This window comes from Anolis sagrei, chromosome 5, assembly GCF_037176765.1.
Source record: "Anolis sagrei isolate rAnoSag1 chromosome 5, rAnoSag1.mat, whole genome shotgun sequence".
Lineage (NCBI taxonomy): Eukaryota > Metazoa > Chordata > Lepidosauria > Squamata > Dactyloidae > Anolis > Anolis sagrei.
In genome coordinates, this window is record NC_090025.1 from 160,653,711 (window position 1) to 160,777,366 (window position 123,656).

The 123,656-nt window shown below is 40.2% G+C and overlaps 6 protein-coding genes across 6 annotated transcripts; 3 read left to right on the plus strand and 3 right to left on the minus strand.

Moving 5' to 3' along the window:
• Positions 1–19,361: 19,361 nt before the first annotated feature.
• On the minus strand, positions 19,362–41,539 carry LOC132775784 (cytochrome P450 2D14-like). Its single transcript, XM_067469164.1, has 9 exons — positions 41,309–41,539; positions 38,386–38,557; positions 36,182–36,334; positions 31,610–31,770; positions 30,069–30,242; positions 27,921–28,062; positions 25,051–25,238; positions 21,785–21,926; positions 19,362–20,572 (listed from the first exon to the last, which is right to left on the minus strand). Exons 1-9 carry the CDS (start codon positions 41,537–41,539, stop codon positions 20,394–20,396), a joined length of 1,542 nt encoding a protein of 513 aa, XP_067325265.1. The 3' UTR covers positions 19,362–20,393.
• Positions 41,540–50,949: 9,410 nt separating this feature from the next.
• NDUFA6 (NADH:ubiquinone oxidoreductase subunit A6) lies at positions 50,950–53,977 on the plus strand. The gene is made up of 3 exons (XM_060777150.2): positions 50,950–51,119; positions 52,715–52,830; positions 53,773–53,977. Exons 1-3 carry the CDS (start codon positions 50,978–50,980, stop codon positions 53,902–53,904), a joined length of 390 nt encoding a protein of 129 aa, XP_060633133.1. The 5' UTR covers positions 50,950–50,977; the 3' UTR covers positions 53,905–53,977.
• Positions 53,978–55,898: 1,921 nt separating this feature from the next.
• Positions 55,899–59,381, minus strand: SMDT1 (single-pass membrane protein with aspartate rich tail 1). The gene is made up of 3 exons (XM_060777151.2): positions 59,153–59,381; positions 57,396–57,536; positions 55,899–56,204 (listed from the first exon to the last, which is right to left on the minus strand). Exons 1-2 carry the CDS (start codon positions 59,294–59,296, stop codon positions 57,399–57,401), a joined length of 282 nt encoding a protein of 93 aa, XP_060633134.2. The 5' UTR covers positions 59,297–59,381; the 3' UTR covers positions 55,899–56,204; positions 57,396–57,398.
• A 4,720-nt stretch (positions 59,382–64,101) lies between these two features.
• Positions 64,102–72,339, minus strand: PHETA2 (PH domain containing endocytic trafficking adaptor 2). Its single transcript, XM_060777149.2, has 2 exons — positions 72,053–72,339; positions 64,102–69,036 (listed from the first exon to the last, which is right to left on the minus strand). Exon 2 carries the CDS (start codon positions 68,445–68,447, stop codon positions 67,644–67,646), a length of 804 nt encoding a protein of 267 aa, XP_060633132.2. The 5' UTR covers positions 68,448–69,036; positions 72,053–72,339; the 3' UTR covers positions 64,102–67,643.
• Positions 72,340–76,289: 3,950 nt separating this feature from the next.
• On the plus strand, positions 76,290–95,317 carry NAGA (alpha-N-acetylgalactosaminidase). The gene is made up of 9 exons (XM_060777148.2): positions 76,290–76,393; positions 79,306–79,482; positions 83,819–83,993; positions 85,021–85,198; positions 86,706–86,800; positions 88,702–88,863; positions 89,537–89,734; positions 90,751–90,894; positions 92,652–95,317. Exons 2-9 carry the CDS (start codon positions 79,328–79,330, stop codon positions 92,832–92,834), a joined length of 1,290 nt encoding a protein of 429 aa, XP_060633131.2. The 5' UTR covers positions 76,290–76,393; positions 79,306–79,327; the 3' UTR covers positions 92,835–95,317.
• An 11,536-nt stretch (positions 95,318–106,853) lies between these two features.
• LOC132775782 (cytochrome P450 2D14-like) lies at positions 106,854–120,428 on the plus strand. Its single transcript, XM_067468503.1, has 10 exons — positions 106,854–106,908; positions 107,553–107,705; positions 108,097–108,279; positions 108,620–108,661; positions 108,769–109,013; positions 112,094–112,267; positions 113,912–114,053; positions 114,250–114,437; positions 118,257–118,398; positions 120,097–120,428. The coding sequence occupies exons 1-10, from the start codon at positions 106,854–106,856 to the stop codon at positions 120,273–120,275; spliced, it is 1,503 nt and encodes a 500-aa protein (XP_067324604.1). The 3' UTR covers positions 120,276–120,428.
• The last annotated feature ends 3,228 nt before the right edge of the window (positions 120,429–123,656 follow it).

The following is a 123,656-nucleotide window of genomic DNA, read 5'->3' on the forward strand; positions in this document are numbered from 1 at the left end:
TTGCAGTATTGTTGTTAGGGATTCTCGTAGGGATTTCCATTCATATTCCTCAGTCCCTGGTTCTCAGAGGGCCCTGGTTTGTACCATGTGAGTGACTGGGATGTATCATGGCTTGGCCTTTGTGTGGCTACTCAGAGGGCTCGAGGTGTGCCCAAGGCATCTGCTCACTGGGAAAGATAAGTCTTTGGTGGCAAACTTTCAGGCTGAGTGAGGATAAATTCAGACACCTACCCTTTAGGTATTCCTACTCTTCCTATGTTCAATTGTTTGATTTGATTTAGTTTGACATTACCATGATGTCTGTTAGCCACCAGCCAGTGCACCGAGGAAGAGATTTGGCTTGAATGACTATTTGTTTCTTCGGACCAGGAGTTTTGCTTCATCTTTGGCAAATCTGGCTTTCTTTTATGCTTTGTTCATGCACACACCTCTTCTCCACACCCCTTTAGTCAGCATCCTATCTGATGTAGGTGGGCAAGTGATCTATTTCCCAAAAGCAGGATGCCCATTTAGGACCTTGGAGTAACATAATTAATCATTGGTCCAGTGTCTAGCATTGGAGAGCACTGGGTGACATCAATGGTGGTGGGGGGTTGTGGGTGGGACCAAAATGACAGTCTATAAATGCTTTCTGTGGCAGATTTTTTAAAAAAACATAAAAATATCCCAGCTTTAGTTTACTTATTTCATATTTATATGGTTACAAGACTTAACCTCAATGCTAATTTATCTGGAACCTTCTAATGTGCATGTGATCCTGTCAGAGATTTCATGATTAACTAATGGTGCTTCAAATCATGTGTTTTTGTCTACATGCACTATACGTACACACTTGTTTCCATTACTTTTGTTTTAGCCACAAAATTGTGGTAAGGTCTTGGAATGGGAAGTGATCCATGGGAATGACACAATAAGTTATCACACTGGATGACAACAACCCTAGTGCGACCACTTGGACAGACACCAACCTCACTCGGCAGATGCCAGCTTCACGCAGGAGTTCGCACTGTAGTGGGAATCTTCTCCCAGCATTACTACTAGTTCTTCTAACAAGTAGGCTGAAACAGGGATTGATTGGTAGGTAAGATAACCCATAAGTTGAATCTATGCCAGCATTTTAAGATCAGATGTAACTAACACATAGCTTATTGTAACAAAGGAGACTTTGTCCTCTGGTACAGTTAAAATGTGTATCTGGTTAAGGACAGACACTGTAGAACCAAGGAAAATGAATCTGAAAATATGAATATTTTTCTATTGTTGGCATCTAAACTTGAAGGAATTTTTCACCAGAAGAATGTGTAATGAATGCCGTGTTTATCATGTGTCACATCCAGTAGACTCCTCCCCTCTTCTATTTTACTTTCCCCACAATTAGAATTATCAAAAAAATTGACAGCAGGTACCACTTTGTATTTCTAGGTGCAGATTAATGCAGATGCATACTGCAGCCATGAAATCAGGAGACGTTTACTTTTTGGGAGGAGAGCAATGTCCAATCTCAATAAAATAGTGAAGAGTAGAAACATCACACTGGCAATGAAGATCCGCATAGTTAAAGCTATGGTATTCCCCATAGTCACCTACGGATGTGAGAGCTGGACCATAGGGAAGGCTGAGCGAAGGAAGATAGATGTTTTTGATCTGTGGTGTTGGAGGAAACTTCTGAGAGTGCCTTGGACTGCGAGAAGATCCAACCAGTCCATACTTCAGGAAATAATGCCCGGCTGCTCATTGGAGGGAAGGATATTAGAGACAAAGATGAAGTACTTTGGCCACATCATGAGAAGAAATGAAATCTTAGAGAAGACAATGATGCTGGGGACAATGGAAGGAAAAAGGAAGAGGGGCCGACCAAGGGCAAGATGGATGGATAGGATTCTTGAAATGACTGGATTGACCTTGAAGGAGCTGGGGGTGATGACGGCTGACAGGGAGCTTTAGCTCCCATGAGGTCATGAAGAGTCGGGAATGACTGAAAGAATGAACAACAACAACAACAACCACTTTTGCACATTGAACATCTGATGTATGAAATTTGTTATGATGGGGACAGCTGGTTATATGGGATCTAAAAAGTGGGTTACCTGCATTCAAGGAAGATCTAAAATCTAGAAACAGTTGCTTTCCATGTTGATGAAAAATGACTAAATGCTTGGTTCACATGCATTATCCCTCTGACATTGCAGTGCTCTGCGTAATGAATCAATTGCCTTTATTTCTAAACAATTGTTCGAGGGGGTTGCAGCCTAAATCTCTATTGATGGTGGGCAAAACAAGAAAGGACAGTCCTTCCTTCCTTCTTCTGCTGTGCCCTTGAGGAAAATGCACCACACCCATCACAGATGCTAGAGTTGGGTGAAGAATCATGCTTATTGTGTCCATAAAAGCTGTTTCTGCTTTTATAGAGATTGGGACTGTCATTAAGAGTGTCACCATCACTTGACAGACAACTTGATGGCCTAGGTGCAGGGGATAGACGGGATACTCTTTCCATGTCTTCACATTTCATTACTATTCCCAATTCTCCTCACAGGCTTGTAATTAAATTTAAAACAAACAAGGATGAATGCTATTATTACAGGGGCCACAATAGCCATTATCTTTGATTTGATCCTCAGAGGAAAAGAGAGAGCTTACACAGAAACTCTCTGACTGTAAATCCTTGAAGTCACGGGATATAAACACCTTCCAGATGTTAATTGCTGAGAAACAATCACTGCTACTTCATCCAAAAGCTTTGGAAGGTGGCAAATTATTGTCCTCTCTACATAGAATAGAATCATAGAATCAAAGAGTTGGAAGAGACCTCATGGGCCATCCAGTCCAACCCCCTGCCAAGAAGCAGGAATATTGCATTTAAATCACCCCTGACAAATGGCCATCCAGCCTCTGCTTAAAAGCTTCCAAAGAAGGAGCCTCCACCACACTCCGGGGCAGAGAGTTCCACTGCTGAACGGCTCTCACAGTCAGGAAGTCTTCCTAATGTTCAGATGGAATCTCCTCTCTTGTAGTTTGAAGCCATTGTTCCGCGTCCTAGTCTCCAAGGAAGCAGAAAACAAGCTTGCTCCCTCCTCCCTGTGGCTTCCTCTCACATATTTATACATGGCTATCATATCTCCTCTCAGCCTTCTCTTCTTCAGGCTAAACATGCCCAGTTCCCTAAGCCGCTCCTCATAGGGCTTGTTCTCCAGACCCTTGATCATTTTAGTCGCCCTATTATATGATAATATAACTCTGAGGTAACAAATTACTATTTCTATGAGGTAAATATAACTATACACTATGGGGGATGATGTAACTATCTATCTATGACAAATATTATCTATCCTTTATTACATATATTATTTATGAACTATCTATAAGGCAAATACAAACTGTCAATGGCAAGTACAACTATCTATGGAACGTATATTATAAACTTTAGGGCAAATACTATCTATTCTATGGCAAATACAAACTATCTATGAACTCTCTATCTATAGGGCAAATATTTATTATAAACTTTACGGCAAATACGTGATTAGGATGGCCTGTTCAAATTGCTAGGCCAGACCAGACACTATCTGGCAATTGTCAACAAGCTAAGACCAACAAAGAATGGGAAACGAAGTTCTATAACCAGCCCATTCTGGCTCTGAGTCAGAATGGGCTGCACCAACCGAACTCGGCCTCTAGGGGGAACCTAAGCTCTCCCCTAAACTTGGTAAAATGGAACAGTCCAACTGGGAAATAAACAGGCCGAGACATCACACTCCCCGCTCAAATTTGGAACAAATTTGCATATACAAACTATAACAAATCACTTTATACAATTACATACAATAAACTTTAAACCTTTAATAAACCACCAAGTCTGTGAAAAGTCTTTGGTGAGTATCAGTCTTTCAGTTGGAGTCGGTCTTGATTGGAGTCTTCCTGATATGGTCATCCACACTCGGACACTCTTCTTGGGTAACACCCGTATGTCAAGTGTTCCAGGAAGCACTTTGGTCCTTTATAACAATGTCTCTTACCCTGACGTCCTCGTGGGGGTGCTGTCAAACCTTTCTTCCCTTGAGTTGACTCAGGAAGCTCTGGAAAGGCCAATGGTGTGTTGTCCTTTGGAGAATCTGGGTCTGCGAGGCATCCAGAACCCAACAACCAGCTGGAACGCAGCAACCTCCAAGCAGACACCCCTCGGGAAATGATGTCTGCAGGTTTCTCCTCAGCAGTGACGTGAATCCACCGACTTGGCTCAGCACAGGAAATGCTCTTATTGTTTCTATCTGGCCTTTTGCTGGTTTCACACGCAGTGTTCGGCCCCAAACGAATGGAATTCTGGCAAGCTGACTTTTTGAGCAATGCCTTCTTGTGGGATGGCACTGCTTCTTTGTTTGCAATGTCCATAAATCTTTGCTCTTCTTTGGAGAAGCTTAAGTCATCGTCCCTACAAGCGAATTCAAAAATTGACGAGTTGTCAATGATCGAACTTGAACAGCAAACACTGATTTGGCTTAAACAGCTTTGCAATTGTGTAGGGCGTGACTTGGAAGATTTGCTGTAGCCCACTAGCTTGGATGTGGCTGGAGGGCACATTTTGTCCTTGCAGACTGGCCCTATGACTATCCACCCTAACAGAAGCTTCTGGGCGATAGGAGCTCCTGGAGGGCCTTTTATTTGTTCTAGGATTTGAAATAAATCCGGACAGTTTGAACCTAAAAGGAGAGCTATGTCAGCCTCTAAGTCTAAGTCAGGGATCTGACTTTTAAGTCTCTTCAAATGAGGATGACTCTCAACCACTGATTTGGTGACTATTTGACCTTTGTTCCTTGGTATGGTGGAACACTCAAGCAATGCAGGCAACTTGAAACTTGTCTTGCTACCACGCGGGGAGATGGTGAAGCCTGATGTAACTCTTCCCTGCAGCTTCTGTTGGCCAGTGCAGGTGGACATTACGTACTCTATAGTTTTGGCTTTGATGTTGAACATATCAAAGAAACTAGGGGTAGCTAAAGACGCATCGCTCTGGGAATTGAGGGCAACATAAAGTCTCTTCTTAAGTTGAGGCTTTCCTTGAGGGTGGCAGGTACGTTGCTGATCGGAGCCCTGACATAGCTTGGTGCAAGCTACAGCGGTCTTATTTTCTTCCTTGTGAAGACTAGGATCAGGCTTGGTTGCAGAACCCGACTCTTCCTCTTTAGAGTTGACCGCTTTACCCCTGGCTTTGAAATTGTGCATGGAAGTGCAATGTTTTGCACTATTGCACTCCGTACATTTTACTGTAGACTTGCAGTCCCTTGCAAAATGTCTTTGGGAACTGCAACACCTAAAGCAGACCTTTGCCTTTTCCACTATGGCAACTCTTTCTTCGTAAGGCCTTTTAGCAAACTCGGTGCAGTCTGCGAAACTATGGAGCCTTTTATGTAGAGGGCAAAGAATTTCTTTAGTCTCTGGTCCACACTCAATAACTTCTGTGGACTTAACAGAAAAGGCAGACCTTTTGGCATCACCTGGCAGGTTCTTCTGAGCTTCGAAAGACCTTTCCTGCCGAGGTCCTTGGTAAAGAGTGGGAAATCCTGTTTGAGGATCATTTATTTCCCTTGCAACTCTGTTTACAAACGCAACAAGGTGCGCAAAAGAAGGGTATTTTTGCATATTCTGCTCTTTATAAGTAAAGACTTCTTTTCCCCATGCTTCTTGAAATTGGAAGGGGAGCTTTTGCAGAATTTGCCTCTGAGTGATGTATTGGTTTAGGCATGCCAATCCAGGGAGCTGTGGGTTGGCCATGGCAGATTCTAATTCCACTAACAGGTCACTTAAATCCCATAGTTGCTTATAGTCCTTGAGTTTAAGAACTGGAAAACTATGAAGTCTATTTAGGAGCGAAGTCTCTATTTCAGAGGAGGCCCCATATCTCTCTTGCAGCCGTGACCAGGCAGAATCTAGCGCCCTTTCAGGGACTGATACATGAGCGGCATAGACTCTCTGAACTTGTGGCGCAGAAGTAGGACCCAGCCAAGAAATGAGCAAAGTAAGCTCCTCATCAGCAGATAACTGTAAATCTTTTATAGCCCTTTTAAAGTTTGTCTTCCAAAGGTGGAAGCCTTCTGGCTGGTCTGAAAACTTTTGAACCCCCTTATCTTTTAAGCCTCTCTTGGGGCTTTTGAAGAAGGAGGGGTTCCAGGCCACAGATGGCATGGAAAACATTTGATTTGCCGCAGAAAAGACTGCTTTTTCCCTCCCTGTGCCTTCACCCTGACCCATAGGAGAATCACCTGAGGCTATGGTTTGATTGGGGAAGGAATTCTGGACACAAGGTGCATTGTCAAAAAATTCCACTTTAACTTCTTTCTCAGGTTTGGGGTCAGGGAGGGAGCAGTTGGCAGGAACAGGGGAACAGGTGGGGAGCATAAAGGAGTGGCTCCCCGCTGTAGACTTCTGCACTTTAACAGGACTCTCATCTTCGTGAAAGACTGCTGCTGATGGCTGATGGTTAAGCTGAGGTGCAGATTTTCCCCCCTCAGCATTAGGCAGATCCTCTATTGTGTTGGTATAGATAGGGCTTAGCTTTTTGGTAGTGACATCTTTGTCAGACAGGAGAAGAAATGACATCTTTGATTCGATGTCCTCCTGAGGCAGCAGCCTAACATTTTCAGGAATCAACTCGTCCTGAAAAGCTTTGGCAAGAATTTTTGCCTTAACAGCAAGCTTGGCTGCTTCTTTAGCTTTTTCAGTTATATTTCTTTTGCTTTGTAAAGCTGATAACTGGAATTCCATTTCAGCTTGCTGTATGGCCTGCTTAGCTTGTATTTCAGCTTGGCGCTTGGCCTGATCAGCTTCTAGTTGAGAGAAGTCAAGCTCTTTGGCAGCCATAGCCGATTCAGCCTCTGCCTGCAAGATTTGTGCCTTGAGCTTCATCCTCTCAACTTCTTTGAAATTTTGAGCTGCCACAGAAGAAATCTTACTGTGACAAGATGATGCACTACTGGAATTTGATCTATGTGATCTGCGTGTGACAGAACTCTTGACACTTAAGGGATGCTGAGGGTAGAAACCCTTGCTGGACTTGGGGCTTCTAGGAGGGGATAAAGAGTAAGCCTCCCTCAGCTGAAATTCCTGAAGCCGAAACTGTGCAGCTTCAAGCATGGCATTAAATTCTCTTTCTTTACTTTGATAGTCCAATGACAATGCTTGCAGTCTTGCTTGGGCATCATCATCATTGATGTTTGTAAGGACTTGTTGTTGCCTTTCTATACTAGTTTTCCAGAGTAAAAAACTATCCTGGAGCTCTTCTTTGTGCACTGCTATTACCTCAGGGTTTCTGGAGGCTGACAAGGTGTTCATGCTATACTGCACGTGTTTCCAAGCACTTTCTGCCTTCACAATTAAATGACTTTCCCTTTCTAGCAACAGCTGTAGGGCCTTCTCTGTGGGGTGTCTAACCCTATGTGAACGGGAAATGTGTACATGTCTGTCTGCACTTCCATCAGAAAGCCCATCCATTCTTGTTGTTCAACAACTCTATGTGGGTGAAGAGGACTGAGTGTGAGGCAAAATGTTCACACAGCCTGCTGTCACCACCTATGCTATAACAGCAAAACAACAATTTACTGGAATAGGTTAAAGAGTATTGTAACTCCTTTTCCTCAGAAAAATGCAAAAACAGGCCCCAAAACACCTTTTCCTGCTCTTTTACACTATAAGCACAAACCCATAGAACTCTATGTATATTGGTGAAGACAAAATGGCTGCCGCTTCTTTTTGAGGGGACAATAAGGCTGTCACAGTTCTGATGTTACTATAGTAGGCTTAGAGGATGAACACAAAATGGCTGCCAAACTGCAAAAAAACCCTTTTGGCTCCAAATGCCCCCTTAAGACAAATAGCAGATGCTAGCCTTGCCCTTTTCACTCTCTGACAGGAAACAAGCCTCCAATATCTTTAAAAGGGCAGGCAGGCAGCTTTTTTACTTTAAAAGCTGCCCCTAACTCTCCTTAACATAAAAGGTATTCAGTTTAGCAACACTTCACCCAAGTATTCCTATAACATTGATACACTTTCCAGTGGAAAAGTGGAAACAGTGCCTTTTTCTCTCACACACACCCTGAGGGAGTGGGCTCTCTCTTTTCTTTGTTTCTATAAGCAATCCGAATCGGCTACAAAGCCGATCAGGCTCCTAATCACTATGATGGCACACCAGGAAGATCTAATGAGAAACCTAAATGTGTCTGGCTATTTTCCCAGTGACCATCGGTATGCCCTTATTACTATAATTCCCCCAAAATAAAACTCTATAAACAAGATTAAGTTTAACAATTGTTTACTAAATAATCAAGGTGAATTACAACAATGTACAAAGGTGAGAATTGATTATGATAATATAACTCTGAGGTAACAAATTACTATTTCTATGAGGTAAATATAACTATACACTATGGGGGATGATGTAACTATCTATCTATGACAAATATTATCTATCCTTTATTACATATATTATCTATGAACTATCTATAAGGCAAATACAAACTGTCAATGGCAAGTACAACTATCTATGGAACGTATATTATAAACTTTAGGGCAAATACTATCTATTCTATGGCAAATACAAACTATCTATGAACTCTCTATCTATAGGGCAAATATTTATTATAAACTTTAAGGCAAATACGTGATTAGGATGGCCTATTCAAATTAGGACTCCGATGACCAACAGAAAACATTAGAAGGGTTTGGTGGGCATTGACCTTGAGTTTTGGAGTTCTAGTTCACCTACATCCAGAGAGCACTGTGGACTCAATGATGGATCTGGACCAAACTTGATACGAATATTCCATATGCCCAAATACGAACACAGATGGAGTTTGGGGGAAATAGATATTGAAATTTGGGAGTTGTAGTTACTGGAATTTATAGTTCACCTGCAATCAAAGAGCATTCTGAACCCCACCAATGGCAGAATTGGGGCAAACTTCCCACACAGAACCCCCATTGTTGTTGTTTATTCGTTCAGTCGCTTCCAACTCTTTGTGACCTCATGGACCAGCCCACGCCAGAGTTCTCTATCAGCCATCACCTCCCCCAGCTCCTTCAGGGTCAAGTCAGTCACTTCAAGGATACCATCTATCAATCTTGCCCTCGGTCGGCCCCCCTTCCTTTTTCCTTCCATTTTTCCCAGCATAATTGTCTTCTCTAAGCTTTCCTTTCTTCTCATGATGTGGCCGCAGTACTTTATCTTTGCCTCTACAATCCTTCTCTCCAATGAGCAGTTGGACTTTATTTCCTGAGGTATGGACTGGTTGGATCTTCTTGCAGTCTGAGGCACTTTCAGAACTTTCTTCCAGCACCACAGTTCAAAAACATCTATCTTCCTTTGCTCAGCTTTCCTATGGTTCAGCTCTCACATCCGTAGGTTACTACGGGGAATACCATTGCTTTAACTATGCGGATCTTGGTTGCCATTGTGATGTCTCTACTCTTCACTATTTTGTCGAGATTGGTCATTGCTCTCCTCCCAAGAAGTAAGCATCTCCTGATTTCCTGGCTGCAGTCCAAGTCTGCAGTAACCCCCATAACCAACAGAAAATAGTTAAGGTCATCCAGTCCAACTCACTTCACCAGGACAAGAAAACATAATCAAAGGCCTCCTGACAAAGAGCCAACCAACCATAGATATAGATAGATAGATAGATATGATTCACACACAGAGAGATATAGCATCATAGATTTGAAAGGGACCCCTAAAGAAGGCAATTATATGTTGCATGTTCCAGAGTTGGCAAATCAGACAATCTCCACATCCACACTGATAAAGAAACAACAAAAAATACTGTTGTTTACCCACATGCATAAAGAAATTACATATATTAGAAATCAACACTTTCACCTTACTTTATTTTCTAGATCACCAGACTGGGCCACAGCAACGCGTGGCAGGAGACGGCTAGTGCATAATAAAGTATGATTTGGGGGAGAGACGATTCTCAAAGCAGCAGTGCAGACACTACTTGCCTGAATGCATTTTGTGACAAGAGTTTTGCCAATCAAAAGATCTTTAACAGTGTCAAAATAAAGTCTGTCTTGACACAGAATGCAATATTAAGAATTTGTGGCAAATTATGGTGTGGACGATTCCCCAACAGCAGTGCAGAAAGCCAGTGAGTGCCTGGCTGAGTGACTTGATAAAATGTTTCTGACAGAGTGTTCTGCCAATGAAACGGAATGACTCCGTCCTTCAGGAGAAAAACTATGCTGAGTCTTAATTTTACTCATGCCCTTCAGGAGAGAAACTATGCTGTCTTAAAAAAATACAACCAATAAACAGAGGTGAGGCACCATGGTGTTTTTTGTGGTCCTCGAGTCAAACCAGGGACTGATACCGTATATTGTGGCCAGGCTATATAGACTACAGGTGTGCAAAATGTAAATATCTAGGTGTCAGTCAGAAACCTTTTACTGTTGCCAGATTTTTTGCAATCTCAACATTGTGATTTGTACATATGTAGACCACATAAGAGTATCAGATGAAAAAGTTAGGAAAGACACAGTTAAATCCTATTGGTGAGAGGCGAATTAAGCCTAATTATGAGATTTATTTTTCAATCGCCTTTGTAGATTTAATAGGTTATTTGATTTGTACATATATAGATTTCATCTACATAAACATCCATTGAGCAAGTTCGGGAAGGTACCATTGAAATTGCAAATCTTATCATTGGGAAAGAATTAATACTCCAAAGAAATTAGTGCCCTTTATATGAAGTAAAATGGTGTTCTTTATATCAAATGGCAAATTCAACATTTTCATTTTGGAATTTTTGGATGGTTGAATACATGGGTGCAGAATCTGTGAATATGAAGAACCGATGTAATGATCCTCATATAGGAAAAACTAGATGAGCATAATCCCCTGCCAATTTCATGGTGCCCCAGAATTGGACACTGTATTCCAGCTGAGTTCTGACCAAAGTAGAATAAAGAGGCACTATGGCTTCCTTTGGTCTAGACACTACACTCCTTTTGATGCAGCCCAAAATCCCATTTGATTTTTAGCTCCTGCATCACACTCAGGCCCATAGCCAGAAAAAAATGGGAGTTGTTGAAAAAAAAATTTGGTGACTCATGAAGAGTAGGTTCATAACACAAAATAATTTAAATTATATGACTCATTCTATATTTTATGTAGACCTAATTAAATCAAATTTCTATTTGACAAAGTTTGAAGCCTAAAAAACCGTAAAATTACCCTTAATTGGTAATCTAGTAATTACAAAAGAATACCACAACACCTGTTGGAATCACTTGAAAACTGTGTCAATACACTTTGACAGAAATCATGTTCTGTCGATAAACTTTGGTACACTCAAGAATGCAAGTCCAGTCAACCTTTCTTTTCTCATTGTGCTTCTTACGCATGTTTTCAAACATTTAAGAGTTGAAAATGAGCTTTCATTTGCAGCTGTTGACACAAGCAATATTTCAGGAATCTGCAGAAATTTCTTCATAGAATCATAGAATCATAGAGTTGGAAGAGACCTCATGGGCCATCCAGTCCAACCCCCTGCCAAGAAGCAGGAATATTGCATTCAAAGCACCCCTGACAGATGGCCATCCAGCCTCTGTTTAAAAGCCTCCAAAGAAGGAGCCTCCACCACACTCCAGGGCAGAGAGTTCCACTGCTGAACAGCTCTCACAGTCATGAAATTCTTCCTAATGTTCAGATGGAATCTCCTTTCTTGTAGTTTGAAGCCCTTGTTCCATGTCCTAGTCTCCAGGGAAGCAGAAAACAAGCTTGCTCCCTCATCCCTGTAACTTCCTCTCACATATTTATGCACGGCTATCATGTCTCCTCTCAGCCTTCCCTTCTTCAGGCTAAACGTGCCCAGCTCTTTAAGCCGCTCTTCCTAGGGCTTGTTCTCCAGACCCTTGATCATTTTAGTTGCCCTCCTCTGCACATATACCAGTTTGTCAATATCTCTCTTCAATTGTGGTGCCCAAAATTGGACACAATATTCCAGGTGTGGTCTAACCAAAGCGGAATAGAGGGGTAGCATTACTTCCCTAGATCTAGACACTATGCTCCTATTGATGTAGGCCAAAATCCCATTGGCTTTTTTTGCTGCCACATCACATTTTTGGTTCATGTTTAACTTGCTGTCCATGAGGACTCCAAGATCTTTTTCACACGTACTGCTCTTGAGCCAGGTGTCTCCCATTCTGTATCTTTGCATTTCGTTTTTCCTGCCTAAGTGGAGTATCTTACATTTGTCACTGTTGAACTTCATTTTGTTAGTTTTGGCCCATCTCTCTAATCTGTCAAGATCATTTTGAATCCTGCTCCTGTCCTCTGGAGTATTGGCTATCCCTCCCAATTTGGTGTCATCTGCAAACTTGATGATCATGCCTCCTAACCCTTCATCTAAGTCATTAATAAAGATGTTGAACAGGATCGGGCCCAGGATGGAACCCTGCGGCACTCCGCTCATCACTTCTTTCCAGGAAGACACTTTCTTCATATTGCGAAGAAAGCGTCTATTACAGACAAGATATGTTTCCAGTGCATTTGATGGTTTTTCTGCAGGCGTAATCTTTTTCCATTTTCTACACGACAGGTCAAACCCTTCCATCAATGTGTCAGTATCTTGAAGGCATTCATTGCAAAGTTCGGTGCACTTGTTCCAGTAGGATTTTAAATGGCCACAATTAAAAGGGAAGAACACTTGTAGTTCCTGAACAACTTCCTTGTGCCTTGCAAACCTTTCTTGAAGCTGACTGCAGAAAAAGTCCAGAATTGGGATGTACACATTTAGCCTATAATATTCCATTGGTGTTGGCGATGTCGCCTGAATGCTGCTTTGACAAGTCTGCATAACTTTTCCACCCATACACTCCACTGATCTTGCTGTGTCAAAGATCTTCTGAAATTCTTTCACAGATTCTGTGCGCATCTCCCTGGTTTTTTCTAAGATACTCTGACATGTTGAAACAGGCTACAGAATATGTTAATATTGGCTCTTTGTAAAGTTTTGCTAAGCTGAAGGGATGATGACAGAAGCTTTCTGGGATGTGTATAGTTACTACAAATATAGCATTTAGAACAGCTAAAAGAAGGTGTCCAGCTTGGGAAGAAGTCTCACTGTTGTATAGAGGACTGTCTTTCTCAGTTTTCCATTGTAATAGTTGATCTAGATCTGTCTCGGGACCTTCGTTCTTTTTCCATTCTCTAATCTTTTGTGACATTCCATGCCATAACAGCCAATTGTTTGACCCATATTTGTCTCTTAACACCACCCAGTCTTTTATTTTTGTATCTGAATTTATAAAATTCCCTATCTTTGTTATACTGTTTTTATTTAAAGTTATTATCACTTCCTCATACATATGGTCTTTTTAATTATCTAATATTCCTATTGGGAGTCTGCCTATTTTGTTCAATGGGAATTTATATCACCATTTTTCCCAGCATTCTCATGTTCAAGATAGCAGACTTCTTTTTATTTTCTTTATTTCTTGACTGTTCATCAGTGGTTCCACCCATTTACTGACTTCTCAATTTTTATCCATCTTTTTGCATCATCAAACTCTAATTCTAATAGTTTCATTAGTTGGCATGCTTCAAAGTAACTTTGTAGATTGGGAGCTCCCCATCCTCCATTTTCTTGCAGGGAATAAAATGACAAATTGGATATTCTGTTTTATTTTGTCTTCCACCATCCAAGTTTTTATTCAGATGTCCCATTTTTTATGATTTTATTTGGTATATTGAATGATATCACCTGGAAGAGAATATTTTTGGAAGAATCATCATCTTAATTATTTGGGTCTTGTTTGTTATTCCCCAGGATTATTTGGATTTACTTTAACTCTTGCCAGGAAAGATGTCTAATTTTTAAAGATTATTGCAAGATCTCTTCACATTTTTAAATTATATTTGATACTTCACTTATGGATTCCTCTGGTGACCCTAATATTATCATAGTGTTGTCAGCATATAAATCAATTTTGATTTCTTCCCTGTCTAATTTCAAACATTTTATTATCTTTTCCTTTCTAATTAAATTAACTAAGGGTTCTATTGCCAGAGCAAATAAACTCGGGGAGAGAGGACAACCATGTTTTGTGCCACTTTTGATCCTGATAGTTCTTGATTTGGATCAATTGGCAATTATTTCTGCCTGATTATTTTTATACAATTCTGTTATTACCTCACAAAACTTATTTCCCAATTTGAAGTTTTCATAGTTCTTGGGATAGGTATTTATGATTTACAGAGTTGAAGCCTTTATAGACATCTAGTTTTAATATCAATAATTTCTCTTTCTTTAATGTTGCTTGATTGATTACATTTTTATGTTCCCAACTGGGTCAGCCAGCATCCTTTTTAAAAATTAATCAGTATTGGAATTTTTTCATTAATTTCACAATATTGATTCTTCCTGAATTATGTGTTTGCTCATCATGAGTATTATCTTTTATTCCTATCAATTCATCTACACATTGTAATGTAAGAGCATGTAAGCACATTTCATACTGCAGAAGAATTACACAATTGTTATTCAAAATAGGGTTATTGAGTTGGAGTTAAGTTGGGCATGAAGAAAAGTTCAACAAAATCGCAATGTCATGGTGATACCTTTATCAAGTAGAGATACTAAAATCACATAAAGGGGAAGATAAGAGAGTGTTTGTGTCCAGAACTGCATCTTGCTTCAGATGTTGTTTAAACTAGAGTTTAAGATGTTCTTAAAGGAGAGTTGATGCAAATAATGACAACTCTACCCTTTGTCTCTAGGGAACAAGGAGAAGTTTCTAGTGGCCTAGATTTTTCAACATCAAAGAAATGCAAACCCTTATACAGTTGCATAACTGGAGAGTAGTTTCTCAATTTTTACACAGATGGAACAGATGGAACACTAATTATACAGGTTGAGCACCACCTTTTCAGAATTCCAAATTCCAAAATATTCCAAAATCCCATATTGTCCACATGGGTGAACTGAGGCTCCATATACAGTACATTCCCATATGATCCAGTTTCTAAATCCAGATTGTTTGCTTTGAACTGGATTATATGGCAATGTACATCCAGCCTGGGATTGTGACACCTTTGCTTTCTGATAGTTTCATGGACAAAATTACTAATGTGTAAAATTACTTTCATCCTAAAGCATAATTGAAACATAAATACATTTTGTGTTTGGACTTGTGTTCTGCCTTCAAGATCTTTCATTATGTACACACACATATATAAATACAGGCATAGTATTCCAAAATCTGAAACATGCCTGGTCCAAAGCATTTCAAATAAGGGATACTCTATCTGTACAACTCAAGTGTTAATTTTTAGTGTTAGCCACTTTGTGTCTCCTTTGTGAGAGACGAAGCGGGGTATAAATCTGCTCCTACTTTGTAAGCCGCCCTCAGTCCCCCCTAGGGGGTTGAGAAGGGCGGGGTAGAAGCACTCCAAATAAATAAATAAATACTCCTACTAGTACTAAAGCCCCTTCCACACAGGTGTATAAAATCCACATTGAACTGGATTATATGACAGTATGGACTCAGATAATCTAGTTCCAAGCAGATATTATGGATGATCTGCCTTGATATTCTGGGTTATATGGCAGTGTGGGAGGGCCCCAATACAAGGCAAGTGTAATAAATTTATCTTGAAACATTGCGCTATTGGAGTTACATTAACTACTTGTCTGTGGTTGTTGGGTTTTTTGAGTTTTAGATTTTGTACAAGGGGTGACTGCACATGATGTTTAAGGCATCTAGATACAGCTTCTGGACTATATAGGCCCCTTCCACACAGCTGAATGAAATCCCTCATTTTCTGCTTTGAACTGGAATATATGGCAGTGTGGACTCAAATAACCTAGTACAAAGCAGATATTGTGGGATTTTCTGCCTTGATATTCTGGGATACATATAAACATGCCAAGAGGGAGGTGTATTAAGCCAACCCTGACCGGGACTGCCTTCCACCTGGAAACCGATGTCCTCACTGTGGGAAAACATGCGGATCAAGAATAAGGCTCCACAGCAACCTATGGACCCATTGCCAAGACACTACACTTGGAGGGCCATAATCCTCGAGCTATGAGGGATCCTTCGGCTATGAGAGATCGCTAAAGTAAATAAATAAAAATCAAACAGTTGCTGATAATAAATCAGCATTTGTGAGGCTTTCTAAAAAGGTTAATTTTCCTTTTTATGAAGTACACTTGAAGCAATTTCTGCAGAGTCTACTGTAAACACTGCAGGTTGTTACTAACAGGTTAATTTACATTTCTAGACAGGGCCGTAGCCAGAAAAAAAATTCGGGAGGGGTTGAAATTTTTGGGGGTGTGTGTGAAATTTTCACGGGGGGAGTGGGTTGAAACCTGCCTCCTAGCTCATGCTGAAGCAAAGAGCACAGCAAAGGGCAGAGCAGCCTTCCATAGCCTGCAGCTCCGCCCCTGTCAACCACCTCCACCAAGTCTGGCCTCCTTAATGAGAGCATTCAACACACACACACCCACCTTGGTTGCTTCACTACATTGGCTATTGCTGCAAGTAATAACAGTGTGAATAAATTGTCAATATTTGCCTGAGATAGTGTTTGCAGTTCTGGAGGAACTCTTAATTTTTGCATCTCATAGACTTAGCATGGGGATTGGGTTAACCAGTTAAAATTCATGAGTAAACCAGGTTTTTTTTAAAAATCTGAAATATTTCGGGGGGGGGGGGGGGGTTGAACCCCTAAACCCCCCCCCCCCCTCGCTACAGGCCTGTTTCTAGATGCCATTCAGAAACCTTTTACTGTTGCAAAAATGTTCACAACCCTAACATTGAGCTACACCCTCATTTGGGATCGGGACTCAGTGTTTAAAGGGCAGTGCTCTAGAAATGCGGGATTAGGAGACAGAAAATACAGCACTGAAGGCCACAGCCAAAACATTCAACCAATAAGGAAGCAAGCAATTTAATGAAGATTTATAGTTAGGAAGGTATGTGTGTGTGCACCTTGCTCTGAGGCTGAGAGACTATGAGCCTTTCCACACAGCCCTATATTCCAAAATATCCAGGCAGAAAATCCCACAATAATTGCTTTGAACTGCATTATCTGAGTCCACACTCGGATAATGTGGGATTTTCTGACTTGATAGTCTGGGATATAGGGCTGTGTGTAAGAATCCTATGGCTTCCAAGAAAAATCTGGATCTGGTACCATTAGATAGTTATGCTATGAAAAGACCCAGCATGAAGCTAGGATGAGGAGAAAAAAAAAACAACAACCCCAAAACAACCCAATCCTGAAAGCAATGGCCAGCACCTCTTCACCATTTAACAGGGCAATCAATGTAATAAAACGCATTTGAGAAGTGGAGGTGATGACAAAACTTCCACTGAGGCTGAGAGTAAGTGTAATTTGCCCCAGGCAATAATTTAAGAATGTATTCCAAATGGGATTGTCCGCACCTTTCTCTGAGGCCAAGAGTGTGACTGACCCAAGACAGCCATTTATTAATATCTACCTTATATGCCCAGCATTGCCCAAGCATGCATTTTCTAACATTAGTTATTAGAAAAACCACAGCACATATTTTTCTAACTTTTAATATTGTGAACTTTAACAAGTAAATAACTAGAGTTTATACTTTTGTATGTAGTTCTATGATCGACGTAGAGGTCATTGGTATCCCCTTCCTCCCTCTGCAACAATTAAAATCTCTCTAGGATTCACTGTGTTATTCTGAAACCAATCTTTATCCACTGCTGGTGGAAATTGGAGGTGATCTGAGAAGTATATCTGACCCTGTTCCCATAGCCAGATGCAAACTGATGACATCATCTACATCAGGAGTACACAAAACTCCTGCAGAGTTTAGCATAAGATGTTCTTGAATTTAGCGATGGGAACATCTCCAAATGTTTCTCAGATCCTCCCCATTCTTTCCCAATAATGGAATAGCTGAGGGAAGGTATATCAGAATGGCAGGGTGAGTCTCGAGGCTGGTGATGGGGAAGTTGTAGGGCAATTCCATGTCTGGAAATATTGTGCTACATCCAACATAATAGGATCTGGACTATTATCTGGGAAATGTAAAGATCTGGAATGGTGGTGGAAAGACTGTCCACGCTCTGTTTACATCCCGTATAGACTACTACAACGCTCTCTACGTGGGGTTGCCTCTGAAGACTGCTGGGAAGCGTCAAATGGTCCAACGATCGGCAGCCAGGATGCTAACAGGAGCGGCACTCAGGGAGCATACAACTCCTCTGTTGCGCCAGCTCCACTGGCTGCCAATTTGCTACCGGGCACAATTCAAAGTGCTGGCTTTAGCCTTTACAGCCCTAAACGGTTCTGGCCCGACCTATCTGTTCGAACGCATCTCCTCCTATGAACCAGTTAGGACGTTAAGATCGTCTGGGGAGGCCCTGCTCTCGGTCCTGCCGGCCTCACAAGCATGCCTGGCGGGGACGAGAGACAGGGCCTTCTCAGTAGTGGCCCCCCGGCTGTGGAACGCCCTTCCTACAGACATCAGATTGGCCCCCTCCTTATTGGCATTCCGGAAGAGAGTGAAGACCTGGCTCTTCGAACAGGCTTTCAACTAAGCAGTGCAATTGATTGATTACTGGAATATTTATTTATTTATTTATTTATTTATTTACTATTCTTGTATACCGCTATATCTCAAGCCCGAGGGCGACTCACAGCGGTTTCCAGACAGCAAATAGCAAGACAATAGAAACAGCAATAATTAATATGCAAAAACAGTTAAATTACACATTTCCATTACTAACTAATAAACAATCATCAATACACAATATAGATTAATGGACAACGAGATCGGATGCTGATTCTATTGATGAGACGTGATGGATTGTTGTTTTGCTGTATTGTTGTATTTCTGTATTGTTGCATTGATATTTTTGATGCTAATTAATTGATATTACTGTTTTAAATGACTAATGATTTTGTACCGTGTTGCTGATACTGGTTGTTAACCGCTCTGAGTCGCCTGATGGCTGAGAAGAGCAGAATACAAGTGAAGCAAATAAAGTAAATAAATAAATAAACCAGCCTTCTTTTTAATTTACCCATAGAAAAAGGGAGGAAGGCATCTCACTTGACAAACTACCATCTGCATTGAGTTCGGTGAAGAATCATGTTTACTGTGTCCACAAAAACCTTTCCTGCATAGACGTGACTCTCATTAAGACTGTCACCATCATTTGACAGGCAAGTTGATAGCCTGGATGCAGGGGAGAGATGGAATACTCTTTCCACATCTTCACATTCCATTACTATTCCCAATTCTCCTCACAGGCTTGTAATTAAATTAAAAACAAACAAGGACGAATGCTATTATTACAGGGGTAGCCATTATGTTTAATTTGACCCTCAGTGAAAAAGAGAGAGCTTACACAGAAACCTTCCAACTGTGAATCCTTGAATATCAGGATATAAACACCTTCTTCTAGAATTGCTAAGAAACAATTGTTGTCACTTCATCCACAAGCCTTGTAAGATAGGCAAATTATTGTCCTCTCTACATTTTACTGTTTCTTTTAACTCTGACACACTCCCCACTTCCCCATATAAACATCTCTAGAAATGGGGTGTGTATTAAAACTGCATATGCAAGTGATATGAAATCAGGGTGTTTTACAATCTATGGTATCTTGGAATAAAAAAATGTGGTAACCCTATCACTGTTGTATTGAAAGAAGCATAAAATAATTGGCATGTTGTCTTTTATCTGGGTAATCTTCAAAAGGTGGAGCCCCCAGTGGCGCAGTGGGTTAAACCCATGCCGGCAGGACTGAAGACCGACAGGTCACAGGTTCGCATCCGGGGAGAGGCGGATGAGCTCCCTCTATCAATTCCAGCTCCTCATGCAAGGACACGAGAGAAGCCTCCCACAAGGATGATAAAAACATCAAATCATCTGGGCGTCCCCTGGGCAAGGTCCTTGCAAACACCCAATTCTCTCACAACAGAAGCGACTTGCAATTTCTCAAGTTGCTCCTGACATGAGAAAAAAAAATCTTCAAAAGGTGGCAACAAATCTATTTAATTAATTTGGCTGGCATATGTATTACTAAGGTAAAGGTAAAGATTTCCCCTGACATTTGTGTCCAATTCTGGGGGGTGGTCCATTGTCCATAGACGTCTCCAAGGTCATGTGGCCATATTTATTACTGTAAGAGGTAAAATATGTGGCCCGTGGCCCACAGGTTAAGAACCACTGCTTTAAATGATGATTCTGATTTTTCCAGTTGGGGGGAAAATAAGTGAAACCTTTTCTTAATTTGTTATTGGATGTCAGGAGGTTGTTTTCTTCTATATATTTTTATTTATAGCAAGGAAATCCAAAATATTTTCCCCATTTTGTTTCCTGTACTTCCTGTACTTATCTCAGATATTATCTAGGAATGGCACAAATCTGGAATGGCACTGGGTTGACAGTTACAGCATATACTCTTTCAGTTGTAAGTCTGGGAGAGTTTTTGGGGCTGCACACGGTGAAATGTTGCAAGATGGTGATTAATAAGATGAAGAGCTCAGCTTTTGCCAATTGATCTCCTGGGCAGGCATGACGACCTATGAGAAGAAGAAGGGAAATGTTTTGTGCAGGTGAAAACAAGTGCAAATACCAGTAAATTCATCTTTCTTGTTCTATTAGCTCTCACTTAGGAAATGTATAGAAAACCAGCCGGGAGTAGTGGCTTAAGTGTTAAACTAAGACAGGAGTGTTAAATTCATTTTCATCGAGGGCTACATCCACTTTATGGTTGCCTTCAAAGGGCCCTTGAATCTACGGATTGAGGATCTATGGATACAGAGGGCCAACTATAATTTTTTTCACACAGTGATCCATGTTCTTTAATCTTTTTTATCCAATTTGGGTCTCCAGATGTTACTGAATGACAGCTAACATCACTTCAGGGTATCTACCATGTAAACTAAATTAAATACCCACAATCCTGAGTGAATAGAATAAACAGCAGCCTTCCAGATGTTGCTGTATCACAACTCACATCAGCTCCAGTGATGATGTCTAATGATGCCAGGAGGGCCACATAAAATGACATGGTAGGACAGATTCAGCCTGAAGGCCTTGAGTTTTAAACATGTGGACTAGGACACTGGGAAACCAGGGTTCAAATCCCCACTTGGCCATGGAAACCCATTGAGGGATTTTGAGCAGGACATATTCGCTCAGCCTCAGAGGAAGATAAGGGCAAACTACCCCTGAACAAATCCTGCCAAGAGAACCTCATGACCAATCTGTCTTAAGCTAGATATGATTTGAAGGCATACAACACAACAAAAACTACAGAGCTTCTTTCAGAACAAGGAAAATACAAATTAGAATTAAACTCTTGTTATTTTCATCTAGTGCTAAGCTTGTTAGGTACAGATCAATCTGGGGTGATTCAGTTGTGCCCACAACTGAAATGAGTTCAGGCTCAGATCAGAGAATCTTAAAGGTGGAAGAAAATGAAAGAACCACACTGGTAATACTGGCAGAATGCAATTCAATGGTATGTTTTTAAAATGAGGATGTGTACATCAACATTATGCTTTCTTTTCTTAAGAAAACAGATTGTGACAAATATTATCCTTGATTGGGTTGTTGTAGGTTTTTTCGGGCTATATGGCCATGGTCTAGAGGCATTCTCTCCTGACGTTTCGCCTGCATCTATAGCAAGCATCCTCATAGGTAGTGATTATCCTTGATTTCACACATTTTGCAAAATTGATACCGTAACTGCTGCTTTTAAGACGTCTTCATCCTTCTTTAAAATTTACCTATATTAAAAGGCAGGAAGGCCTCTCGCTTGAAAAGCTGCCCATTTGCATCCAGAAAGTGCTCTGGGTAAAATTCATATGGCTTCTCCCACAGAGTTTCAGCCTTCAGCACAGAAGACAAATTGGTGAAGACAATGGTATCCTAATTTGAGACAGAAACAAAGACGTTTACAATGGTGTGGTGACGTTATCTGATACTTCATCTATCACCATTTAATATAAAGCTACATTGATGTTACCTGACACTTCCTCCATCACTATTTAACATGATGACAATAATAATAATAATAATAATAATAATAATAATAATAATAATACCCAGAGCTTTAATAAAAAGATTATGTGGTTTTCTATACACCAGAGAGTTTATTAGAGATATTTGTGGTCATCCTGGTTAGCAATCAGTAAAGGAAGCAAAGGCATCATTTTGATCAGAGAGTCTTGCATAGCAAGCTGGCATCTGATTTATATCACTAGGGCATGGCCCCCACAAGGAGGAGGGCTGTCAGGACTCTATCCTGGGGGCCTGGGATTGGGGGGCACTGTCTCTGAACCGGCCCAAATGGTACATGGACTTAACAGATGGTTTTTGTCCTCTGTTTCCATACACTTTAAAGACGGTTCAAACCAGCACACCCACAGAGCCCTTCAAAAGATGTAGGTCTACTTCTGGTGGCTGCTCATCTCCCCAAAACGGGACTCCGCAGGGTGGAAAAATGGGAGGATTTCAAGCTGGGTACAAAAAGACTCAAGTTCATTGCATGCATGTAGAAATGCTTAAAAAGTGGTATCTGCCTGCGCACTAGGATTTTATGAAGTGCTCCTCCATGATACGTCTGTGCATTAGTGGTTTAAAGACACTGAAAGAAGCGTTTTTAAAATGTGCTGGTCTCCTCTAGAGCAGTGGTTCCTAACCTTTTTTTTTTTTTTTTTGACCAGGGACCACTTAACCAGGGACGGCTTTGACCAGGAACCACTCTCCAACATTAGTACCAAAAGGGTTAAGAATCAGCTTTTGGTCAACTTTAGATTTGGTTTGGTTATTTGGGATGCTGACTCAGAAAATTGCATTTGATAGACCACATCAGCTCTACTTTCTGATACAGAACATATGCCATCCATTAGTTGCCATCTGCTTGCCCACAAAAAATCATATTTAACCATCTAGAGCTGAAGTGATAGTAGTAAACTTTCGTGGGTAGTCAGGCTCTCCCCTCCCAACATCCCCGTTGCCTCAGCACTATAAGAGGATTTCGTGAGACCAGTCGGTTTCGTTGCCATGTGGTTTTGAGGTCACGATGTAGTAATGGTGAGGCCACAGACCATATTTTTGTTCTTGCAGACCACTGGTGGTCCACAAACCACAGGTTGGGAACCACTGCTCGAGAGGGAGGCCACCATATTAAAAAGAGTGTTAAGTGGACAGAAAATTCCATTGAAACTAGTGTTAAAAGTGAAGGTGTTCAAAGGAGGAAAGATCATGGCAAAGGGAGTTAAAATTGCGCTGGTCTACTCAAGAATTCAAAGTGAAGAGGGGAAGATCCCATTGAAAGGAATGTTTTAAAACCGTGACATGGGAGGAGACATTTGTAGTGATCTCGTGTCTTTGTACTTCAGGGAATCCATTTTTGGTTTAGTTAATGGGAGGAGATATTGCCAGCCTGTGTGATGGGAAATTAAGAGGATGGTTGAACTAAAAATGAGAAGAGGCGATCCTGTGTGATGGGGGTGAGTAAATTCCCTGTCTTCTTTAAACATCATACAAATCATCATCATCATCATCATCATCATCATCATTTAATAAGTTATTAATTGCTCTAGGCGATTTACAGCTAAATTATAAAAGATAAAATACATACATACAAAAATTAAAAATTAACAGAGATCGAATGCTCTAGTAAAAAGCAAAAATAAGGCCATTCCACCCACGTTCATCCCCAAATAGGATGAAGTCCTATGTCGTGATTTACTCCAGATTCTTGGGGAAAATCTGGAGTATGCTAAGGCTTTTGTTGATACGGTTCAAGCTGTTAAACCCAGCCTTGGCCCACATTATCCTGAATCAGCTTGGAGAATCATGCAGCTGCAAAGGAACTGATTTTTCTCTCCTCCAAGCTAAACATATCCAGTTCTTTTAAGCCACTTCCCATAGGGCTTGGCTTCCAAATATTTCACCAACTTGATTGTTTTCTAGACCTGTTCCAGCTTGTCAATATAATACTAGCCAGAACTGAACACAGTATTCCAGACCAAAGTAGGATAAGATGGACTATTACTTCCCTCAGGCCAGATACTTTACTGCTGTAAATGCAGACAAGAATCACATTGACATTTCCGGCTGCCACATCACACTATTGACTCATGTTGAACTTGTAGTCAAATGAGAACTCTAAAGCTTTTTTACATGTATTTCAGTCAAGAACCCCCGGTGGTGCAGTGGGTAAAACCCCTGTGCCTGCAGGACTGAAGACCGACAGGTTGCAGGTTCAAATCCGGGGAGAGGCGGATGAGCTCCCTCTATCAGCTCCAGCTCCTCATGCGGGGACATGAGAGAAGCCTCCCACAAGGATGATAAAAACATCAAATCATCTGGGCGTCCCCTGGGCAACGTCCTTCAGACAGCCAATTCTCTCACATCAGAAGCGACTTGAAGTTTCTCAATTTGCTCCTGACACGACAAAAAAAAAAAGTCAAGGTATGTGCTTCCCATCTTCTATTTCCAAATTTCCTTTTTCCTACCTAAATAAAGAACCCTGTTGAAATTTGCTATCTCAGCAACCAGCTATCTAATCTGTTAAACCATTTTGAATCCTAATTCTGACATCTGGGATATTGACTTCCCTTTTTAATTTGGTGACATCCGCTAATGGATAAGTGTACTCTCGGTTCCATTATAGCCACTTTGAGTCTCCTTGTGAAGCAAAAAAGGAGGGTATAAATCCTCCCCATCATCATTTAAATTGTGAGTTGTTGTAGGTTTTTCGGGCTGTATGGCCATGTTCTAGAAGCATTCCCTCCCGACGTTTCGCCTGCATCTATGGCAGGCATTCTCAGAGATTGTGAAGACTACTATCTTTTTGCAATTGATGCATAAAATAGCATATATTCCAAGAAGACGTTGAGCCAGTTTTAAAAATATAGTATGTCAGTGAATCTATTAATTCTGGTTCTGGCTTATTTAAAGTATCAAGCTGTGACACATGACCAATCAAATTGTGATTTAATAAAGATTTGTTGCATAAAAATAGATATACTTGGGACTGTACCTTGGGTATGATGAACTTGTCAATTTCAGTATCTCTTCGTGCCACACAAGGAATTGTATAGGGTGTAATATCCGCCCAACGCTGAAGTTCACAGATAACAGCAGCAGTATAAGGCATATTTGGCTGGTCCTCCATTGTGGGTGGTTTTATTCTGCCGATCACTGCATCAATTTCATCCTGGACTTTTTCTGCAAATGTTAATGAATTTAGAACAATTACGCTGTGATCCTATTCTCTGTGACATGGATTCAAGGCCTACAGAACATACAAAATCTCACATCTGAGATAAATAGGTAACATTGCACTATTAATATTTGGCACATATTTCCTATCTACCCTCCAATAAGTATCTTAGTATGGCATTTGTCAGCAGCAAAGATGCAAACACTTCAGGGAGCAGTGAATAACAACAACAACAACAACAACACTTATTTATATTCTGCCCTTCTCACCCCGAAGGGGACTCAGGGCGGATTACAAGTACACATACATGGCAAACATTCAATGCCGTTTGTATAGACTGTACACAGACAGAACAGAAGGGAGTTTTTGTGTCGTGCCATGGACAGTTGGGCTCGAATTCACAGGGGGTGCTGTCGCTCCCATCCTCTATGACGAAGAGCCATCAGAACTTCCTAATTCCAGCATTTTCTGGTCTTCTTTTTCTTTATGGCGTTGTAAAACACCTCCCCCACTTTAGCGGTACCTAATTTTTCTAATTACAACTAAAGCTGTTTTCAAACTGCTTAGGGAAACAGTGGGCAGGGCTGACAGTTGGCTGCCCATGCCAACCCGGAATTTGAACTTGCAACCTTTTGGTTGATAGATCTTATAGCTGCTGGTGATTTACCAGCTGTGCTAAATCTCCGGCTTCCCCCCAAATCTCCACTGATTGTTTCCAGTTATTTCAGTGAAGTGGAATAGGAGGTGGGACAGTAAGTCTACAAAAGGAGCACCCGATGGCGCAATGGGTTAAATCCTTGTGCTGGCAGGGTGAGTTCCCTTCTGTCAGCTCCAGCTTCTTGTGTGGGGACATGAGAGAAGCCTCCCACAGAATGGTAAAGTATTCAGGCATTCCCTGGGCAACATCCTTGCAAACAGCCAATTCTCACACCAGAAGCGACTTGCAGTTTCTCAAGTCACTCCTGACATGAAAAAAAGTCTACAAAAACTATGGTCTTACAATGTAAACTAAATGAAGTTTAAGACAAGAGCCCAGCATATTCTCTGTTGCCTCCTCTGACATGTAATGATTCTGCCCTACTGCAGCCTTTCTTTTTTTTTTCGTGTTAGGAGAGACTTGAGAAACTGCAAGTTGTTTCTAGTGTGGGCGAAGTGGCCGTCTGCAAGGGAATGTTGCCCAGGGGATGCCCGGGTGTTCTTTGATCTTTTACCATCCTGTGGGAGGCTTCAATACACACACAGTATTCCTGATTATTTTATATTTTATGGTAATATTTCCCTTTTCCTCGAATTAACCATTGCTGAAAGTGCAAAATTGACTTTTTTTCCATAATTAAAGAATTACAGAGCAGCAGAAATGCAGGAAGGTAAAGTTACAAGGGATTGCAGAAGAATAATTATGTGAGCACAAATCAGTCCAATTGCCCAAATGGAGAGAAGTGTGATTATGAAGGTTTTGTTTTGTTTGTTGTTTTTTCATGTCAGGAGCGACTTGAGAAGCTGCAAGTCGCTTCTGGTGTGAGAGAATTGGCTGTCTGTAAGGACATTGCCCAGGGGATGCCTGGGTGTTTTAAGGGAGGCTTCCCTCATGTCCCCACATGGGGGGCTAGAACTGACAGAGGGAGCTCATCTGCACTCTCACTGGATTTGAATCTCCACCCACTGCACCACCGGGGGCTCCAGCAATTATGAAGGTGATCTTGCAAGTATGTTTCTGGCATCTGAGATCGCATAGCTACAGTGGAATAACTGCTTCATGTGATATAGTCACACTCCCGCCTCTTTCGCAGGCGCGATTGGGGGGACGAGGGAGAGGGCCTTCTCGGTGGTGCCCCCCCCCCCGACTCTGAAACTCACTTCCCAGAGACATCAGACATGCCCCAACTCTGGCAGTCTTTAGGAGGAGCTTGAAAACGTGGTTGTTCCAGTGTGCCTTCCCAGAATAAGGAAAACTCTCAGCATTATGTCCTCAAAATGCACTTTACTACTGCTTTAGGATTGACTGCATTCCCTCATTCTCCCTGAAAATCCTATCCCAATTATATCCTACCTTGTTCACTTCAGCATTATTTTTTAAATTTTAATCTGTCACATTTGGCCCGGCCATTTGTTTTAAATGCTTATATGTTACCGTCGATTGCTTATTGTCTATTTTGTTTATGTGATTTATGATTTATATTGTATTGATTGTTTATTGATGTTTTATTTTATTGATGTTTTGTTTATTGATGTATTTTGGGCTCGGCCTCATGTAAACCGCACCGAGTCCCTTGGGGAGATGGTAGCGGGGTACAAATAAAGTATTATTATTATTATTATTATTATTATTATTAATTCCCTTCATGAACTTCTGATTTCATTCATTTATACACATTCTCTAGCCATAGCATCCACCCTATTCTCATTCCATAACGGCAAAGCTACTCAAAGGCAGGGAAAATTTATTTTGGTGGTAGTCATTTAAATCTTAACAAAGATCTTCATTAGACCACACTGACAGAGAATGCTACTTCAGACATGAAACTTGAAATAGTAAAATCATCTCCACCAAAGTAAAAAAAAATCCGTCCTGATATAAAGTTCCATGGATGGAAAAACCTTAAAATTTCCAAAGAAGGACACACAGACAGAGGGGATGCCTTGGTATTTGATCAAAGCCTACATTTTCCTCAGTGACGCTGACTTACTCTGGATGTCAGGATGAAGAATCATGCACAGAAGCCCCCAGCGCAAGGTGGCCGTTGTGGTTTCAACGCCAACTGCAAGCATCTCACTCAGAAGAATAACCAGGTTTTGTTCACTGAAGCTGCTCTCAGAATTCCCTTTTGCCTGGAGGAAATTAAACAAATTGGCAAAGTAGCAGGCATGTAGCCCGGGGGGGGGGGGGGGGGGCTCGAGGGGCTTCAGCCCCCCCCCACCCAAAATTCTCATGGTGGTTCAGGAAAAGGCCTTACTGGTGCATTATTTAAACTGTTAAGTTTATTCATATCATGATCTGCTCACCATACTCAATATATCCCATATGCATGGGGGTATTGGGGTAACAATACAAAAGATTTGCTAGGGTAGACCCTATTTCACTCAGACTCAGCCCCTCCCTCGAAACAAAGTCAGCCCCCCCACCCCACCCCCGAATCGAAATCCTGGCTACGGGCCTGCAAAGTAGTATGCTTCAATGGCACATGTGTTTACTTTTGCGATGCTGCTGCATGTTACGTGTCATTACAACATACACTGGGGCAAAGAAAACAAAAACTGTTATTGTTTGTATTGGAACATTATGACGAGTACACAAGCAGACCTTAGAAGCATTTGTTTTAAGACCAGTGCATTCCCATTGCGCTGAAGCATGTTATCATTAGACATCTATTAATAATTACAATATTGTGGTATACAGAGCTTAGAAAAAGCATAATTTCAGAAGTTGGGTTGCTGTGTGTTTTTCAGGCTATATGGCCATGTTCCAGTAGCATTCTCTCCTGACATTTCGCCTTCATCTTCAGATGGCTGTTGGAAGTGAGGCATGTGGAGTTTTAGAAGTTATTATTTTAATGGAACAGCGCTATCTAGTGGCAGAGATGCATTATTTTTAATCATTCTAACAAGTTGAATAATATTTCGTGTGACTTTAACTTGTTGCTTTGGGGGGCAATTTGGGATGGCTTAAATTGATCACTTTAAAAAATCATGAAAATTACTAAAATATTACTCAAACTGTTAGAAGTATTGCTGTTAGAATGATTAAAAATTGTGCTTTGTACACAAGTAGCATATATGCCACTAGATGGCGCTGTTCTATTAAAATAATAACCTCAGTCTAAAACTATTGTATTAAAACATTAAAGGCACTTTTCCTCTAACCTCTGCATATATGTAATACTTCAAATTGCTCACTGGTGACTTTTCACATCTTCAGTACCACATTATGTTTATATGCTGTTCTGTTCCTATAGTTTTGATCTGAGAAGAGCACATTTATGTGTAAGGGAACCTATAATCAAGCATAATCAAGTACAGTCAGCCCTTACCCTTGTGGGTTTAACTTTTTGGAATTTGATTGTTCACTTATTTGATTAACCTGTTCTCACTATGAATCTCTAGGCCCTCCAACACAATTATAAGGGCAATTTCTGCTGGACATTGACCATAGAGTCACATTGGAGGACAGAGAACTTCCTAGAGAGGGAACATCTCTAGGCATTTATAGGTCCCCCAGCATGATACTATTACTGAGCATAAGAGACACCCCCTCAGTCTAAATTATCAAACTGATTAATTTAAAACTGCAGCAGAGTGTTCCACAGGTTAACACAGTTTTTACATCTATTATTATGAATTACGTGAATCCCCACAGGTCTGGAATGTTGGGGGTAGTAAATGTAAATAAACAGAAGGTGTTTTGGACTTCAACTCCACTCATCTTAAGTTGCTGAGGAGGAAAAGGATAAGGTCTGAGGCTGTTAGGAATTGTGGGAGTTGAAGTCCAAAACATGCAAGTTGGCCCATGCATTAGCTATCTCGACCCACTAATTTGCATATGGTTTCTGATTGGCCAGCCTCAACATTCTAACACTATTAAGCGACTGAAGGGGAAAAGGAAGGGGTCTGAGACGGTTAGGAATTGTGGGAGTTGGAGTCCAAAACACCTGGAGGGCCCAAGTTTGCCCATGCCTGGGATATACTGACAAGGGAGGTCTCGGTGTTTTTCTACCAAGTCCTTCACCATGACTACCAGTATGATTTGCAGAGGGTTTTTTAAAAAATAAATAAATCACAAATTGGTTGAAACTCCAAAAACAAATTCAGGAGATGAGTGTCCATAAGCATCTTCCTACCTTTTCTATCTCCTCCAAAAATGCATCAGTCAAATCTCTTGGACAGGTGGGGTCTCTGGTCTTCTTATGTTCATTTATGATCTCAATTACAAAAGCACGGTAAGCTTCAAAGTTCTGCTTAACTTTTTGATGAGGTCCAGGAATATGGGCAAACCAGGGTCCTAGAGACATAAACTGCCAGAGTAGCAATCAAAGAAGAAACACATGTCAGGATTTATTTTAAATTCAAAAGGAAGTATTAAATATTTCACTTGAAATTGAAATGCATTACTATACACTCCAACATTTCACAGACAAATCCCCAAGGCACTTAATGCGGAATGTAAGTCCCTCCAACAACAATAAAACCACAGAAACTGTCATAATTATCAGCTTGTCATCTTCATAATCTGGATCAAAAAGATGGGTTGTGGAAAAGGTCCATCTTAACCTTATGTTCTATCATTTTCTGATTAAAAGCATACAGCTAATTTGAATGACTGTCAGGACTAGAGCTTTTCCCCCACCTCTAGAAAGTTTTCAAACTTTGTGTGCTTTTAAAAAATACATTACAGCTGTACCCTTGATTCACTTCTGATGCAATAAATAAAAATACCTCTAGAAAGAGACACTCAGTAATGATAAGGTAAATGTAAAGATTTCCCTTGACATAAAGTCTAGTCACGTCAAACTCCGGGAGGTGGTGCTCATCTCCATTTCTAAGCCAAAGAACCAGTGTTGTCCGTAGACACCTCCTAGTCATGTGGCCAGCATGACAGCACGGAGCACTGTTACCTTCCTCTAGAAGCAGTAACTATTAATCTACTCACATTTGCATGTTTTCGAACTGCTAGGTTGGCAGAAGCTGGGCCTAACAGCGGGAGATCACCCCGCTCCCCGGATTTGAACTGTCAACTTTTCGGTCAGCAAGTTCAGCAGCTTGGCAATTTAACCCACTGTGCCACCAGGGAGCTCAGTAATAATAGTCACTGAATTTAACAGGCTCCTTTAAATATGCTCTCTCTTAAAGATGCCACTAGAGTCCTTCCCCCTTCCCTTTTTCATACAGTTAGTAATACAGGAAGTTACATTTCCTCTCCTTTTTACCAGTTTTATCTTGTTCCACCCTCAACAGTTCAAGTTTCTTTTTTATATCACAGTCTATCTGATATTTCTACTTTTAAGGCAACTCATAACATAAATAGCAAAACAATTTATTCAAGTTACAAAAGACAGAAACATGTTTGAGGACCATAGCCTGTCGCTGTAATATCTCAGTAACTGGGATGTTTAGCACCAATGCCAAGTCTCAAGGAGAGTCAAGGCTCCTGAAAGGATAGTTTTGTAACTATGGTCCAATAAAGGGTGAAAGACTTCCTTGGTGAAGGCATTCTATAATTGGACTGTGGCAGCTAAGAAGCCCTGTCTTGCCTGTTTGCCCAGCAAACCTGATGGACTTCCTCCCTTTAACCTCTTTGAGTCGCCTGAGGGCTGAGAAAAGTGGTATATAAATGAAGTAAGTAAATAAATAAATAAACCCCCAGTCAAACTAATGAAGATACCTGGAACAGGTTTTCCATTACTCCCGTCACGATACCTTCTGTCAAATGCATTAACTTTATGTAGTTTTCATCATTGTAGTCAAAGCGATCACCCAGGGCTATTAACGAGAAAATATTACCAACTGCCCTATAGATAGAGGTCTGTGGATCAAAAGGAGAGCCTGTAAGAGACAAAAATAACAGCAACAATACTAGAGTTGAGAAGTTACTCCTATCAACATCATTTGTGTCCTGCTTCTCTTTAATAGACCATTATGCAAATATTTGGATTACAAAACAACCCAGACAAGAACGTATTGTGGCTCAGCTTCCCTTAAATATTATCACAAACATTTACTTTTCTACTAGCCGTCCCCTGCCACGTGTTGCTGTGGCCCTCATGGGGTTTCTGTGTGGGAGGTTTGGCCCAATTCTATCATTGGTGGGGTTCAGAATGCTCTGTGATTGTAGGTGAACTATAAATCCCAGCAACTACAACTCCCAAATGTCAAGATTCTATTTTCCCCAAACTCCACCAGTATTCACATTTGGGTATATTGAGTATTCGTGAAGAGTTTGGTCCAGATCCATCATTGTTTGAGTCCACAGTGATCTCTGGATTTAGGTGAACTACAACTCCAGAACCAAAGGACATTGCCCACCAAACCCTTCCAGTATTTTCTGTTGGTCATGGGAGAACTGCGTGCCAAGTTTGGTTCAATTCCATCGTTGGTGGGGTTCGGAATGCTCTTTGATTGTAGGTGAACTATAAATCCCAGCAACTACAACTCCCAAATGACAAAATCAATTTTTTGAGTGAAGGACATACATTGGGTTGTTAGGTGTCTTGTGTCCAAATTTGGTGTCAATTCGCCCAGTGGTTTTGGAGTTCTGTTCATCCCACAAAGGAACATTACATTTTTATTTATATAGATAATAATGTAACACTGTTTAGTTCAGGGCTATGGGTGGATGATGAAGTTCTGTAAGGAGAGCAAATCATGTGACTCCTGTCTATGATAATAAAATCCGTCTTGATGTTCTGCCATCCACATATCACATAGTGGGTTAGCAAAGAAAACCCCAACCAAAAATACAAATGAAAAATGCAGACTAATGAACAACAAAAATAAATTCCCAATACATCAAATGAGCAGATCACCCCTTTACATATAAGGTGTGAATGACATTAATTTCTTACTGGGAAATAAAAGGGTGTTTCAAAATGATGGACCCAATTTCAAAGCAGTATGTTTCATGATGACATTAATGAGTTATCAAGTTTAACTAAACATTTCATAAATGCTCTATGTGCCTTCCACCTGCTATATGGCCAATATCAAGACAGTTGTTGAATTCGTCCCAAACATTTCTCAAAGGGTCTTCTTCCAATGAAATCACCACTGCTGTGATTTTGTTTTGATTATGTCCATCTTAGCTCCAAATGGTGACCACCCACAAATGGTGACCACCCATGGGTCTTTGACATATGCCCACAGGAAAAAAAAGTTGCAGGATGTCTGGAGATCTTGGAGGCCAAGACAGTAGTGCCAAGACTTGGGATCCTGTGTGATCTATCCAATGCTGAGGCAGTAACATTTAGAAAACATTGAACCTGCAAGTGCCAAGGCATGCTGAAAAATTAAGTCATCTGAATCTTCATTAAGTTGCAGAAAGAGCCAGTTCTGTAGCAGTTCAAGATTTGTTTGCCCCAATAACTCTGTTTTCCTCATAAAAGAAGAGGCCATACATTTATTTTTTATTTTTGAGAAACGGCACTAAAAACGTTCACTTTCAGGGAATTGCACTCATCTCTACAGTTTCACATGTATTCTGTAATCTCCATATGTGCCCCTTGTGATGGTTAACCTGACCATTTAGACGAAACTTTGATTCATCACTAAGAAACATTAAGAAGCTGTCGCTCTCCATGTTCTGTAACATTGCATCACTATATTTTACACACTTTCCTTTGTCACCTTCATGATGATCCTGCATCAGTTGCAACTGATATGGCTGCATGATTAAAGGCCGCTTAACACATGCCAGTCAGTCATATGAGAGATCACAAATTCTCAATGGCATGACGAATGGACTTGTGTGGGCTATGAGAAAAGGGCTCTTGAATTCTTCTCATGTTTTCCCCTGGAGTGTGTGGTTGTACATGTACACCCTCCTATGTTTAGCCCTGAGATACTCTAATAACAAATACCTAATTTCCTCAAATTGTTGATACCAATGATGAATGGTATCTTTGGCCAAAACTTTGTTGAAATACACCAGAATTGTGGATTCAATCTTGCTGAACTGCAAAAAAACAAAATGCCTTCTGTTGCCATCTTGCAAATGATCGAGGCTTTTGGTTGTCTGTGTGCTAGGTGAGGCATCTGCCCATAATAATTTGAAACTCTTATGTCCCACCCTTTCATGGGAGGTTCGTGATTATAATGATTTCAAACGGGTCCATCTTGTGGAAATACCCTTTACTTAGCCTTGAGATACTCTAATAACAAATACCTACACATCTTTGCTATCATAACTGATATTAACCATTGAATCAGTAATTCTTGACACCAGGAAGGGAAGACAAAAGGGAAGGAAGAAAAAATAGGGATAGAGGGAGGAAAGAGGCAAGGAAGGAAGGACAAAAAGGTGGAAGGGAAGGATGGAAGGAGAAAGAGGAAGGGAAGCGAAGGAAAGAAGGAGGAAGGAAATACAAAAGGGAGGGAAGGGCAAAAGGGTGGAAAGGGAAGGAGGAAGAGAAGAGAGAAGGAAAGAAGGACAAAAGGGTGGAAAGGAATGGAGGGAGAAAAAGGACAGGAAGGAAGGAAAGGAAAGAAGGGAGGAAGGAAAGCGAGAAGGAAGAAAAGACAAAAGAGAAGGAAGGAAGAAAGGAAGGAAGGAACGAAGGAACGAAGGAAGGAAACAAAGGAAGGAGAGAGAAAGAGGGAGGAAGAAAGAGGTTGGGAAGGAAGGAAGGAAGGAAAGAAGGAAGGAAGGAAGGAAGGAAGGAAGGAAGGAAGGAAGGAAGGACAGAAGGACGGAAGGGAGAAAAGAGGGAGGGAAGGAGGAAAGAAAGAGATAAGGAAGGAAGTATAGGATGGTGAGAGAGAGGAGGCCCTGAGAAAAAAGCCCAAGAGGCCACATCCAGCACCCAGGCCTGGGTTTACCCATTCATGGTATAGGGAGTCAGTACTTCTTTTAGGTTCTCCCAGAACAGACTACATTCTTTCTTTTTGCCGTTCTATTCAGGATGGGATTTTTAAAATAAGAATTAAGATACAGTAGTCACATTGACCTGTGATAAATTTATCCAGATTTTCTAGGTTGATTTCTTTCTAGACTTATAGATGTGTGTATAGGATAATCATCTGAAGGGAGAAATCCAGCTCTATGTGAAAGTTTGGAGAAATGTCTCAGTACAAAAGCACTGTGTCAGTTCCAACTGCAGGAAGCAAACACTTGTGTGTTGTGCACTTAACATAGTAGGAAGGGCCATGAGTGAATCAGAAAAAAACAGCCAATTATGTGAAGTGGGAAAAGGAGCAGTGGGCATTTGAAATGCAAGATGTTAAAAAAAAAGTGTATATTATTATTATTATTATTATTATTATTATTCACAGCTCTATAAAAATCTTGCCTTTGTTAGAGATTCTCTCTTCCTTATAGAGAAAGGAGAACACTTTATCCCAAACATGCTACGTCCCAATACATAGGTAGCTTGTATATTCTCCCCATATCTCTGAAAATCTTTTGATTGGAATGGACGTTGTGCATCTGATACCCAAAAAGCTTCTTTGCTTTAAATGCAAATGCTGAAAACAATTTTAGGGTCTCCACAAAGTCAGTTAGATATAATATACTTGGGTGTGAGGTATCAACAATCGAATCAGTTAACTCAAATGCTGGCCGAACAGGTCACCACTGTGCCAATAATTAGACTGGTGTCCGAGTGGGTAACAGACTGGGTTCCCAAATGGGCATTCGCCTCAATCCCAAGATCCCTTAAGGGGACTTACGTTTAAGAGAATTCATGCCAATTCTCCCCAATGTTATCCTGCCCAATGTGCCAAAGATGTATCAAAACTACACATGCAATCACTGTTTAAAGCAGTGGTTCTCAACCTGTGGTTCCCCAGGTGTTTTGACCTACAAATCCCAGAAATCCCAGCCAGTTTACTAGCTGTTGGGATTTCTGGGAGATACAGGCCAAAACATATGGGGACTTACAGGTTGAGACCCACTGCTTTAAAGTAACAGAGAGGGAAGGATGGGAAGCTGCTCCAATGCAGAATGAAGAAATCAGCCACAAGAGAGTGTTTATATAGGAAGCAAGAAGACCTTACTGAAAACTTCCACCATCAGGTTGGCTTGCTTAGTCTCAGCTTAAATATCCCAGCAAACCCATTTATGAGTCATACCACCACCAGGAGCCAACAAAAACTGTGCTGACTAGGAGATGCCAGTGCTGGGAATTTTGGCCTCTTGCTGCACCAGCTCCTCTGCTGCCTGGGCACAAATTGAGTAATCAAGTTAAGTCTGGGCTCCAGAATTGTATCCATCCCACACAGTGCCCTTTGAATGGAGACATACCTTCTTTTGAACTGAACTCAGAGCACAAATATCTAGCTTCTTCACATATTCTCTTTTCAAATGTTTTCTTCCCGATTCCAAAGTTTTTGAGACTGGACACAAGGAATTTTCTCTGCTCCCTCCAACCATCACTGCATGTTGCTACTAGGATTCCTAAAGGATATAAAATAAATTGCTGACAATTCATCATAGAGTTGAAAGAGGCCACTAGAGCTATTCAGTCCAACCTCCCTGCTATGATGGATGGACATCTAGCCTCTGCTGTGATGATGTCAGAACCTTGGTAGCAGGGTCCATGACATATGCTTAGAAACCTCCAGAGAATGAGACTCCACCTCACATCAAGGCAGCAGATTCCACTGTCAAACAGTTCTTCCTATCAGGATGTTGTTTCTCATATTCAGGCAGAATCTCTTTTCCTGCAGTTTGGATTCATTGACCCATGTCAATGGAAAGGCACAAGTGTCTCACAAGGCTCACACCTGTATTTTAGTTGAATTGTACTTGATGTTACCCGGATCTGTACCAAATATCTTAAAAATGATCCACACAGCCCTCTTTTCCTCTGCTCCCTTTTTGTCTAAATCCAGAGATCTTGTCATACCTTGAAGAGCTCTCTTATCCATTTTCCATCCTTTTTTGGATCACGGAAATCCTAGCAAAAATGCTTTAGTCCTTTCCTGTTTCTATCCTTTTAACTGCTCTAGTAATCTCAGTATTAGTGCCACAGAGATCCCTCTCCTATTTTTTTTATAACCAACTAAATAAATATTAAAAAAACAAAAGAAAAGTGTAGTACTTGCTTAGATTTCTGACTAGAAACTGCAGGAATTTGGATGAACTAAAAGCTCCCAGACTCCGTGGTATCTATAATTCCCAGTATTGCAAGTAGTTTCATCTTTTTTACTTCTAGGATATATCTCCTCTTCCAGAATTTTGACTTCTACAAGGACTGAAGCCTGCATGACAATCAACAACACTCTCTCCATTTTGAGGTGTCTCTAGGCAGGCATGTAGCCGGGGGGGGGGGGGGGGGGGGGGGGGCTTCAGCCCCCCCCCCCCCAAATTCTCATAGTGGTTCGTGAAAAGGCATTAATGGTGCATTATTTAAACTGTTATGTTTATTCATATCATGATCTGATCATCATACTCAATATATCCCATATGCATGGGGGTATTGGGGTAACAATACAAAAGGTTTGCTAGGGTAGACCCTCTTTCACTCAGACTCAGCCCCCCCCCCCCCGAAACAAACTCAGCCCCCCCCCCCCATCGAAATCCTGGCTATGGCCCTGTCTCTAGTGCAGTATCTCAGTGACTTATAGACATCTCAGGCAGATTTGTAGACTCTTTGTCACAAGACTCATTGTTGTTTTTGCTGTGTAAGACCTAGCTAGTACCCTTCACACTGGGAAATCAGTGGAGGATCATTTTACAAAAGGCATGGAAATGGTACTGCTCTCAAGATGCCAAAGGGCAATACCCATAAGCTCTATCCAGTAAAGCAACAGTGAAGAACGCTGAGAGTTGGAATCTAACAATACCTATATCTTCACCACACTAGAGAATGAATCCACTTTAAATTTGTTTTCTACCTCCTGAAGAATTCTGGAGTTCGAAGTTTAATGAGCCTGTTAAAGGCTCCTCCCTAAACTGCAAACTCCAGAATTCTGCAGAAGGTAGAAACCAGATTTAAAGTGGATTCATGAGACACATAGAAAACTGTATGAATACCACCCTGCTTTACAAGCTCATCCTGCTGCCTGTGACTCCATCTTCTTTCTCCTTTCTTACTTCCTTCTGGAATGCTTATAGGGAGAATTCACAAAAAAATTAATGAGGAGACAAGTATCATTTTTGTCACTTCTGAATCATTACAAAAGGGGTCCTTCCATGCATTTGCCTTTCCTCAGTGACTGCTGCTATGTCAGAAAAAAGATGCCTTGTTTAAATCAAATAGATATCTTAGTTCTGAATGAATATCCTTCAATAGCTATGGATGGTTATTTAGACTGGCATGTAACCCCTTTGCAATTAATAGGTTACAGGGGAGAAGAGATGGGCTCCAGTTTTTCTGCTCATGCATATAAATATGGTATTATTATATCAAGATTAATTTCTGCCTAAACAGATACATCCCTCCTACTTTGCAAGCATTGAAGCATATTACAAATAATGCATTCTACCAGAGCATGATCACTTGCCTTGGCGTTTCTTTCCACGGCCCAGCATACAGAACAGTGGGAAAGGTGCTCGGTCAACAAAGTTTTCAGCTTTTTGTCCATGTGCTTCCTTAAGTGTCTTGAACCCATTCAACATGATAGCATTAACCCATCCAAACTGGAATGAAACTACTGGTCCATATTTTTTCTGCAGCTATAATACGTACAAAAGAAAAAGGGGGAGGAGGGGAAAAGTCTGAAATCCAGAAAGTACAACTAAAACAGAGGACAAGCAGTAAAACTTTGCAAATTTATTTATTTAAAACTTTTATATCCCAATCTTCTCTACTTCCGTAGAGGGACTCAGACTGGCTAACAGCAAGGATTCAATGCTAACAGTACAATCTAAAATATCAAAACACAATAACAACAAACATCAACAGTGAATTAAGATACATATAGGGTAAAATACATATAAGCCAATTCGCCAAGATAAAATCATGTCCAGTTCAGTCTGTATCTTGTGGTCAATTGCCGGTCTCAGCCATCATTCTGAGAATGCCTCGTTCCATAGCCATGATTTTACTAGCTTCCTAAAGGTCAGGAGGGAAGGGGAAGATCTAATTTCATTCGGGAAAGAATTCCATAGCCGAGGGGCCACCACAGAGTAGGCCCTGTCTCTCGTTCCCACCAGACGTGACTGCAAAAGTGGTAGGACCGAGAGCAGGACCCCTCCAGAAGATCTTAGCAACCTTGATGGTTCATAGGGGAGAATACGTTTGGACAGGTAAACTGGGCCGGAACCGTATAGGGTTTTGTAGGTTAAAACCAGCACTTTGAATTGTGCTCGGAAGCTAATTGGCAGCCATTGGAGCTGGCGCAACAAGGGAGTTGTGTGCTCCCTGTACCCCGCTCCCATCAATAGCCTGGCTGCCGAACGTTGGACTAGAATCACAGAATCATAGAGTTGGAAGAGACCTCATGGGCCATCCAGTCCAACCCCCTGCCAAGAAGCAGGAATACTACATTCAAAGCACCCCTGACAGATGGCCATCCAGCCTCTGTTTAAAAGCCTCCAAAGAAGGAGCCTCCACCACACTAGTTGCAGTTTCTGGGCAGTCTTCAGAGGCAACCCCATGTAGAGAGTATTGCAGTAGTTTATACAGGATGTAACCAGAGCATGGACCACCGTGGTCAACTCAGACTTCCCGAATACTAGATATCTTTCAACCTTGCATTCTTCTACAAAGACTAATGTTTCAGGATTAATTTAAAAGAAGAGAAAGAGAAGAGGCAGCCTAAAGACACCCCCTTTTTTGAGACAACTCGTACCATCTGTAAATAAATTGCACTGCTCTTCTTTCCCTGGACAATAAGAGTAAAAAATGAAGACAGCATGGGAAATTATGAATTAACAATGATGCCTGGAAATGTCATGGAATTGTGTGAAGCAGGTACAAAGATAGCACATTTAAAGCTTCATCTGGAACCATTCCCTGTCATTCTAGCTAATTTAGATTAAGTGCAAGTAATTTAGATTAAGACTATTACTATACTAAATCAGTTCAGTAGACTCAACTGGAATATACCCATCTAAATAAATGGCACTTTTGTAAGTGTGGATTGATCAGGTTCCTATAAATTCAAAAAGTCTAACTGTAATTGGGTCAAATAGTTGGCTGTAGGGCATTAATGGAAGTCTTACAGTTCTCCCATTGTTGAGCTACAGATTCTGGATTTTTTTGCCATTGGCCATATGTTAAAGTTGCATGATAATTACTTCTGAAATCTATACTTGCCTGAAGAACACTGACATTACTAAATTTTGTGAGCCCAACAATTTGTTCATTGCAAATAAATTCTTCAAGCAGCCAAATTTTGTTTAAATTTGTTTATGCCTTACGTATACTGGTTTTAATGTTTTTAATTCATTAAAGCTGGCTTGAGTTGCCTTCTGGCTGAGAAAGGCAGGATATAAATACTGTAAATAATAAATAAATAGTTATATGTAGTGATTGGTTATTATGATTTCTTTGTTTTACTGTATGTTGGCATTGGAATTTTGCCATTAGCCTGTTGTAGACCGCCTTGAGGGCCCCAGGGGTGAGAAAGGCAGCCTATAAATACAATCAATCAATAAATAAATAAAGTCATAACTGTATACATGGACATCACCTTATGGCGAATATAGAAACAGAAATCAAATAGACTGCATAGTTCAAAGTAGAAGACAGAAAAGCTCAATTTTCTGTAAAAACAAGACCAGGAACAGATTGTAGCACAGACCATGAACTTCTCATATAAAAAAATAGAATAAAGTAAAAGAACACTAAACCAACCACTGTGATAAAATACAACCTGAAGAACATCCCTGTAGAATTTAAAGACAGTGTAACACATTTGCACTATTTAGACAAATTGAATAGGAGCCAGAAGAACTATGGGCTGAAGCCTGAGATATTATGAGGGAGGAATGCAAAACAACACAGTCCACGGCAAAAGAAAGAAAGAAAGAAAGAAAGAGAAGCCTCAATTAGTGACAAATGAAATTCTTCAAGCAGTTAAGGTCAGATAAAAAGCAAAAAGAAAAAGAAAAAAGAAAGAAATAGAGGAAGATCCCTCAATGCAACTGTTTGGCATCTTGTGTGAGAACTATTCAGTAAAGAGGAATAAAAGTGACAACAATAATGGAAGAACAAGAGACAACAAGGTCCAAGTAATCAAATGGAAATTTCATGGGGATGCTCTATGACCAGCAGCGGAACACATTACTTCAAAATTCAAATGTGTACATATTTACAAAACAGCTCTCTCCAACAATATTTCAAACAAAACAGAAACTAGGAATGTTATAGGAATGTATTATTTGCTCATTTTATATGGCACTGTCACTTCTAAAAACTTGGATAATAGCTACTATTCCATAACATACATTGCTCTCAGAATTGGATAAGCCAATACTTACAGAATGGAAAAAAACATCTGGTTTGTTTCTGAGAAAAAATAGTAAGTCTCCAAAGAAAGGCAGAGGGGTAGGTCCTGGTGGATAGCGGTTGGGTGGCTTCCTCCGCTTCACATGATCCAACAGCAGGGAAAGGGCAAGAAACAGGAGACACATGGACAATGTTGTCAGGCTATTCCAAAAGGTTGAGACCTGGATCAATAGCCAAGAGACAGAACCTGGGATCACAGCCATTGAAGTTTATTCTTCCTCTCCAGTACAGATTTGCCTTATTCCAGCCTTCACAGCACTTTCATACTCTCCTTCCTGCTCTTTCTTTTCTGCTTCAGATTGTCACTAGAGTGTGACCCACTCTAGGTGTGTCAATGCTTTAACATTGTAGCAGATATATGATTGCATCAGGAGTTAAATTAAGTCCAATAACAGGATAGTGATATGGCATGCGTAGCTCATATAGATACCCATTTTGCAGATATTTGTGGTAGATACCATTTACTGTCCTGTCACCTGTGCACATCAGGCAATTAAGTTATATTTGACACATTTGAAAGTGCTAGCAAATCCAGTTGGTGCTTCTTGCAGATCAGGGAGGTAATTAGTAACCTTTATACTAACCGGTTTTCCAAAGGAACATAACAGCCACCCAGCATTCCTCATTGCAGAATCCAAAGAAATTTTTGTTTGGCATTTTTGTTTTCTAGGTGTGCTGCCCCTTAGTAAGCAGCTTCTGTCTTTCTTCTCACTCATTTCCTCCATTAGGAATGCCTCTACGCAGTAGAATTTGAGAAGAATGAATCTGACAGGTTATTGGAAGACAAGCATGCATATTGTATTGCTTTTTAGTGTTGTGAACGGCTTTATGTCTCAATCAAGATATAAAAGTGGGATAATAATAATAATAATAATAATAAACAACTTTCTCAGCACTGAAAGAACACTCATCCAGTGTTCTGTATTATCCATGCAGTCTGCCTCGCACCCAGATCCACAGCTGTTTCAGTACATTATTTATTTATTTATTTATTTCGTACATTTCTACCCCACCCTTCTCCTCATAAGGGGACTCAGTGTTGCAATGTTTTGGTGCTAAATTCGTAAATACAGTAATTACTACATAGCGTTACCATGTATTGAAGTGCTTTTTATGTCAATTTGTTGTAAAACATGATGTTTTGGTGGTTAGTTAGTAAAATCATAATGTAATTTGGCGTTTAATGGGCTTTTCCTTAATCCCTCCTTATTATCCAACATTTTTGCTTATCCAATATTCTGCCAGCTCGTTTATGTTGGATAAGTGAGACATTTATACAGCCCTTTAGTATCCTTTTAAACTGAACCAAAGCCTAGCCAGTATTTATTGAATTTCAGTCACTATCTGGCACTGGAATGTACATCATACTGTCCTACTTTGGAAATAGAAAATCCGATCACATTGATGATGACTAAAATTGTTCTTACCAGTCTTATCTCCTTTTATGTAACTACTTAAGAACATGATGCATATTCTATTGTGCTTCCTCTGATCACAAGAGGAACTTGTACGTTTTCAGGGAACTTAAAATCAGGGGAAAATGAGATTTTGCAAATGCACAAAACCCCACATTTGATCATAGAAATGTGAACTAATTTTTTTGAGTTCAGTTAATAAATTGTTCCTCTTGACTTTTGATGTAACATCTTGACTGTTATGTTCTTGAGATGAGGAGAAACTCTTTTAACAAAGATAGTTGTTGGGAAAGTCCTTTCTTCACTGATTCAGGGTCTATTTGAAGACCACTTGCTTATCCGGGAAGCATGTAGCAAGTTTGAGATGTCAGTGTCTGCCTTCCGTACTTTGGGGAAAATAGACACTGTTGTGAGATTATGCCATCAATATGAGACTTGAATCCATAGCAAAGAAGTAGAGTAAGGGTTCACAGATGATGGAATAAACATCTTTCCTCTCCTAATTCCTGTGTTCCTGGCGAAATGTTCAAGACCTTGGCTGAAATTTTGGATACTCCTCCCTTCTCTTTCCTTCTCTGTTTTAGATTACTGCTGCAGTGTAACCCTCTATTAATATGGTTATCTGAATAGGTGTGCTAGTATTTTTGACCACAAAACTATAGAACAGTTGCAAAAGAATTTCAATTAAATGAAGTTATGGGATTATCTAGATAAATACTGAGCACACTGTATATGTTTAAACTTTATTTACTACTACCCCACCTATATGCATCAGATAAGATGGGTAGCAACAAGGTCCAAAGTTAAATTTAGGCAACGCTAAAGCTGATAGAGAATTCTATGGAGGGGGTAAATAATATGCCTGTTGCAGATGAGTCACTGGAAGGTCAAACTAGACATTTAACACATTACAAAAGTCACTTTGCTACATATTTTGCATCTAATGTAAACATTTTCTACTCTGGACATGCACATCTTTACTTCATAGCTACCCTAAATGTAAATAATCAGCTCACCCAGGTATAGAAGGAATTTTACAATATAACACTATTTTGCAATTTCTTTGAGTGCCATTGGAAAAGGTTCACAGAGGTATGGAAGATCTGGAACCACCATTTGGGAGGAGAGTGTGGCTTCAGTATAAAATTAACGCTACTCAAACTGAAGAAAATAATGGAAAACCAAGGGGATTTGGAGGGGTTTGTCAGGGAAAATATGGGGGTCATTGGAAAGATAACATAGCATTAAACTACACTATGTAACAAAATTTGAAAAAAAGTTATGTTCCTGGTTTGAAAGTGTTATTTCCTGTTTAATTGTGTGGTACTTATCTTGAAAATAGTTGTTATATTCCAGAAACTTCATTTTTGTAGCTGCCACAAATTATGTTGAATTGGTTGAGACTCTATGAGATATTCATTGAAAAACTATAGCAAAATATGCCACAGGATGTCCTGCAAAAGCAAAGTCTTTGCAGTTTAATAAACCCTTTGTGCTTGCTGAACTGCTGACCTGAAGACCTGAAGGTCAGCGGTTTGAATCTGTAAGACAGGGTGAGCTCCCATCTGTCAGCCCCAGCTTCCCATGTGGGGATATGAGAGAAACCTCCCACAGGATGGTAACACAACTGGGCATCCCCTGGGCAACGTCTCTGTGGACGACTGATTCTCTCACACCAGAAGCGACTTGTAATATATTCTCAATTCGTTTCTGACACATTATCGTAGTTTGTTGTAGTGTGAAGCAAGCATGGGGAGTGATACAAATAGATTGCCATCAAACTTTGGGGTTTTAGGACATTCTCCTGCTCATTTTTGTGTGTTTGTTTAGTACAAAGACTGAGGATCCTCTTGATGCCGTATAAGAACAGTATAAAGGGGCAATCTCAGGCAGAATGTTTCATCATATGTAAATAATGTCACCTCGATTGCATTTAAACTGTCTATTTATATGTTACATTGATGTAATTTCATCTAAATCTGCATGTATAGAAAAAGAAAAAAGTCTAGCTCTGGCAGATACCTGCTAGTTCACACAGGTGGCTTATTTCAATCATTTTTCTTTGGTGCATATGTTCTGCAAAACAGAACCAGAATTTCAAGATGTTACAGTTCACACTGGTCATGCTGACCAAGGGATGGTGGTAGTTATGGTCCAAAAATCAATCTTTCCAATCACCATCAAAAACATAACCACATGCGAAACAGAAAGAGTATTCCTTCCTGACATACTGCTTCCCTGCTCACTTTACTGTCTTTCTGCTTCTGTGTGTGCATAGTTTTCACCAACAAGAGGATTCTATCTATGATATCAGGTTGAATCTATGTTAAAAAGCAGTTATAACAGATCATAAACTTATGTTCTCCTCCTTGTGGCAATACAGAAGGAAGAGATAGAAGGGGTAGATATGCAATTCTGAGGTTTATAAATGTTCATCCTGATAAGAACGTATTTCCAGTTGCATCAGAGCAAAAGCATCTTGATTCCCAAAGCAACCAATCAGATGCTTATGAATAGCTTAAAAACAGGATATGAGGGCATTAACCCTCCTCCTGCTACTGTTTCCCTTCGATTGGTAACATAGTAGGAATGGGGGACAATTCTGAGTGCTTTCTTGCTGAATTTCTAATTGAAATTGCATGTTTTGCACTACTTGAGACACAGGTGTTTGTGATGCTTGTGATACTTTTTATTTTCATATAAAACCCATCCATCAATTTAAAAAAAACATATTCATGCATTGTTGAAGGCTTTCATGGCCGGAATTACTGCGTTGCTGTGAGTTTTCCAGGCTGTATGGCCATGTTCCAGAAGCATTCTCTCCTGACGTTTCACCCACATCTATGCCAGGCATCCTCAGAGGTTGTAAAGTCTATTAGAAACTAGACAAGTGAGGTTTATATCTGTGGAATGTCCAGGGTGGGAGAAAGAACTCTTGTCTGTTGGAGGTATGAATGTTGCAATTGGCCACTTTAATTAGCATTGAATGGACTTGCAAAGCCTGGCTCCTTCCTGCCTAGGGGAATCCTTTGTTGGGAGGTGTTAGCAGGCCCTGATTTGTTAGTGTTGCTCTTTATTTAGAGTTTTTTTAAAAAAATACTGGTAGCCAGATTTTGTTCATTTTCATGCTGTCCTTCTTTCTGTTCACATGCTTGTGGGTTTTAATGGGTTCTCTGTGTAGTCTGACATGGTAGTTATTACAGTGGTCCACCATTTCTGTGTTCTCAAATAGTATGCTGTGCCCAGGTTGGTTCATTAGGTCTCTGCTATGGCCAACTAAATTAGTCAGCAGTGCCTTTCATGTTCCTTGTTAGGGCACTCACTTGCCTAGTTTCCAACAGACCTCACAACCTCTGAGGATGCCTGCCATAGATGTGGGCAAAAAGTCAGGAGAGAATGCTTCTGGAACATGGCAATACAGCCAGAAAACTCACAGCGACCTACATTCATACATAATTCATTGACTCAAAGGGCCTTCTTTAATTGGGCCTAACAGAGAATTCACTGTAAAATATTGTTCTATCTTTTGTCATGAGAGGCAAATTGAAGGAGAACAATGCCATTTGTGTGTGTGTGTGTGTGTGTGTGTGTGTGTGTAGGAAGAATATTTCTGAAAAAGGTAACCAGTGAGGCTACGTCAATGCCTGGTTAAGGACATGATATGGACTTGTGAAAATCACTACCAGGTTAAATAAACTATCCTGCCATGGTAACATGTCATGTTGAAATGAAATTATATAATTATTTTCAAAATGTATTATTTTTCATAAAATAAAAATATATTTACTACACTGAAAATTCAACTTTTGTTTACCAAATCATTTTTGAAGTAACTGTTTCTGAAAATATATGCAAAGGAAATATGTGCCTTTCTTTCTTTGTGCAGTGTTGCAGAAAAGTTTATTCTGTGTGCATTGATGACAGAAAAGTGATTTCACTGGCCAGATAAAACTATCATGTTACATTGAAACACAGTGCAGTGCAGAATAAAATATGCTCTAATTGAAATAGATGACAATATTGTAGAGCCATATTTAAGTGCTGTCAGATTTAGGTGTGAACTAATCAATATCGACTTTTATGCCTACCACGGATGTATAAAAGCTATGAATCTGAAAGTCTATTAAGACAGGCTACAATTTGGGAGAGGGAAATGGTTAGGGTTTAGCTCTAGATCCCACACACCTCTAAAATTAGTTATTTTACCTCCAGTTTCTCTCCTCTGTGTCCAAGCTGTTTGAACAACATTATCTTATTACCCCCTTTTAACCACACAATTAAACTTAATTTCCCTAATTTGTTCAACACTCTAACAAGGTGTGCTCTCACCCTTAGAAATAAACATTGGATAGTCTTTTTGCACCTCCACATCTCTTTCTCTTCTTCACTGATACCACCTGAATGCTTAGCACAGTGACGAAATTCCACCAGAACAGGTTCTTATGAGACTTTTAGGGTGTGACCCTACCTGTACATACATCACAGGAATTAAATTCTAACCAGTCACTTCCTGTTGGAGCAATCACAGATTAGAAGAAAGTGAGGGGGAGCACTAAAATGTCATATAATGCAATGAAATGGTATTTAATGGTAACTTCCTGGAGTGGTTAACTTTGAGGCAAAAAGAAAGATTGAATGTTCTGTCGCGTGCTGGGCCTGTAAATAATTGTCTTTAAATAAGACATGTAACCTTTGCCCAGCGGGAAGCCAGGGCCCCCCGAAGAGAAGTTCTCAGAGGTTTTCCACCACAAATGATCTTTAGATGGCTTGTGAAGTATAACAAAGTCCTTTATTAATGAACAATCAAACAGAAACTTCTCTTGTCTTCAGCAAAGTTAAACAAATGATTCCAGGCTTTTATGCAACTGGTGGCTTCCTAATCTTGTCCACGAAGGACAGGCAATTGTCTTCAATAATTGATTCCTTACTTTAAAGGAAAATCCCTTTTTAACTTCTCCCAGGCTGACTGTAATCTAATTCTTACTGATGTGTGCTCCGCTACCGGGTCGAACTGCGTCTGGAACGCTGAGTGGACCTACCAGTAAGGCTAGTAGATTCTCCAGCTGGAGTTCTTTGGTCTTTAGGGCTGTTTCCCTGGAAATCTTTGGAGATCTTTGGATGTTCTTAAGACTGTTCTCCCCCGGAAAGTCTTAAGGGTTGAAGCTTTTGTACAGGAGAAGCTTGAACATGTCCTGTACTTGTTAGTCTCCTTACTGAGACTAACTAAAAAATGGCTCCCTTCCCTTCCCAATTGCCCTGAGCAAGAGGTGGAACCAAAACTTAATGATGATGGACAGGTGACTTGCCCTATGACTGCAACCAAATGAAGCCACCTTTCTGCAGAACCCTGAAACCTTGGCCTGCAAGCAAACATATAAAACAAAGCAAATAAAGTTGGAGCTCCTGGTACAGCCGTACCAGCACATTGAACCTTACAATTTTGAGGTATCTAGTGCACTGTTGTTATGGAAAGTAGACTGCTCCGCACTCTGGTTTCCATGGGTTTAAGCATTGGAAAGCATTCAGAAAATTAAATTGATCCTAAATGCTGCAACCCAAAAGGGATACTCAAAGAAGGGGCTGCCCAGGGAGGGATATTTAGGAAGTGGGGATTCTTCAGGTAATCTAGTCACTAGATGGCAGGAGCTTTAAAAAGTCAAAACCAACAATTTATTATAAAAACAGGTGTTTTCTGCTAATAATGTATTTTATTTTATTTTAATTAGTTAAAGGTAAAGGTTTCCCCTTACATCAAGTCTAGTTGTGTTCGACTCTGGGGGATGGTGCTCATCTCCATTTCTAAGCCAAAGAGCCAGAGTTGTCTATAGACACCTCCCAGGTCATGTGGCCGGCATGACTGCATAGAGCGCCGGTACCGCCCGCCAAGGACGGTAACCTATTGATTTACTCACATTTGCATGTTTTCAAATGTTAGGTTGGCAGAAGCTGGACTAACAGAGGGTGCTCATTCCATTCCCCGGATTTGAACCGCCAAACTTTCAGTCAACAAGTTCAGCAGTTCAGCGGTTTAACCCGCTGCACCACCAGTAAGTAGTATTTCATCAATTTTTGCTAGTTGTTTGAGTTCTGGATAACTGGGTTGTTGTGGGTTTTTCGGGCTATATGGCCATGTTCTAGAAGCATTCTCTCCTGACGTTTCACCTGCATCTATGGCAAGCATCCTCAGAGGTTGTGAGGATGCTTGCCATAGATGCAGGTGAAACATCAGGAGAGAATGCTTCTAGAACATGGCCATATAGCCCGAAAAACCTACAAAAACCCAAAATGGTTTTCTTTGGGTAAGCAGATGGTGACTGATATATATGGCGTATGTTCTGTTTCTCAAAAACCAGATATGTGAAAACCAGTGCCATTTTTGGAATTATCAGTTCAAATATACCCAGAAACAGATCTAACATTTGAGGCACGAACATGTGTGTTGACCAGTTATTTTGCCAGTAACATCTGAAGGCCATTCTTGTGCGATTTACATTGATCTGCTCTTTCAGTGTTTTCTTTTTGCTTCATTTTCAGATGATCATATAATAAGATTAATGCATGCTTACTGATAAAATAAATACATGTTTACTGATACAAAGTCATGCTGATATTAATGTATATAATAATAATAATGCATAACTAAATAATTACTTTATTCCTATACCCCACCACCATCTCTCAGAAGGGACTTGGGGCGGCTTACATATGGAACAAAATGCTCAGAGACACAAATACAAAACAATTAATCAAAGCAAAAACACAATTAAAATAAAGACATAGTTAAATATAACAATCCAAATAAAAGCACAATTCAATAAAACATAAGAGTATAAAACAACAATGTTAAAACTCAATCAATACTCAACAAAACCAATTGCCAGTAGAACAATGGGTGTGCCCAGCATATATCATTTACACACACACACACACACACACACACACACACACACACACAACATGTAATATTGCTCCTAATGTTGCAGTATAGTAGTATAATACAGTATAGTGATATATAATACCAATATTGTGCTATATGTAACGGTAAAGGTTTTCCCCTAACATTAAGTCCAGTTGTGTCCAACTCTGGGGATTGGTGCACATCTCCATTTCTAAGACGAAGAGCCGGCGTTGTCCGTAGACACCTCTAAGGTCATGTGGCCAGCATGACTACAAGGAGCGCCATTACCTTCCCGCAGGAGTGGTACCTATTGATCTACTCACATTTGAATGTTTTTGAACTGCTAAGTTGATGGAAGCTTTCGATAAGCAAGTTTAGCAACTTAGTGGTTTAACCCACTGCACCACCAATAATACAATATATTATTAGTCAACACTGTGAACTGCCCTGAGTCCCCTTTAGGGTTGAGAAGGGTGGTATACAAATGTCGCAAATAATAAATAAATAAAAAATAAATATTGTATGTACATATAACCGCTCTGAGTCCCCTTCGGGGTGAGAATGACTGGATATAAATGTCATAAATAAATAAATAATATGTTCATAGCCTCTATACAACCTCTTACCATTTTCCATCCTCTTGCTATTCTCCATTCTTTTTAACCACACACACACACACACACACACACACACACACATATATACATTATATATATATATATATATATATATATATTCAATAAAAAAGTAAAATACAAATCCATATTTTCTAACATAAAGATCATATTATTTCCAAACATTATGTATCAATAAACTGAGGTTTTTTTAAAAAAAATTAAAATCTTGATCCTGTCCTTCACAGGAGTCATACTTATCCCAGCTTGACACCACTTTCATTGCCATATCCCAATGCAATAGAATAATGGGAGTTGTAGTTTTCCAAGGCCTCGAGCCTCTACTGCTGGGGCCTCATCAAACTACAAATCCCATGATTCCATAGCATCGAGCCATGGCAGTTAAAATGCGGTCAAACAGTTTTAAGTTATGAAAATCGTTGTTTTCCAAACTCTGGTCTTCCAGGCTTTTGGACTTCAACTCCCAGAATCCCTTCTCATTAGCCAAGGCAGTTGAGGCTTCTGGGAGTTGAAGTCCAAAATACTGGCTTAGAGACACGCTTAAGAGACGAAGTCAGAAGATGTACTCTCGTGATTGGGAGCCTTTACCTAACCAATTAGAGCCGAGACTGAGTTTGAATGGCATCTGTTTAAGCCAATGGGAGTGAGTCTAAGACAAATCCGCCTTTCCGAAGACAGCGTTGGAGCGGCAACATGGCGGCGGCCAGTGCAGGGAAGGTTGGAGCTGCCGCCACAGGCGCCGTCGTCAAGCCGATTTTCAGCCGGGATTTGACCGAGGCCAAGCGGCGTGTCAGGGAGCTGTACAGGGCGTGGTACCGAGAAATCCCGAACACGGGTGAGAGACCCCGCGGGGGTCGCGTCCCCTCAGCCTCAAGGTCGCTTGGAGGAGCCCGTTGTGGCCTTGCCTCTTCCTTCCCTTCCCTCAAAGCTGAGATTTCTCCCCAATGCCATGCCACTTTAACTGCCATGGCTCAATGCTGTGGAACCCTGGGAGTTGTAGTTTGGTGGGGCACTAGTCCTCTTTGGAATAGAAGGCTAAAGACCAGGCACGGGAAAACTTTGCCATCTGTCCAATAGATGAAGCTTCCTATCAACAAGGAGCAGTATCATAGCAATGAAGATGGAGAATAAGGTTGGGGCAATAACACATCCCTGTTTGACACCTAATTCCACATTAAATGGGTCATTTTAGGAGCCACTGCTGTCCAGGACTGTTGCCATCATGGAGGAGCCGCATGATATTCCTCTATCCTACAGTTAGAAGTGTCAAGCTGAATTATTTGTGCAGTGCAGATGTATCCTCCCAACTCACCTTCTTCACCAGGGGAATCACCTGGCTGAGAGATCCTTTATCAGAAATGCTTGAGATCGCAAATGTTTTGGATTAAGGATTTTGTGGGATTTTGGAACATTTGAATTTGCATATATGTGTATTTGCACGTAATAAAACAGGTTGAGTTTATTTATTTATTTGTGATATTTGTATACTGCCCTTCTCAATCCCGAAGGGGACTCAGGAGACTCAGGGTGGTTCACAGTGTTAATTAAGTTTCCCTTATCATAAATGCTTGGGACCAGAAGTTTTTTCGATTCAGGATTTCAGACTACCCAGGTTAGCATATGTATTTACAAATAATAAATACAGGTAGAGTATCACTGACCTGAATTGCTTTGGATGAGAAGTGTTTTAGATAAAGGATTTGAGTGGTGTGTGTGTGTGTGTGTGTGTTTTCATATAATAATGAATAAGGGTTGAGTATCCCTTATACTAAAGAAGTTTTTACGATTACGGATCTTCCAGATTTTTGAATGTTTGCACATACATAATGAAATATTTTGGAAATGGGACTCATGTTTAAACACAAAGTTGATTTATGTTTCATAGACACTTGATACACATAGCCTAACTGTAATTTTGTACACAATATCTTAAAGAATTTTCATAATTAAAAAGCAAAAGTGTCACCCTTTTCGCTACCCATGTGGACAATTTTGGATTTTGGAATTCTGTATAAAGGATACTCAAACAACAACAACAGCTTCTTTGGATTGAGACAGAAACCAGTTAAAATATAGAATTTAAAAATATTTACAATCATATATTAAAACTGCCAGCGTTATACCTTATTTAAATTTGCCTCCTGGAAGATACTGGTCTTTAATGCTGTTCTAAATGCAGACAGTATATTCAGCATATCTTGGAGATGGAACTGAAGTCTAAATACAGAATTTATGTTTCATATGCACCTTACATAGTCTGAAGGTATTTTTTTTACAATATTTTTATTAATTTTGTACATGAAACAAAGTTTGTGTACATTGAATTATTGGATTACACTTTGCCTGAAATCCAGCATTTTATAAAAAGCAGCATCTATGTGAACAAGATTTGTTTTCCCATCTAACAATGCTTTTTTGCTTCTGATCTAGTGCACATTTTCCAGTTGGACATCACAGTGAAACAAGGACGAGATAAGGTGCGGGAGATGTTCATGAAAAATGCTCATGTCACAGATCCTCGAGTTATTGACATGCTTGTTATTAAGGTAAATGAAATAACAAATCCACAGCAGAAATAGATTTATTGATGAGTGAAAGCAATCCCTTTCCCTTCATTTATTAGACCTTTATTGAAGTAAAAAGTATAAGAAAAGTTCACAACACACTCCAAGTAATGCTTGTCTCAATACTTAACAGTAGATAATTGCTGGCATTTCCTTCTCAAAGACGAATTACTTCTTATAATTGAGATACCTTCTTATTGTCAAAGGAATAGTCGTTTATATCTGTTAATAATAGTTAACTAACCAATTACAGTTTTGCTTCATAGCCCTTGTGGTGTCTTTCCTCCTCAACATTGTTTAAATCTATGCATTTATATATTCAAAACTTTCTGGATATGCTAGAGCACATTCCCAAATGTACACATTAAAAGGATATTTCAGTACCAAAATATTGACACTTCTTCATCATTAAAATGCATACTAAACAGGAAATAAAATGTTTGATTGTAAAGGAAGAATGCAATTTCTCATTTGTAGAGCATGCTCTTGCTGTTTGTATTTCATTTGTCTTTTTGCTGATTATATAATAGTAACCCTTAGAAAACACATATAGTTGAAAATGGATATGGGTGCAAGAAGGTGGCTAGATAATGGAACATAAGGTGATGAGCCTTTTGACAGTCATGCTTTTGTAAGAAAGTTTAGAATTCCTTGCTTAGTCTTGGATTTATCTCTCACTAAACTAGTGCTGTGATGAATAGACTACGCCAAGCTTATGCATCCTTTTCTCCGAGATGTATGAAATATAATAGCTTCACAACTTCACATTTAATGTTTGCAAATTTTGTTCTTAAAACTTTGATCTGATCTGCTTTGCTACCACCATTCAACAAAAAAATTCAGTGTGTACCCCTACTATGTATTAAAATAGAGTGACAAATACCTTGGACAAACAAACATCTTCCTGCACTTTTTTTGGCATAGGGGAAAATGGATCTCCAGGAAACAATTCAAGTGTGGAAACAGAGGACCCATCTAATGAGGTATTTCCATGAGACAGAAACACCACGACCCACAGACTTCCTATCCAAGTTCTATGCTGGACATGATCCTTGAGATAAAATTACTGTGTGGGAGCATAGTTCTGTGTTTTCTCTTGCAAATAAAGTCCTGTATATTGAGCTGTTAAGCGTTATAATCGATATGTTTAATTATTTGTATTGGTTGGTCCTTGTGAGGGAGTGATTGTACTGAGTAGAAAAAAATGGATTTTTAACTTAGAATACAATCAATCCTAACAATATTAACAATGGATTTTTATGGGTACCTTTTCCAGCTGAATGCACTTTTTTCCAGGAAGAATTATTCCAAATATTACTGGTAATATCTTCTGGAAAGTACTTAAACATGGACCTAAGTCATAGGCTACCCAAGAACCAAATTCACAAATTATAAAGAGTTTTTCCTGCTTATCTGAAAGTCTACTTAGAAAATACAGCAAATTTTTCTGAGTGTATATTACAAAATCAATATAAGTAAAAAAAGAACAAAATTCAAAAGGAAAATTGGTTTTCTTCTCTTTCTCTCTTTCCAGTTTCCCAGCATTTATACTTCCTTGTAAATCATTAGTTTAAGTAGTGTAGGCACCCCTGGCTTCTGAGGAGTAGGCACACAGGCCCCTCAAGTTGAAAATGTGCATAAGAACAAGGCAAGTTGCATTACTGCAAATAATAACATTACTTACTTTAGAGCAAAAGAGATGGTGCCACTTGACCACTTGGTTTTCCTTCTTCACAAAGAAAAATGTAGAGTTGGAAGAAACTTGGCTGTCATAATCCAACATTCTGGTTCATATTTGATGCAATTACAATGTCTTTGTGATGACAAACCAGCCTCAATGCAATCTTCAGCAGAGAACATACCACCTCTTAGAACTACCTAAAAGAATCCTCCACTGTGTGCAACAGTGGAGCAGAACAAACAACTCCACACCTATATGCTTGTCCACAATGCCCTGTGTCATGTACAGAGGAAGAATTGTTTAAAGCTACAGACAATGCGGCTGTTGTTGCCTGGGTTTGGTCAAAAAACATTTAGCTGCTTGTGCTCCTTCTATTTTTTATCAGTTTTACACTTACGTATGCAATGCTTTTGATGCGAAATAGAAAAAAACTGGAGAAGATTAAGGAGAAACATGACAGCAGTCTTGAAATGGCACAATAGCTATCTGACAGTACAACATGGAACAGTTGCTCTGTTGCTTCAAGAGTAACTACAGAGAAGCTTATTTGGCTAAACCTGAGGAGAAATCTAGCAATAGATTTTTAAGCAGCAGAAAATATTCTTCCATTTTGCCAAGTTGCCTTTTGATCTGCCCACTCCACTTCTGAGTCTATTCAGGGACTTCCAAGTTGCCCATTTTGGGTTTGTCCCTGGAGGCAGACCCTCATGGGGGGCCATCCATTTGGGATTTTCTGGTTTAGCTGCTCTTGCTGTTGCTGGGGGAACATTAAGAGGAATGGTGGTTCTCATGAAGCTTTTCCTTGATTTGAGTCTACTGGGAGGAGGCTGATAGCAATGCAGTGGATGCCTTTCACAGTGTTCAATCTTATTTCTCCCACAATTAGCAGCAACTTCCCATCGCACATCAGAGCAGGGGCAGGATGCCAGCTAGCTTATAGTCTATCAACAGGTGTAGATTTGAGACATCCTGTGATTATTTATGTTTAGTTTAGTTCTATGTTCATCTGCTTCGCATGAACAGACTTGCCAAACAGGGCAGTTGAGTAAGACAAGGCCAGGGTTAAATATGGTTAAATATGGTCATCTTCATCTCCAGCTTAAACATGGTCTGCTCTTTCAGTTTTTCTCATAACTTGTTTTTCAGTGCCCTTTTACTATGATTCCCACCCAACACAACATGAACAGTAATAATGTTGACAAAAACTTGCATTTGTGTAGCTTTTTCAGTAGGTGAGGACAGGTCAGTTTCTTAGCTTAAATGCTGTCACAATCTGAACCCATCCCCCCTCATTCGTTTGTGCCGTGTTCCTTTCCCAGATACATGAGAATATGACTGGAACATAAACCAATCAAAGGAAACATGCACATCTTGATATATCATTCTTTATTTGCAGTCAAATCCATCTGTCATACTTTTTTAAGACACAGTCTTTAGCACGCTTGCAGAAGACGTATGATGCAGCATATAATCGTTGCTTAATCAACAAACAAACATATATGCATACCCGTGTATACTGGTCATCCTCATTTAGACATGCAGAGAACATTCACTAGTGTGGCGGAGATCCAGCAGCTCTAAAATACCTTCATTACAAACTAGAGGAGGCCCTGACTAAACATTGATGTCAGAATAATTTATCTGTGTGTGTTTCTTGTAGTCCAACACTGCAACACTGTAAAGAAAAAAGAAAGGATATTCAACATACTGACAGTGTTTTTATTGATACTCAATTGCTAAGCAAAGTACTAGTTTTGTACTCTGCAGGTCAAGAAATGTATCATAAAATAAGATGAAGTTGTAAACATTACAAGTTATTTTCTCTATAAGATAACAACTTATCTCTGACTTCGGTAAGTGCAGCTGACTTTGTAAAGGTCTTGGCAAATCATTGTGTATGAAGCTGTAATCTTTGAGAATTACACAAAAAGAGAAGACTAAAAGGTATAATGTGTTAAATAACTTGGCAGATGCTTCTTTTATTCCTTCTGAAGAACCAGATACAGACAACAGCATACAAATTCAGAAAATGAAGATAACAATAAGACAGGGATTGTCAACTAGGCCATACATGCTATAATCATGGAAGTGGCATGAAGAGATATGAAAGACAGATAAATAGTCTTTTGAATCTGCAGCATCTGATGTTCTTTAAAGTAAAAGTGAGTAAAATGTATACCAGGATAACGAATTGGTAGGTATCTGAGTAATTTGGAGAACACTGCTTAAAAATCAATGGTGAAAATCCTTTTCTGATTGGTTAATAGTAGCAACAACAAAACATATGTCGTCTTCTTAATTAGATGGCTAAAAAAGAACAACTGGAAGTGGGTGTGGGTAGGAAGAAAATTTTGTGTGGAGCTTAATCCCCAGAATTCATTATTCTTGGCCCAAATACGTGCTCAGAAGCTTCCCTAATATACATTAATGTGTCTGAACCTTACGTGCCTTTTGCATCAGGCTCTAGTTGATGATGGTAGGATTCTATTTTGGCATTTTCAGTATATCCCACAACCATGAAGGCTGCCTGCCTGCCTCTGCCCTCCTGCATTTATATAGTTTGAAAATTATGCAGCCTCTGGATTACAACTTCCGTAGCAGTGTTCCCCAGAGCTGCTGGGACCTGCAATTAAACATCATCTGGGGGGCACATTATTCCCACCCTGAGATACATCATGTTCAAGGACCAAGGAGAATCTGAAAAAAGAAAATGGCTATTACTAAAAAATCTATTTGGAGCAGTTTTAAGGCATCATATGACACCTTTTAACAAGAATGGCAGTTCTGCTATACAGCCCAATATTATTTTCAAAATATATCAAAGAGAGCTTTTTAAAAAACTTTAGATTTGTATTTACAATTATACCTATTAATCGTCGTCGTCATCATCCTCTGGCACAAAAATGTCATGTTCTTCAAGCAAAGCTGCAAAGCTTTTGCTGATCTGTGTCCCAACGTAGAGGAAGGGAATTACGATTGCAAACACACGGAGGAGGCCAAAAGGCATCTACGGAGATCAAAAACAGTTAATTTCATTCAAAATGCACATTCTGAAGAAACAGCTATCAATAAATTTCTATGGAACTGCCAGAATAACTACATCTAAATATAAGGTTTAAAGAAACACTATCATCTGAACAGACATCTCTAAAACTTAGCACAATTCAGTTGGTGGGCATTTAATGCTGTACCCTAGAATTATTTAAACAAGAAAGGAAGCTGGGATGATACCTCATACTGAAGAGTTCACCTTTTTTTTTGTACAGAGCACAAGTTTCTAGCAATATAATTGCAGTGTATAATATTCTCTGTGTAGTCTGACATGGTGGTTGTTAGATTGGGCCAACAATTCTGTGTTCTCAAATAATATGCTGTGTCCAGGTTGGTTCATCAGGTGCTCTTCAACCAGAGAAGTCAGCCATAGCAGAGCACCTGATGAACCAACCTGGACACAGCATATTATTTGAGAACACTCTAATAACCACCATGTCAGATTACACAGAGAAGCCATTGAAATGCACAAACCTGCGGACAATTATAACAGAAAGGAGGAAACCATGAAAATGAACAAAATCTGGCTACCAGTATTTTAAAAAACTAAAATATGCCAAGTAAATAAAAGAACAACACTCAAAAACGGGGGGAAATCCAGACAAGAAAAAATAAGGGATAGCTAATCACCTCCCAACAAAGGATGCCCCCAGGCAGGAAGTTGCCAAACTTTGAAGCTGCAAGGCTATTCAATGCTAATCAAGGTGGTCAATTGCAACAGTCACACTTTCCTCAGACAACAGTTGGGTTGTTGTAGGTTTTTTCGGGCTATATGGCTATGTTCTAGAAGCATTCTCTCGTGACGTTTCGCCTGCATCTATGCCAAGCATCCTCAGAGGTAGTGAGGTCTGTTGGAACTACGGCAAAAGGGTTTATATATCTGTGGAATGACCAGGGTGGGAAAAAGGACTCTTGTCTGCTGGAGCTAGGTGTGAATGTTTCAACTGACTACCTTGATTAGCATTTGATGGCCTGGCAGTGCCTGGGGCAATCTTTTGTTGAGAGGTGATTAGATGTCCTTTCTATCACCCTGGCCATTCCACAGATCTATAAACCCCATTTGCCTAGTTTTTAACAGACTTCACAACCTCTGAGGATGCCTACCATAGATGTGGGCGAAACGTCAGGATAGAATACTTCTGGAACATGGCCAGACAGCCCGGAAAACTCAGCAACACAATTTCATAATGGTACTTCTGTATTAATAAGACTCGCACCAAACGCCCTTCTTTCAAATAACATTATGAAATCATTTCAAAAGCATTAGTCTATTTATTGCAACAAAAACAGCGCCCTCTAGTCTTCTAGATATTTTGGACTCCAACTCCCAGAAGCCTCGGCTGACTTGATCATGGATTGTGGGAGTTGAAGTCCAAAACACTTGGGAGACTGAAGGCAACTGCAGTAGTTTTAAATGCTGAATTTTTCCTAGTGTGACAACGCGGCACGTCATTGACTGCTACAACCAGCCAATCGGCGTGGAGCGTGACGACTCGTCCTGCTTAACGATTGGTTGGCTCCTTCCGCACCAGCTTCTCCCTTCCGGCCTCTGGTTCCCCTTCACACACTCACTTTGACGGGCTTCGGCAAGATGGCGCCACTCGGAGTGGCGGTTACGTTCCGAGAGGGCACAACGGTCCTTGGAGGCCCTCTCGGGTTCGCCAGGGGCCCCGCCGTCATCCAGGACCCAGCCGCGGCCCACAGGCGCCCAGCCATCTTTTCCGAAGAGGTCCTCCCCGCGACGCCGGCTACTATAGCGACACGCCCGGCCTGTCACATCGATGGGCGGCGCTCTCTGAAATCTCGCGAGACTTGCAGATTCAAGCTATTTCCAATTAGAGACGAGGAGGCGAGAGAGGGGCAGTTGAGGCGGAGCCACAGAGATAAGAAGGAATAGACAACACGCTCTGGTTTCCTGGTTCCCATAAAAATGTCTTAAATGTTAGGGTAGAAATCCAAGATTTAAACATAATGAGCTTTAAAAAGATAATAAAAAAATTCCTGACTTCCTAATCTGAACCTCTTTTTGCATGATAATTTTTTTAAAAAATGTCCTGGCAACTTCCAATGCATATATTTATTTGTTTATTTATATCCTGCTTTATCTCTCCATGTGTTGTTCATTCGTTTCCAACTCTTCATGACTTCATTGACCATCCCACGCCAGAGCTCCCTGTCGCTCGTTACCACCCCCAGCTCCTTCAAGGTCAATCCAGTCTCTTCAAGGATACCATTCATTCATCTTGCCTTTGGTCAGCCCCTCTTCCTTTTTCCTTCCATTTCCCCCAGCATCATTGTCTTCTCTAAGCTTTCCTTTCTTCTCATGATGTGGCCAAAGTACTTAATCTTGGCCTCTACTATTCTTCCTTCCAATGAGCAGTCAGGCTTTATTTCTTGAAGTATGGACTGGTTGGATCTTCTCACAGTCCAAGGCACTCTCAGCACTTTCCTCCAACACCACAGTTCAAAAGCATCGATCTTCCTTTGTTCAGCCTTCCCTAAGGTCCAGCTCTCACATCCGTAGGTTACTACGGGGAATACCATTGCTTTGACTATGCGGATCTTTGTTGCCAGTATGATGTCTCTACTCTTCACTATTTTATCAAGATTTATCATGGCTCTCTTCCCAAGAAGTAAGCATCTCCTGATTTCCTGGCTGCAGTCTGCATTTGCAGTAATCTTTGCACCTAGAAATACAAAGTCTGTCACTGCCTCCACGTTTTTTCTCATTATCTCTCCATACGGAGATTCAAAGCGGCTCACAATCAAAAACATTACAACTTCAAATATACAATAATAAAACAGTATATCAATTTGTATTATCAGTAGTATTATATTTAATATATTAGGATTATATTACAATATTATATATTCGTATTATATTGTATTACATTATAATTGAAAGTTGATGCTGTCAAGGTGATGCATGCCATATGCCAGCACACATGGAAAACACAAGAATGGCCATCAGTCTGGAAAAAATCAACTTATATCTTCATACCAAAAAAAGGAAATGCTAAAATTGCTCAAACTTCCGTACAGTGGCCCTTATTTCTCATGCCAGTAAGATAATGCTCAAGATCCTGCAAGGAAGACTCCAGCAATACATGGAGCAAGAGTTGCCAGATGTTCAAGCTGGGTTTAGAAAAGGCAGAGGAACGAGAGACCAGATTGCCAATATCCGCTGGATAATGGAGAAAGGCAGGGAGTTTCAGAAAAATGTCTATTTCTGTTTTATTGACTATTCTAAAGCCTTTGTGTGGATCATAATAAATTGTGGCAAGTTCTTGGTGGGATGGGCATCCCAAGCCACCTTGTCTCTCTCCTGAGGAATCTGTATAATGACCAAGTAGCAACAGTAAGAACTGACCGTGGAACAATAGACTGGTTCAAGATTGTTTTAATGTTTTACTGTTATTGCTTCAATGTTTATTGTTTTGCTTTATGAGTTTTATTGTTGTATTTGTTATGCTGTTGTTTTATTGAGGGCCTTGGCTCTTGTAAGCCGCACCGAGTCCTTCGGGAGATGTTCGCGGGGTATAAATAAAGTTAATAATAATAATAAGAAGAAGAAGATTGGGAAAGGCATACGGCAGGGTTGTATACTCTCACCCAACCTATTCAACTTTTATGCAGAACATATCATGTGATGTGCGGGGCTTGATGAATCCAAGGCTGGGGTTAAAATTGCTGGAAGAAACATTAACAACCTTAGATATGCAGATGATACCACTTTGATAGCCAAAAGCGAGGTGGAGTTGAGGAGCCTTCTAATCAAGGTGAAAGAAGAAAATGCAAAAGCTGGGTTGCAGTTAAACATAATAATAAAAAAAACAAGATTATGGCAACCAGACTGATTGATAACCGGCAAATAGAGGGAGAAAACATGGAGGCAGTGACAGACTTTGTACTTCTAGGTGCAAAGATTACTGGAGATGCAGATTGCAGCCAGGAAATCAGGAGACACTTACTTCTTGGGAGGAGAGCAATGACCAATCTCAATAAAATAGTGAAGAGTAGAGACATCACACTGGCAACAAAGATCTGCACAGAAAAAGCAATGGTATTCCCTGTAGTAACCTACGGATGTGAGAGCTGGACCATAAGGAAGGCTGAGCGAAGGAAGATAGATGCCTTTGAATTGTGGTGTTGGAGGAAAGTTCTGAGAGTGTCTTGGACTGCCAGAAGATCCAACCAGTCCATACTTCAGGAAATAAAGCCTGACTGCTCAGGAGAAAATTATGCTGGGGGAAATGGAAGGAAAAATGAAGAGGGGCCAACCAAGGGCAAGATGGATGGATGGCATCCTTGAAGTGAATGTCTTGACCTTGAAGGAGCTGTAGGTGGTGACATCTGACAGTGCGGTCTGGCATGGGATGATCCATGAGGTCACGAAGAGTCGGAAATGACTGAACGAATGAACAACAAATATTACAATATTAATATTATATGTATATATATAACAGCACAGTGTATTATATATTATTATATTGTACTGTACCACTATACTTCAGTATTATTCGTAATACGTGTAATATATAACATACAATTATATTATTAAATAGTATTATGTTGTACTATATTATTATACCGCAATATATATAATGCACTACCAGTATATTATACTACCAGTCAAACATGGTATTAGACGAAAGTGAACATTGGAACGGCTCATACAACGATTTATGGACAATGAGACTAACAGTGAAGGCATTGGTTTTATATGTTTTTAAAGGTTTTATTGAATGTGTTTTTAATTCTGTTAATTGTATATTGTTAGACATCAAATTGCTGCCTGGTTGTAAGCTGTCTTGAATCACATTTGGGTTCAAGAAAGACAGGATAGAAATATTATAAATAAATAAATATGCAAATAAATATAATATATATTGAACTATATCATGAGTTGTAGTACATATAATATATGAGTATATTATATTACAATATTATTAATATTATATATATTAGTATTATTATATTCCAATGTAATATTATTATTACATACCACTCAGTATCTGCAGGGACAGCCCTGCAGTGTAGTCAACACATGATGCATCTACACTGTAGAATTAATGCAGTTTGAACTCACTTTAACTAGAGGTAATGCAATGGGATACTGGGATTTGCTGTTTGATATGGCACCAGCATTCTTTGGCAGAGAAGGCTATGCGCCTTCTCTGTAGAACCTCAACTCCCGTGATTCCATAGCATTGAACCTTGGCAGTTAAAGTGATGTCAACCTGCATTAATTCTGCAGTGTTGATGCAACCCAAGAAAGTTTTAAAAAGGGATTATGTGCATTCAAGGCTGATAAAGCTACCAATGGCAGCCCTCCATTAAGATCATGAAGGGGTCGGTTTTTGTGGAGTGTAGACACCTGCAATGGAGAATCTCAACACACAGTTCTGCTGGAAATCTATACCAATAACCCAGTTCCAGCAGTTTCTTTCTGTACCAGGAGGAGGTCTTTTGTAAGGCCAATAGGTCTCGGGGAAAGACTTAGACAATAATGTCTCACAGTCATACAGAATTTATTACCCAAGGTACATGGCGTAACAGCAGGTTTTGCTCAAAATAACATATTGCTGCTGAGAAAAAAAATTCCTTAGGTTGTTGTGAGAAATGCAACTAAACTCACAGGCCTCAACCACTGTGACAATTTAATGCCGTTTCAAGCTGGTATTGAAGAACGTGGTTTCACTGTGCAAGTGATTACACAGGAAATCCTGGAACCAGATTGAGGGCCAGATGGTGATGACACACACCATTGTGTAATCTGATGCTCATTAAGGGTTCTATTTTGCACACTTTGCTAGTTTTGAATTGCAGCAAAATGGTCAATGTTGGGGGGGGGCACATAACAGGGAAGCAGAGTATGTTGTGTTCATGCATGTGCTAAATGATGTTCTAATTCCCAATAACTAAAAAATCAAAATATTCTGACTATGGCTGGATCTACACTCCCATATAATCCAGTTTCTGAATCTGCTTTGAACTGGATTATATGAGTCTACGCTACCATATAATTTAGTTCAAAGCAGAAGATCTGGATTCAGAAACTGGGTTATATGGCAGTGTAGATAGGGTCTTAGATCCCTTGCTCAATAACATAGAATACAGGTCACGAGGGTACAAGAGTAGTTATTACTCTGTATAAACTGCTTTTAAACAGGAATTGGCCTCTTTGTGAAAGTAGAATGCTGCACTTGACAAGACTCGGATGCCCCTTTTACACTGCCACACAATCCAAATTATCAAAGCAGATAATCTGTATTTTATATGGTAGCGTAGACGGGGCCTGAATCTTCTGGTATTAGAAAGAAGGCTCACAGAGGCCCCTTTTACACTGCCATATAATCCAGATTATCAAATTAGATAATCCACATAGTTTGCTTTGAACTGGATTATATGAGTACACTGGCATATAATTTAGTTCAAAGCATATAATCTGGATTTTATATGGCAGTGTAGAAGGGGCCAGAGTTCCATGCAACACATTCTGAAATAAGTGTAAAATCAAATCACGTAAAAATAGTTTATTCAGATCTTGGATATGAACTACAGATAACTATAAAACAATAATAGAATTCTTATTTTTGGTACAAAACACAGCTCATGCAAACATCTTTTAAAAATAATACAAAGACATGCAATATACATGTGCTATTCATTACTAGAGTGTAAAGCACCACAAATATACTGGGATTATTGTACTAAATGATATGTCAGATAGGGATAGAATTGTTCAGAAATACTGGAGAAACGTCTGTGGAGTTAAATGTGCTTACTGTGTAATTCACTCTGTGTTCACATCATCAGCCATTCACACAAATGCTGACAATGCTGCTTTGTTTCTCATGCCAGATGGATTTTATCTGAGTAAAAACAGCAGTTCTTTCTCTCTGCTAAAATAATTATTCCACTAGAATGTGATAAAATGACTGTGTTGTGTAAGGGGGGGAGGTAGCTGCTTTTATTAAAATAGTAATGAAATAATAATTGTAATTGGCCATAAACTAAGAATAGAACAGTGAGTTATTCCTTCTGATTTCATACTAAATATTAGACAACCAGAGGGGTATATGACTAGATTAATTTTGGACTCTGGATTTGTGGACTTACCAAGCAGTTTTATCCAGCTTGGTTAAGTTTGGAGCCCTGATAGGATTCAGTTTTTAATCCAAGATATGATTCAGAACTCCTTTTGAAGTCAGCAAATTGGAAACCAACTTGTCAACATTTAATGAAAATGGTCAACAACACCAAGCCCTTTCAAATTTCATACAAATAAGTGGCAGGAGTCACTACATATCTTAGGTTTTTTCAAAAACCAAATAGCATTGGAGATTTCGTAAAGAATTCCCTTTATGAAGGGAATAAGTGCAAAGTTTGTTCAAGTGTAGCTTTCAGAGGTTGGGTATTTTCAAATGAAGAGCAGCTAAGATTTTTGGTGCACCATTGTTATGAAAATATATAGAAGAAGCCCTATTAAGAAACTTGAGATATTTCAGAATGGCAAAACACACCCTTTTTTGTGGAAGGGGAGAACATATTTGCAGTATGAATGGATACACTATCTATTGTGGCCCTTTATTTTTGCCTTTTGTTTTGATCAGTTTGCATTAAAATGATACACCCTACAAAGGTATCCTTGAGGACTCCTCACACTAGAGAAAAAAAATCACTTAAAATCTGGTTTCTACCTCTTGAAGAATTCTGGGGTTTGTAGTTTAGGGAGAAGTCTAAAGGAGCCTACAAACCCAAGAATTCTGGAGGAGGCAGAAACAGGATTTAAGTGGATTTTTTCCTCTAGTGTGATGAGTCCTTAAGGATACCTTTGTAGGCTTGTAACATAAAAAGTACAGCGAATGCAAAACACTTTAATACATTTTTTAAAGATTTCTGCACAGTTGGCACCAAAGTCAGGCAAAGTATAACAAAACGGGTGGATGATGGATGATGTGGATCCATTTTTCAAGCAGTAATCCAATGCTACATTTTCCAGGTTCCTAATAACATTACAAAATTCCTTTAAATTATTTTTTTCCTGACTGGTAATTACCAACTACAGTAGTAGGTAGTTATCAGTCAGGAAAAATATATATATATTTGCAGTGTATTATTTCCACATAAACAATGCAATCACCCTGATAGAATATTTAATTGAGATTGGAAGATGGAACTATTAATTCCAAAATAAGACATTGCTTTTCTTCATCTGTGATATTTTTTTCTTATACAGAGAATATTCTGGGAGACACATTGTATATCTGGAGAAATGTACTCAGTCAAATTCATCCACATCGGAGGAGACTTGCCTCCGCTCAGACATGTCTCAAAATGATCTGATCAACTTCCGGGTTTAGGATTAAACTGAATCTGAGGCACACCCTTGGTAAATAATAGTTTCATTGACTCAACAATAAACTATAGTTGAAGGTTAGATATGTGCGAAACCTTGAAACAGAAACTGTATCCAAAGGTCAAGAAAATAGCAGTATGCTAGTATGTGTACTTGAACAAAAAGAATGATTATTCCTGTAGAGATGATTTGCATTGTAAATCCAGTTGGAGTTGACTTGAAGGCACGTAACAAAAACAAAAAGGAAGTTAGCCTTAACCTGACTTTTTAACTTTGAATTTTGAATACCCTGGCTTTTCATTGTCAAAAGAGCCATTCTCAAATGCTGTTCTGAAAGGTAGAGTCCTTTTACTTCAATGAATTTATGGAGACAATGTAAAGAAAACAGAATCCTTCCCAGAGGAAACAAATGCAGTCCTAGTCTGAATCTACACTGCTCTATATCTCAGGATTGATCCCAGATTATATGCTTCGAACTAGATTATATGACCCTACCCTGCCAGATAATCGGGGATAAGCAGATCTGGGATCAGCTCCTGGGATACAGGGCAGATCCAGCCCTAGACCACCCTTAGGAGACAGATGCATTGAGGATGCTGGGGAACTAAGTGAATAAATCAAGGTGGGAATCATATAGCTTCCAGGTGTTGCTGAATAGCAACATCCAGCATTTTCACAGCTATCTAGGGCTACTGGGAATTACAGTCAACAATAGCTAAAAAGTCACATTATTTCTACCCTTGGATAGAGTTGTACATTATTACAAGATTACAATAAAGAAGAACTGCCTCTAATTGATTACTTCACATATTACTCAGATCCTTTTGTTCCTCTTCGAGTTTAATCTCCAAATACTGACTCTAAATGGACAAAAATTCATACCTGTGTTGTGGATATGGGACATTCGCTGACACGTTATTTTGCATGGGCTACCTCAATGTGATGGCTGGAAATTTTTTTGGTTCAAATTTAATTGGAGTATAAAGTCATAAAAGGATAAGCTACTGTTCTCCCATCTTATCTCCATTTGTAATATCATAGAATCACAGAATAATACAGTTGGAAGAGACCACATGAGCCATCCAGTCCAACCCCCTGCCATGCAGGAAAGCATATGGGCATAATGAAGCCAGCCTATCTCATCAGGCTGTTGTAACATACATTCATATACATGTACTATTTTGAATATTTCAAAGGTGTCATATAAATACTATTATCATTCTTGTGAATGAATATATTTACCATGCTGCACAATTCATAGTGAACTCTCCTGAACAATAAATCTCAAAGCAACTGCAATATATAGACGTTGTAGGACACAAGAGAAAGGATGGTGATACACAGATTCCTCTCATATATCAAGAAGCAGAGATTTCAAAATAGAGAACCACAGCACTATTTTGAGTCTTAGTCAATGTCTGAAAATATATGATAGCTTCTACTTGAGTTACAGACAATGCATAATTCTTTGGGATGTTGTGACCATCTCATGGTTAACAAGAAATACTTCATTGGGGGCATGGCTAACCCACAGTATACTTTTAACTGCAATTAAATATTCCAGAGATAAATATGAATTCTTTGGCAACTCTGTTGGTTGGAAGAACAATCCATAAGGGCAGCAAGAGTGCCAGAAAAATGAGGCTAGATATCCATTTTTTCTAAAAAAAGAAAAATCCACATCAAAAGTAGGTGCTTTTCTTACCACCTTTCTCCTCTCTTTGGACTCTCCAACCATTCCTTTCTCACCTCTGCAATCTCCTGGCCATACCAATCATGCAATTTTGAGAAACACGTTGTCTCGGGGGACACAGGACTTTCTTGTCCCGGAGAAGCAAGACCAGGAGTGAAGCTTCCACTCACGTTGCTGCTTGTGGGTTTTCGACGCGGAGGTAAAGGAGGAGGTTTTAAATGTCCCCCATCGTGGTCCAAAGAGACAACGTCTGGAAAAGTGCAGGCACTATCCCATGTGGAAGACCCATTCTCTAAGATGACAGGGTGCTCCTTGACTGGTACCATGGCAGGATTGGAGAGATGTCTCTTGCGCGCAGAGGTGGCTTTCTTGGGTAATTTGTGGCAGGTGACTAAACTCTTCCGGGCCTCCTCCAGTTGTTTTTCAAGTTCCTTAACTACTAGCCTCATGTAATCGAAGCTGGCCCGAGACAGTGCCTTCACCCATGCCTCCATAGCCGCTTGGCAATCAGCAACCAACACATAAGCCTTGCCCCCAGTGCCATCAAAGCAAATGGCAAAGGCAAATTCCTCGGCAGCCTCACACAGCTCCACAGTGCAACCCTCGAGCACAATTAGACCCAGTGGCTCCCGGCTCTCCCGGTCCTCAAAATAGAATAGCAAGTTGCCCTTCAGGATGAACCAGCGGCGATGGTAGGAAGTGGTGTGATGGTGGTGATGGTGGCGCTCCACTCGCTTGCACAGAAAGCCAGTATGGTCTACTGGAGAGTTACATGTGGCATAATGTGCCACGCTACGTTCATTCAGCTTCATCTTCTAATCTTATTTTGCAGAGTGAAGAGAGAGGAAATGTACAGATCTGCTCCTGAAAGAGAATGCTAATCCAGCTAGAACACATACACTCTGGAACTGCTGAAAAACAGCAAACGTTTCACAGCACAGACATCAGGAGGCTTTCCTTTCATGCACCAATTCATAGAGGAATAATCTTTCCTTCTTCTTTATTAGGTTACTGACGCATCGCTGACATCAAAACAGGCTGGCAGATAAGTGTTTTCTTTTATTTTTCATTCCTATCAGATGATGTTAGTGAACTGGCCACAAAGAAAATGACTTTCATACCTAGAAACATCTGACAATGGCCAGTATCTGAGCATTTGCCCACTTCATGAAACTGTTCAATCTTTTTATTTCTATTCACGACAAAACAGAGTCCAACTGAGTCAAGCCTTTGCAGATGTAAACTTCCTTGACTGTGAAGATATTGACTGTGTAGATAAAAAAGAGCGCAACGATGATGTTGATTCTGTTGTTATCTGGCTATTTCCAAGTCTTGAAGATTTCAGTGACTTCATTTCTCTTTGCAACCAACGTTGGTCTGTACGAAAATGTGGAGATTCAGCTGAAATAGATAATTAACATTTCAATTGTAAAATATGTCCTCTGAGAGAGAGAGAGAGAGAGCATGCAGGATGGAACCCACAACCTCAACTCCATTGTAAGCCTTCAAGATTCCCTTCCTATAGACTAGGAGTGGGCAATACTTCTTTCTTCCAAAAATTGCTAAACTGTAATTCACATCACCCCTCTTTGTTGGCTGATAGGAGTGGCAGCCAACGAAGTCTAGAGGGTCAGAAGCTAAGCACTCATTGTGAGGGCACAGAGTTTGCAGCCACCCAATAAGAAACAGGAGCTGTGTAGTCCTTTAGATGTTTGCTGGGCTGCAACTCCATGGTGAGGCATGCTGAGAGTTGAAGTTTAACAATATCTGTAGAACCATGCAATTCCCATGCCTGCACTAAAACAACATATATTTTTTTATTCTTCTAAATTTTGTTGGCATCTATAACCCATAACCCATGTGAATTTCTCAAGGACATCTACTCATACTCACAGACACCAATGAAGGATTAAAGTGCACACTTTGAGTGGAGAAAGTCCTGCTTCCTGAGATTTGTTGCTGTGTGCCTCCAAGTTGTTTCCAACTTATGGCACATCTATTCTACACTGACCATTTAATGCAGTTTCAAAACAATATTGAAGAAAGTGCTGAAGATGATTACATAGAAAATCCTGGAACCAGTTTGCGGCCCAGATGGGGATTACACAAATCACAAAGCACGTTAAGGGCTTTCTGCCTGCTTTTGTGGGAGTTCGTTGTTTGGCTGCTCCAGTTTAAAGCTAACTTCAAACTGCATTTTATTCAATGTTTTATGTAATTTGTTTATGTGGACTTCATTGTTATTGTGCTATTTTGTTTATGTACTTTGTTGTATTCATATGTTTGCACTATTGAGTGCTTTTGTAAGCTGACCAAAGTCCCTTTGGGGAGATGGTAGAGGGATATAAATAAATAAATAATTATTTTACTGACATGAAAACACAGTATATCACAGCAAACGAGATATATATGCTGGATTTCATATCACAGAATCACAAGTCGAACACTTCCTAAGTGTTTAGGTCTGTGTGATGAATTTTCAAATGATGCACATAGATCCAAGGTGGCCTTTTGCAGTTGACAGATCGTGATTTTGTTAATGTTTATTGTTTCCAAATGCTGGCTGAGATCTTTTGACATGGCACCCAGTTTGCCAATTGCTGGGACCACCTGTACCAGTTTTTGCAGTTCAATTTTGAGATCCTGATAACGGCTGAGTTTTTGTTGTTGTTGTTGTTATTATTATTATTATTATTAAATTGTCAATGTAGATTGGGTCTAAGAGGACCCTATAACAGGACTTTATGAGGCTGGGAGGGTTTGACTTGTCCAGGATCACCCAGTGGGATTCTCATGGCCAAGTAAGGAATCAAACTCTCTTCTCCAGAGTCATCATGCTGGCTCCCACCTTTAGGTAGAAGTAAGAAATAATACCTTGGAGAGCTCTCCCCCTCCCCCTTCCACAAGTCTAATAGAAAAAGCCAAGTTAAGCAGCAGTCTAAGTCAAAACCATTCAAGAGGACAACAGCCTCTCCAGCTAAGCCAGTGGTTCTCAACCTCCCTAATGCCGCAACCCCTTAATACAGTTCCTCATGTTGTGGTGACTCCCAATCATAACATTATTTTTGTTGCAATTTCACTACTGTAATTTTGCTGCCGTTATGAATCATAATGTAAATATCTGATATGCAGGATATATTTTCATTCACTGAAGCAAATTTTGCACAAATATCCAATACACCCAAATTTGAATACTGGTGGGGTTGGGGGATTAATATTGTAATTTGGGAGTTGTAGTTTCTGGGATTTATAGTTCACCTACAATCAAAGAGCATTCTGGAATCCACCAATGATGGAATTGAACCAAACTTGGCACACAGAACTCACATGACCAACAGAAAATACTGGAAGGGTTTGGTGGGCATTGACCTTGCGTTTTGGAGTTGTAGTTCACCTACATCCAGCAAGCACTGTGGACTCAAACAATGATGGATTGGGACCAAACTTGGCACAAATACTCAATATGCTCAAATGTGAACACTGATGGAGTTTGGGAAAATAGGCCTTGACATTTGAGAGTTGTAGTTGCTGGGATTTATAGTTTGCCTACAATCAAAGATCATTCTGAATCCACTAATGATAGAATTGGGCCAAACTTCCCTCACTGAACCCCCATGACCAACACAAAATACTGTGTTTTCTGATGGTCTTTGGCAACCCCTCTGACACCCTCTTCACAACCCCCCTCCCCCCAGGGGTCCCAACCCCAAGGTTGAGAAACGCATTAAGCCAAGAAAAGTTTTAATGTGCAAACAGGAATATCTTTCCACACCTCTTTCGCAAGCAGAAAGCGAACTGGCAGCATCCCTTGGGAGGCTCTCCTGTATATGCATTATTTTTTTAATTTTAACTATTACATTTGGCCCAGCCATAGGTTTTTAAATGCTTGTGTGTTGCTGTTTATTTTGTTTATGTGATTTATATTAATTGTATTGTATTGATTGTTTTGTTATTGCTTTTGTTTATGATGTACTGCGGGCTTGGCCTCATGTAAGCTGCACCGGGTCCCATGGGGAGATCATAGTGGGGTATAAATAAAGGTATTATTATTATTATTATTATTATTATTATTATTGTTATTATTATTATATACAGCCCCAGGCAGCAGGTATGGTGCAACATGGAATTTGATCATTGGGCTCTTCAACTCGTTTCCTATGGCCAAAATACTTTTGGAAAAGAGCCTTTAAAAATGTAACTCATGAGCTTGCTTAGGTTTTTTCATGGCATCTGGGCCTGGGTCTACATTGCCATTTAATGCAGCTTGGAACTGCATTATATGGCCAGTGTAGACATGATAACTACACTGCATTATGAGACGGTGTAGATCCATCCTGGGGCAAAAGATAGTTTGGAATTCAAGGAAACATTTAAAAATAGTTTAGAAAAAATTTTAATGCAAAGGAAGGAGTCTTACCTTGCTGAAATACTGGAGATATAATGCCCAGGGTTCAATCGGATCATCAGTTACTTGTCTCTGCTTTCGTTTTGGTTGTATCAATAGTTTTTCCCTCTCCTCTTCCTTTTCACTCTTGAACTGTGGCTATTATTGGTGTGGATGTTTACAGTGCAAAACCCGGAACACGGGATCGTGCCTGGAATAGTCAGTGTAAGACCCTCCAGGGGCAGCTCTTCGGTGATCCAGGTTTTCCAGCAACCTCGCATCAGAGAGACCAGATTTCTCTTTTCCTCTCTCTCTCTCTCTCTCTCCCTCCCTTCCTCTTCCCTTCCCACTTTCCTCCAGAGGTCCTGAAAGCCACGTATGGAAAAAGTGGCTTGTAAGTGGAGTTTGCTTGTGATTGGCCTCTTTTGAGACGAAACACTACTTGAAGGCACACAACAGCACACATAGGGCATGACATGGCTTTTTCCCATATTGATTCAAAGTATCGTAAGAGTTGAACTACATTTGGTTCTTGTGGGTTTTTTCGGGCTATAGAGCCATGTTCTAGAGGCATTTCTCCTGACGTTTCGCCTGCATCTATGGCAAGCATCCTCAGAGGTAGTGAGGATGCTTGCCATAGATGCAGGCGAAACGTCAGGAGAAATGCCTCTAGAACATGGCTCTATAGCCCGAAAAAAACCCCACAAGAACCTAGTGATTCCAGCCATGAAAGCCTTCGACAATACATTGAACTACATTTGATGCCACTTTCACTGCCAAAACTCAATGCTTTGGGTTCTCAGGAGTTGTGCTTTTTAGCCTTCTCTGTCAAACTACAACTTCCATAATTTCATAAGATTGAGTGAAGACGGCTACAGTGGGTTCAAAATGCTTTAATTCTACAATGGAGATCTATCCTTATTTCAATGTATTGTCGAAGGCTTTCATGGCCGGAATCGCTGGGTTGTTGTAGGTTTTTTCGGACTATATGGCCATGTTCTAGAGGCATTTTCTCCTGACGTTTCACCTGCATCTATGGCATCCTCAGAGGTAGTGAGGTCTGTTTGAAATAGGAAAATGGGTTTATATATCTGTGGAAAGACCGGGGTGGGACAAAGGACTCTTGTCTGCTGGAGCTAGCTGTGAATGTTTCAACTGACTACCTTGATTAGAATTTGATAGCCTGGCAGTGCCTAGAGCAATCTTTTGTTGAGAGGTGATTAGATGTCCCTGATTGTTTCACACCATTTACAAAAAAAACCCACACAGAGAGATAGATATCTACATAAAAACTCCAACCATCACCCAAGTCAAAAAGAAAGGACAAGAGGGATCCCCTCACTTCTGCAGGAGTCTACCGTATACCATGCAGCTGTGGACAAGTCTACATAGGGACCACCAAACGCAGCATTGCCCAAACATGAATCAAGGAACATGAAAGGCACTGCAGACTACTTCAGCCAGAGAAGTCAGCCATAGCAGAGCACCTGATGAACCAACCTGGACGCAGCATATTATTGGAGAACACAGAAATGCTGGACCACTCTCACAACCACCATGTCAGACTACACAGAGAAACCAGTGAAATCCATAAGCATGTGGACAATTTCAACAGAAAGGAGGAAACCATGAAAATGAACAAAATCTGGCTACCAGTATCAAAAAACTCTAAAATTACAACAGCAAAACAACATAGGGGAAACAATCAGGCACATCTAATCACCTCTCAACAAAAGATTGCCCCAGGCACTGCCAGGCCATCAAGTGCTAATCAAGGTGGTCAGTTAAAACATTCACACCTAGCTCCAACAAGCAAGAGTCCTTTGTCCCACCCTGGTCATTCCACAGATATATAAACCCATTTTCCTAGTTCCAGCAGACCTCACAACCTCTTAGGATGCTTGCCATAGATGCACTCAGGAGAAAATGCCTCTAGAACATGGCCATATAGCCATATAACCTACAACAACACTATCCTTATTTCCTTTGGTAATGATGTTTTAACCCAGGCCTGGGCAAACTTTGCTCCTCCAGGTGTTTTGGACTTCAACTCCCACAATTCCTGGCCTCAGTCCCTTTCCTTTTCCCCCTAGGCCGCTTAAGCAGCTGAGGGGGGAAAGGAAAGGGCCTGAGGCCAGGAATTGTGGGAGTTAAGTCCAAAACACCTGGAGGAGCAAAGTTTGCCCAGGCCTGTTTTACCTCTTTGTCTATGCTGATTTCATTCCTACTCAAGGACAAGGACTGTCTGGATTTGAAGTAGTTGCAAAGCAGCCACACAAAATCTTTTACTAAATAGTTCTGCTGTTTAATAAAGTCTTGCCCTCTCTCTATAGGGCAAATAACAACAGGACAAATCTCTGCATCCCGAAAGGATTTTTTTTATTCTCTTGCAAAAGGCTTGCTGTATAAACATATAAACAAAGAAAATGCTGATTTCACACTTTGCCTCATTATTTTCACTTACAGTCACAAGAGGGCACCACAGTGCCATATGTACAGCTAGACTGAAAGAGGCTATTCAGTCAGGAATCAGTTTCCCAAAGTGTATTTAAGACAATGGCAGTGAATTAAAAATATTTTCACTGACGGTAGAATCAGGACTTTATAAGTCTTGTTGAAGGTTTTCATGGCTGGAATCACTGGGATGTTGTAGGTTTTTTGGGCTGTATGGCTATGTTCTAGAAGCATTTTTTCCTGACATTTGGTTTGCATCTATGGCAAGCATCCTCAGAGGTTGTGAGGACCTCACAACCTCTGAGGATGCCTGCCATAGATGCAGGTGAAACATCAGGAGAGAATGCTTCTAGAACATGGCCATACAGCCCAAAAAACGTATAACAAACTTCAATTAGTCCAACGTTCAGCAGCCAGACTACTAACTGGGGCGAATTACAGGGAGTGATCAACCCCCCTGTTCAAGGAGCTCCATTGGCTGCTGTTCATTTTCCAGTCCCAATTCAAAGTGCAGGTCATCACCTATAAAGCCCTGAATGGTTTGGGACCCGGTTACCTTTGTGACCGCATCTCCTACCATAAACCTGCACGATCTCTTCGATTTTCAGGAGGCCCTCCTTTCATCCCTTTCTCCATCACAGACTTGACTTGTGGGAATGAGGGAGAGAGCCTTCTCCGCTGTGGCCCCCGGGCTTTGGAACTCGTTACCTGGTGAAATTAGGCAAACCCCTACCCTAGCAGTCTTTAAAAAAGATCTAAAAACTTGGCTCTTCTGATGTGCCTTCGGAGAGTGACCATTCAACCCATTTGTTTGTTTTCATCTACAGTTGTCCTCATGATGCACCTCCCCCTGTCCTTAATAAAAGCTAAACCCCACTTCTCCTCCTTCTTGGGCTCCCCCCTCACAAATACACTTTTTCTATTGAAGGTTTTTATGGCCAGAATCACTGGGATGTTGTAGGTTTTTCGGGCTGTATGGCCATGGTTTTATATCACCCAGGGTTTTAACATTTTATCTTGTGCCTTTGTGTTTGACTTTTATTATATTATTTTGCAATGTTTATTTTATTTTGTTATTTTATGTATTTTGTTGTGATGTAATTGTTCTGTTGTTTTGTGTCTAATTATGCTGTATTATTTTTGGGCTTGTCCCCATGTTAGCCACCCGAGTCCCCTTTGGGGAGATGGTGGCTGGTTATAAATAAAGTTGTTTTATTATTATTATTATTATTTTACTGACACAAAAGCACAGTATGTCACAGCAAACGAGATCTATATGCTGGATTTCATATCACAAAATCACAAGTCGATCACTTCCCAAGCGTCTAGGACTGTGTGATGTATTTTCGAATGATGCGCGCAGATTATTATTATTATTATTATTATTATTCAGCCATGACAATAAAAGTGGTGTCAAACTGCATTCCTTTGGGCCCCCAGGAGTTTTGGACTGCCAGAAATCCCAGCCAGCTTACCAGCTGTTAGGAACTGTGGGAGCTGAAGTCCAAAACACCTGGAGGCCCAAAGGTTGAGAACCACTGTTCTGCAGTGTATGTAGATGCACTCAGTGTTATGGGATTATGGCAATGAGGTGGAGCACCAACACTCTTTGGCAGAGAAGGTTAAGGACCTTGTAAAATTATAATTCCCACTTTTCCATAGCATTGAGTCAGGGAAATGCAAGGGTGCCAAGCTGCATTCATTCTGCAGTGTAGATGCACTCTTTAAAAAGAAGCAAAGGGAGGGATCTCTCCAGTTGTTAGGAGCGGCTGCTTCCGCTTCTTGGAGGCAAGGGATTGAAATCAGCTGACCTTCCAAAAAGCCAGGCTGGTCACATGATCGGTGGAAGCCAGGCAGAGCTTTCGAAGAGGAAGAAGAGCTTGGCGAGTGAAGGTGGTCGGGCTGCAGGATTTTCCAGAGGTAAGAAGAGGGTTGGCCGGCTGCATGCTTGCTTGGAGATATTTCCATGGATGCCGGCTAACACTCCGACAAACTTTCGAGATTAGTCGGAGTTTTTTTTTTCTTTTCACGTGTAATGCGTTCACACATTTGTGTTCACGTGTCTCTCTACACGTGTCATTATGCAGTTTCCAGAAACGTAAAAAGGCACTGAAGTATACATAGCCTTTTTCACTGGCGAGCTTTCACAACCATATAGAAAATGGAAATACCATGGCATGGGCAACCCTAACTTGAAGGCTGTGTGTGTATTTCCATTTGCTATGTCTGGTTGTGGAAGCTGGACAATGAAGAAAGTCAACTAACTCATTTGACATGTGGTGCTGGAGGAGAGTTCTACACACATCAGGGGTTGCAAAAATCACCAATAAATGTGTCCCGCAGCAGTTCAAACCTAAGCTCCTTCTTGAAGCTAAGGGTGCATCTCTACACTGTAGAATGAATGTGGTTTGAGAGATCTCTCAGAACCTCAGTCATCAGCTCTGCTCAGGGTTTTGACTTCCTTGATTGAGTCAATCTAGAGCCCTTCCACACAGCCATATAACCCAGAATATCAAGGCAGAAAATCCCACAATATTTGCTTTGAACTGGCTTATCTGAGTCCACACTGACACATATTCCAGTTCAAAGCAGATAATGTGGGATTTTATTCAGCTGTGTGGACGGAGTCCTACGAGGGTTGAATGAAAAGTAATGCCTCCACCTTCGTAACTCCTCAACAGATGGCAGTACTGGTATGTGGCAGGTACTGGCTTGTTCAGTAAACTCTCCTCTACAGTTCCATTTTGGCGGAAAGCCTTAGCGTTGAACAGTTGTGTTGTTATAATATGAAGTATGGAATCCTGCTCAGACGGTCAGTCAATTCATCTTAAGCAATATGCAGTCATTGAAATCTTGACAGCAGAAGGTGTCACCCTAAAGGAGATTCTTCAGAATCCTCCATACAGTCTAGATTTAGCACCGTCTGACTTCCATCTGTTCCCAATAATGAAAAGATCTGCAGGGACATCATTATGCTTCTGATGAAGACATTGAGAGAACTGTGAGACGCTGGTTGCAGAAACAGAGTGTCAACTTCTTCCGTGACGGCTTCAGAAAATTTGTTCATCGTTGTCAGAAATCTATCCAATTGTCTGGTGATTATGTGGAAAAGCGAATAGTGGTAGTTAAAGAGCACATTCTAAGGATTATTTCTGCATTTGATTTATTAAAATATTCCCATTCAAACCCAAGTAACGAAGGTGGAAGCATTTCTTTTCATTCAACCCTCGTAGTTATAGTGCAATATTCCTCTTTTCCTACTGGCTTCCACTTCATTGAATGCTATCATCTTTTCACATGAATTGTGCCATTTCATGATATTCCCCAAGTCTAATATTGTAGTTTCCAGCAAGAGTCCAGACTTGGTTTGCTCTCAAACTTCTTTGTTTGTCTTGCTGTAGAACTCTGTTCCCAGGTAAGTTGTCACATATATTTGGTAGCTTATAAACAATACATTGCCAAACAGATCAGATGGAGTACAAAGGTGGTGGGACATGAAGATAATGTCTGGTAATGCGGAAGATTATGTTGATAAATGCCAAGGCTGTCCTTTTGTCAGGGCTGGACAAAAACTTTGGTCCTTGTTAGCAAGAGGCCCATAAGTGGTTCCCCTCTTTAATTCATTGAAAGAAGCCTTGTGCTATTTAACATTTTTTTAAAAAAAACTATTTTCAAAACATGTTGTTGAAAGCTTTCATGGCTGGAATCACTGGATTGCTGTGAGTTTTCTGGGCTGTATGGTCATGTTCCAGAAGCATTCTCTCCTGACATTTCGCTTGCATCTATGGCAGGCATTCTCATAGGTTATGAGGTCTGTTGGAAGCTATCTGTGGAAGGCCCAGGATGGGAGAAAGAACTCTTATCTGTTTGAGGCAAGTGTGGATGTTGCAATTGGCCACCTTGATTAGCATTTAAGGGTCTTGCAGTTTCAAAGCCTGGCTGCTTCCTGTGTGAGGAAATCCTTTTTGTTGAGAGGTGTTAGCTGACCCTGTTTCTTTTTTGTTTGTTTTGTTTTTCATTTGGGAAAATTGTTAGCTGTTTCTGTAGCTGTGGAGGTCTTAAAGTTGAAAAATTGTGTTCCATACCACAGGAACTTCTTTGTGATGGGGTTTTTTTTTTCTGTGTCAGGAGCGGCTTGAGAAACTGCAAGTCACTACTGGTGTGAGAGAATTGGCCATTTGCAAGGACATTGCCCAGGGGGTGCCCAGATGTTTTGATGTGTTTACCATCCTTGTGGGAGGCTTCTTTCATTTCCCTGCATGGGGAGCTAGAGCTGACATAGGGAGCTCATCCGCGATGTCCCTGGATTCGAACCTCCGACCTGTCAGTCTTCAGTCCTGCCGGTACAAGGGTTTAACCCATTGCACCACCGAAGGCTCCTGTTTGTGATGGGATGCAGGACTTTAGTTGAGTAATTTGTGTTGTCCTACAAGTGTGGAATGTGTTGAATAGAGCAATAGGTATTGCTGTGCTCCATTAACAATGTGTAAGCATTCAAAAGGCTGTACTCAAAACAATAGTGGCATTCAGACAAGCCATCTTGGCTCAATAAGCCTTTTAGTTATTTAAGATTGAGACTTCTTTGGAAGCTTGTAGCTATATTTTTCTGGTTAAGAGAAATCAGGAAACTACCATTAGATGGAATCCTCTATGTTTCACTCTGGCACATTGGAAGGGAAAAGGATATGCAGCTAAATAACACAGACAAGAAACCCATGCTCAGCTTGCTTTGCTACATTCATTTGAACAGTGCCATTGAAGTATAGAGTGAAGATATTGTGCAGGATATGACCTTTTTCCTAATGAAAAGTAATATTTCCTCCTCTTTGCAGCGCTGGCTCACCAGCCCTGATCATGAAGCTCATCAATTCTGCCTTCCTTCTGTCCCTAATCCCTTTGGCTCTGGCTCTGGAAAATGGACTTATGAGAACACCTCCAATGGGATGGCTTTCATGGGAGCGGTTTCGTTGTAATACAGATTGCAAGTCAGATCCCCATAACTGTATTAGGTAAGTTTCACCGAAGGAATACTCAATTTCCCCTTCCTTCCCCTGTACTATCGCACCCATAGGCTACTAGTCTACCTCTGTGTGATGCATAATGGAGAATGACTACGGCCATGAAGAACCATTTTTCTCTTCGCAACTTCATACTTTAAAAATATTTGGTGAATGTGTGAAAACTAAGCATGAAATAGTTACTTCTGGAATTTACTGCTGAGAATCTCCTGCCCAGAATGAGGCATGTGTCTTCTCATGCTGAAAATATAGCCACCAGGATAACTGATCATTCATATATTACAAACAACAACAACACTTTATTTGTATTCCGCCCTATCTCCCCAAGAGGACTCAGAGCGGATTCTAGCATATATACAGACACAGGCCAACATTCAAAGCCTTTGAAACACACAATGAAACACAAATACACAGACAAAGGCAAAGGCTTCCCTTTTCATCTCCATCTCTGGAGGCAGTGCTCAATTGTGGCACTTGAGGGGGAGGGTCTCATTTCCATTTCCAAGTCAAGGAGCTTGCGTTGTCTGTAGACACCTTCTGGTCACGCAGCCAGCATGACTTCATGGGGCACCCTTTTACCTTTCCGCCAAGGCAGTACCTATTGATCTACTCACATTTGCATGGTTTTGAACTGCTAGGAGATGGAGGTGACAGCAGAAACTCACCCTGTTTTGTGGATTCGAACAGCCAGTCTTGAGGTTAGCAAGCTCAGCAGCTCAATGGTTTAGCACATTGTGCCACCACGGCCCCTTCTGTTGTTCGTTTGTCTAATCCCTTTATAAACTGGTAACCATTGTCATATCATATGAAGGCAAATGCTGTAGTTTGTGTTTACCTTGTTTTTTTACATTCCTAAACATGAAAAAGTATTTCCTTTTCTCAGCCCTTAATTTCATACTTGTGAACTTCATTGAACGACCCATTGTTGTAGTGTTATGAGAGCAAGGGAGGGGAGCTCTTTATTTTTACTCTGTGTTGTGCTTCTTTTTGAAAACCACTCCTTTGATCTCTCTTCCTCAATCCCGCCCCCCCCCCATAAACCAGCTATCCCCAACTCGTGTAACCTGTTATTCCACCCATACCTCATTATTTTGGTTGCCCTTTTCTGAAGCTTTCACAGGCCTACAAATACCCCTTTTTGACATGCAGCTACCAAAACCATGGATGATATTCCACTCATGACCAGTTTGTAGATTTGTATTAGGGTATTGTGATAGTGATGGTCACACCACACCTGGAAAACTTTGTCCAATTCTGGGCACCGCAGTTGAAGGGACAAGCTGGAATGTGTCCAGAGGAGGGCAGCTAAAATGATCAAGGATCTGGAGAACAAGCCCTATAAGGAGCAACTTAAAGAGCTGGGTATGTTTAGCATTCAGAAGAGAAGGCTGAGAGGAGCCATGATGAGGGCCATGTATAAATATGTGAGAGGAAGTCATAGGGAAGAGGGAGCAAGCTTGTTTTCTGCTGTCCTGAAGATTAGGACGCGGAACAGTGGCTTCAAACTACATGAAAAGGAGATTCCACCTGAACATTAGAAAAAACTTCCTAACTGTGAGAGCTGTTCAGCAGTAGAACTCTCTGTCCCGGGGTGTGGTGGAGGCTCCTTCTTTGGAGGCTTTTATACAGAGGTTGGATGGCCATCTGTTGGGGGTGCTTTGAATGCGATTTTCCTGCTTCTTAGCAGGGGGTTGGTCTGGATGGCCCTCAAAGTCTCTTCCAACTCTATGATTCTATGATAATTTTACTTTGCTTTCTTTCCTAAATTCTCACTGTGGAATTTTCTGCATACCAAATGGACATTTTGATTAAATTATCTGTAATGACTGGAAGTTGCTGTTCCTATCAGTCATTACCATCATAAGACAAGCCCCTGCCCCTAGTTACATGGGCTTAATTGTACACATGCTTTCATTAGACTGTGCTGATTATTTTAATTCTCATTTCCCCCAATTTGGGAACATCTTGTTGGAGCTCTTCACAATTCTTCTTTGTTTCTACTGCCATGAATAATTTGTATCCTCTGCAAACTTAGATGTGTTCCGCTACTATCTAGTTTAGTTTAAAAAACTCCTTTCCATTAAAGAGCCTTGCAGGAACCTACTTCATCTTGCATCCCTTATGAGATCTGTTCCTTTATTTGAAAGGTCATTCCTGACAGTGCATTCCTGACAGCCTTGCTTCATTCATGTTATGGAAGGGTTCAAAACCCTTCTTGTGCTTGTAATCCTTTTGTGCTTTTTCCATGGTTTTTTGGGGGTTTTTTTCTTCTTTCAACAACAAATCTGTTTATTAAGCACATAACAGATATACAAATGTACGAAGCTGATTTCTGAAAACACACCTAGGTTCATGATTTTTTACTGATCCTCTTAATCCCATGACTGCTCTATTTTCTCAGACTCTGTAGCGAGAGACTGAACTTTGTCAAAAGTTTTTGGGATGTCCAAATGGACAGTGTCTGGCTGATCATCTTTATTCACCCATTTGTTTCTGGAGGAAAGGGTAGCTTTTGTTAATTTTAAGGATTTTTCAAAGGATACATGTTTAACATCAAGTGTTATTTTTTTAAAAAATGATAACCCATTTGTTACTATTACAGTAAATATGCTGACATTTTAGCAATATAGTGTTGGAATTGTAGCGGATAATCTGGATTTTATATGGCGATGTAGATGGGGCCTTGGGTAGCCATAGAGTTTGGAGCATCAATTGGGGTTGCAGGAACGGGGATTTTTTTTCCCCTTCAGACAGTTTGGATTGCAATTTATAGTTCTTAGTAACATTGGTTGTGAAGATAGGAGTTGCAGTATAGAGAGGAATAAAGGTTTCTTGTTTAGCACATCAATCTGCGGTCATAGAGCAATGTGGGTAGATAAATAGGTACTGCCTTGTCGGGGAGGTAATAAAAGGCGCCTATGCGGACATACCGGCAATTCGATTGGGAGAGCATCCAAGGACAACAAAACTTGGCATGGAAGATGGAGCAACAGCAACCCCACTTCTACCCCCAGGACTGGAGTCAAGCACAGCCTCCAGATTATGGAGATAGAAAGACATGAGAAGCCTTTACCTCTGTTTATGTACTGTCTGTCTGTTAGTTGTATAACGACATTGAATGTTTGCCATGTATGTGTACTGGAATCTGCCCTGAGTCCCCTCGGGGAGATAGGGCAGAATATAATAAAGTATATTATATTATTATGAAATAACTAACTATAATTACTATATTAAGGGGCTTGTGGTATGGGTGTTGACCTAGGTCTCTGGAGATCTGGGGTTCAAATCCCTGCTTGGCCATGGAACCCCATTTGGCAAGTCACATATTCACAGCCTCAGAGGAAGACAATGGCAAACTTCCTCTAAATCTTCCAGAAAAAAAACCCCAAACTCAATGATAGATTTGCCTTAGTGTCACCATAACAATTTGAAGGCACACAGCAAGTTACTTGATTCTGACTTTGTCTCCTGGAAATGTATACATCCTCTTCACAAGTTCTGATTTGAATATGTAATGCAAGATAATATTGCCTCTGTATTAAACAGTGTATTTGTTAAAAATGAATGCTTACAAATTAAAATAAAATACAGTTGCAGACTCAGTATGTGGTGGCAAAACAGTATGAGGTCTTGTAAGGGGTTCACTACCAGCAATCTAAAGTTTTTTGTGTTTGGCTTCAAGTAATTTTATTACTTATCTTACAAGATAACTACTGAATACTTTTCCGGTACAAAGCTAAAGGGGGAAATGAAATTAAATCACTGATGCGCAGCAGGAAACAATTAAGGAAACAGATCTCATAAACAGGACGCTTTTGAAATTTACTTTGGCAGGGATCTCTAAGGAATGAGGCTGACTTCTGAGTTAACAATGGAAGGATTTTAACAATGGAAGGAGATTAGAAACAATATTTTTGGGAATATATTTTCCAGAATGCTGGAAGAAGAATTCTGGAAATTATAATCCAAAAGGAAAACATAAATGGAAAAAAATATTTTGAAAATTGGAATCAGAAAAGGAGAAAAATGACGACTGTATAATAAGTGCTATCGGAATATTCCTTTTTAATTCTGCTTCCAGCTGTTGATGGGTAAAGTAATGCCATAGTAGCACTGAAGGGCATTAGTATGGAAACCACTTTGAACACCAGAGGAGTTTAAGTTTGCCATCTCTTGAAGGAAAGAAGGTGCTTGCCATGGCAAAGCATTCCAGTTCAGTGTGTAGGACTGCTGTGTTTCAGGGGCTTTGTCTTCAGTGCAAGTACTCCACTGAGTATCTGCTTTAACTTTTGTGTTCTGTGGCTTACTTTTTCTATTTGTGGGACAGTGAGAAGCTCTTCATGGACATGGCAGATCGTTTGGCGATGGATGGCTGGAGAGAGCTTGGCTACGTTTATGTGAATATAGATGACTGCTGGACGGCAAAGGAGCGAAGTGCTACAGGGCAGCTCATTCCAGATCCTGAGAGGTTCCCAAGTGGAATCAAAGCATTAGCAGATTATGTGAGTGGACACTCCTGTGAAATAAATGAAATGTGATTTTTGAAAAGCAATCATCTCTGTCTATGAGAGCGCAAATGCTTCTACAGTACACAGCTATAAGAATCTAATACCACTTTATTGTGGCTGCATCTTGTGGAATCCTGAGATTTTTGTGCCTTAGTGAAGTAGAGAGTGACATTGTTCTAGGAGAGCTCAGTTATAAACAGATCTGTTCGGGTTTTGCACACTCAGGGTCATGGCTTCCTTGACTTAATCTGTCCAACTGCAGTATGATCTTCCTCTTTTCCCACTACTTCCCACTTTATTATCTTTTCCAGTGAGTCATATTGTTTAATCTGTCCAAGTGATTCTAAAATCCATATGTTTAGTGTCAGAAGACGTACACACTACAGTGGGCAAGCCAAGATAAAAATGCTGGAGAAGCTATAAGCCAAGATCTTTCTTGCAGCAGGAAGAGAGAAATATAGTGTGTTTATGTGGAATCAGGGTTTCCTAAACCTTTATCCATTCATGACCCTTTTCCACCCAAGATTTTTTTTCATGACCCCTTTCCCATTCCCTAATCGTATGTCACCATTTACTGATAATAAAACAGAATTGGCAAGACTTGCTATACAAGTTGATTTCCCTTTTAGTGGAGTACAACTGAAGCATTTTCTGCAGAGTCCACTGTAAATACACATTGTTGCTGACAGATTTGTGTAAATGAGTAGTGTTCAGAAACCTTTCACTGTTGCCAAATTTTCCATGACTCCAACATTGAGCTAAAAGAGTTGGGACCCACGGTTTAAGAAGCAGTGGTTTAGATGAATTTTAGATGAATTTGGAAGTTCCACTTCTTGGACTACCATTTCTAGATTCCTCAAGCTTGTGCAGTCAGGTAGACTGGGGAATTCTGTGAGTACAGATGCTGTGTAAAGTCAAATGTGGCAGTATGACAACAGCTGTGAATCACACATTTCCTGCTTCAGTGATTATTTATGGGATTTTTTCCCTCTGTCTTAGAAGTCTTGACTTCCTTTGACAGGTGCACGGTCGTGGGCTGAAGCTTGGCATTTATGGCGACATTGGCACCTTCACTTGTGGAGGGTACCCTGGCACCACATTGGATCGAATTGAACAAGATGCTCTAACATTTGCACAATGGGGAGTGGACATGCTGAAATTTGATGGCTGTTACTCATCGTCAGATGTGCAGGCCCAAGGTGAGGGCTGAGTTCTTCCTCTTTCTTTGCATTCTCTCTATTACTCAGCTATTAAGGTTTTGTGTTCCCCTTTTTGAATTAAAACTCACAGAATCTTCTAGTCAGCATGGCCAGACAATGCTGAATGAAAGATTGTGGTAGTTGTCGCCTAAAAGACTAACTTTTCCAATATATTGTCGAAAGCTTTCATGGGTGGAATCACTGGTTACTGTGTGTTTTTCAGGCTGTATGGCCATGTTCCAGAAGCATTCTCTCCTGACGTTTTGCCCACATCTATGGCAGGCATCTTCATAAGTTGTGAGGTCTGTTGGAAACTAGGCCAGGCAGGTTTATATATCTGTGGAAGGTCCAGGGTGGGAGAAAGAAATCTTTTCTGTTGGAAACAAGAGTGAATGTTGCAAGTAATCACCTTGATTAGCCTTGCAGCTTCAAGGCCTGGCTGATTGCTGCCTGATTCAAAGCCTGGCTGATTGTTTCATGTCTGGAATTCCCCTGTTTTCAGAGTGTTGCTCTTTATTTACTGTCCTGGTTACCAGTATTAAAAAAAACAGTATGTCTTCAATTCCAAGAATTTTTTCCCCCTATATTAGCATCTCTAAACATGGAGTGTGTCTTAGTATCGAAGGTGTATCTTATGCATTTTTGTTAGTGGTGATGATACTGTAATTAGGATGTGTCTTACGATCAATGGTGTCTTCCAATTGAAGAAATACAGTATGCTTACCTTGGATATGGTTCTGATGAGATTTTGAGAATGTGGATAGTATTTCTCCTTTGCTTTCCATAGACAGAGGTGTTCCCAAATAAGCATATCAGACTTCAATTGTGCAAAGACCAGATTCAGTGTACAGGACAAAAAGCCTCTATCCCTGTGAGAATGAAAGGGTCCTTACTGAGGATTGTGTTCCTGATTCTAATAAGGATGATCCACTTTGGAGATTGAGATCTTCTGGGGAGACCCTGCTCTCGGTCCCACCTCCTTCTCAAGCACAATTGGAAGGGATGAGAGACAGGGCCTTCTCAGTGGTGGCCCCATCACATATGGAACTCCCTCCCTAGTGAAATTAGAGAATTTACTTTCTTCCTGACCTTCAGGAAGAAAGTAAAAACATGGTTATGTGACCAAGCTTTTGGATAGCAATTTTTTTTTTAGTGCAGCAAGAGAATATGAAAGAGTGAACGGACCAATAGAACAGCTTCGGATTATGATTTTGGATGGTGTGGTTTTAATAACTGGTCATAAATTGTGTTGTTTTACTGTTTGGTTTTAATGTAAATGTTTATTGTATTGTATGTTTAAGTTTTGGCATCAAATCGCTGCCTAATTTGTAAGGCCCCTCTGAATCCTCTTCGAGGTAGAGAAGGGTGGGATATAAATGAAGTATATAAATCAACTGAAATAACAATAGCTCTTATATAAAAATCACAGACACCAAGCCCTAAAATTCTCTATAGACTGCCATTCCTTTGGAGTGAAAAGTATCAATTGTGATATTTTTCTTAAAAGGTTATCCTAAAATGTCCAAGGCTCTGAATGCAACAGGCCGTCCTATTGCCTATTCCTGTAGCTGGCCAGCCTATCGAGGGGGACTTCCACCTCAGGTGAGTCATTTCTGACAAGGCTTTGGGCCAGTTCCTTTTTCTGTCCCTGAAGTGTCAGTAGGAATCAACAATGCTAGCAGCCAGACACATACATTTACATTTTAAAATGGCAGACAATATTACTTTTTTATTATATTGGCTGTTGGATTCTGGGAGTTAAGTAAAAAAAAAAAAGTAACTGCTTTGAAGTCTAGGCAAGAGGCATGTGAAATCACTTGATTGCCCCTTGGAAAAAGCTGGGGGGGGGGGCTGTAGCACAGCAGGTTAATCACCAAGCTGCAATAAATCTTGCCATCTGGAAGGTTGACAGTGAGCGCCTGATCTTTAGCCCAGCTTCTGCCAACCTAGCAGTTCAAAAACAAATGTGAGTAGATAAATAGGAATCACATTAAAGTGGGGAAGTAATTTAGGCACAGCATTTCGATCAGAAAAAAGGAGGAAGTTTGCGAACAAAGAAAACTCTTTGGCAAGGAGAAGGAGCGACAGCACCCACCTGTGGCTGGAACTGAGCACAGTATGTATCCCACTCTTCCTTCAAGGAGTCCTGGGTGTCTTATCTACAATCCCATATTGTGGCAACTTATATATCAACCCTGAGATTAACCTATATGGTTTTATTGTGTCCAGATTTGATCGTAGAGTTTCCATAGTCTTGCTCTGAGGCTGAGATAGCGTGACTCAGTCCCTGGTTCCCCAACATTCAAACTACTGCACAACACTGGCTCTTCTCTAAATCCATTCAGATTATAAGGCCAATACACAATAATCTATTGCAAGATGCTTCTATTGTAGCAGCTGAGCTATTTGCCCAGCTCAATACAATATGTATCCTTTGTGCAATCATTTTTATCTCAGTATTCAACATGGTTTTAGATGTCTTAGATGGTTTTAGATGTTTTCAGTGCTCTTTTTCTCATAATTGGGACCTAATTTGATGTGATAAGATTTGGGAGTTCTAGTTTCTACTCTCCAACTGATCATAAAAAAAAATTACTGGGAGACATTAGGCTCCTCATTCCTTCTCAGTCCAATTTTCCCCACAAAATTGTTGTTACGTACATAAAGTGAAGAGGAGGAGGAGAACCCTGTACACTACTTTGAACTAAGTGGAGCAAAAATGGGACCAAAATATACTCGAGCATAAGCCTAGTTTTTTAGCCCTTTTTATAGGCTGAAAAAGTCCCCATTGGCTAAAGGTTATTTATTATCTTACCGTGTTAGAAATACATAATAAATGTATTATTATTATTGCTATTATTACATTGATCATTTTACTTTATTATTGTTGCTATTATTACATTTATTATTTCATTCTATTTATTATTGTTATTATTACATTATTTTACTCTATTATTACTGTTATTACATTTCCATTATTTTTCTCTATTATTATTATTGCATTTATTATTTTACTCTATTTATTTTTATTGGAAGGAAATGAAAGCACATTTACATTGAAGAAGTTTAGAATAGTGGTTAATCAGAGTTCAGCAGTCTTATCTTAAATTACAGTTTTATGTAAATATTCAAAAATATTTAACCTACTGATGCCTCAATTAATGTATTTGTATTGGTATCTATTTTAATTTTAAAATTTACCAGTAGCTGCTGCATTTCCCACCCTTGGCTTATACACGAGTCAATACATTTTCCCAGTTTTTTGTGGTAAAATTTGGTGCTTCAGCTTATATTCAGGTTGGCTTATAATCGAGTATATATGGTAAATATAAATAAACATGACAAAAAACAGCTGTATGAGTCTGGAATATCATTATGCAAAGAGATTTGGTTGTACATTCGTTACTAAGAACAAAGTTGGTAGCATAAGCTTTCATAGACTAAGTTCATATTTGCAAAGTGTAAAGCCTTTCTGTGATTGTTGCCTTTTGTTCCTTTTTCAGGTGAACTACACTCTCCTGGCAAACATATGTAATCTTTGGCGAAACTACGATGACATACAAGACTCTTGGGACAGTGTCCTCTCCATTGTGGATTGGTTCTTCACTAATCAGGATGTCCTTCAGCCAGTAGCTGGACCTGGTCATTGGAATGATCCAGACATGGTAATGTAGAGTGAACTCGGAGAAAGAGAGTGACGTCTTGGGCAGTCTAAAGTTGAAAAGCAGCAATAGAGATGTTGTTGACAAATAGTCATCTGTTCTCAGGATTTTGTATATGTGGTCACTGGCTATGCTGACGGGATTATGGTGGTTATAGTCCACATGAAATTTTCTAGCGGTGGGACTTGTTGGAACTAAATTACCAAACAAGGCTTTCATATAGCAATCTTTTCCTGGTTACTCTGAGCTTTCTTCAACAATTTAGAGATCAAGTTTTGTTGTTGTTTTGTTTATTTGCTGTAAAAACTACCCTGAGATCTTTAAACTGATTTCTTCTGTACCACCTCTGAATTTCTTTATAAACATGTTAGGTGAGGTTAACCCAGGCATGGACAAACTTCAGTTCTCCAAGTGGTTTGGATTTCAACTCCCACAATTCATAACACCTGGTAGGTTGTTAGGAATTGTGGGAGTTGAAGTCCAAAACACCTGGAGGGCTGAAGTTTGCCCATGCCTCAGTTAAGCCAAAACAAGGAAATGAGGCAGCTTGTCAGATTTTTATTTGACAAACAAGGACCTTCATCAAGTTAATCCATATCCAAATTACACCCCCTTCTGTTTCCATGCCTCTCGTCACTCTCATCCTTGATGTTAAACCCTACCTTTTGTCCTGCAGCTCATCATTGGAAACTTTGGCCTAAGCTACGAACAGGCTCGGTCCCAGATGGCCTTATGGACTATAATGGCAGCTCCCCTGTTCATGTCCACTGACCTCCGTACCATCTCTGAGAGCGCCAAGGAGATCCTACAGAACAAACTGATGATCAAAATTAACCAAGACCCCTTGGGAATTCAAGGACGCAGAATCCTTCAGGTAGGGAAAGGAAAGGCTCAATCTTTTGGGCAGCTCAGGAACGATTACCTGCACTAGTGTCAATTTTTGCCCCATGGCACACCATGCCAGCAGACATGGTGTGCCATGTGTCTATAGCAGCTAAATGTTGCAGTCAGAAATGACTTTTATTTATGACTTTCACATTTTTTGTGCAATTTACAGCTTTCAATAGTGGGAGATGGAGGCACTCCACTACTCTGGACACCTCATATTTTTTATCTGGAGGGCAATTTTCAATCATCAAATTGCCTTAGAAGGGGTGATGCACAAAAGAGAATTTGGGGCCCTGTGTGATTCAAGGGCTTCATTTTCCCCACCCTAAAGCTACATATAATTATACCAAAATTGCCCAAGGAGCTGGAAATTCACCCTCCTATTTTCTGATTTTTTTTTATCATGTCAGAAGCAACTTGAGAAATTGCCTAGTATGAGAGAAACAACTTGAGAAATTGCACATCACTTCTGGTATGAGAGAAATGGCCGTCTGCAGAGATGTTGCCTAAGGATGTGTTACTATCATGTGGGAGGCTTCTCTCATGTTCTGATCAGAGCTTGGGAACTGTATTGTTGTTTTAGGCTTTGTTTTGGCATTCCAATTCTGTTCTTGCTAGTCATGGGATTCTGAGATTTGTATTTTAAAGAAAAAGAACTTGTCAGTCTCTGCTTCAGGACCTTTTAGGGATCAATAATTTGAGCCAAACTTGAGTGTTGTTGTTTAAAACTTGTTGATATCTTAATTTTTCTTCAAGGAACGTAGTGGTTCTGTTCTCCTTTCCTTTTCCCAAAGCACCCTATGGAGCAGATTAGTTTGAGCAAGAGTGGTTGCCCAAGATCGCTCAGTGAGATTTTTGAGAGAATGGAGATTTGAACCTCAGCATCTCGAGCCCTAATCCAATGCCTTCTAATCACTATATTTTACAGGCTTCCTGGTGTATTGTATAGGTTCCACACAGGGTCCCATTACTATCACTTAATCATACCATCTGCTTTTGTAGGAGAAATCCCACATAGAGGTGTTCCTGCGGCCACTGTCACACTCAGCCAATGCTCTGGTTTTCTTCAGCCGAAGGACAGACATGCCTTATCGCTATACCACCTCCCTTGTTCATCTCAATTTTACACAGGATGTTGTGTATGAGGTAAGCAAGAACCATCAGTATCACACAGCAGTTTACATCCCTGGAATATCAGCAATAAATAGTCAGGAATTACCTGTAGACTAAGGATTGAGGTCTTTGTGAGGCACAACTTATATATTGGGTAAATTTTTCTTTGTGTGTTATGGTATGGTACATAGTTAAATTTTTAGTTACTGCTGGGTGATCTTGTTTTCAGCCTTCTAACCAATAGAGCCCACTTTTTTCCTGCTGGTGATGCAAACTCTTGCTGGGCATGGGGGATTGTAATTGAAAATTCTCATTTTGTACCCTGTTTCCATTAAAATAAGGCATACCCATAAAATAAGCCGTAGCAGGATTTCTAAGCATGTGCGCAATATAAGCCATACCCCAAAAATAAGACATAGGAGTGGCTATGCAGTGTACAAGGTTGGCTCCCCCTGTCAGGTCCCGGTCATTCTGTGCATCCTGCAAGCTAAGGCATATAGGGAGGCATAGAAAGTGAAAATAAAAGTCTTCTCAGTGAAGTGAGGAGTGGGATGCTCTGCTTTAGGTATTATGCATCCTCAGGGGGAAGAAGTTAAGCTGTGGCTGCCATTTTACTCAAAACAGGGGGTATCTCTCCCCCGGCACTAACCAGCAACAGTCTGTGGGTCTCTTTCACCCCTCACAAACACTAGTAAAGCTGCTGCTCCCCAGCACTGACCAGCAATTTGTGGGTCAGTCTCACCCCACACAAACACCAGGGGATAGGGGAAAAACTTCAGCAAGCAGTCTGCTTCTGACCCCAGAAAGATCATCCCATAAATGCAGATTGTTGTACCATACTTAATAAGACATCCCCTGAAACTAAGCCATTGTGTGTTTTCTTGCTCCAGCAAAGGATCGTGTTTTCTTGAGGAAAAATAAATATACGACAGTGTCTTATTTTCAGAGAAACACGGTATATATCACACTGAGCAATTTTCATATTATTGCATTTAAACACTCACCTATTTCTTTAATCATTATGATGTATTTGCAGTGATGACAAAAATCCTCACAGCATAGTAGAGAAAAACCCAGCAACTTCTATATGTTTAGGGAGGAATACCCAATGGTTCATCCCTAACTTTTAGATGCAGTCAGGGTACAAACTTTATCATCTTTAGACATAGCTGGAAAATAACAACTTGTGAATAACATGTAGTTACTCCTAACTATATGTTACTTATAAGTTTCCAAAACAATAACATGTTAGGAGTAACTATGTGTTACTGACAACTGTTTTGGGAACCAAAATAGTGCTAACAGTGCATTAGAAAGTTGTGTCAAGATTAGTAGATAGTCCAATCTTTATCATTACTTTGTTGATGTGAGAATCAATGTTTTCTACATATTTTTCAAACGTAATTTTAAGTGACATTTTAAAACATTTTTGATATTTTGAGATGTGAATTGTTCAAATTTCGTGCCATTCTCTTCCCAGTTCCACCCCAACTAAAAGCAATTGGAAAACAACAAGCACCATGACAAGTAGCATAACAGATTATTTTATGAATACTGCAATGCCCAATGATGACAAATCCCTGTTTGGTCACTATAGTGATTAACAAGAATAAATCCCTTATAAAAGGTAGCTCCTCAAGCTCTGCCTGTGGGTTGCATTACGGTGGAGCCATTGAATCATGTCAAAGATGTATTCAGAGCAGTTGCCTCTATTCTAATTTATTTATCCATCTATAAATTGTGGTGACTGTTTCCCATAATAGTTGTTTCTTTTGCGTGTTTTTTCCCAGGCACAGGACGTGTACACTGGTCAAATCATCAGTGGCCTGAAGGCTGCAGACAACTTCACCGTTGTGGTTAATCCCTCTGGAGTAGTCATGTGGTATCTCTACCCGACAATGTATTTGGACCAGCCTTTCAGCTTTGTGCAACAGCACCCTGAAGCCAGGAAAGCCCGTCCTTTCACCTTGTGATCTTAAAAAACCAAGAAGTTGGAATTATTTTGCCAGCACACCACCAGGAGGCAGAGTTTCCTCCTGACATGTCTGTTGGTGCCTGTAAAAGAGAATGCACACGGTGCTGATTTTACACAATTAGTGTAAAATCTGAGATTAAGCATCAGGCCTAACACCTAGGGCTGAAGGAAAATTCAGTCCTGTATTATGATAACATTGATTCATTGGGAAAATAGCATTGCTAAGGATCATGTATATTAAGATAAGGCATCATGGCTCATCTTAAAAATATAGGATATTTCTATAAAATGGTGGAGAATGAGCAAAGAGTGGCCCATCAGATGTTTTTGAAGTGCAATTTCCAGTCATCACTATTTACTATGCCTTCTAGGGTTTATTGGCCTTGTAGTCGGCAGCATCTGCAGGGCCACTATTAGCCCACCTCTGTCATAGGATTAAAATGTAGCCTTTGATTTTTAGTCTTTGGTCTGGAACCATCTTCCTTGATCAAATCAATACCAGTTCATCCTCCTCTTCTCCTTCATTTGTGTATACTGCAAGGTTTGTTTTTTTTCTCTCTGTACCAGCACTGGTGACAATCAAATCAATATTAATTTAATTACCTAGCAAAAGAAAGAAGACAGTGTAGTAACAACATGCTCTACCTCAACCAAAGATTAATTAATATCCCGCAACTGCAAGTAATCATTTTGAATGTCTAGTTGTTGAATCTTCTCTTTTAAGACTGCTGTCGCTGTTGTGTGCCTTATGTCATTTCCAGTTTATGGTGACCCTAAGGCAAATCTATCATGGTGTTTCCTGTGTCTGAGATTATGTGTCTCATCCAAGGTCAGCCAAGTGAGGAATCAAACCCTGGTCTCCAGAGTCATGGTCCAACACTCGAACCACTATGCCATGTTGGCTGATATAGAAGTAATCATAAGATACTAAATGCGAGCTGTGAAAATCTACTATGTCAAGGACATGATAATTTGACATCTGTAGGGAAACAATAGTCGCCTTTGGACTGAAAAGGGCGGTATAAAAGTGTGGTAAATGAATAAAATAAATATGAGCAAGCTCAGAGTTTAGAAAAGTTATAGTTTTGCACTCTGGTTATACTGGCTGGGGGATTCTGGGAGCTCTGATCCAAAACAGTAACTTTTCTAAATTCAGACCAAACCTCTATCTGTATTCTATGGTTCAGATTTCTAAAGCTATTATTTTGAATGTATTGTATATTCTTTTGCATGAAATCAAGGATCCATCTTGGCAGGAATTCTGTTTGGAGGAGTTCTAAATGATGAAAAAAAAGTCCATTTGTTGATGGAGAGGTGTTGAACTAATTAAAAGGATGAGGGGCTACAACTTCCTGATGTACACAACTGAACAATCTGTGTGTAGTGTAGGCATTCATCATTACAGTCCCCAGAACCACAGTCTCAGTGTCCATCAAAAATGCAGATAACTGTACTGATCGTGTTGACACATCATTTCTCGGGCTTTTCTCTCCACCTGGAGTAAGTCTGTTGTAAAGCTCATAAATCTTACTTACCTGTTCAGAATCAAGGACCTCAAAATACTTCTTGATTGGAACACCATATTGTTTCTGGAAAAATCAATTCCTGATCACTGTTCAATGAGCCATGCAACAAATCCATGGCAGAACAGGGAAGTTTGAGAGATGTGCCAGATGATATCATCCCAACTATATACATTATTTAAAAGTTCTGGTCCTTGATCCATCAAGGCCTTGGTTCCATTATACTGGCTATGCATGACATGCATTTTAGTTTATGTATGTCCTTGATTCTGCTCATAAGAGTGTCTGTCTTCCACCAAGGGTTTCTGACAGTGGTCGAGGCCTGGCCAACCTGTGGCACTCCAGGTGTTTAGACTTCAGCTCCCATAATTCCTAACAGACTACAAGCTAGCTGGGAGTTCTGGGAGTTGGAGGCCCAAACACTTGGGAGTGCAATAGATTGGCCAGGCCTGGATTAGGCCCTGTTTTTTAATTCAGTGGTTACAACCTTTGTTCCTCAATATGTTTTTGACTTGAACTCTCATAGGTCTTAGCCAGTTTGATTGACAGTCAGAATTTCTGAAAACTGAATATAGTACCACTAAGTCCAATTCAGAAAAAGGATTGGTATAGGCAATACTCATATTCCTCTAGTGGAGTCAGAATCACACAGACCCCCAGTTGTTTTGATTATAGATTATAATCATGTGCCATCTTGGAATCTAAGTACATGGATGGGAGACTGCCAAGGAATAACAGTTGCAGTGGGCTATATTTCAGAAGCAGGAACTGGCAAACCTCTGATTATTCTTCGTCTAAGAAAATCCTATGAAATTCATGGGGTTGCCATAAGTTGACAGGTAACTTTGAAGACATATGCATACGTCACAATGTATTGTATGCCACTTTATATCCTTCATTTTTGTTCAAATATTTTGTATTCTTAAATCACATTTTGAATAAAAGATATCATTTTAAACTGTGATAAATTTGATTAAAATGGATTCAGATATTCTGCAGTCCATATTTCATTACTCGCAGCATGAAGGTTGTTTTGTCTTGGTGCCTATGCTGGCTGGCAGGTTCTGGAATGTAATGAAACAGTAATTTTCCAAGCTGTGGTCTAATCTACTGCTCAACTTGAATTTTTTAAAACTGTACGTATGATGAAACAAGGGAGGTTCATACAGGTTGCTTGCGCATTGCAAAGGACAAAGCCAGCTTATTAGCATGCCTTAACCTATTTAGAATAAGTTACGAGATGTCAACAGATTCAAAAGCTGTGTAAGACAGACTTGCTCTGCCTTTTTAACGCTAACTCCAGCAAGGTTAGTCATGCATATAATTAATCTTTAAATATCTACCTCCAATTGTATGGGACCTCCTTTTCCATTCCCTGTCTTGACATATTTTCTGTGTGTCTGCTTTAAGCAACATAATAGGTAATGTATTGTCAAAGGCTTTCATGGCCGGAATCACTGGGTTGTTGTGTGTTTTTTGGGCTGTATGGCCATGTTCCAGAAGCATTTTCTCCTGGCTTTCGCCTGCATCTATGGCAGGCATCCTCAAAGGTTGTGAGGCCCTCACAACTTCTGAGAATGCCTGCCATAGATGCAGGCGAAACGTCAGGAGAGAATGCTTATTATTTCGTACATTTCTACCCTGTCCTTCTCACCCCCCCCCCCCGGGGGGGGGGACGACACACGGACTCAGGACAGCTTCACAACAAGCACTCATTTGAGTGCTAACCACAGTCATACACATTTAAAACAGATCATTAAAATACATTACATTAAAAACATTTGATTAAAATCACGCCAGCTTAAAAATAATTATCTGGGACAGTTCATTCTCATACGTATCACATTGAGTCTTATCCCAATTGCAGCTGCTACTGTTCAAATGCTTGATCCCACAGCCAGGTCTTTAGTTTCTTTCTAATGGAAAAGAGGGAGGGGGCCAGTCTGATGTCACTGGGAAGGGAGTTCCACAACCGAGGGGCCACCACAAAGACTCTGCAAGGAAGCAGATGAAACAATAGATCACATCCTCAGCTGCTGCAAGATCACGCAGACAGACTACAAGCAGAGGCATAACACCGTTGCTCAGATGATTCATTGGAACTTGTGCCACAAATACCATCTGCCTGTGACAAAGAACTGGTGGGATCACAAGCCTGAAGAAGTTACAGAGAATGAACACGTCAAACTCCTCTGGGACTTCCGAATTCAGACTGACAAGAGTTTTGGAGCACAATATTCCTGACCTCACTATCGTGTTTAAAAACAAAGTATGGATTGTCGATGTTGCAATCCCAGGTGACAACAGGATTGAAGAGAAACAACTGGAAAAGCTGACACGATACGAGGATTTAAAGATTGAACTGCAAAGACTCTGGCACAAGCCAGTCAAGGTGGTCCCAGTGGTGATTGGCACACTGGGTGCAGTACCTAAAGGCCTTGGCTTGCATTTAAACACAATCGGCGCTGACAAAATTACTTCTGCCAGCTGCAGAAGGCCACCTTACTGTGATCTGCATGCATTATTTGCCAATACATCATAGAGTCTTAGACACTTGGGAAGTGTTCGAAGTGTGATCCAATACAACAGCCAGCAGAGTGATCTTGTCTGTCATGGACTCATCTTGTTATGTTTCTAATAATAATAATAATAATAATAATAATAATAATAATAATAATACGAAATCCAGCATATAGATCTCGTTTGCTGTGACATACTGTGCTTTTGTGTCACAACAACAGCACGTTGGACTTATATTCCACCTTTCTCACCATGAAGGGGTCTCAGGGTGGATCACAGTACACATACACGGCAAACATTCAATGCCGCTTTGTATAGGCAATAAACAGACAGAACAGAAGGAGGTGTGTTGTTTCGACTCACTCCAGCCACAGAATCATAGAATCATAGAGTCCAACCCCCTGCCAAGAAGCAGGAAAATTGCATTCAAAGCACCCCCGACAGATGGCCATCCAGCCTCTGTTTAAAAGCCTCCAAAGAAGGAGTCTCTACCACACTTGGGCAGAGAGAGAGTTCCACTGCCGAACAGCTCTTACAGTCTGGAAGTTCTTCCTAATGTTCAGATGGAATCCCCCTTATCGTAATTTGAAGCCAATGTTCCGCTTCCTAGTCTCCAGGACAGCAGAAAACACACTTGATCCCTCCTCCCTATGACTTTCTCTCACATACTTATACATGGCTATCATGTCTCTTCTCAGCCTTCTTTTCTGCAGGCTAAACATGCCTCTTTAAGCCGCTGCTCATAGGGCTTGTTCTCCAAATCCTTGATCATTTTAGTTGCCCTCCTCTGGACACATTCCAGCTTGTCAACATCTCCCTTCAATTGTGGTGCCCAGAATTGGACACAGTATTCCAGGTGTGGTCTAACCAAGGCAGAATAGAGGGGTAGTATGACTTCCCTGAATCTAGACATTATACTCCTATTGATTCAGGCTAAAATCCCACTGGTTTTTTTCCTTTTTGCCACTGCATCACATTGTTGGCTCATGTTTAACTTGTTGGCCACAAGGACTCCAAGATCTTTTTCACATGTACTGCTCTTGAGCCAGACGTCCCCCATTCTGTATATTTGCATTTCATTTGTTCTGCCTAAGTGCAGTATCTTGCATTTGTCACTATTGAACTTCATTTTGTTAATTTTGGCCCATCTCTTTAATCTTTAAGATGGTTTTGAATTCTGCTCCTGTCTTCTGGAGTATTGGCAGGGGGTGCTATTGCTACATACTCTATGACGAAGAGCCGTCAGGATTTCCTTCTCCTTTTATTTAGTCACCCAGCATTTTCTGATCTTTTTCCTTTATGGCATCATAAAACACCTCCCTCGCTTTTAGCGGTACTTAATTTTTCTAATTACAACTAAAGCTGTTTTTGACTGCTTAGGCAAACAAGTGAGCAGGGCTGACAGTCAGGTGCTCATGCTGACCCGGGGCTTCAAACTTGCAACCTTTCAGTTGATAGATCTTATAGTTTCTGGTGATTTACCAGCTGTGCTAAACCTCCGGCTGGTGATTTACCAGCTGTGCTAGACCTCCAGCCCCTAAGAACTAAGTCTATTATTGGTTCAACCCAATCCCTGATAGTAAACATCATGTTCTTAAGGCAGTCCAATCTACAAACAATGTCTTATTGTTCATTGCAGGTTGGCCTACTTAGGTCCAAAAGCTGCTTCTCTGTTAAGGTACTAGGGGTTTTGGCTGGGCTGGGCCGCAGCGTGTCCTTGCAAAGGGTTTGTTTCGGATTTATCAAGCGATTACTGCTGTGCAAAGAAATTATCAAAGGGATGATGCTTACCATAAATCCCAGAGTACTCTTGGTGGTGTTATTTGAAAACTGGACAGAAAGAGCTTCATCTTCATCAGCATTCTGGGAATTGTCATCGGCTCAAAGGATGTGAGAATTGTGTCGTGAGCCCACACTCTGGGAAGCCACACCACTGCAAGCATATCGATGCTATGTGGGTGTATGTGTAATACCTGGCTCAAAGGAGTTCTGATAGCTTTAAATTCATTCCATTTGCCCTTATTTATTCTCATGTGGGCAATTTGAAGCATTATTTGATTGACTTGTAAAATCCTATTGCTGTTATGTTTTTGTAGCTCCTTACATATTTTTGAGGAGCCCCTAGAGGTGTTTTCATGTACCCCGTCCTCCTCTCTGGCCCATGTCCTGTTATCGATGGCTGAACTTTCTCTTAAAGGTATATTTCTCTGGGTGGAATGGTCAATAGCAAGTTTAAGAAGCTCCAACTGCCCCACATTTTTTTCTGGTTGTTCAAAGACAGAAACCACAGTGTGGGCTGTAAGAAGACATTGGTTCGGACACAAAGTCCTGGGTAGTTTGCCAAGTATGTTGTTTTATGTTGTTAATGAGGGAATTATCTTCTGACATGTCTTTTTCATTTGACTCCAAGGACACTCCTTCATGATATATAGCCAAGTTGTTGCCAAGGCTATGATAGAGGCTCATTTATCATGAAGAGTTAAAAGAGTAGTGTTCTTGTCAGTAGTAATTTCAAACAGGGCGTTTAAGTCGGATATACTCACAGTACTCTCTCCAAAGAGTTCATCAATTTTCAGTTGTTGACTTGGTGTGTTATTGACTCGGGGTTGGTTCTATTGCGTTTTCTGTTTCCCATTTCAAGGAGAGGGAGTAAGAAAAACAAAATACTGGAGCCCATTAAATCACGTCCCTTCCTTTAAAGCTCAAGTCCTTTATCAGACATACTTATTCCACCCACCCTCCTGAAGTGACTGCATTGACCTTGAAGGAGCTGGGGGTGGTGACGACCGACAGGGAGCTCTGACGTGGACTGGTCCATGAAGTCACGAAGAGTCGGAAACGACTGAAGGAATGAATAACAACAACAACAAACCTTCCTCCATAAATATACCAGAAATTTCAACTGCACTGTTGGAGTATTCAAGCAATCATGCTGTTATGTGTGTTAACTGCAAAATAAGATGCATGAAGCTGATTGGTTAGGCAATGTACAGGGTGATGTCTGAGCCTGGAACTTTTAAATACTGTTGCAGTTTTGTTCAGGCTCAAGCTATGCAAGTGTTCAGAGAGAAGTAAGAGAGAAGGAGAGAGAGAGAGACTGATTTGCTTCTTGGCTACTGGAGGAAGAGTCTCTCATATGGACAAATACAATTTTAAATGTCTCTGAAAAGACATTTAGTAAGTTGGTGCAACTGATCATATTGTGCACATGTTGTTCTGAACTAAGAAGAGTAAATTACTTGTTCTTTATTGCTCGTCTGCGTGGCATATTTTCTTTCCTTGCCAAGGCAGTGTGTGGACTACAGGCGGTTTATTTTACATTCCACCACAGAACTTCTGCTGACTTTCTCATCTGATGCACACATCAGTAAATGAGGCCTATGTACAGGTCAAGTTAACCAACCCAAACCATGTTGAAATCACATAACTGTCTGAAGTCCTCATGCAGTCTTTTAACAGTTGCATTGTTAAAACACCTATATTGAGGCCAGCCTATTAATAGATGGCCACTGTAGCAAGAATCTGAAACATAAAAGAAAAGGCAAGAGTATAAAGAGCAGTAAAAGGTGGAGCAAGTGCAATCTGCCCCACAAGGATTGCTAAGGAAGATGTGGACTTCACCGGTCATGAACCCAACATATTTCTCTTGGCTGTGGAGCCAGGTCTGTTGGAACAACCTCACAATGTTGTTCATTTCTGTCACTCTGCTTGCTCTTGCCCTGCTGTTGGAGTCTGTGACATGGAGGAAGAGATGTAGTCACTATCCTCCAGGACCTACCCCTCTGCCTTTCATTGGGAACTTGCTGGAGTTTGATAGAAGAAATCCATACAAATGCATTCTCAGTGTAAGTATTGGCTTACCCAGTTTTCCAAGCAAGGGCATCCTATGGAATGACAGCATTAGTCAAGACTTAAGGAATTACTATGCTTTAAAAAGCTCATGTAGCTTGTCTGTAACATAAAATAATAATTGTGCGTCTATGATTTCAACCTCATAAATGAAACATAACCTGTATTCTTTGGAATCAGCACTGAGGGCATTACATTTTATGACAGTTTTAACCTGATCCAGGATCTTGGATTGTTCGTACCTTTGAAGATTTTATAGAAAGGATTGGAAAAACCACAGCAATGCAATGAAGGTGTTATAGGAAAAGTGTATTCTTTAGTATATATAAATAAAGATGTAATGTTCGTTTGTGGGATTAACATAACTCAAAAACCACTGGACGAATTGACACCAAATTTGGACACATTACACCTATCAGGCCAATGAGTGACCATAACTCATCAAAGCATTGAAAAACACAGGAGAAGAGACGTAAAAAGCCCAAAAAACCAAAAAATACATTACAACGCATGCACAAAACCACACACACACACATATGCAAACACACATATACACAAATATATACACACATATACATACACAAAACACATATACACAGACTGGGCCACAGCAACACGTGGCAGGGGATGGGTAGTAATTCTTAAAGGAACACAACCAGTTAAAGGCTTTTGGAGATGACAAACTGCTTGCTAAAATGTAATTTTTAAAAAGTGACAGGATATTCTGTACATCACTAAACAACTCATCTAAACTGTATTTGCCTTTCTCTAATATAACTTAGGAACAAGATAAACGTTTTTAAAATGGGAAGTCCCGTGTTCTGTGTTTGCTCACAAGTCAGGCTTTTCCTCAACGCTAGATACGTATTGGATCATAGCCTTCTGGAAGAGCCATTCAACCCATATAAGCAGATTTGTTGTAGTTTCCTCCATGTGCTCATTGCATCTTCACAGATGTACAATTTCTTGCAGAATGATCCAAATGTTGTGAGTTGAGTGAGAGCAAAGAGGGACATGAATCAAAGGGCTCTTCCATAAGGGACATTTATGTCAATTTGAACCACACCATTCAATTTTATTTTCTATGCTTTGTTCTGTTTTGTGCCCTTAATAGACATAGCCATGGTAGTCCCGATCAGAATGCAAAGTGACCTTGCAGCATCTTTGAGACTGAGAGAAAATATACTGGTGCACTTGTTAGTTGTCTTCAGGTTAACTTCCACTTACCGTGACTCTATGAATGTGAGACCTCCAAGTGATCCTATTATCAGCTGCTCTACTCAGGTCTTGTAGACTCAAGACTGTGGCATCCCTGATGGAGTCTATTCATCTAGAATGCAATCTTTCTCTTTTCCTACTGCTCCCCACTTTACTAGGCATTGTTGTTTTTTCTAGTGAGTCATGCCTTTCATGATATGACCAAATTATGACAGCCTGTATTAATACATTCTTTAGAGTATCTTGGGTTAACTAAAGTGAAAAAAATTAACACTGGTATAAAAATAAAATTACTTAAGAAAGGTGGCAAACCATAGAGAGATGTGATTGGCAGGCTCCTGTAGATAAATCAAGTAACAAGGCTGCAGCCATTCAGAATCTTATGCAGAAAGATTCTGAAAGATTTGGGATTTAATTTGTATATTATGCAAATTGGGCACATTATTAGTGCATATTTTTCATCTTTTTTTTTTTTTTACTATCACAGTCAAATAAAGGGAACCAGTACAATGTTTAAAGTACTGGACTTGAAACCTAAGTTCAGATCTCTGCTTGGTTATAGAATTTATGATGGAATCTTGGGCCACCACAAAGAATAAACATTTTATTAGTGGTAGAAAACAGTTTAACTATTTTAAATTTATTTTTCTTCAAAATCTTCATGATAAGGGCAACGAAGACGGAGGACAAACAACACGGTCTGGCCCAAGGCGAGGATGTAAGGGACAGGAGACACACACACCCTCACACACAAGGCAAGACAGTGGGATGCTACCACTGCATATTATATTTTTCTTTGCTGCCACCAAATATTTAATAAGATTCTTTTTGCAGCCATCTTCTATTGCTTGATAGGCTACCTCCTTCCCAGAATGTTTAAGAAGACACACAAACTCTTCAGGTGAAACAAAACAAGAATATGTTGTTTATTTTGTTCTTGAACAGTAAAAATACATAGTGGTTCCAATAAAATGCCAGGCGTAACTTTACAGAGAATGGTCTTTTAACTTAAGTTCCTTTAAAGCAATGTTCCACACACAGGAATACAAACAGATTATTCTGAACCTTTTTAATCCTCTCTCCAAACCAGCCCTCTAACACTATAGAGGCCTAACTATTTTCCTCAAAGAGGTATCTTTTAACAACATTTTCCAAAACTCTTCCTTCCTTCCCCTTCAAAACTTCTAACCAACCCTTCCAATTCCAAACTCCCAACTGAACAAAACTATGGATGCCTTTGGTCCTTCTCTTTCCCTCTGGCTCCTCCTATCTCCAGTTGCTAAGCATTTCCCTCCAATCTCATTAGCTTCTTCTGGCTAAGAGGCTGCCTGATCGTTCCACCACACTTCTCTTCTTAGCTTTTGCAAGCCAGGCCTATTTACTGCCTTTTACACAAACCCTGCGAGGTAGGCCAATCCATTACAAGAAGCAACTGATTATGCTTGCACTGCATTACTGTTTAGTAATGCTAGTTAAGGTAGCAATAGGTGATAGTATGATAGCTAGGTCCGGAAGCTCTGATCGTTACGCTGTTTCCGCTTCACTCCTTCTGGAGTGCTGTTTGCGCAATGCAGAACGGAATACGTGACCGAGACGGGGGGCGAAGTGAGCGACTGAGGTAATGTAAGCCAGGTCAGACACAGATATTATAGAAGGAATGTAAGAGTTCTTTAATGGTGAAACACTAACCCTAAACCCTAACCCTACCCTAACTCTAACTTTAACCCTAACCCTAACCCCAACCTTAAACCCTAACCCTTACCCTAACCAAAAACCCTCCGCCCTCTCTTTCCCGTCACTGTGCTCACTCCGCCCCCTCTCTGGACCACATAGTCCCTTCCCTTATTCACAACCGCTATTGCAGAATGTGCATAACGCTCGGAGCTTCTGGACCCAGCTATCATACTATCACCTAGCGACAAATGTTTGTACTTGCTACTTTCCTTCTCAGATCATGTATTACATTCCCCTTTTCCAAACATGTATATAAATATTTGCAAACTGAGAGAGCTCTCATAAATATGTTGAAGTGGGCTACAGTCTGCAATAGCTTATGCCCCCATCCCCAAATTCTTGTCAGTCTTTACTGTTGAGTAGATATGGTGCTTCTTGTTTTTCCTGCACAACGTGTAGCACGGCAATCCCCTTGAAAACTTTAAATATATTCCTTGAACTTTATATGCCAGTGTCAATCCAATATGGCAGATGTGTTCTACCTTCACCGTAACACTATAATATATATAAAATATATATTTAATGTTGTTGCTGTTATTTAATACCGTGTCTACATTGCTCTTTAACACAAATCCATTCTGAGGACCCTTCTATTTGTTGATGCACCCCGGTTTACACGGTAAGATAAACTGTATTCCTTCTTATGCACATGCAACCTAATAGGATATATGCATGTGAATAAACAGTTCAAATGTCCATGCTATACTCCCAACTCAAATATGTGTGGAATTAGTCCACCAAAAACACATTGTGAGTTATAAATGTCTAATCATCATAGTTACATAGCTATAGAATGATTTCTTTCCCAATACTTCCAATCTCATTTACTGAGCAGCAAGCTTCTCCAACACCTAATTCCATCTCTATCCAAAATCAACATGGGGAAAGGGGAGCAGAAGGAGCTGCAGACAAAAATGGAAGACATAAAAATAATAAGAAATAAAATAAAATATTTAGGCATAATTATTACAAAAGAAATAACTAAGTTAAAAGTGGCCAACTATTATGGGGAATATGGAAAAAAAATCCAGGAAAAAATGAAAGCCTGGCACAATAAGCAATTAAGCATCCCACGCAAGAGAAAAAAACAAGTAAAGGAACAGTGGCAAAAAAACCACAACCTAATGGTAGAAGATAAGAATTTATGATCAGGGTAACATGTAACAAAAGGAATGGGGTTAAATCATTAAGGACACAAGAAATAGAAGAAATAATTAAGAACATGAATAAAACAAAAACAGAAAAATATAACGAATTAGAAAAAAGATGGCATTAAGATGGTTTAAAACTCCAGAACAACTGGCTTATATGGTAAAAAGGGAAAATTCAAAGTGTTGCCATTGTAATAGAAAAAAAGGTACTTATTCACATATATGGTGGGAGTGTTCTGAATTTTAAAAATTCTGGCTAATTATACTAGGGAAAATTCAGGAGGTATTACAGATAAAAATTCAAATCCATAATGATTTGCTATTGTGGGGAGTGTTGGACCACCCAAGTATAATGATCAACTGCCAGGAGTTATTTAAAGTATCAATAAGAGCAATACATGCAGTGATCGCTAAAGGATGTAAAGATAAATTGATATGGACATTAATCAATTGGAATGATTATATGTATGATCAAGTGTTGTTTCTTTCCATATCTTTGAGAGCTAGAGAATTACTCTCTCCTTTTTTTTAACTGAAAGCTTGGGATCTGGGCCAAATGATAGTCCAAATGGGCACCAGGTGGCATGTTTAGAATGTGGGGTAAAATTCAGCTATTCAGGTGAGATAAAAATCCCAACAAAAGCTGAATTAGAAATGGAAATCATGCAGCTTTCCAAATGTTATTGGGTTGCATTTTATTGTTGGGATGGGTTTAGAGCATAAAGAGTAAATATGTGACTATCTAAATTTACTGGCATCAGAAAGAGGGGGTGATACCCAATGAGACTTTAATTATTCTTTTATAAGTTATTGATGTCATTGCAGAGTTTCTGGATATTGTTGTCATCCCAAATGAGTTTGTATGTCTTTCTCTATTGCTTTCCCCTCTTTTCCCTCTTTCTATAGAATATCTGTTAATTTTTTAAAAATCATGTCAGAAGTGACTTGAAAACATATTGCAAATTGCTTCTGGTGTGAGAGAATTGGCCATCTACAGAGATGTTGTCCAGGAGACGTTGGGATGTGTTTCTCTCATGTCTCATATCTGTTAATGAGAGGGAAAAATTTCCTTCTGTCAGAAGTGACATGAGAAACTGCAAGATGCTTCTGGTGTGAGAAAATTGGCTGTCTGCAAGGACGTTGCCCAGGGGACACCTGGATGTTTAGATGTTTTACCTTCCTTGAGGGAGGCTTCTCTCAAGGAAGGGAATTGGAGCTGACAGAGGGAGCTCATCCACGCTCAGGGGCGGCTCATCCCATTACGCAAAGTAAGCATTTGCAGTATAGTTTATTTTGCCCAGGGGTGCTCTTGAGGCGCTCTTGGGGGAAAATAGACCTTGACATATGTAGTTACTGGGATGTATACAATCGAAGAGCATTCTGAACTCCATCAATGATGGAATTGAGCCAAATATGGCACCCAGAACTCCCACGACGAACAGAAAATATATATCAGTGATTGGTTGGGGGGGGGGGGGGTGGCGCCAAAATACTGTTTGCTTACCCTTGAAAATTACCTAGGGCCGTCTCTGTCCACGCTCTCTCCGGATTCGAACCTCCGACCTATTGGTCATTAGTTTTGCCAGCACATGGGTTTAACCCATTGCGCCACCAGTGGAAAGATAAATAGCAATGACTTCACAGGTATGAATAAGAAAATATATTCAATGTTTTGGGTTTTATCATATATTCTGGTTATATAGTTTGGGCTTCTCTGTGTTTTTCTTCTGTATTTTAAATTAACCCCACCCCCCCCCCCCCCCCCACCCCGGGTTTTCTTCTTTATTGTCACAGTTGGTGGAAAGATATGGACCAATCTTATCAGTCCAGGCTGGATGGAAAAAACCAAATATGGCACACAGAACTCCCACGACGAACAGAAAATATATATCAGTGATTGGTTGGGGGGGGGTGGCGCCAAAATACTGTTTGCTTACCCTTGAAAATTACCTAGGGCCGTCTCTGTCCACGCTCTCTCCGGATTCGAACCTCCGACCTATTGGTCATTAGTTTTGCCAGCACATGGGTTTAACCCATTGCGCCACCAGTGGAAAGATAAATAGCAATGACTTCACAGGTATGAATAAGAAAATATATTCAATGTTTTGGGTTTTATCATATATTCTGGTTATATAGTTTGGGCTTCTCTGTGTTTTTCTTCTGTATTTTAAATTAACCACCACCCCCCGCCCCCCCCACCCCGGGTTTTCTTCTTTATTGTCACAGTTGGTGGAAAGATATGGACCAATCTTATCAGTCCAGGCTGGATGGAAAAAATTTGTAATACTGAGTGGGTTCCAGACAATAAAGGAGGCACTGGGACAAAAAGCTGAGAACTTCACTGAGCGATCATCAATAGCCTTGATGGGCATAATAGGCCGTGGAAAGAATTGTGAAGGCAAGTTTTCCTTATGTTGTGATGGAATCAACTATATATGGTACAGCAAAATGATTGACAAGTCCACAGCTAAAAATTGGTCTTAGCATCACAATATTGATAGGCACCTAGGTGGTAGCAAGGGGGCAACTGTCACCTGTTGACTGCATCAGCAAGAGTAATATGACTTATAGCACAGGGAATGACAAGAGTCGATACATGACTGCTGCTCTTGTTGACTCAAAAAATTAAGAGTTATTTCTAACCTGTCATTTGGAATATTAGAACAAAACACAGAGATGATTTTCAAGAAAATGTTCCCTGAATTATTTTTTATCTTTTAGGAGTCCTTGTGGCCTCATGTGACAATGGCTGGAGGGAGCAGAAACGATTCTGTGTCTCCAACCTGAAAAGATTTGGAATGGGGAAGAAAACACTTGAAAAGAGAGTGTGTGAAGAAGCTGGATATTTGTGTGCTGAGTTGAAATCTCAAGAAGGTACAACTTATTCTTGTGGACAAGGGGAAGATTTGGGGTGAATCTAAGAAAGAAACATAGTTTTTATGCCTATGTTGATAATAGGAGAGTATAATTATGATTTTGAGCCATTCTGATGAGGAAGGATACCACATATACTAAATGATATTGATAACAAAGGAAACTATGGAAAATGGCAAAATGGAGAGTTTCTTAAGGCTTCCCTACCCCCCTACCCCCCAAAAGTGAATGTCTGTGAAAGTTAATAAGGGAATTCAGGTCAATGCTTGCTTGTTTGGATTGGTTGTTGGGATTATGCCTGAATAATACTTTGTTGTTGTGGAATCGGTCCACCAAAAACTCTTGGGCAGTGATACCACAACTCTTATTTGTTGTTCTTTATCTCATATAGGTTTTACTTTTGACCCACATGACTTCATCTACACTGCAGTTGGCAATATTATCTGTAGATTAGTACTTGGTGATCGCTTTGAATATCATAATAAAAATTTCCTGGCGCTTATGCATTCGACTGAAGGGTTCATGAAGGCAGCATCCAACAACTTGTCTCTGGTATTTTTCTGTTTGATTGATTAAAGGGGAGCGGCTACCTGAGATTTGGCTGTTGAAAACAAACAAGACATCCAGGTCACCAAAGTTGTCTGTCTGAACTAGTTATTATCACTGTCAAGATATAGAGAATAACTAGTTAATTGGGAAAAATTTTGGCATTCTGAGGACAGACACAAACAAGTAATGACTGTCACCACTGAGTGTACAGTGTTCCTTGCTTATCGCAGATGTTACGTTCCAGGATCACCGCGATATGTGAAAAACCACGAAGTAGGGATGCTATACTGTATATGTACTGCCTCAGTTCCACCCACTCCTCTCTCCCCCTCTCCCCTCTCTCACGGCTCACCTTCCTTGCGCAGCTCTTCTTCCCTCTTCTTACCTCCGGGGGCTCCCTTTGGCAGGTAAGAAGAGTTGGGTGCTGCTTTTGCCGCTGTTCTTTCCCTCCGTCTGCCCTCTCTCTGGAAGATGGCCCACCTCTCTCTCTCAATCAATCTCTCTCTCTCTTCAGAGCGTGTGCCCACTGTTCCTTCTATGGGGCTGCCTCCCCCACCCCTGGAGTTGAGGGGTGGGAGGCAAAAAAGAGAGGAGAAAGAGAGTGGCTTCTTCCCAGCTGGCGCTGATCTCGAGCTGGGATTGGCCACTGTCTCCTCTTATGTCATGATCATGATGAGAGCATGGTGGGTGCACCGGAATGGGGCGTGTGTGTTTTTTGGGAGTGGGGAGCAAGCAGCTTCTCCCCTCCTGAATGGCTGGGTGAGGGTGAGGAGGCTGAGTCTATGCTGCCACTGCTGCTGCCAGCCCAGCCTTGCGAAGACTCCCAGATCTGCAGGAATCAATCTATCCACCTCTCCTTCCTCCTCCAGTGTTCCCACGCTACTTGTATACTGTATTTTAAATTCTTTTATTTTGAAAAACCGCGAAACAGCGAGTCTGTGAAAAGTGAACCACGAAGTAGTGAAGGAACACTGTATCTCTATCCAGATCTACAATTGTTGGGAATCAGGAGCTGTGAGGCTCAAAATAACCCTTACTTGGGGGGCGGTTCCACAAAAATATAGCAGAGTGAGTGCCAGAAGCACAGTTCAAAACCAGCATTAGTTTACATGTAAAGAGCAAGGATCGGTTTCCACTCAACAGGAAGGAACAGAATTGCAGGTCTGTCTTGTCCAAGCACTTCGAGTTGTCTGGGGCTGAGTGCCAACTCAAGCCTCCGTTTCCAATTCAGGAAGTTCCCTCCTTCATCTTCCAGTTTGGGAAGATTTAAAAATGATTCTTGCCTTAGTTCTTGTGGGTTTTTTCGGGCTATATGGCCATGTTCTAGAGGCATTTCTCCTGACGTTTCGCCTGCATCTATGGCAAGCATCCTCAGAGGTGAGGTCAGGAGAAATGCCTCTAGAACATGGCCATATAGCCTGAAAAAAACCCACAAGAACTTAGTGATTCCAGCCATGAAAGCCTTCGACAATACATTGATTCTTGCCTTCTTTCCATGGTTATCAGCTTCCAAAAAGAAACATTCTCAATAATACTCAAAAAGGTTTCAAAATCACGGAAAAATTCCAATATCAAAAACAGGAAAAATAAAAAGCTCAAGAAAATCTCTTTCAGAACCTTTCTCTCCTCTTTTCAATCCTTGAAAAGCTCAGCATACACATTCTGGGCCTTAATAACCCATTGTTGGGAATCAGGAGCTGCTAGGCTTAAAATAACCCTCACTTGGGGGTGATTCCACAAAAATATAGCACAGTTCATAACCAACAGAAGCTTACACGTAAAGAGCAAGGATTGGTTTCCATTCAACAGGATGGAACAGGATTGCAGATCCACAACCTCATAGCTTCTAAAAATAATATGTTTATTGAAGTCAAAAGAAATTCATTCTGGATAGGAAAGGTACTTGGAGCTAACTAGCTTCACTGAGCTATCTTCTAAGGCAGGGGTCCTCAAACTAAGGCCCGGGGGCCGGATGCGGCCCTCCAAGGTCATTTACCCGGCCCTCACTCAGGGTCAACCTAAGTCTGAAACGACTTGAAAGCACACAACAACAACAACAGCAACAACTACAACAATGCTATCTCATCAGCCAAAAGCAGACCCACACTTCCCACTGAAATACTCATAAGTTTATATTTGTTAAAATTGTTCTTCATTTCAATTATTGTATTGTTTTAAAGTGTTTTCTGCAATACAAATAAGATATGTGCAGCGTGCATAGAAATTCATTCATGTTTTTTTTTTCCAAATTATAATCCGGCCCTTCAATAGTTTGAGGAACTGCGACCTGGCCCTCTGTTTAAAAAGTTCGAGGACCCCTGTTCTAAGGAAAGGAAAAAGGAAAAAAAATAGCCATGTCTACTACATCTTGCCTGGACAATGCATACTCACTCTAGAAGAACCAAAGAAGAAGAGAGACCCAGAAAATGGAGACAGCCCAGGGCAATAAAAATACCTTTAAAGAGGAAGTTACATCTTCCCTGAAGAGATCACATTGCTAAATATTCAAAGGGGGAGGAGATAGTGGCATGCAAGATGAGCAAGACAACACCCTTCTAACCCCTTCTTAAGATAGGCATGCATGGGAATTTGAGGAAGGAATCCCTCACTCTAATCTATCTAGGCTAACTACTCATTGAGGGCTAGAGATTTGTGCAGTCAGGGATGAAACCCAGCAACAATGCCCTATATACCAGGAACTGATCTGCTTTGAACTGGATTATATGATAAGCAGATAATCTGAGATCAGAACCTGGGAGACAGGGCAGGGTACACCAACCTCTGTGGAGTTAGGAAACATCAATGCTGACATTCATTCCAGGACAGGATGCAATTTGAGTGGGTGCTTTCAATCAGTTTTTTTTAAAAAAGTAGACACTTTATCTGGCCTTTTTAATATAGTTTAGGCATTAAATAAATAAATAAACTTTATTTCTAGACCGCTCTCTCTCCCCAGAGGGACTCAGGGCAGTTTACCTACATATAAAAAGGCAAATATTTAATGCCCCATCTACATCACTTAATATCAACAAATGAAAAATAATAAGAACATACTTAATACAATAAATTAGTATTGTTGTAGTAATGCATTGAATCATCCACCATGTTTTAAAACTAAATTGTATTCAGAGATAAACATAGTAAAAGAGCAGCAATACTGTAATACAATGAGCAGATCTTTATAACATACCAGCTGTACTTGCCCCATGTTGCTGTGGCCAACCTTCCCTCCCTCTTTCTCTCCTTCTTTCTTTCTCTCCTTTCTTCCCTCCCTTTTTCCTTCCCTTTTTTATTTTTCTTCTCTCCTTCCTTCCTTCTCTTCTTCCCTTCCTTCCCCTTTTTTTCTTCCCCTTTCCTTTCTCTCCTTTCTTCCCTCTCTATCTCTTTCTCTCTTTCCTCCCTACTGTTCTCTCCCTTCTTCCCTCTCTGCCTCTTTCTCTCCTTTCTTTCCTCTCTACCTCTTTTAATTCCATCCTTCTCAACCTCTTTCTTTCCTTTGCTCTTTGCTCTCATCCTTCCTTCTTTCTTTCCTTCTTTGCTTCTCTTCCTTTTTCTCTCCTTCTTTCCCTCTTTCCCTGGTGGCGGGTGTGCCTCCCCCCCCCCCCCCCCACTCACCGGACCCACCATGGTTCCTAGCACCTTCTCTGTCTGGCTGGAAGAGGGAGGATGAGGAATGGGAATAAAATCTAGATAAGGATGCTCTAACTGAGTATGAAGAGGCAAGCATTTAAAAACTTTATCCCACCATGCAATGCATTTTCAAGCAAAATATATTATCAATATTCCCATTTGAGAAAATATACTTATGTACATTTTTTTCCCTTTCATTGATCTATCAGTTTATTATTTATATATCCTGGTTTTCCTATCTTCCTGGACCTCAACAAAAAATTAAGAAAGACTGGGATGGTTTCAATACAATTATAAAAGAGATTGTGAATGAACATAAGAAAACAAGAGATCCCAACAATCCAAGAGGTTTGATTGATGCCTTTTTGGAGGAGATTGAAAAGGTAGGAAAGGTTTTATGGAAAAGATTGCCTGTCATGTCTATAACTTTAAAAAACCCCTGCAAACTATTGATAAAAGACTTGGTTGTTCAGTTGAATTATCAAGTCACAGTCAAAAAGTTGACATTCCCTGTTATAACTAGAACGAGCAAGTGAGAAGAGGAAATATTTTCTAGTGCTCATACTAAGAAGATTGATTTGATAGAATGGGTTGCTGATGCACGAATATGGGTCACTCTGTACCAGTACCACATATCTGCGGAAATATATAGAGCTAAACTATCATTTTGGCAAGAATCCTGTCCATGCATCAGTATGCTTCCCATTTGATTCCCTTAATTTGTCCCTCAGAAGTGAAAGCTTTTTTGTCTAATAAAGGGGAGGAGAGAGGGTTGTGCTCTTTTAATATTTGTATATTTTGAATTGTATGCTGATATTTTTATGTTAAGCCACTCTGAATCTTCTGTGAGAGGGATAAAGTGGAGTATAATCATCATCATCATCATCATCATCATCATCATCATCATCATCTCAGCCATTATCAGGACCTCAAAATTGAACTGCAAAGGGTGTAGTGCCAAAAGATCTCAGCCAGCATTTGGAAACAATAAACATTGACAAAATCACGATCTGTCAACTGCAAAAGGCCACCTTACTTGGGTCAATAAGGCACCTACAACTAGATGAAGTTGGAGGTAGTGGCTGTTGGGCTCCTAGTTGTTATACTTGGGCCTGCAGAGCAGCCACTGTAGCCGTGAGCTGATTCACATGATCTTGAAGAGCCTGGCTCTCTTGAAGCACAGTCTTCACTACTAAGGAGGAGTTGTTGGACTGGAAGCAACCTGTCCCGCTCTCAACGTTTGAAGTAGAATTCAGGGTGCCCAAAGTTCAACTGCCACAGGAACAGGAGGTATTCAATATCAAGCAATCCAGGGTCATGAAATTGTAACTCAGAACAGAGTCCAAACAACCAAGGCAGCAGAGTCAACAAACAGTTCCAGAGTTATAAATGAAGTATTATTATTATTTTATTGACACAAAAACACAGTATGTCACAGCAAACGAGATATATATGCTGGATTTCGTATCACAAAATCACAAGACGAACACTTCCCAAACATCTAGGACTGTGTGGTGTATTTTCGAATGATGCGTGCAGATTCAAGTAACAGTTGACAGATTGTGATTTTGTCAATGTTTCCAAATGCCGGCTGAGATCTTTTGGCATGGCACCCAGTGTGCCAATTACCACTGGGACCATTATTATTATTATTACCCCATTTTATCTCCCCAAAGGGGACTCACAGTACTTACAATAGCTGAGCCAGGAGTTGCCAAGAGGGGAACCAAAATATTATTTCCAGTAATCTGACTGGAGAGAGTTGTGTGCTGGTAAAAACCCATATTCCAACAAGTATTTAAAGAGTGTGTTTCACATTTATGTGCATGAAGCTTTTCACTGTATTGATGGAGGGTGGTCTGTGCCAAGTTTTGATTTAATTAATGTTACAATATGAATCAATTCCTTTTTTGACTCCTTTTCTTTTCTCAAGTATGCCTTGCCACACTCATAAATACATAGCTGTATCTCACAAATACGGTATGAGAATTATGCAGCGCTGTATCTATTTCTTTAATGTTCGTCAGGCCGAAGGGAACACAGAGACCAGTTTCAATGAACAAAACCTCATTCAAGTTCTTCTTGACCTAATTGCGGCAAACACTCAAGCCACAACTGCCACCCTCACCTGGGGGCTTATTTTCATGGTCCTTCATCCTGAAGTTCAAAGTGAGTAACCATTCTCAAGGAAAAGGAGCATCCTACCTGACATATGAATAGATCAGCCATATAAAATATCTTTCTTCCAATAAATCTATATATTTCTCTGCCCAGAAATAAATCATATTGGTTTCTATAGTGCTTGTTCCCACATTATGGAGAATAGGATCACAGCCTAATAATGCTAAATGATTAACATTTTTAGAAAGAGTCCATGAAGAAATTGATACAGTGATTGGCGGAGTGAAATCAATCACGATGATGGACCAGTCAAATCTACCATATACTACCGCTGTGATCCACGAAATTCAGCGTTATGCTGATGTTACACCAGTTATATTTCCTTATGTGGCATGCAATGATACTGAAGTTGGAGGGTTTGTCATCCCTAAGGTATAGTCCTTGATTTTTATTATTTTTATAGTTTTGAAATCAAAGTTTGATTGATGCTTGATGCCTGCAATGAACCAGAAACAACATTCAATTAAATTTCCTGACAGCATTAAATAAAAAGGCTAGCATTCATACAGGGATATTACGTATATTTATGTATCTGTTACAAAGAGAGTATGGCAACTCTTAAATATTGACTGCCTTTGTAGTGTTATAGGACATTAGAAGAGCTTAGTTAATGCAGAATTGTTTTTGACCAAGAAGTATCACTGAGAGCTTATATATTTGATTGATCTGTTTTTATACCACCATTTCATGGGCTGTGTTGCATTTGCAATGTAGCATTATAGAATGCAGAAAGGTAAATATAAAGTACAATAAAAATAAAACCCCAACTGCACCTGCTAGAGGAGACTGGAATAAATGTGTTTCTTTCGAAAGGCCACAGTGAAAGCTTCTTCTTCCTGGGGCCCAAATAGGAGTGAAAAAGAATGCACTTGGATCTGATAGTGGTCCCATCTACACTGGCATATAATGCAGTTTGGTGATGCAGTTTAACAGCACTGAGCTGCATTATATGGCAGTGTACACTCATGTAATACAGTTCAATGCAGTTAAACTGTATTATGAAACTGTATTACATGGCAGTCTCAATGCTCAATGCTCATCGTACACTCACAGAATTAGTTTGTATGTTTGTAATACATGGGTGTGTGGCTTTTTTTTTTAAAGAAATAAAATATATGTTTATTTTTTGCATTTGTCAACGTTGGGAAATCAACAGTTGGCCTAAGGGTTCACATTTTCCGAAATGGCACCCTTTCCCCATTCTTGATTTTATGTACTTGTTGAATAGCGTGTTGGTCAAGCTTTTCCCATGTGAAATCTCACACTGGAGAGTCCTTTGAGCTAAACAACAGTTCCCAAACATTACCTTCTGGTGCCAGTTATCCAGGGAAGAGCAGAACCATTGCAAAGCCATGCCCTCATTCTCAGTTTAAGAAATCTTTGTAAAATGATGCTATCCTCAATATTATGAAAATACACCGAACGCAAAGAGTCACTTTCCCCTTGACTTTCTTGCTCAAAACTGGGCCTGAATTTTCAAAGTAAAGTTTCTCTTTGTGTTTTTTCCAGGAAAAAAGTATCATTTTCATAAAGTGCTGAGACTTTGATGAAAAGAAAAGAGAAAACCAAACCAACCCCATTTGATGATAGTATAGATAAATTAATCTCTTTATGCACACCTTAAATTGCACTGAATTAAAAGTAAACCTTTTTGCTTTGTGGTTTGTGAATTTGTACAAGTTTTATTGGATTTGGAATACATTTTGCTCTCTTTGTTGGAATACTCAGCCTGATTTCCCCACTCCATGATCTCACTGTGGTATTTCAAAGTCCAAGAGCTCCCTAAAGGAGAAATGTGAGAAAATGAAAACAAGTATTGTATGAGAACTAGGTGGTATTGTCACATGGCTGCAGAAAATGTCCCTTGTCCTCCCATTAAAGTCAAGGGCAACACAAGAAGCCTCCTCTGCTGACCGGGTGATGGCACATCTGCCCTCCTTTACCCATGGAGCTGACATGGCAGCGTCTGATGCACATGCTGCCCATTTTAGTCCCATGTGATGAGGCCCTTATATCTGCCATTTGGAAACTGAGTTGCTCAAGAACTTTTAAAAATACTAGGTGCACATTACCTGTACTATTAGAAATTTGCATTGAACAGTGATAATTTTGAGAAAAGTACACTGTTATTTGCACACTTTTGAAAAAAGAATATTTTAAAAATGTGAAATTGTGAGTTCCCAGATACAAAATCTCTCTGTTCAGCCTCCAACCATTCCTGTATGGTCTTGAATTGTGAAAAGGTGTTATCCGCACACAAAAAGCCCTTAAAATGTATGAAACCATTACATATTTGTAGTCAGGACCCTGACCATAAAATCACTTTTATGTTAGATTGCCAATGTGTAGATTAAAATGAGCAGGTAACCTATAATTTTGTGACCACTGTGAAGATCCCTTACCTTGCCAGCCGGGGTGGCAGGGCCTAGGAAGAGACAGGCTAGGTAGTTTCAGCTTAGAAGGCCTGGCAGAGGGCAGCAGGAGCCATCTTAGTTTAGGGAAAAGCTCCAGTTCAGAGAGGGGGAGTGGCCTAGGCCTGAGCCAGCCCTGAAACAGCCAGGATTGGTTTGTTAAAGGGGGCGGAGTTAGACTGTTGGAGGGAAAGAAAGAAGCTTATTTTGTCAGTTCCGGAACAGTTCTTGCATCATCTGGGACATGAATGTGGCTCCAAGATCTGTAATGATAGATCTAGGAAAACCCACGCGTGCGAATATATTGAGCAGCGCGTCTGCCACTGTTTTGGCGTCAGTTTCCTTCAATGGAATTGCCTCTGGGTATCGTGTGGCAAAGTCCACGGCAGTCAAGATAAATCTATGTCCATCAAGTGTCTTGTGGGACATAGGGCCAATGATGTCCACTCCGACCTTGTCAAAGGGAACAGTGACAACTGGAATGGATTGTAACAGTCCTTTTGTCTTATCTTTGGCTTTTCCCACCATTTGACAAGTCTCACAGGACTTACAATAGGCTGTCACATCACCTCCCATTCCGGGCCAAAAAAATCTAGACTGGATGCGATCTTTGGTCTTCTTGATACCTAGGTGTCCACTGAAGGTGGTATCATGGGCTAACTTGAGGATTCTAGCCCTATACTTTTGTGGTACTACCAGTTGTGTTCTCTCCTCAAAGAATTTGGGACTCTTTTGTCTCCTCACAACTCGGTACAATTTATTCTCCACAACTTTAAACAATACTGGCTTTTCACTTGTGGGTGTGTGGTTTTCTGGGACCACTTCATCCCATAAAGGTTTTAAGCTTTCATCATGTTGCTGGGCTGCTTCAAACTGCCTCATATGGCTTTGGTTTAAACTGAAGGGAATTTCTTGGCTGACATTTTCTGTTTGTGAGGTAGATGGTTGTTCCTCAGCAACACTGTAACCACCAACACTGAGAAAGTTTCTCTTTTATTTTGTGTTTTATTTGTCTATGTCGACTGTTGTTTGACTTTATATTTTATTTTAACATGTTGGAAGCCCTGTGTGGGGAAAAAACAGCATATAAATTATTATTATTATTATTATTATTATTATTATTATTATTATTTCCCAAGCCATTGCAGAGTAAGCTATGTATTTGCCCTCCACTGTTTTCTGCTGATCCTCTGGCACAAAGGAAAATAAGCCTAACCAACATAAACCAGATGTCAAATCACTGAACAAGTCTCTAGAACAGAGCTTCCCAAACTTTTTAGACACTCATCATTTCGCAACACAGTCATTCAATTTTACTCGCAAACTAGAGGTTAAACCAACCCTTTATAAGAGATACAGACACATATAAATTATCATAATGAAATGTATGAGGGCCCAGCATATCTCATGAAAAACTTTCATTTATATTTTTAAACAAAGGATTTATTGCTTATTTCAGACTCAGAGTTGCCCTGTTATGTTCATGTGACACACCTACAAAGTGGAGGTGACACATTAAAATGTATCAAAACACAATTTGGAAAGCTCTGCTCTAGATTAGCAAGCCATCAAGGCAATGTGTTTCTACGCCCTTCACAAGCTACTGTTTAGAAGGACTATTAATGTTTCCCACAAACCTCTTGTATCAAAACTATACTCTGAAAGTACAGACAGCTCTTCCTTTTGAATGTAATGTGTTGATTAGATTCCACTGTGACAAGAAAGACAACTGGTATTATTACCACCCAATTCTAACCTTTTTGTTTCTATCCCATGTTAGGAGACTCTGGTCATTAATCACTTGTCTTCTGTGCTGAAGGATGAAACTATGTGGGAGAAGCCACATGAATTTTACCCAGATCATTTCCTTGATGCAAATGGACAGTTTGTCAAGCGAGAGGCCTTCCTCCCTTTTTCTCTAGGTAAATTAAAAAAAAAGAATGGCTGAGATTGAGGGCCCTTCCACACAGCCCTATATCCTAGAATATTAAGGCAGAAAATCCCACAATATTTGCTTTGAACTGGGTTATCCAAGTCCGCACTCAGATAATATGGGAATTTCTAACTTGATATTCTGAGATATAGGGCTGTGTGGAAGGACCCATAGAGAGGGAAAAAAATTAAATTGGTGCTATGGTAGGTGCCCCACTTTCACGGGACTTAAAGGCACAGGATGTGAAGGAGAAAAATGCAATTTTATTACCTGTTAAAATGCCTCTTTCGGAAATCACCCATAAAGTCACATTGGAGGAAATAGATTCCTAGAGAGGTGTTCAAGTAAAACCTGAGAGGAAACGGATTAAAATGATGTATAGCCAAAGTGTGGGATGTATAGCACCCACTCTCTCCATCTTCCACAGGGACCTCAAAACATGGATGTTCCAATGTGCATTTGAAAATGGTTAGGGCCCTCTCTATCTTTTTCCCAGTCCAAATTGTCTGTCAGATTGAACTCAGCACATTATCCCTTATAATTATAGGGCCCTGGCCCTATAATCTGTTTTTGCACAAACACATGCCCAGCCTTCTCTAATTTTGATCTGTTCACCATATTCCTGGTTCTGGTTATTGAGGTTGGCTTTGATTTATTTTAATGATGTTTTTATGTTTTACTGTTTAAACTGTGTAATTAGATTGTGATATGATATTATATTTTTCAAATATGTTTTTACTTGATTAACTTTGTTGTTATTGGGCTTGGTCCAGCTTGTAAGCCGCCCCGAGTCCCTTCAAGGAGATTGTGGTGGTATATAAAAATAAAGTTGTTATTATTATTATTTGAAACACAACAAGACGAGTCCACAGCAGACAAGATCACTCTGCTGGCTGTTGTATTGGATCACATATCTGACACTTCCCAGGTGTCTAGGATTGTGTGATGTATTGGCGAATAATGCATTCAGATCCCAGTAAGGTGGTTTTCTGCAGCTGGCAGCTGGTAATTTTGTCAGCGTCAATTGTGTTTAAGTGCAGGCCAAGGTCTTTAGGCACTGCACCCATTGGAACCACCTTTACTGGCTTATTATTATTAGAAATCAGGAGGAATCAGGTTAAGGGATGGAAAACATGTGTTTAAAAGGTGCCCTTTAAACCTGATTCTTCCTGAGAAACACACCTTTCCATGTCTGTGTATCCCAGCAGTCATGGGAGACATGTACTTTCCTTCTCTCCCCTGTGTGGAATCGTCCAAACTATGTGCATTTTTGAAAAGCCCGAAACAGATGATCAGCTGATCAGCTATCAAACTGAGAGCTCAGGGAAGCACAAGTGGAAAGCTGGACTAGAGATTCCTAAAGAGTCTATATTAATCAAATCCACAATCAAGTACACAAAAATAGAGAACGAATTGTATTGATCGTTGTCACAAAGATTTAAGATAGTGCTATTCAAGTTATGACATCCAGAATATTTTTTTCATGATTAATTCCTTTGAGAAGAATGTGTATCCTGTATACCATGGTGGTAAGATTGCATCTTGGAGGTGGCGTGTGGCACCTGGACCCCACTTTTGTGGCTTCAAAGCATCCAAAATGAAACTAAGAGGGAGGATGGGAAATGGATTCTGTAGTGTTTTTTGTTTGGTTCTCATGCACATAATATTCCATTTCTATTTCCCATAGGTCGCCATGCTTGCTTTGGAGAACCTTTGGCTAAAATGGAGCTCTTCATCTTCTTCACTAGCCTCATGCAACGTTTTACTTTTCGCATTCCTGAAAATGCCCCTAGACCCTCAGAGGAAAGGAGATTTGCCTTGGTAGTCTTCCCATTACCATTCCAGATCTTTGCATTTCCCAGATAATGGTCAAGATCCTGTGATGTTGCAGATCGCACAATATTTTGGCACATGGAATTGCCCTACAGCTTCCCTATCACCAGCCCTGACACTCACCCTGCCATTCTGATATACCTTCCCTCAGCTATTCCATTATTGAGAAAGAATGGGGAGGATCTGAGAAGCACTTGGCGATGTTCCCATTGCTAGATTCAAAGAAATCTTATGCTAAACTCCGCAGAGTTTTTGTGGACCCCTGATGCAGATGATGCCATCCCTTTGCATCTGGCTATGGGAACAGGGTCTGATACTTCTCAGATCACCTCCAATTTCCACCAGCAGTAGATAAGGATTGGTTTCAGAATAACACAGTGAATCCTGGAGAAACATTAGTGGTTGCAGAGGGTGAAAGGGAAATATCAATGGCCAGTATACTCTGCAGAAATTGCTCCAACTGTGCTTCATAAAAAGGAAAATCAACCTTTTTAGCAAGCCTTGCAAATGCTGATTTATTATTAGCAAATGTTTGATTTTTATATATTTTATATATACCTACATACCCAGGGTAAAGCTGTATTGGGTGAAAAAGAGTCACGAGTTTTAGACCTCATCACACTAGAGAATGAATCCACTTTAAATCCAGTTGCTGCCTCTTGTAGAATTCTGGGGTTTGTGGTTTAGGGAAGAGCCTTTAACAGCCTCAGTAAACTACAAACCCTGGAATTCTGCAGGAGGCAGAAACCAGATTGAAAGTGGATTCATTCTCTAATGTGATGAAGTCCTGTCCATTTTGTTTGTCAATCATCTATTTACTGCCCTCTTGTGGTTCTATGTGAGTGCTGCATACATCTGTACCGTACCTATAAGTCAATACCTAATTCTTTCTATATCTATACCGCCTTCTTGTTGTTGCATCTGAGCACTACATACATTTTTAAGGTTTTGGGAGTGGGTTTTTTTTTAGTTGAAAGTTCCAAGTATTTTAGCTTGGAAGGGTAAAATCACCCATGATGGAGGGCCTGTTCCTGTAATATATCTTTTTATAAAATGAAATCACAATTTGGGTAAAATAAAATCACAGCTTCTGCAACATGGCCATACAGCAGAGAAAACTCATAGCAACTCAGTGATTCTGGCCATGAAAGCCTTCGACACCACAAATTCACAGTTGTTAATTCCGGCCATGAAAGCCTTCGACACCACAAATTTACAGTTGTTAATTCCGGCCATGAAAGCCTTCGACAACACAAATTCACTCACCGTTTTATAGATACAAGTAAGCTTGCTTGATGCTCACAAAGAACTAAAGACTGAATTAATAGAGAGAACTGAATTTCATGAATGGGGATTTAAAAGAAGCTGGAATTCACATTGAGAACATAGTCTCCCTGTTGTTATGTGCCTTCAACTGATTTCCAACATTTGGTGACCTTATAGCAAACCCATTATGAAGTTTTCTTGATCTGGGGGAGGGATGTCCTTGTCTTCTTCTGCGGGCCCTTCCACCCAGTCATATAACAAAGGATACTGTAATGAAATGTTTAATTATAATGTATGTTTTAAATGTGTTTATTGGTATTGTGATATGATAGGTGCAGGCCAACATTTGCTGTGGTTGCCTTAGCTGATGCGTTACCATAGCGACGTAGCCTGTTATAAGAATGTAACCAAGTTAGCTGAGCCAGAAGTCAAAGTGGGCGGAACTAACTGCCAACTGGAAGGAGCTCGCTTTTAAAAAGTCAGTCTTTGGTCAGGGAACCAAAGTGGAAGGTTGATTCATGGAGAAGCTGAACCAAAGGGGTTTAAGTCTTTAACCGGAGGGCTAAAGGGCGGTCCTAGCTATGTGAGGGCAGGACTCAGGGATTTATTATAACCGGTTTAATTTTCATCCTTGGTATTTTAGGAGTAAAAGTAATTAACTTTGAAGTATAATCTAGCAGGGGTGCTAGAGGAAAAAGATTCCCAATAGTGTGACTTCAGTGTCAAATCTGAAATAATAAAAGTGGGAATTTGGATTTAATGTCAGTCAAAAAGATTGAGGTGAAAGATGCATGTCAAGGAGTGAATATTCAGTTGAATTACACGTAAAATGTAGAAACCATAAGATTGAAGTGACCCAGTCAAGAAACTGAGAAAAGAAACTAAGTTTTGAAGAAGGGAAATAATAAACATTGAGGTGACAGAAGAGAAGCCATTCTTAAAGATTAATAGTAACCGTTTCATGTTATCAGAAAAACAAAGAGTTAACTATAGCAACAACAAGATATTGTGTAATCGTCTAGCTTGTGTGAACCTGAGTAATCTTTAAATAAAAATCTTTCTGTTCAGTTCAAATACTGAAGACTTGTGTCTTATTATTAAAGAAAAAGAGAAGGTTGAAGATCCTGTGGAGTTGAATACTGTTATGGTATTGTGTTACACACATTGAATACGCTTGGCGGGGATGACAGACAGAGCCTTCTTGGTGGTGGCCCCCCGCCTGTGGAACTCGCTCCCCAGCAAAATTAGGTCAACTACATCCCTCCTTCCCTTCAGGAAGAAGTTGAAAACGTGGTTGTGGGACCACGCCTTCGGGTAGCAAGCTGACAGTAACAATGCTGACAATGTTATGGAAAATGGACTATGGACAGGCTTCTGATTGTGTCGCTGGTTGCAGAATTTCAGTTCTGGATAAGGCTAACCAGCCAGTACTATGTTAGATGGATTTAATTTTTACTAATTCAATGTTTTTATTTACATGTAATTATTGTATTTATGTTGTATGAGGGGGCATTGAATCGTTGCAGGCTGTAAGCCACCCTGAGTCCCCCTGTGGTAGTTGAGAAGGGTGGGGTGCAAATAATTGAAATAAATAAATAAAATAAACCCCACTTCCAAAGAAACACAGCTTCCTACCTCATCCTTACAAAAGCAACCAGTCTTCATCTGTATTGCATGAGTGAGCTAAGCAAAAGTCAAAGAGGAAAAAGCCTAGAGTGGGGGAGGCTGGCTTACATCTAATATGTACAAGCACTTCTTTGTAACTACATGATCAGATATCACATGAATGCTTCATGCACACACAAAATAATTAGGCGTAGCAACCTCCTTTTGGTTCAGTGGACTCAGGATAGCCTTTATCTGATGAAACATTGTTGATGTTCCATATAAAGGCATAGTGATGTAGCACAACAGAGATGCTCTCCAGATTATGGATTCCCATGCTGCCTGACTAATGGATGATGGGAACTGCAGTGTAGCAACATTTTAGGTTTGTCATCCTGAAACAAACCCTCATTTCGGCTTCCTTCAAAATATGTATGCCTTAAATTTTCTTGCAAATTTCCTTCTTGTTACTGAAAGAGAGGCGTACATACCATATTATATGGTGTCTGGGATGTGTGTTTGTTTTCTGTCAAGCTTTTTGAA

Excerpts from the sequence above, each read along its gene's own strand:
- LOC132775782 (XM_067468503.1), top strand. The coding sequence starts at position 106,854 with ATGGGTTTAACCCATTGCGCCACCAGTGGAAAGATAAATAGCAATGAC. Across the intron at positions 114,054-114,249 it reads CCTTCATCCTGAAGTTCAAA|AAAGAGTCCATGAAGAAATT; the intron begins GTGAGTAACCAT and ends TAACATTTTTAG. Across the intron at positions 118,399-120,096 it reads CTTCCTCCCTTTTTCTCTAG|GTCGCCATGCTTGCTTTGGA; the intron begins GTAAATTAAAAA and ends TATTTCCCATAG.
- NDUFA6 (XM_060777150.2), top strand. The coding sequence starts at position 50,978 with ATGGCGGCGGCCAGTGCAGGGAAGGTTGGAGCTGCCGCCACAGGCGCC. Across the intron at positions 51,120-52,714 it reads CCGAGAAATCCCGAACACGG|TGCACATTTTCCAGTTGGAC; the intron begins GTGAGAGACCCC and ends CTTCTGATCTAG. Across the intron at positions 52,831-53,772 it reads TTGACATGCTTGTTATTAAG|GGGAAAATGGATCTCCAGGA; the intron begins GTAAATGAAATA and ends TTTTTGGCATAG.
- SMDT1 (XM_060777151.2), bottom strand. The coding sequence starts at position 59,296 with ATGGCTGGGCGCCTGTGGGCCGCGGCTGGGTCCTGGATGACGGCGGGG. Across the intron at positions 57,537-59,152 it reads TCTTGCCGAAGCCCGTCAAA|ATGCCTTTTGGCCTCCTCCG; the intron begins GTGAGTGTGTGA and ends TGATCTCCGTAG.
- NAGA (XM_060777148.2), top strand. The coding sequence starts at position 79,328 with ATGAAGCTCATCAATTCTGCCTTCCTTCTGTCCCTAATCCCTTTGGCT. Across the intron at positions 85,199-86,705 it reads GTCAGATGTGCAGGCCCAAG|GTTATCCTAAAATGTCCAAG; the intron begins GTGAGGGCTGAG and ends TTTTCTTAAAAG. Across the intron at positions 89,735-90,750 it reads AAGGACGCAGAATCCTTCAG|GAGAAATCCCACATAGAGGT; the intron begins GTAGGGAAAGGA and ends CTGCTTTTGTAG.
- PHETA2 (XM_060777149.2), bottom strand. The coding sequence starts at position 68,447 with ATGAAGCTGAATGAACGTAGCGTGGCACATTATGCCACATGTAACTCT.
- LOC132775784 (XM_067469164.1), bottom strand. The coding sequence starts at position 41,539 with ATGGCTGTGATCCCAGGTTCTGTCTCTTGGCTATTGATCCAGGTCTCA. Across the intron at positions 21,927-25,050 it reads ACAAGTTCATCATACCCAAG|GATACCATTGTCTTCACCAA; the intron begins GTACAGTCCCAA and ends GTCTCAAATTAG. Across the intron at positions 20,573-21,784 it reads CTTCCTGCCTTTTAATATAG|GTCGTCATGCCTGCCCAGGA; the intron begins GTAAATTTTAAA and ends TTCTTCTCATAG.